This window comes from Xiphias gladius, chromosome 8 (assembly GCF_016859285.1).
Source record: "Xiphias gladius isolate SHS-SW01 ecotype Sanya breed wild chromosome 8, ASM1685928v1, whole genome shotgun sequence".
Classification (NCBI taxonomy): domain Eukaryota; kingdom Metazoa; phylum Chordata; class Actinopteri; order Istiophoriformes; family Xiphiidae; genus Xiphias; species Xiphias gladius.
In genome coordinates, this window is record NC_053407.1 from 20860469 (window position 1) to 21002926 (window position 142458).

At 42.0% G+C, this 142458-nt stretch overlaps 9 protein-coding genes across 16 annotated transcripts in view; 3 read left to right on the forward strand and 6 right to left on the reverse strand.

Moving 5' to 3' along the window:
• Positions 1 to 215: 215 nt before the first annotated feature.
• On the reverse strand, positions 216 to 8312 carry hbp1 (HMG-box transcription factor 1). Of its 5 annotated transcripts, XM_040132700.1 has the most exons (12): positions 8250 to 8312; positions 7743 to 7870; positions 6746 to 6917; positions 6467 to 6647; positions 5817 to 5937; positions 5550 to 5664; positions 4494 to 4612; positions 3910 to 4066; positions 3512 to 3656; positions 2633 to 2920; positions 843 to 984; positions 216 to 328 (listed from the first exon to the last, which is right to left on the reverse strand). In XM_040132700.1, exons 3-12 carry the CDS (start codon positions 6816 to 6818, stop codon positions 311 to 313), a joined length of 1359 nt encoding a protein of 452 aa, XP_039988634.1. In that variant the 5' UTR covers positions 6819 to 6917; positions 7743 to 7870; positions 8250 to 8312; the 3' UTR covers positions 216 to 310. The 5 variants fall into 5 exon arrangements, with proteins under 5 accessions (XP_039988634.1, XP_039988636.1, XP_039988635.1 ...); XM_040132702.1 differs by lacking the exon at positions 7743 to 7870 and having other exon boundaries at positions 8250 to 8299; XM_040132701.1 differs by lacking the exons at positions 7743 to 7870; positions 8250 to 8312 and adding an exon at positions 7254 to 7731.
• Positions 8313 to 9417: 1105 nt separating this feature from the next.
• LOC120793060 (cAMP-dependent protein kinase type II-beta regulatory subunit) lies at positions 9418 to 16516 on the reverse strand. 2 transcript variants are annotated; one of them, XM_040132690.1, is made up of 11 exons: positions 16252 to 16516; positions 15064 to 15099; positions 13589 to 13641; positions 13376 to 13459; positions 13025 to 13131; positions 12667 to 12820; positions 11012 to 11113; positions 10839 to 10913; positions 10635 to 10703; positions 10387 to 10522; positions 9418 to 10229 (listed from the first exon to the last, which is right to left on the reverse strand). In XM_040132690.1, exons 1-11 carry the CDS (start codon positions 16514 to 16516, stop codon positions 10096 to 10098), a joined length of 1215 nt encoding a protein of 404 aa, XP_039988624.1. In that variant the 3' UTR covers positions 9418 to 10095. The 2 variants fall into 2 exon arrangements, with proteins under 2 accessions (XP_039988624.1, XP_039988625.1); XM_040132691.1 differs by having other exon boundaries at positions 10387 to 10512; positions 10631 to 10703.
• A 6548-nt stretch (positions 16517 to 23064) lies between these two features.
• hsp90b1 (heat shock protein 90, beta (grp94), member 1) lies at positions 23065 to 29570 on the reverse strand. The gene is made up of 18 exons (XM_040132689.1): positions 29406 to 29570; positions 28777 to 28879; positions 28290 to 28431; positions 28034 to 28150; positions 27585 to 27916; positions 27197 to 27308; positions 26940 to 27068; positions 26478 to 26594; positions 26227 to 26364; positions 26041 to 26118; positions 25866 to 25931; positions 25240 to 25509; positions 24842 to 25087; positions 24565 to 24701; positions 24349 to 24427; positions 23858 to 24013; positions 23453 to 23548; positions 23065 to 23308 (listed from the first exon to the last, which is right to left on the reverse strand). Exons 1-18 carry the CDS (start codon positions 29452 to 29454, stop codon positions 23282 to 23284), a joined length of 2394 nt encoding a protein of 797 aa, XP_039988623.1. The 5' UTR covers positions 29455 to 29570; the 3' UTR covers positions 23065 to 23281.
• Positions 29571 to 31032: 1462 nt separating this feature from the next.
• nt5dc3 (5'-nucleotidase domain containing 3) lies at positions 31033 to 40739 on the forward strand. Its single transcript, XM_040133334.1, has 14 exons — positions 31033 to 31441; positions 32675 to 32859; positions 33021 to 33095; positions 33223 to 33278; positions 33550 to 33640; positions 33731 to 33868; positions 34760 to 34820; positions 34997 to 35099; positions 35619 to 35720; positions 35927 to 36008; positions 36143 to 36229; positions 38509 to 38649; positions 38769 to 38833; positions 38943 to 40739. Exons 1-14 carry the CDS (start codon positions 31156 to 31158, stop codon positions 39205 to 39207), a joined length of 1737 nt encoding a protein of 578 aa, XP_039989268.1. The 5' UTR covers positions 31033 to 31155; the 3' UTR covers positions 39208 to 40739.
• Positions 40740 to 40761: 22 nt separating this feature from the next.
• Positions 40762 to 42848, forward strand: parietopsin. Its single transcript, XM_040133335.1, has 4 exons — positions 40762 to 41128; positions 41617 to 41945; positions 42107 to 42352; positions 42485 to 42848. Exons 1-4 carry the CDS (start codon positions 40777 to 40779, stop codon positions 42638 to 42640), a joined length of 1083 nt encoding a protein of 360 aa, XP_039989269.1. The 5' UTR covers positions 40762 to 40776; the 3' UTR covers positions 42641 to 42848.
• A 3023-nt stretch (positions 42849 to 45871) lies between these two features.
• On the forward strand, positions 45872 to 48808 carry LOC120792886 (dopamine D2-like receptor). Its single transcript, XM_040132271.1, has 2 exons — positions 45872 to 47425; positions 48523 to 48808. The coding sequence occupies exons 1-2, from the start codon at positions 45872 to 45874 to the stop codon at positions 48676 to 48678; spliced, it is 1710 nt and encodes a 569-aa protein (XP_039988205.1). The 3' UTR covers positions 48679 to 48808.
• Positions 48809 to 50468: 1660 nt separating this feature from the next.
• Positions 50469 to 79550, reverse strand: LOC120793445 (potassium voltage-gated channel subfamily D member 2-like). The gene is made up of 6 exons (XM_040133542.1): positions 78439 to 79550; positions 54884 to 55046; positions 54324 to 54422; positions 53272 to 53370; positions 52009 to 52229; positions 50469 to 50795 (listed from the first exon to the last, which is right to left on the reverse strand). The coding sequence occupies exons 1-6, from the start codon at positions 79548 to 79550 to the stop codon at positions 50618 to 50620; spliced, it is 1872 nt and encodes a 623-aa protein (XP_039989476.1). The 3' UTR covers positions 50469 to 50617.
• A 19155-nt stretch (positions 79551 to 98705) lies between these two features.
• LOC120792976 (filamin-C-like) lies at positions 98706 to 121818 on the reverse strand. The gene is made up of 46 exons (XM_040132445.1): positions 121058 to 121818; positions 118357 to 118605; positions 116612 to 116709; positions 115310 to 115460; positions 114917 to 115035; positions 114705 to 114782; positions 114423 to 114585; positions 114033 to 114233; positions 112999 to 113136; positions 112680 to 112806; positions 112454 to 112590; positions 112166 to 112359; positions 111925 to 112038; positions 111671 to 111814; positions 111345 to 111468; positions 110896 to 111056; positions 110689 to 110779; positions 110371 to 110540; positions 110149 to 110266; positions 109787 to 110049; positions 109082 to 109679; positions 108674 to 108847; positions 107659 to 107821; positions 107242 to 107570; positions 107009 to 107132; positions 106665 to 106821; positions 106378 to 106567; positions 106241 to 106264; positions 105891 to 106132; positions 105685 to 105784; positions 105436 to 105576; positions 105121 to 105249; positions 104856 to 105029; positions 104559 to 104723; positions 104229 to 104432; positions 103976 to 104128; positions 103737 to 103859; positions 103374 to 103622; positions 102941 to 103210; positions 102658 to 102795; positions 102386 to 102501; positions 101418 to 101550; positions 101122 to 101298; positions 100747 to 100965; positions 100074 to 100295; positions 98706 to 99418 (listed from the first exon to the last, which is right to left on the reverse strand). The coding sequence occupies exons 1-46, from the start codon at positions 121431 to 121433 to the stop codon at positions 99231 to 99233; spliced, it is 8118 nt and encodes a 2705-aa protein (XP_039988379.1). The 5' UTR covers positions 121434 to 121818; the 3' UTR covers positions 98706 to 99230.
• A 1978-nt stretch (positions 121819 to 123796) lies between these two features.
• The window catches only part of LOC120793819 (coiled-coil domain-containing protein 136-like), a 21091-nt gene continuing 2429 nt past the window's right edge, over positions 123797 to 142458 (reverse strand). For 2 of the 3 annotated variants that reach the window (XM_040134239.1, XM_040134240.1), the window contains exons 2-9: positions 137462 to 137779; positions 134516 to 134590; positions 133384 to 133686; positions 131645 to 131762; positions 130234 to 130510; positions 129929 to 130060; positions 128021 to 128133; positions 123797 to 126101 (exon numbers count right to left, since the gene is read on the reverse strand). In XM_040134239.1, coding sequence (XP_039990173.1) covers positions 126089 to 126101; positions 128021 to 128133; positions 129929 to 130060; positions 130234 to 130510; positions 131645 to 131762; positions 133384 to 133686; positions 134516 to 134590; positions 137462 to 137779 — 1349 coding nt within the window. In that variant the 3' untranslated portion in view covers positions 123797 to 126088. Of the gene's footprint in view, positions 126102 to 128020; positions 128134 to 129928; positions 130061 to 130233; positions 130511 to 131644; positions 131763 to 133383; positions 133687 to 134515; positions 134591 to 137461; positions 137780 to 139206; positions 139314 to 142458 lie in introns of those variants that run through there. The other variant, XM_040134242.1, reaches the window with a different exon arrangement.

Genomic DNA, 142458 nt, shown 5'->3' on the forward strand with positions numbered 1-142458 from the left:
CAACCTTGAATATGAAATGACCTGAAATAAATGAGAGGATTCATTCTTATTTCAGGGGAATAAGAAATCTTTGACATTAAAGATATAAGAAAATATATGCACTGTTAGTGACTAGATTACATGTTTTGTTTATAGTTCATAATTCTGGTTTGTCTTTATAATGTTTCAGGGTTACAAAAAGGAAGTGAATTCAGCATCACAGTTGAGTCCCAAGAATACAGGGAGCAAAGAGGCATCAAGCGGTCCATCAGACTCTGTCCAGCACCTCTCCATGCCAAATCACCAACACCTGGGGATTCTGGGGGATTATCTAGGTCTGCTGGGAACCCTGTTGAAAGACGACATGAACAGTAAGTATACAGCAGGATGGACACATGGTTTAAACAAAAGTGGAGTAAATATAATTTGACGTGCTTTCAGAAAATGTCAGTGTACAATCTGGATGTTTGTTTCAAAAAAAAAAAAAAAAAAGATTCACAAAACATAATTGATCCCCACAGGAAAATTGCTTTGTTACAATCGCTCAACACTGTTAGGAACGGGTAAGTAAATAAGTAAAAAAAGTTATTTAAAAAAGACTATAAGAACTATTATCTAATAATAATACACAGGAAGTGAATACAAAAATGTACAAATGCAAATGTGTGAAAAGTAAAAAGTAATGTGTGAAGTAGAATCACAGTATGGACAAAAGTGCAATAATGGTAAGAAACAGTAAATTAACCATAATGTGCAAAAAAACTGAATGAAAAGTGCAACGTGAGTCAACATTAAATTACCCGTAGTTTAACAGCAGAGAACTACATGTTATAGTTTTATAGTCCTGTGACTTTGGTCCTTACCGAGTTGGTTCTTTTACGTTTCCAGCAGTCTGGATTGAGTCTTTTCTGCTCCTCAGCCAGAGCTTTGGCCTCCATGGTATATATCCTCCTCTCCTCACTCTTCATCTTCTTCCACTTGTCACCCAGGATGACACTAATGGCTCTGGAGTGAAAGGTTACAGATAGAACATGACCCGTTTTCTATTTCCCTTTTGTCCAGGGGAATATGAATAAAGCATTCACACATTTTAATCAGATCTGAATCTAAAGCTCTTTACAACGAAAACATTTTACTACATCTTGGGACCCAGTTCCCGAATGAAGAATTAACTTAGAAAAACAACACGAGGGGTGATACTTCTAAACTGAAATGAAAGAAAAATAACACTATGAAAATTACATATTCACTGGAGGTACTGAGGCAGGTCTTGTCTCTCACATGCTGAGAGATGATTGGCTTAATAAATTGGTCGAGCTCTGGTTTGGAGATAAGTGCGTTGCTCACGGATTCTTAAATGATACTTCTTCAAGGAGCGAAGAGCAATACTCATTTAGTTTTGCCACCACTCGTTCACAGCTGATCCAGGTATCAGAGGATCACTTCACTAACGATTATGCTACTAAAATAATCGCAGAAGTGAAAGCATGACACCCAAAGAGCCCCCGTGTAGAATTCCTGTGCAACTTTATACTCACACTTGGGGTCTCAGAGGATCATAAGGCATTCTCTTCATGTTAAACTGAAAAAGCCTTACATATAAGGTCATGGATTTACAATCTGTAGCTCTGGGCTTGACAGTTCTAGCCCAAACCAACTTTCAACAAAGAGAGTGCCTCTTAGTTATTATACTGTCAGTGCAATAACTACACAAGTCACACCACACACAATGAGTGAAGATCACTTATTACATTTCCTCTCTACGGATTTCACTCCCTTTCTCATTCATTTCAATTCAAATCTATATGATGGACAAAGTCAAGCAGGCCTTTCCTGTTTCCTGTTTGTTACAGTCTCCAGCTGTCTCCAGTGAACTTACAGGTCAGATGTCCCCCTTGGTCAAAGAAACATGCACTGTGTTTGGAAATGGAGAAGTCGTTATTGAAGTCTGTGCCATCATACTGGTTATTACAACATTAGACAACCAGACCACAAACTTTAACTACCTTCTCATAGTCTGTTTACAGTTTGTGATTGCTCTGTTCAGTGTTTGTTTATTAGCTGCCCTGGAACCATGATATCACATTCTGTAAGGGCTACAGGTATGGTCACATGTTTCTGCTCAACAAAATGTCCCTGCACTCTGCCCCAAAAAGGACACGATGTCACGTTTCTCATGCTGGCAGTAAATAAATATCAATGGATCAGAGCTACAGTTTGTACCCTAGTAGTGTGGATAATGTTTTTAAAATTGTGAAGAAACAAACTAAAATAATAACTTTTCCATTTTAAAAACACAGTGCAGCAGTGTTTCGACTGGTTTCCATGAGTTATACAAAGGGGAAATCTGACCTGTGGATCTGCCGGAGACGCCTGGAGATCGCAGCGAAACGCATGCTTGAATTTATCCGCCATTCAGGCTTCAACAGAGGTGGATGGGAGACGGAGGAAATATTTGTTTACTGGAAATGTGATGTGACCTTACGTGTACCTTAAGTGTGGGGGTATTTCATTTAACAGAAGGCTAATGTTAGTAATCAACGTTAAGATGTGATACACTGATAGAAACATTAACCTAAAATAGACAATTCTGCTTCACAAAAAAAGGCTACCATAGACATGATAGTATGGGATCTTATTGACATTTGCATACCTGTTGTCCTTCCCAGGATACATCTGTGTGTACTCCACTCTGTACTTCTTGGCAAAGAGCATGAAGGCATTCATTGGCCGCTTGCATTTTGTAGGCGTGGCACTGCTGGCTGTCCCTGAGGTGTGGCTCCTGTTCGATTTGCTACTTGAGGATTGTGGGGAGCTGGAGCGCTCAAGTTTATCACAGTCTGGACTGACAGCACCCCCGCTGGACAGGGAGGTCCTGCGCTGACGAGCCATGCTGCTGAGAACATATACTGCTGAGGAATCTAAGGGGGTGAAGTCATAACTGCAGGACAGGAAGGAAAGCAGAGACATGAGTTGATATCATGCATCTCTAATCTATCACTTTTATCTATAATTGAGTTTTTTGTAGTGTGTGCTGTTTGTTCCCAACAGTATCTAAAAGCGTCACCATGTTACTGTGAAATTCTGCTTCACTGCAACATACTTTTTAGTTTTTGTCTCAAATCTACTACTGTACATGTAGATATGTTATATGATGAATACATTCAGTAAAATATTTATAAACAATTACTTTGTTTTAAAGATGCATATTTCTAACTTTTTGTTTATTTGAAGTTATATAAAGAAAAGATTTCCCTTTTCTTGTGCAGTGTAATTTTGTTCCCCTAACGAAAAGTCACATTGAAAATACAAGTCTCTACAAACTGGTTTTATACTTTGTAAAATATGATGAGATTAAGAAAATTACAGAAAGGTGTCTTTGAGGTGTGTGTGTGTGTGTGTGTGTGTGTGTGTGTGTGTGTGTGTGTGTGTGTGTGTGTGTACACATCAGACAGTCATCAACATAAGTACAGGTCTTCAAACAGGTAGATACAAAGCTCTCTTTGCTCTCACATAATTTAGAAGAGTGTACCTTCTGAAAGTGTCAAAGACGACCGAGTCATCACAGTTAATGGCATCTGGGTGGTTTGGTGGCAGGCACACATCACCAAGCTGCATCTCATAGCAAGGGATCCCATGATGCACCACAGTAAGGCTTGGATAAAAGGAAGACCACCCTGAAAAAGACAGACAGTAAATTAAAGATGACTTTGATCTTAAAGCTGTTTGCATTTGGTCAGTGGAAGCTTCTGTTGGCAAAGACTGATTTCACATATTGCTCCAAAATCTGTTTTTGACATATTTTTGCTTTCGTCTCTTGCCAACCAAGCTGTTCTCTCTCAAAATACAAGAAAGCATAACCTGTCGTCTATTTGAACCATAGCAGCAGTATATTTGTGCTACTGAACGGGAAATAAAAAGTTATTTTACCTTTATTTTTGACAAAAAATGGGTGATCTAGTCGGCATTCAGCAGTTAAAAGGCCATCATCAGGTGAGCCAGGGTCAAAGGTCAGTTTAAGAACTGCCTGGCCAAAAGATACTGTCTCTTCATGGCTCACCAACTTCAGCCCCTCTGAACCGAATCTCTGTAAATCAAGCAAAAGGCCAATAAGATTAGTCTTTGCTCACCCGCCAGTCAAGCTAATTGAACCCAACACTGAGGAAAAATTGGAGTAACTAATATTTGTTGCCTGGTTATCTGGAAAGTTCAAAAGGCTCCTATTATTATGAAAAATGACATAACCACTGAAAATCAGCATGAATGTGTTTCAAGACTCATTCATGCTCTGTTACTCCCTTGCTGTCTTTTCACTGTTAGCCTGTCTGCCACCTAGTGGCCATTCCAAGCCATTGTAATGTTTAGTATACAGACAACCAGAATCTGTAACTCATAGAGTCAACAATGCAACAAAACTAAGCTCAAGGTGTACTTAGCTGGAAGGTTTTCAGGAGTACAGCAAATTGTTGTCAAATATTTTTAAGACATACTGAAGTCACTATTCATTGCCTAACCTTGGGAGAGGAAGAGGATGACATCATGGTTTCGTCATCTGAGTCATCATCTGAATCCCCAAGCTCATCAGCTTCCTGCCACTCTACATTAGGACCTCGATGGAAGCGCAGGCGAGTTCCTGAATATCAGCGCAACAATGCAACAGATGAAAAAGCAGATGTTTGTTGATACTGATAAGAGAATGCTGGAAAATGGGTGCAATGCTGCTGTTTGGACAGCAGGGGTCAGGATTTCTTAACAAATGTTTGTAAATTGTGCTCATCCTGATTTGGGAAAATCCTTTCAGAAAAGTGTAAAAAAAAGATTATTGTTAGCACCTCTACTGCACCTGTCCCAAACAGTCTTGATTGCATGTCAACCGTGTATTTTACATTTGTTTTTAAACATTACTGATGTACACATTAACAGATTTATGAAAATATTAATGAATGACTTTTTTGTTTTCTAATGGGGAGTACGTTTACACTAGATTGGGGTTTGTGCCTTTAAACTATGAGACATACTTATCAAGCCTTTTTTTTTTTTTTTTCAAGAAATTCTTAGAAAAGCTTACAGTTAAAGGAGCAGTGCGTAAGATTTGGTGACATCTAGTGGTGAGGTTTGCAGACTGCAACCAACTGAATGACCCCCCCCCTTCCCTTTCAAGAACTGTTGTAGAACCTACAGTGGCCTTCGGGTAACGTAAAAATGCCTACGGCCCTCTCTAGAGCCAGTGTTTTGTTTGTCCGTGGGCCACTGTAGAAACATGGCAGTGAAACATGGCAGGCTCTGTGGAAAAGGATCCACTGCCTACGTAGATATGAAGGGATCATTCTAAGCTAACGAAAACACAACGATTCTTAGTTTTACGTTTTTATACACTAATAAAAACAATTGTGAATATTGTATTCAATTTCTGCCAATAGATCCCTCTAAATCCTACACCCTGGTCTTTTAACTTCAACATGTGTGAGTAACGTGAGGTATAAGTATGTGCATGTGCACTAGTAGATGCATATGCTGTATAAATGAGTGTGTGTGTGTGTGTGTGTGTGTGTGTGTGTGTATGTATGTACCTTTAAGGAAGCAATGCCAGGCTGTGGAGGGCCAGGAGTGAGACCAGGCCATGTCTTCGTCATCAGAAAAGGATGATGACATTGAAAAAACTCCAGACTCCGATTCACTGCTGGCCTGTTGTAGATAATAGAAAACATTTTACAATTACATCAGTAAAAATAAACAATTACAGTTTGCATGTCATACAGAATTTACTTGGAAATAATTACTGGTTCTACAGGAATAAATGGTTCTTAGGTTTTCAGAGGCTGGAAGAGAAAGGTTACCCTGACACGCCTGCGCTCCCTGAGGTGGCCTCTGGATGGGTTGGGTGCACTACTGGCTAATGGGGGCCGGGCATAGGAATGTAAACTATTACTGTTGCCAAAGATGTGGACTGGAGATGATCTGGAAAAAAAAGACAATGGTATAAATATATATAGTCAGTAAGCTGGTTAATGTGTCATGCACGTATAAGTGGCCACCCTACATGGGCTTACTAGAAACCAAAAAATTGCTGTTGCAATGTTGATACATGTGTCAGACATGAGCATAATTTCTTACATTACATGGTAAAACAAAGAACTTGATCGTAAGTGAACATATTGGCAATACTGTATATTTAAAAGTAATATTTATGAACTACATGCCGCTCAATGTATTCCTGTAAGAAGATTAGCCAGGTTTACCGTAAAATGACTTTGTGATATCTTGGTCATAAGGATGTAAACATAATGAGCCACTCAAAATTTCAGGGGATATTTCATAAGATACTTTCTAAGTTATGTGGCTTATCCTGTTTTGTGGAATGCCCACTAGGTTTACTAGTGTGCACTTATGTTATTAAGTACGTTGTCAACTTCTCTCTGTGTTTATGTCACCTGTATGCAACCATTAGACTTAGCTGATTTTCATGCTACTACATGTTCTTACAAACCTCTTATGTGGGGCGTCCTTCAGCAAGGGGCTCTGAGGACTGGTGGCAATGTTGGCCAGTTCGGCGAGCCAGTTGGTGCTGGGGGAGCAGCTAAGCTCCTGGTGAGATACTCCTGCTCCAACCTGAAATAACCCTGGAGACCTCTGGTCCTCTTCCACCTCCTGCAGCTCTGGCATGTCATCTAAAGAGAGGTCAGCAGTAATATTCATAATAAACATGAGGACAAATCTCAGTCTGCTTAAATGTAGAATGTGAGTTCTTGCTGGTGTAGCATTTTACCATAATCCATGTGGCACCCAGGTGAGGACGACAGGTCTTCGTTACACTTGAGTGGATCAAAGGACTCATCCATTCCCACAATGTTCTGCTGTTTTCTTTCTTTCTTTCTTTTTTTTTAAACTGGCTACAGGTCAGATTACTCAGCTTCCATCATCATATTATGCCACGTCAGCTGGTTTTAGGCAAAACCGAGAGACAAAATTAGAGCTTTCACAACCAAAGTGAAACTGCAGCAAAGTTCTATTTACAAGGGTGTTTCAATTAGACTTATACAATACCCAGTCACAATTAAAGAAAATGGAGTCTTTGTAATTGCATACATAAGTCTGAATGGTAGCATGTAGATTTTTGATAGTGATATTATGGTTTCACTGAGGCATGATAAAAGGATCCATGGAATAAAAAAGCATTAACATAACATACATTAACTCTCAAAGATTTCTGACAACAGCAAATAAAAAAAGATCCCATACTGCATGTAATCATTACAAGACATTTCATGTGTTACATGAATATATGGAGAATATAGGCAGCCTTCAGGGAATCCTTTGTCTCTGAGTCGACACAGTAAACCTCTGTGACTGGTCATGTGACCCGCTGCGTGGAGGCCTTGTTTATAAACTTAAAAGGGTTTGGCGCATGCGTACCAGAGCTCATTCATTCATAACTGCGTAGCAAAAGTGATAAATATCAGAAATTCGTCTCGAAAAGTTCGTGTCGAGGCTCAAAAACACGAAGCTGAAAAAGAGTGTTAAAGAATATCCGTGACAGAGTAAAACATCTTGTGCTTATTTGAAAAGAATTTGATGTGTTTGAGGTCGTGCAAAGTTGCAAAATTTTGGTTTAAAAATGTAAAATAAGCTGTGGGCTTCAAACGCATCACTTTAAACGGAAAAACTAACGGTCATTTGCGTTCTGACAACCGATCAACGGTCGCTGCACGGTCGGACGAACCGTCGCTTCGACTTCGCAAAACGCGGATGTACTGGTGGCATACCGTTAATAAAACGTTTCGAAGGTATCATGTCCAAAAAGACAGTCTGGAGCCCAGGCCTGCCGATTTCCCACCCCTCAACGGCAGCAGCAGTGTCCTCGGCTCAAACCCAGAGGCTTTCGGGTTTAACACTGTAAACAAAAGAATGTCAACAAGTTGAGGCATGACGCAACCTCTCTGCCCCGTTCAAAATGAATGACACGAAAACCTCCAGAAGCCCTTTAACGACATTTCCGTGCCACCCAGAACCGACTTTACCGACTGAATGACTTGTTTTGCTACACAGAACTACTGTCGGATGGGTCTCTTATCACCAAAACAAGCGTCGGAGCCAAGAAAAAAAAAAAAACATTGTCGAGCACAACCTGTGATTCGACATCAAATAAACGCGTGACAGCCCTGCTAAAACACCGTGTTAGAATTGCAAAGACACGAATCACACAATGCTCAAGTAAAAAATGAGTCTGAACCGTTTATTTCTTCGAAAAAAGTAGACAACTTCCCACTTACCAGACCTGTCGCCATCAAGAAAACTCTCTGGCATTCACTCGAGGGGTGGGAATGAATGTTTCCAGAGGAAGCCTCCTATTGGTGAATAAGAACGTCAGTAACAAAAACCCTGGCATTCTATTGGTCGATACAGCTGAGAAAAACACCGAAGGCGGGGTCAAGTTTGTTGATCATCATATCATTGGTTGAAAGTACATGCCCGTTACTACCCAGTAACAGCTGATTGGCAATAACAGGAACAATACATGGTTATTTTTTTATCCGTAATGTTGCAACTACAGCAAAAAGTACACAATACTTTCTAGATTATTTTCGCTTTCTCTTGTAATTAAATCTCTATAAACTTTTTACTACAAGATCTAATGAATGAACAAATGAACGACTGTATGAATGAAGAATGAATGGACGGCGAATGAGTGACCGAATGGTGAATGAAAAGCACTGAACTTGTACTATTCCTTTATTGTAACAGTTACGTGACACGAAAAATATAAAAATGTTCTTTATTGACATGAAAAGTGAAACATACAGTACTTTCAGCCAGTGTTATGGGTTTGCCTTCAGAAATGACCAGTACTGCCTACACAAAGGGGGGAAATAAATTCAGAATGTTTATATGTCAAACCAGCTTTAAACAGTTTAAGCTGCAGTTAACCACAGACAAAATACAGAAGACTTCAATTATTCATTTCAAAACGAGAGAAGAAGAAGAGAGAGAGAGAGAGAGAGAGGACCCACTTTAGATTCCTGTTGAGATGGAACATCGGAATATGTGTTTCCAAACAGTATAAGTTGTTGGCAGAGGTAGACAGCAATAATGGATGTCATAATCATAATATATGTTTAACTGACACAAAAACAGTATGACTTAAACTTGACACTAAAACACAGGAAAATCAATTGTCTCAAGACATTGCCTATAATGTCTACAGTCTAGTGTGGCGACTTATGAAATTAAAGGTGGGCCTAACAGTAAATACTCATTTTCAAATTGTACAGCAATGTGTTGTATATTCTTACAAAACTATCAGCTATCTCTCTGAAGTTTGTTTGTCCTTTTTTTTTTCTTTTTTTTTTCATAAAAACATAGTATTAGGCTAACAGCCACAAACACTTACCAACAATGATATACAGTTTATGAACACGTATTCAAGGGACTTAAATCTTATGATAAAGAAAAATGTATTTTGTAAAAATGTTATAGTACTGCCAAGTCTACATTCTGTTGTGATCAAAATGTGAAAGATGTTATTCAAACACAGAATTAATATAACTTCCTTTACAAATTGTTTATCTTTTCTCATGTTGGGGTGCCCCTCTACCAGTTCACCTCATGCTGCAAGTGTTAGTGCTCTCGCCAAAAATTGACAAGAGAACGTGACATATTTGCTCGCAATTATCCTGTAAGAAATTAGCTTTGGCATCTGGTTTTAACAAACAATGTTTAGAAATTTACAAAGGATATTATACTGTAGGTGTAATTATAACACTATGGATATAAGGTGAGAGTTAACAAAAGTGTTCAGTATACAAACAAATAATGCATCCGACACTGACAAAATGTACACTTACATTTTTAAGGTGAGAGTCATGAGAAATCTAATTTTAACAAGCTTTAAGCAACTCTGCTTTGGCTTACTTTAGTCATAACACTGTGGAAAACTCTGTTAAAATGAACTTTGTCTCATATGGGAATCTGATGAAGTCTGTTTTACTTATCTGATACACAAATATCATAGTGAGTATTCACATTTCTTTAAGAAAAGCCATTTAAGTGGTTATGGGGAAAAACATCCATACAAGCCTCTTTTTTTTATCCACTGATTCATGGTCCATTGGAACCGACTCATGCACTTTGTTGCTCAATCTCAGGACTACTTCCAAACAGGGTGACCAGCTGTTCCTCATAGTTAGCAATGTTTCTCTTCATGATGTCCATGCATGGGCCCAGCAATCTCTCAAAGGCTTTGACATCCATGACTGAAAAACAAAACAAAAACAGAACGAAAAAGAACAGAAGAGACAGACATAGCTTAGGAAGATTAATGGAGAGTAATGTAAAAAAACAAGTGGTGTACTGGAGGATTTACATGCTGGACTCAATATATGAATGATCATAGAATTGCACAAAAAGTACCCAAGCATTTGACACTCCCCACAGCATATGCCGATGCAGCTCTGGGCTTGTTTGTGACAAGCGCCAACTCCCCAAAATACTGGCCCCTAGAGCATGTGGCTATATCCACCTCCTCTTCCACCTGGTCTTTTTTCGTCTAACGAGAAAAAAAATGCAAACAATAACATACCAGATAAACACCATAGATTTTTTTTAGTCGGACGTTTTTTTTACACTTAAAAATTAAAGGGAGACCTGGGCAAACATACCCTACTTCTTTTCATGGTGATTCTAACTTGGCCAGACTCGACAATGTAGAAGCAATCTGCTAAATCACCCTGTAATACACAAGCATTCATGAAACAGTAAATGAGCACCAAAAAAAATAAGGGACTCTGTGTTTATAAATGCTCTATTGGAACAGGAAATAAAAAGACCAATCCAAGAACAGACCGTACAAAGAGACTCATCACCTGAGCAATAATCTGCTGTGAATCGTTGTACACCTTGGTGGATAGCACATCTACAACCTTCATTCTCTCTGAGAGCTGTGGATGAAAAGATATTTGCTTGACAATTGGTTTACTGTAAATGCACACTGCAGTTTCTTGATGCGGACAAAGGAGGACAAAGCTAATCTTCTAACCTCTAATGATGTAAGCAGTGGTAGCGTTTCTATGAATGCCTCATACAGCTTCCTCTTCTTGGCATTGTTCTTCACTATGATCCTCCTGAATGTCAGACGATCCTGAAACGGAGATTTAAAGAAAATAAAAACACTCAGCTGCGTGTTTAAAGACACAGTGAAAAGAAATATACGTTTTACAACTTCTAATCCTGTGTACCTGCATTAATTGTTTATACATTTGTGAATATATGTCAAAAATCATTCTTGAGTATTTCTAATCAAGAGGCCCTCTCAATATTTGATGACTCCTCTTGACTTCAGGAGCATATACATAACAAAATAATAATGATAATAATAATACACATAATGGCAAAAGAATCCAGGATACTCAGAAAGTCTGGCACCGCCGTAACTTTTAATGTTGTGCTTGTTTTCCCTGCACTCTCTAGAAAATGCAGGATGACTGGGTAGTGATACTCATTTACATTTTCCCTACATTTCCAGACTGTTCTGGCATATTTTTACCAAACAATAACTGATATGTAACAAGATTTTGCAGTAGGGGTCGCTGTAAACCAGATTTTAAATAAGCAGAGCATCTCCTGCAAACCATAACACCAGTATTTCAACCATCTGTCATCCTGCTTCTGTAAGTGATAAGCCTTTATAAATCTCAAGGTTGGAAGTCTTTTCAGCAGGATGATATGCAGTTTAGACATAAATAATGGCCAATAACATGGTAGATGATTACATAGTGTACTGCGTAGGGCGCCCTCTGGCGGGAAAAACGAAACAAATCCCATCCAAACAAGCCAACACAGCTCTAGTCTTGCAGTACAGTGGCCAACAGAGTCAGTCCTAGGCCCTGGAATTCAGAGTACGGCAGTTTTAACATCCTACCAGACTACCACAGAGTTACAGGGCACTTTAATCCCAGGCCTAAGTCAGACTTTAATTAGAGGTCCTACTACTGTCTGCTCTTTGCTCAGAAGCCCCTCAGCAGCGCCATGCCTCCTCGACCTCAGGGGACTGTTTGTTGAACAGAGTTAGCTGCTTGTTCACAGACTCAAACACACAGTACAAGGGCCCAGGTCAACAGGGGATACAGCTGCAACCTCCCTAGTCTGCGCAGAGATGACATAACAAAGCTGTTAACCACAGTTTAAGGACACGACCCTCACTGAGTCATTAATAAACAGGCTGCTTCACAGAAAGAGACCAAGTAGCAACTGAATGTTCAAAACAGCTGTTCTGGCCACAATTCATAAAGTAGCTGGATGTTGTTTAAGGAAAATACCATAAAATTAAAATTTTACTCAAAAAAATCATAATCATGCTCCATGATGGTGCTGGGGGCCCCACTTTTTCACATTTTGATAGTTTATAACACCTCAAGCCAGCTACCTACTTTAATATATGAATTAATGAACATGTAATCTCATATGCAGAGGCATTATTAGTGCTCTCTCACTTTTAGTTGAATTCAGTGGGTTTTATTCAGTATGTTGTGTCAGTCAGATGCTGTGATCTCCCTCATGACACCAGGTACCAACACTGCCACAGACAACCTGGATGTCTACTGTAAATCCTGGCAACTGACAGCCCAGCGTGTTATCAAAACCTGAGTACGGAGCCAACTGCGCTCTTGTATGAGGATTTAATGGTTTACTCACTAGGCACCAAAGGGCTCCAGGCGAGATGGCGATTATTGTGGCTGCCCTGGGGGTGTTGTACATCAATGCTAGTTCTCCAAAGCTGCCTCTGTTGTCATAGCAGCCCACCAGCTTCTCTGTGCCATCAACCTTCATGAAAATGTTAAACGTCCCGCTGAACGAAAACACAATAGAAAAATAGCAAATCAGAGAAAATATAAATACCTGGCAGCCATATTGGTGTCTTCTGAAATCTTTAGTCACCAAAAAAGATTGATTTTACAGAATACTTTAAAAATATATTCATTTTCAAAATTACTTATTTAACAATCAATGACCTTATTCAGGAAAAAAATACTGTAATCATATGAATATGTACCTTTCAATGACATAAAAATTGTCCCCATCATCATCTTGATCAATGATGTGCTCCCCTTCTGTGCAGAACTTCTCAAACATGGCATCCAGCACCTGAGACATCTCTTCCTGTATGGTATAGAATAGCAAAACAGCAAGGTATTTGAATTTCACATGTTGAAACAATCCTGCACAATCAACTCAGCGTGCTGTATCAGCTACCTAAAAAGAACCATCTTTAACAATCAGGCAAAGTGCATTGAGCTGTGGCAAAGAGCTGCAGGCCTCAGGCCATGTTCTCCTTTGTGCAATTTAAGATTTGGCAGAGCACAAACCAGAGGAGTACAGAGTGCTTAAGGAATATTCCACTCACCGGATCCAAATTCTTGAACAGAAGAATGTCCCTACAAGCTTCCTGTAGTCTCTGTCTCTGGTCATCGGTTTTTGGGTGGGTGACCTGCACAATAAAACACACACCTGTGCTGTGGCCCCAAGGTAGCTTACACAGAATAAGTCAAATTGTTGACCATTTTATTCTTATTCAGAGTTACAATTCATAATGCTGTGGCATTGGAATACAGCCTACCCTTGGCTCTTTATCCTCCTCATCTTCATCAGGATTGAATGCTTCAGCACACACTGCGTAACATAGTTCAACAAATGAATGAACTGTTCAGTCACTACTAGACAGTAGATTCAACCAAAGCTTCAAACTTCTGTCCCCTCTCCCACATTTGAAATTCTCTTGTGGATAAATATTTATTTTGTGTTATCGTTCCGGTATTTTTTACTCCCGGGGTTTTATTGTATTCTATGGATTTTAAGGCACATTGCTTGTCTTATGATATGGGTGTATCTTATCAGTTATTGACAGTGTAATTGTTTGAGGTGTTTGTAATTTGAATTGTTTGTTGATTGGTTTTTGCAGCCTGTTGCTCGAGTATAAGATGTTGTTCATATTGCAAGTTTATTGCCTGTCTAAGCTCTATGAGGTCTATACTTTTTCAATAAACTTTATACAGACCAAACTTTTGGGGAAAAAAAAGACATTGTACTCGAGCACGCCCGTCGCCTAAGGCCCATACTGCATAACTGCAGTGTCCACAGTTCTACTCATGGCCAGGGTCCCTTGTTGCATTTCGTACTTCTCTCTCTCTCTCACACACCCACATTTCCTGTCTGTACCTTGACTACCAATATCAAATAAAGCCAGAAAAATTAAGTTAAGAAAAGCCAAATCCAAGGAATGATTCAGTGCCATTTCACGCGATAAATCTCTCAACAAACTTTCCTCATCTTAAGTGTGTGTGTTTGTGTGTGTGTGGTGGGGATGGGGGGTCTCGTACCACATTTCCTTCCTGTTTTAATGGCAAGATAAGACATAAAGCATTATTTGAGAGAATCTAGCATCATCTAGACACATGTTGAATTACGCTTTATGCTTCACAAATGTGGGAACAATAATGTTGTCAATAAAATATCTAGACCCCAGTATCCATACTACGTAAAATCCATTTTTATTTTATATACAAATACACTTTTTTTGACTTAATTGGTAGTCTACTACCATTCTTTTGTCCTAAGCAGAGGATGTTAATTTCCCATCTGAAGTGATAAAAGGTAAGAAATTAATCACATTACTGGTTCTTTTTATTGGCTCATACTTTACATTCAAACTGTCAAACGTATGACCACCAGCCCTAATACAGCAAAGTTATTTTTGCAAAGCTCCAACCTTAGTATTACAATGAGCAAGGGATTATTACTAGTAGTACTTGCCCAGATCTCCCACGCACAGGATTCACTGACATGATCAACCAGGCTCGAGACAAAGCAGTTTCAAAAACTCGAATAAATCAACACTATTACAATAAACTGAAGACACTGAGAAAAACCAGATGGAAAAACACTTCAATATTGCTTGAAGTGGAGCAAATCTGACGCAGCCTCAGTGTTCATGCAAGTGTTATATATTTCCAGCACTGACACTGCCCAGAGCCTTCCTCTTGACAGAACAAGCTTTTAACAGCCATCTTAAACAGGCAGCAAATGACAACTCACCTGATGCTCTTCTGATGAATCTGTTTATTACTGGGGCTGCAAATTATAAAAAAAAAAATATATATATTAACATGTTAAGTTTCATCATAAAGTGAATCTATCCTACAGTAACTCAGTGATCACTGGAAAGGATTCAGTTAATGCTCCAGTTTTGTACATCTACAGTGGCACACGTGTAGCAGAGTACACGCAGCCCTGTGCTCATTAAGACTCCATATTCATGTGGGTAAAACCTGCAGAAGGAAAGCTGCTTTGAAGTGCTGTTCGCCTCACTGAGTCAAATTTAAATGAGACAAAGAATTAAAATGTAAAACACAGCAAAAAAGGGCCAAGCGCCAACACAATACCTCGGTATGAAATATACATTAGGTAGGGGGTCTCATCCATTAACGGCCTGCCGGCCAGCCTTGTCCGGGGAGGCTCATTGAAATATCATTGAGATAAGGCCCTGGAGGTGTGATGGTGCACGATCATGACACAAATATACTACAATAGTTAGTTTAATGATTAAATATAGAGCCCTTATGTAACCGTTGCAGCCAACCTTGGAGACCCCACCACTCATTGGGATGCTGTGTCAGAGCTCTGGGTTGCTATGCTACTTGCTGCAGTTTATGGCAATCCAGCACTGGCCACTGTGTTAAATATGACCACAGTTTAGGGAGCAGAAACTCATCTTGGGCAGCGTAGGTCGTATTTTCCACTGCTCACATCACAGCAGCGCTTTAGTTTTTCTATTTTCTTTTGCTTTGTCATATTTTTGGGAAACAGTCAGGGTAGGCCCATCAGGCCTGTGCCTGCAACGGCAAATGTTCGAATGACCTAGAGGTGCAGGCTCAACAAAACCCAAAACAAATCGATTAAAAAAAACAACGCGGACTCCCTTATTTCTGCAGCTGATGTTTTAACGCTGCCCTTATCTCAAAAACGTGTGTGCATGGACGAAGCGCAAGGCATGTTCGTTGAGCATCGTTCAGCCTCCGTGACCATATTTGGCGAATGACAGCGCCGCGGTGGATGGAAGGTGGCGAGCGCTGGAGCATCACTGCGCTCCCTTGCGCTTCTCATCCTCTCCCGCCGAACAGAGGACGTGCACACGGCGATACATGCCCACAGTTCAAATCAAACGAAGGGCATCCACATTCACATCCGGCATCTCCCTGACATATTGTAAATCTATGAGCCTACCTATGAATTCCTCCTCGTCGTCGTCCTCCTCCTCTCCGTTTTCCGAATCGATCTGCATGGCTTCGTCAATGAAATTGACCGCTTTTCCAGGTCTTGGGGCCGAATTTTGGTCATTGCCAAATGAGGCCTCTTTGGTCTCACTGTCCTTCAGCTGGGTGAAGTACTGTAATGCAAACTCGAGCAAATCCCTGGGCTGATTCCTCAAAACTTCCACGGTAAAGCTCTGTAACAGCTCCGTCAGTCCTTCAGGAATTTCTATACTCATTCCTGTTATCAGTCTATGAATGTGGACTAAACCGGTTTGCTGCGAATTTGAAATAATCAAAAGCACAGATATGGGATTAGAAATAAGCCAAAAAATTAGCAGACGGGTGTTGTCGGGCCACCCAGTCAGCGAGCCATTTACAGCGGATCCTCTCTTTTCCTTGAATGAAAATGGCTCTGGATTTTTGATCCAAGCATCTTCTGCTGCTTCTGGCTACAGGAAACCCACGCATGTGACCCAGGAATCCATGGCAACCACCTATCCAGGGATTGCGTATGAGCAGCAGCAGCAGCAGCAGCAGCAGCAGCGGCGCAGGAACTGCAGTCAGTCGCAAAATACAAATCATGAGACAGAGAAACCCTCGGGAGGATCAGTCAGAGATCGATTTTCACTGAGAGATGAGAGGACATATCGGGTGTCCATGTTATGTCTGTTCTCCAGGAGTAAGTTTAACATTTCTTGTTTTGTGGGCATTGGGACACTTTTTTTTTTTTTTGAATCTACTTTGTTTATTTGTACAGACCTGCAGTGAATGTCTCACACGACCACTTAAATAGCAAATCAAAATATTAGGATACAAAACTGGCAAATCGGATTTAAAAAAAAGAGCAAGCTAAAATAGATAAAGACGTGCTATTGCAGATTAATAATTACCATGTATTACCATGTCATCCACAGCATATGATTAATCATTTATAATGAGAACAAACAGGTGAAAATTAAAAAAGCTCTAATGTACTGGAAAAACAGCCTTGCATTCACACTCTAACTCCAGCTATTATTAATTTGGTTCAAAAACTAATTCATAGCCGTAAGACAAAGGCTCGTTATAGAAGGAATGTCCCTTTGACAGCACCAGGAGTTGGGACCCCATTTCTTATTTCAGAGAGGGAAAGGATAATAAATCTGACGCTTTCAGAACTTTGTGACACCCAGGCAGATGCTGTATGCTGCTCAGTATTGGAAAGAAACTGTTCTGACAAAAATATTCCTGGCCTGAAACTAAAACGTGATGGTCAACACACTTCGTATAGTTATCTATGGTGAGCCCTTTGCATTTAAAGTGACAAGCGATGCAGTCATTTGGGTTTTAAAAATGTTTCCAAAGTGTATAAAACAGTACTTCTTAGAACCTGGACCTTCCTTTAGGCTTTCTCACAATAGCAGAAAAACAAATTTCTGGGATCCATATGTGCCCTTAAACCTGTAAAACTGGTAACTCAAGGAGAAAGGAGAAACAGAACAGAAGACAGGAGGGGACAAGGAAAGATAAAATAAAAATCATGACAACAAAAACGCAGAGAAAACAAAGTTGTACAGCGAGAAAAACCAGACAACATTAAGCTCCAGGAGAAACACTGGAGCAGGTTAGGTGAGTTACATTTGAAAGCCAGCAAGTAAAAGTGATTTTGAGTGAAAAAAGAACATATGGCAGGAGGAAAAGAACAAAGCATTTAGTCCTGGACTTAAGGACAGAGAGAGGCCTTTGGACAGAGGATCTGAAGTTAGTGTTTTGATTGGGACACGTGGTGGTGCTGGCGACTGTATGAAAAACTCTGGGACTGCCGAATGTGCAGCAACCCCTCTTTTGTGTGCGACATATTGCAGGGATTATCATGTTGAGGTGGCCTTTAATGGTGGCGAACCGAGGGCAAAGAAAGACGAAGGAATAGCTCTACAGGTTAACAGCAGGAAATCACTTGAGGAAGAAAAAAAAGTCTCCCAAAAGAGCGCAGCTATTATCTGCCCTGGTTATCAGTCCTCTGTGCCTCTGTGGCCCTGCTATGAGACCCCTCCCCCTGCCGTGGCCCATATCTGTCAACCTTTATTGAGAAGGCACAATATTTTCTCACTCAGACGAACATATGGCACGTCCACGGAATGACCTGTAACGCAACACCGCTGCAGCTCAGCTGCTCGTTCTCAAACTTGCCACTCAAAACCGTAGCTTTCCATGTTGAACTGTCCAGCAAAGGGATTTTATTTGGATGTATACGGGACAACCCCATTCTGGTATCTAATATAAGAATAAGACATTAGAGACAGTTGTTAGTAGGGAACAAACACTGAGTGTCAGCCCTGCTCTCCGAACCTGAAGATTGTTTCCGTGTGTATGTTTATCAACAGACCAATGGAGCTTGCAATTGTGGATTATTACAGTTCAAAATGCAAAGAATTTCCCAATCGTCCCTAGGTTTCAGTAAGACTTTGGATTGTCATTTGGACAGTTCAATCGGGAAAGAATGAATAGTTTCATACGTGGTTAACTGTACATACAAACAAGTGCCGGCCTCTGTTGACATTTGGAATAAGGCTCAGTGTTTACACAGTACAACAGCAGGCGGTCAATCTACTGTATTTGACGTGTTGATGACAGAGTACATTAGATGCACTTGGCTAAAACTAAGGCAATCTAATTCAACAGTCCTGCAATAAATCCTACATTCATGAAGGTTATAATGTTCAGTTTTTGTTGATCCGGATTGAGCCCACCCTCCTTAATATCTATGAGGTGGACAAAACTGTAAAACCACCTGAAGAGGCACAACACAATTCATCAGTACGACATACTACAGCTTCCAAAGTGACAGTAAAGTTGAATCAACACCTCTCTAAAACAGCTTTGACAAAAGCTGAACATTGAAATCTTCGTGAATGAGCGGTACATGCTGGCGGCAGTGTGGGATCAGGCTACAATGCAAATTACACTACAAGAGCCACTTTTGAAAGATATTTTACTCTGTGCTAGAGGCTCTTTCATATGGAACTATTGGGAGGGGTAAAACAGATGTGACCAGCCAGGAGTCTATTAAGGGACATGTCACGTCAAAAAAGCACAGACACAGGATCAACCATTTCCACTATGCTCACTTGTAGTAACAGTATGACTAGGCTGACTTCTGTGGAACAGCTTTTTGTATATAACCTGAGACCAGGTGTGGGAATTCATTCATCTCAAAATGTATCCAAAGGACATGTGCTGACTGGGTAGTTTACCCACACACCTATCACATCATCCCGAGTGTTTCCTTACCTTCTCAGCAGTTAACACCTGCTATAAAGGCAGCTTCTGATACGTCTGATGCTTGTTCTCCAGTCTGGACCTCTCTCGCCTCTTTAATGGTGTGAAGTGCATTTTTAGCTTGTTCGTGGTACAAACATACTTAAGACTAAACTCGTGAGCCAACTGAATGAAAAGAATGATACCTGAAGACAAAGAGTTGTTTCCCTCACTTTGTGCAGAGATAATATTGCTGGTTTGGGGCCAACGTGAAGACATATGGATGAATAATATAACTACTCTGAAAACATTAAATCTGATCAGAAACTGTTAAACTGTAGTATTGTACCTAATGTTTAAAACTAAAACTGTCAGAAATCTGGTCTTTTAATAACAGTTGTGTTACTAAATTTTTACTCTGTGTTTTATCATGTCCATAAACTCAGGTATTTAAAAGTGACACACTAGCATTTGCCTTCTTTCTTATCAACACAACTTATAGTGCCATTCCTATTTTCAAGATGTGGGTGACTGTGCCACCTACTGGACACGGTGTGGTATTGTAAGACGTTGTTACATATCATTGAGATGTTGTGTCCTTACTTTACCAGTTGTGTTTGATGGAGGACCTGACTGAACACCTAAAGCACTTTGCTTAACAAATGTAGAGAACTTCCTGATCCATTTCCTGCATCCTATTCACAGTGTGCTGGCTGTTCCATAAGAGAAGCTCTGAGCACATTCGGGAGTTGAGATTAGGTCATGGCATGAAACAGGCAATGCATTAGATCAGCGCAGGTGAGAAGAGGTATGTGTGGTATTACATAAGAAATGTAATGTGCAACTTCACTTTGGAATTAAAATTAAAAGCATAATTAGGAGTATATTTTAAGATGCCCGTAGGTTATATGTCATACTTTTTTTTTTTTTCATGGAGACGATAAGATAATAAGATGAGATAATACAAGTAAGTCATTTTTGTTTCTTTGGGTCTTTCTGTATTTTGTTGCAAAGATGCTTTGTAAACAAAACCCCCGCAAGCCTTTCAAGCTTCCACAACAGTAACTCCTACTGTACCGTGGATATAGAAATAAGCTTATACAATTTGCTCTTATCAGGCTTCAGAGTTGTTGCCAAACCACATACAGACTGATAAGAAATGTCAGCCATGCAGTTTCCACTGGATTCATGACGATTATCTGGTGACAACAAGATTATTTAAATAAATACTTCCCTTATTTAAATTTGTTCTTGTCTTATTTTGATGCTGTATTGACTGAAAAATAATCAGCAACAAAACCTAATCTCTTTCCGTTGATGCAGCACAAAAGCTATCGTTACATTAATGAGCTTTGTGTTTCTACCATAAAGTTGATTTTTGGATTATCTGAGGCCTCAGCCTTTCCTTCACACCTGATCTATGATCAGTGCCTGCGCTCCCAGTAAGGGATTGGTTAGAGCCCAGATACTGCTGAGAGTTATTTGCGGAGAGCTTTGGGATGACACCAGTTCTGCTGCCAACGCCTGGCTCCTGACGTATTGTTGTATTCATACACAATCGACAGTGATTGACTGTTACCTGGATAGACTGCCTCTCTGTTAAACCCAGGATCGATTTTGTTCACTCCCCATAAATGAAAGAAAATGCATTGGTAAACTGCAACAAACTCAAGTCAATGAAGAAGTCAGTGAATACATCCTCTATATCAAGTCTTACCAGTGGAGGTCCTGTAGTCTTGGAGGTGCTGTAAAGAAAGCACAGGCACTTAGCCTTGTCCAGTTGATTACAAGTGTTGGGGAGTGCTGTGAAAACAGTGAAGGAACAAGAAAACATTTCACAGTAAAAGAAAATGGAATAATGACCAGTGCCACGAATCTTCTGTTTTAAAAAGCTTATCTCCAAGTGATTCATCAAATCATTGTGGTAAGGAATCATTTAATGTCACTACTGACAAATAACATTCACCACAAGATTAAACAATATAGGTCAAAAGTATATGGTATAGTATATGGCTTGACTTCCCTTCTCTCCTACTCCTCTCTGCTCACATATACAGTAATTTAATACAGCCAAATTCCCAGTGAAGCTGTTCTCATTTACTTGTTTTTGTGTTTCTGTTGTCAGACAATGGGACAAGTATGAAATGGTGACTGAAACACGGCCCATTAAGACTACAAGTTAACCAGCTGTCACTTCCAAGCCATTTCCAAGCTCCTGCTCTGCACTGCTAAAACCCTGATTTTATAACCACGACGTCACATAAGTTAAAGACAACGGCTGTACTCTGATTCCCGCTATATTTACCTGTAAAAATGATTGTTCAGAGAGAAAGTTAGAAGCTCTTTAACGTCTGTGTCAGCTGCCCTGCAGTCAACTGAATGAGACCATAGAGAGGTGTGCCTGTGGAGGGCAAGCCCAGCCTCGCGCTCGCGGGGCAATACTGGCGACTGTCTTCTACGTAAAGTAGCTAAGGTTTGTCCAAAAAGTTGCTTCAGTTGTCGCTAGGTGCTTTTTTGTTGGGGAAAAAAAATTGCTAAAGGGGTCTGAAAAGTCGGTAAATCTAGCGACAAGACGGATTAAGTTGGAAACACCGCCTGTAAATGCCCCCCTTAAGATGCAATAGAAACCGATTGCGCCAATGCATTTTGAAAGTGCAACGGCCAATGGGGAAACTCCAGCACTCAGTCGGTCAACAAATGGTGTAACTTTATCACTTAGTCATTGGGTCACGGGCATTCGCATTCATATGGCTGGCCCCGCTGTTGCGCTCCAGCCAAAAATAGATTACACATTTAAAGTTCTGCTTTTTCTTCCTCTTTTTGAAGTAAGTAGTATGTGTAGATACATGTACAGCAGTGGTCCAGCTGGTACGCTGGGACCATTGGTAATAATGAGCCACATGAACCAGACATTTAGGCTGAATGTGTTCTCCATTAGGGTAATACAAGGTTCATGGTGTAGTGGACCAAAGTGGTGGAGACATCTCTGTCCTAACCTAGCAATGATGGTTTTACAACTGATTATTTATTGTAGTTTGAGGAAATGTCCAAGATTTAGATGTTGATGTGGAGGCATGTTGATTCAAGGTTTTTTTTGTTTCGTATTTTTTTTTTTTTTTTTTTTTTAAATTGGATTATCTGTGTGAAAAAGATGTTAAGGATGTTCAAGAAATTAAATTTTTCAAATATATGCTTTTAAAAGATGGAAGGGTCAGAGTTGAAATAACAGAAACAAGCACAAACCACTTCCCTCTCTGTTTAAGCTTTTACAGTATTTTTTCTGTTACCTCGGCATATTAAGTAATTTCTGCGGTATTTCTGTGGCCTCTAGAGATTTTTGGTTACCTTATGTTGCTTTTAGAATCTCAGAATCCTGATTGATACAGTTTTTTGTACAATGTTGGTCCGCCACTTTCAAAAACATTTCATCTACACCTCCAAGTCTTTCAGTTATATGTATATCTTTTAATGTCAATGTGTTTCACAACACCAAACAAATAACTGTACGTTGTTTTTCCAGGAAACATTTATTCGATCAAGAGACAGGATCGCATCTTTCCATAAACAAGTCCGTTAAATATTAACAAATTTACAGTCATGAGGAATGTAATAAAAAAAAACAAAAAACAAACAAAAACAAAAAACGCTCGCCTTAAAAAAACCCAACCCAGGGACCCCACCCAGGATAACAACCACAGTGGTGCTGGAACAAGACTCAAAACCCATTTCCAGCTCCATTGTTATATGCTCTTCCATCCAGTGCGTCACAGTTCATCTTTGTCCGTTTTTGTCTGCAGGGGAACAAGATCAAAGTTATTTAAAACAAACAAACAAACAAACAAACAAACAAACAAACAAACAAACGCAAGGAGTAAATACTCCAGAATCTGAATTCTTTACATCCGAAGGAGCCACAACTTGTTAAGGTTTCTCACCGTTTCCTCATCGTCTTCCTCATCCACAATTTCATCGTTATTTTCAGCGTCATCCTCTGCTGGCTCTTCTGGCTCCTCTTCTGGTTCTTCTTCAATCTGTAGAACAGTCACATACTTTAACATAAAAATCACTGAGCTGACACAACCAGAATCACCCAACTGGGCAAAATGAAGGAGGTAGGGATGTTTAAACTGTTTACAAAGACAGAAAGTACAACAAAGTAAAGGAAAGTGGAACTATTTCCAATGAAAAATGAATATTGTTTAATCAAGTCAGATAAGAATGTGTTCACTGGCTGTGGAAGAGGAGATATGACTTGAAACTTGCATACTGAAACTGGAAACATTTACTATGCAAATGCATATGCACAGTAACACAGTATGTGGCAGCCCACATTGACTTGCCTGTTCGTCCAGGGGTACATTCATACTGAGTCGGAGCATGCGCTCTATCCTGTCTCCATAGGCCTTTGTGTCAGCCAGCTGGTAGCCTGAGCGCAGCGTGGCCGTCTCAAACAGAACCACGGCCAGATCTGACGCAGTCTGGTCCTCAGCGTCATTCTGAAGGACATAGGGAAGAGAAACTGTTCAGCTCTCTGCAGTGACTGGTACATTTTATGTTCAAAAAGAGCGCACTGGAAGCAATTAATGCATATTAATAGGCTATTTCATCATATTAAAAACGATAAATCACTAATACAGCTTCCCATATTTAGCCATATTAGATGTGTAGTGTGTTTTAAAATTGCCAAAAACTATTGCTTGATGTGAATGAAATGACGTATTATTTTTAGCTTATTTTTTTCCTAAAAAAGCAACAAATTATTCTATACATCACATAATATGGCACCATTAAAATAGAACAAATATAGTGAAGTGACAGTGGTCAGACTTACATTGACTTTGTTAAGCATCTGCTTGATGAGAGGATGTTTAGGGTTGATTTCTAATGTTTTCTTCTGGCTGGCGTAATAACTAAGAAAAAGGGAGAGGAATTGCCAAATAAGCTCAACAGTCAGTCAGGCAGGCCACGACATGTTCTACATTTGCGTTTTACAACTGTGACAACGAGCATAAACGCTGTTGATCAAGACTGGATCATCATTACTCACTTTGTAGAAATGTCTTTTCCTGTCTGGTAAGCCTGTGCCTTCATGATCCTCTCCATGTTTCCTGACCAGCCATACTGACTGGCAACTAACGCGCAGGGTGAGTCGGTTAGCCTCTGAGAGAGGATGGCCTTCTCAATCTATGGGAAAGACAGCATCACATGAAATAGTGAGGGCAGATGGAACAGACATAACCAAGCAGCTGCAGAATAATTTTAAATCGCACTGTGGATGGTACTTATTTCCTATGTCATGAATATAAAAATAAATAGCTCTCTACCTTGTCCTTCAGGGCCTTGTCCTTCAGCCAAGTGGTGAGAGGTTCATAATCTTTCTCCAGGGCCTCTCGCTTCTCTTTGGCCTTTTCACTCTCATCAAATTTGACACCCTCCTTTGCCACGTTCTGGAAACGTTTTCCGTCAAACTCAGGCAGTGCTTGGATGCAGTACTCGTCCACAGGCTCTGTCAGGTAGATCACCTCATAGCCCTTCTTCAGCAGCCTCTCAACGAAGGGAGAAGACTCCGCCTACAGAAGAATAATACAGATGATTAGTACTATGATTCTTTCTTTGGCTTAACTGTATGAGTTTAAATGCATGTCATTTAAATCATATGTTCTATGTAACAGACTGTTTAGTTTTTAAATTCTTTTCATTATCATTTCAACCACCCACTCACCTCCTTCCTGCTGGTACCAGCCATGAAGTAGATCTTGTCCTGCTTCTCCTTCATGCGCTCCACGTACTGCTCCAGGCTGGCCAGGACCGTTTCACTGTTGGAGGTCTGGAAGCGCAGGAGCTTGGCCAGACGGGTCCTGTTGGAGTGATCCTCAATGACACCCAACTTGATGTTGGTTCCAAACTCCTTCCAGAACTTATCATTGTACTGTTCCTCTGCAATCTTCTTGATCATGTCCAAAGTCTTACGCACCAGCTTCTTACGGATAACCTGAACAGGGACAGGATAAGCAATGATTTCTTTGCCATTTCCTGCTTATAGTAAGTTTAATTGTCCTTATTCTTAAGCATTTTTCTTGTTTTTATAACTTTTTATTTTGTTCTCTTTCCATTCCTTCTTCCTGCAAAGCACTTTGACTTCTGATTTGACTTTCTTTCCTGCTTGTTATCAACAATCTTTTTGCATCTAGTTAAAAAAGGAATTTAAAATGCCTCAAATGTCAGAAAAGACCAGATACATTATAGACTAAATGCTAAACTACAAAAGCTAAAAAGCGACATTTACAAATATAAAATGAAAAGTAATTGGTATTGAGATGGTTTATTCATCTTAGATGTGAGGCTCACCTTGAGCAGTTTGTGCTGCTGCAGAGTCTCTCTGGACACATTAAGGGGAAGGTCATCAGAGTCAACCTAGCAAAATAAATTTAGATTAATCACAGTGCTGGTGTCATTAAAGCAAAGACTGAACAGTGCATAATAGCACATGGCTCTGTCATAAATTGAGTTAGAAATCACTCACCACTCCCTTGATGAAGTTCAGGTACTTGGGCATCATGTCGTTGAAGTCGTCCGTGATGAAAACTCTCCTGACAAACAGCTGTTACAGAAAGAGACATTTATTTAGAAACAGGTGATGAAATTCATAAATATTATTCTATAAGCACATACAATCCCTTATAATGAAAATATTGTTCGAGCTACATACCTTGATGTAGTCGTTCTTCTTGGAGCCATACTCGTCGAACAGGCCGCGGGGAGCTGAAGTGGGCACAAAAAGGATGGACTTGAAGGTAACCTCACCCTCTGCTGTGAAGTGGATGTGGGCCAGAGGGTCGTCGCTGTCCTGTTGGGAGATCATAACATAGTTTGAATGACTAAAATTCAACTTGTTGAGCCCACAAGGACGCACACAATCTACACTGAGGTTTGACAAAGCGTTTCTTTTCAGGTACCTACCTTGGAGAACGTCTTGTAGAAAGCCTTGTACTCATCCTCTTCAACCTCCTTAGCTGGTCTCTGCCAGATGGGCTTGATATCATTCATCAGTTCCCAGTCCCACACAGTCTTCTCAACCTACAAACATGACGAAACATTTTCAAAAATTGGCCCAAAATATGCATTTTCAAACAATATCAAATGATCTCCCTAATTTTAGGTACAGCAGCAACTTAAACAAATCAAATATTCTCTCTATACTCTATATGTCATTATAAATTCTCAGGGGATGTCATGGTTTGCAGTCTAAGTTCATGGGGTTGGGGGGTTGACTCAATTAAATGTACTATCTGAGTTAAATGTTTTACCATACAATTTTAAATACATGAAAAAATATAGCACAACATATTAATAAAGATACATCTGATAGTCATCACAATATTAATTCTGTTCATATCACCCAACCCTAAATGGACTTCCTACCTTCTTTGTCTTTGGCTTGTCTTTGTCCTCTTCCTCCTCTTCTACCTCAGCCTCGTCTTCAGCAGTCTCTTTTTCTGGTTCATCTGCTGCCTCAGCATCTTCCTCGATGGGCTCCTCAACTGTCTCAGTCTGGCATGTTGAGAGGAAGAAATTATGGAACTGGCATTTGCTCTTGTCCATATTTGTCGTTTCATAATAGAACTATACTGGGATCAAGTCTGAGTCAAAGTGTGGAGGGAAGTATCTTAAGTAATCACCTTGCTGGCCCAAACGTAGATTGGGAAGTTGATGAACTGAGAGTATTTCTTGACAAGGTTCTTGATGGTCTCCAGCTCCAAATAGTCTGAGGCCTCCTCTTTCAGGACCAGCCTGAGGTTAGAAAAAGATGAGGAGGATTTAATTCAAAGTCAGTACCTTTTCTAACATTTGAGACTAGAGTATTAACAAGAGAACAGCATTCAAGGTCCAATTGAGTTGGTGTTAGTTTAATAATCTCTCCTAATTGCTGGTATTCTTATTAGTTTTTGGATAGAAGGGTGGCAGTGTAAATAGCTATAAGACTAACAGTAGTTGTTCATGATGTCAAAAACGATAAAACTGGTGTAAGTGACATTTAGCAATGGAAAAAACAAAATGTGAACCCACGTGATGGTGGTTCCTCTGCCCAGTGTGTCCCCGCGAGGGTCCTCTATGACAGTGAACTGATTAGAGTCAGACTCCCAGATGTGCTGGGTCCCATTGTTGTGCTTTGACGTTACGATAACTTTGTCAGCGACAAGGAAAGCAGAGTAGAAACCCACACCAAACTGGCCAATCAGCTCTGAGGTAGACTGTCCCTCAGACTGCATCTCTGTCATCTTGTTAAGGAACTCGCTGGTGCCAGACTTGGCAATGGTGCCCAAGTTCTTTACCAACTCCTCTTTGGTCATTCCAATACCAGTATCAGTGATGTGAAGCATGTTCTTCTCCTTATCAGACTGGGGAAGGGAACAATTGGGAAGAGTTAAGTTACAAACAGAGCAAGAACTATTAACATTACCAATATAGACTGCAACATAGAGTACATTTAAACACTCTCCAATTCATGTGCATACTTTTATTTTGATGGTCAGCTCTTCATTGGAGGCCATTGCATCTTCATTGGTTAGAGACAACAAGCGAATCTTATCCAGAGCATCTGAGGCATTGGAAATCAGCTCCCTAAGGAAGATCTGTAAGAGATAAACAAAAATAATTTGAGCATTAGTTTAGACTTTCCCTGATGAGGTCTGTAAGTCATACAATACAAGCATAGGAGTAATCTTGCAATACAGCTGAAAGTACTTCAAAATACTATTTATTACTGTTCACCTCCTTGTTCTTGTAGAGGGAGTTGATAATGAGCTTCATCATACGGTTGACTTCAGCCTGAAACGCATGTTTTTCTGACTTTTCTCTGAGTTCCTTAATCTGAGCTGCATTCAACCCATCCAGCTGGATAGCCTCCTCCTCTCTGAGGACAGACAGATATACACACACAGGTGAGATCAGGGGGAGTGCAAAACAAGAACACATAGCTGTCAACCAACATGAAAATCTTTTCTCCCTGTAGGGATTAGTATCCAAGTTAAAGGCAAAAAACACACAAGATTCCCTAGTTTTAATGAGGGATGTGCAGTAGATCCTGCAAAGCTTTCCCAACACTAACTTTTCCAAGGTTGCTCTGAGTGTTTGTGTGCATAAGCTTGGTCACACTGACCTTGGGCTGTTAACGTCAGGTTTAGTCGACCTTCTCAGATAGAGACCTACAGTTCACTCACCAGGCAAAATCTGAATACATATTCAAAGTGACACCTACCTCTGCACCACCTCATCATCTGTTCTGGAGCCATCCCTGCTTTTACCCAAGTCCTCCTCTACTGTCCCATCAACGTCAAGTTCATCTTCTGCCTTTACAGCAGCTGCCAAGGGACAAAAAGTTGTTAAGATTTAAAAAATTCTTACTAATTGCTGCAGGTATACCTGGTGAAATATTAAAGATTTAAGATGATCTCAGTAAGAATGACGCTCTGCAAGACATGATCAAAATCACCAAATAAATAAAGTGTAACGTTAGGTAGGCTGACTTTTATAAGCTGGAATATGGATTTGCATCTTTGCAACAGCAACAGTTTTTCATAGGGACGTTATCGGGCGTTAGACCGCTTTAACATACAGTACATGGTGCTTCTTCTAGAAACTTCGGGAAAGGCAATTAGGAATAACGGATACTGGCGTTTCTCTGAGAAATGTGGAGGAGCCAAATAGAGCATGCGTTCTTTCATTAACAAATTGACAAAACTAAACTCGGAAACCGCAAATCTACGAAGGCTGCAGTCATGAATGGGTACAAAAGCAAGTTAACGTTAGCTACTGGCTAACCCCGCTAGCTGCAATGTCGGGTAATAAAAGAAAGTGAGACGAGATAGCTAATTTTCCGCTACTCACCAAAGGCTAGGAGTGCGAAAAGAAGACCTATCAACCAAATTCGTTTCATTCTGAGATGAATGACGATGTGACTCTTCAGCTGCTGAGACAAAAGCCGGGGATCAGCGCACGCAGCTCTGCCTTTACAACAGAGACTGACAACCTGCCTCTCCCACCAAAAGAGCCCACTCTCTTAAACCCGTGACAACCGGCCAATGGCTGCGCACCACGCACAACCTTCGCCCAATCGCAGCACAGCCCACGGCACATGTCGCCCAATCAGATTCTTCAACATAAGTCGATACCCGAAAATCGTGGCTAGCCACCATTGGCCCAGAATGAATGATCAGCACATCACTTCCGAATATGTACCTCTCATTGTAAAAAGGAAAAAAAAGGAAAAAAAAAAAAAAAATCTCTGCCCAGTTAAAGTTTGATTTTCTTATGCAATTCACAGCCCAGTGACACACTGAAGCTTTGTGATGCAGTAGGTGCACACACGGTTTTTGGTTATGGCTCTGCTGTCACAAACGGTAGCATTATATCTGTGTCTGTGTTCTGGCTGGATCGTATTCAGGCTTTCTGGATTGTTTTGTTTTTTTTTTCCAATAAAGGTGTGGATTCACTGTAGTCATATATCCTACTCTGGAAGTACACAGTCCATGAGCACATGTCATCTACACCCTTGATCTTATTCCATACGGTGGCACTGTTAGTCAGATGAAAATGCAGATGCTGGCAAACAAACCCGACACACAGTCTGATCCATCTGAGATTATTTCATACTGGAATCCCCGTTGGATAGATTAATAATGCGCATTGCATGTGCACATTATTGTGATGTTTGCTCGACCTGTCTGAAGGGTGCATACCCGTGTGGGATCAGGCTACAGTTGTCAAATAGCAGTTGTAGTTACAGTTATGGGTGTGATGGGGTCGGGTGTGTATGTGTGTGTCTTAAAGTCTGATTTATCAAGACAAAAATGAGGTAGTAAATCAGGATAATGAGATGCTCAGTAATCATGATTTTGATTTGCCATGATTATTTTTGTCATTGCTAATATTTTATCTATTTTTCGGCTTCCATAAATGCCACTATGTCCAAGAGAATTTTTTTTTTTTACGTCTCCATGCTTTTAATACTATTGGATAATCAGGGAAAAGGAGATTAATGTTGAGAACATTTTGTGAACACCAAAAAATGTTGATTTTACTAGCATAGGGGGAAAAAACTGGAAATTAGCAAATATTCAGTGGATTTTTAAAAATGTTTTAAAGAATTAACCAAGTATCAAAAGTATTATCAATAACTTTTTTTTTTCTCTTTTCTTTTTTTTTGTCAAACCACTAATCATTCAACCAACCATTTCAGCTGCAGAGTACTGGTGGGCTTCTGGGTGTCTGGGGAAATAATGAAACTGCCATGTACAGGGATGGTAATCCGGCTCAACCGCTGGCCCGCACGTTACAGCGGCTCTGAATAACAACGGATCCGCTTTCTGGATTATGTGTACTTAATGTATGTCCCTGCTAACTGTCGCGGCCGTCTAGAGGGCTGCTAGAGACGACTGAACTCCAGGCGCACCAGCCTCTGATTCGCTGGTTGGGGCTGGGACCGTGCTAAACACGGAAGTGACTTACACGGCGAAAAAAAAAAAAAAAAACACCCCGGGGACACTTTCGGTATTTACAGAGGAACCTCTCCACGGCGTGCAGTCGTCCGGCAGTCAAGTGCGACCTACACACGGGCTGCCACCCAAAGAGCCGAGCTATGGCGCCCCTGTCTTTGCCCCTGTCGTCTCTGCTGAAACACAAGGACTGTCTGCAGAAGGCGAACGTTTTCTGCAACGTTTTAAAGGGTTCACAGCACCGGCCATTCAGGTCCTGCTCATGGAAACGGAATTTCGGCGCGGCACACCGTGGAGTCGGTCAACTGCTGTCGCGCCGGCCCAGAGCCAAAAACTACGCAGCATCTGTTTGCAGCGGCTCCTCTGACGGCCAGGGCATGACAGAGAGGCTGTGGTCTGTTTACAATGAGACCAAAAGGCAGACAGAAGGTACGAACATCGATAAAAACAGCAGAGCGACCATTCGGTCGTCAGAATACGGCACTGCGGTAAATACAGAAACGGCTGACGCCTTTAAAAACCCTGTTATGACCAATGTGTCCGGCGGAGTGATGCACCAACTATTTCCGGAGTCTCACATTGGCAGCCCTTTGAAACCACAAACCGAGCCTGCAAATGTTGTGGGAATTATGCACCGTAGCTAACAGGCTATGATACTCTGTGTCGCACGTACATGGGACTGGACAAAAACAACTCGCCTGTAAAATATAATGAGGTCCAGGGCAGCAGCCATGCCATTAAGGCGACCAACGTGAAGCTTCTAACACGCAGTCTTTCTCGAATTTTAGTTGGTTCAAATCTGTACATGGTTTTGAGGGTGTTGTGGTGCTTTGCAATATATATTCTAGGGTATTTTCTTTTATTTTGTCCAAACCCTAAGCACAACTTCAAAGAACTTTTGTAGTACCCAAATATTAACAGTGTATCCCATTTAAGGTGAACATAACAACATGGAACCTTGTAAAGTATAATGGAATAATACTCAGGGAAGCTTATGATGTGCAGTATTTGTTGAGAATATACCAGAGAAGGGTCAGTTCAGCTCTGTGGTGATTTTGTAGGGCATTTAATGATATGCTAAAGTGCTCCTATTATTTTGTCCCCTGATGAACAAGCGCTTGAATTGGAATTAGAAAGGTGCCATCAGCTTAAACCAGCAGCAGACATAATGCACTAATTTTGAGGAGCCAGTTGTGCGCAAGAACTTCTAATTTCATGGTAGGAATGACCAGTTAGTGATGTCAAATTTTAAGTTAATAGCGATGTGGACAAAAAATGTACCTACCTCCAATATTTGCTTGGTTCTGTACAGATGTTTATGGACAAAGGATTTTGGAGGTGCCAGCAGAAATTTAAGCAAGCAACTAGATCACATTTTGTACTTCACACAGCTCCACATGTTTCACTCCTCCTGAGATAAAACAGGCCTATTTTTGCCCAACCTTTGAAACCAACTAAATCGATAGTACCTATGTTCTTTAGAAAGTGGTGGTGCTGAGTAATAAGCGACAGTAGTTGAACAGATATCTAACATTCAGGTTCTCCATAGCGGTGTATACTGGCCCTATTCCAACACTGCTCTGACTTTCTGTCATAGCATCATATGATATTCCCAGATGGAAGCAAACTGCAAACTAACCTCCAGTGGTTCTCTCTTCTCAGACTTGATCCCAGTCATATCGACCAAGTCAGTCGACCCCGACACCATTTTTGCCAACAACGAGATGAGCCTGCGCGACACAGAGATCTACGGCTTCGACTATGACTACACCCTGGCCTTCTACTCCAGCCACCTCCACACCCTCATTTTCAACATAGCGAGGGACATCCTCATCGCAAAACACAGGGTGTGTGCAGTGTGTCACTCTTTTAAACCTGTCACTTCAAATATATTTTTGTTCCAGATACATACAGAGGGACAATATATGACCATATGCGTTCCTTTATCTGTCATGTTGTCCTTCATATCAAATTCAGATTTTTTTGTTGTTGTTTTTTTGTCCAATAGTATCCAGAGGGTCTGCGAAAGTACGAGTATATTCCAAATTTTGCTGTTAGAGGACTTCATTATGACGTTCAGAAGGTGAGAAGGTCTTTTCTTGTCTAACTCGAAAAATGGACACATTTGGTTTAAAGACATTTTGCATGTATTGAACTGTAAGCTCGGTGTGTGGATCATTTTTGTGAAAACATTAAATGATTTGCAACAGGCACTGCTGATGAAGATAGATGCTTTTCACTACATCCAGTTGGGAACTGTATACAGGTATCTGTTCAGTGTATTACACCAGGGTGGGGGGTAAAATATAAAATTTAACCGACACTAAGTGAGTATAAAATGGTTTTTCACACCATGTAAGCAACAGACGTAGACAGTTAAAAATGTTTAATGTATAGTTAAGGCAATCATTCAACATTCAACATAGGCTGAAGTTTTTACAGTTCTAACTTTTTTGTGGTTTACACACGCTACTAATAAAGCACAATGAATCCTATTGTCGTCGAAGGGTCTGTAATATTTCATGCTTCTCCTACAGAGGTCTTCATCCAGTTCCTGATGAGGAAGTAATTGCCATGTATGAAGGTTGTCACGTACCTCTAGAGATCATGAGCGACTTCTACGGCAAGGTGATGAGCACTCCGACACCTGTCTGCATGAACACAGGTACACACATGCAAAAACAGCAGAATATAATTATGTCAGTCACTGTCCTGCAGAGTTCCCATGGCCACACCATGAAGCAGTTCATGGACATATTCTCCCTGCCTGAGATGACCCTCCTATCCTGTGTCAATGACTTCTTCATGAGGCACAATATCGACTATGAGCCAGTCCATCTCTACAAAGACGTAAAGGTGAACTCTCTTCTTATCATTCTACCTTCGTTCATCAGTGTTTTGGGAAATTATGATCGGATGACTCAGAATCACTCTCCTTTTTCCCTGATGTAATATCCCAGAGGCCAGTGTGTATATACATAAAATCCAGCCATATATACATGAATCTCAATGTATTTACATGTTTCCAGTGTGCCATGATACTCCAGCCATTCGATGCCGTCTTAATTTTAGCTCTTGAGAACTGGTGTCTAATTTTAGTCGAGCCAGCCCGCCTCCAGCCATCTGTGTCTGTTCACAGGTGGCTCTGCTACTTCAGAGGGAGAGGGGCGAGAAATTAGCGCTGTGTTCTCCCTTTGAGGGCAGCTATCATGCTGGTCCTGTCTATTCTGTGTGACATCGCAGCATTTTTGACAGATCGCTGTCATTAAAGGCCCCCTCACACACTCTGTTCCACGAGCGCCTCTCCTATCTTTTCAAGGACACCCTCCTTAATCTTTTTTTTTTTTCTTTTCAAGCCTGATTTATTATTCATTATGAAGCCTTTCATTTTTTTAAAGTTTATTTTCCTTTGACTTTTGTGAACATCAAAAAGGCTTTGTATTTGAAAAACTTCCTTTAAGTTTATCCTTACTTCTCCGTCTCTGTTCACTCATTCCGCGATTCAAAAGCACAAGATAAACAGATGAAAATGTGGTGAAAAGTTTCTCTCTGTCTCACAGAAGTAACTAAATTCCAGGATGTGTTTTCTTCATGTTTAATTTGTATGCACAGATGCACTTTCTTCATGCTTCCAAGTCAATCGTTTATATACAGAGCAACGTGTTGCTGCATGAGCTGAATGTTAACATTGTGTCACTGAAGTCAAGACTTCCAGGCTGAGATCTGTGTACTTTTTCCTCCTCATAGGAAGCCATTAGAGATGTTCACGTCAAGGGCATTATGTACCGAGCTGTGGAGGCAGATATTGGTAATGCTGTTTGATTTATAATACTTTGTTCTATCTAGTGTAAGAGAAATTATACTGCCACATCTGAGTTGTTGCAAAGAGATGAAAAGGTTATTAGAATTATATCAATACCACCCACACCAACCCCTTCCCTCTTCCTCTTTTTTTCTGCCTTTCTCTGTTTTCTCGTTTTTCAGAGAAATACATTTGCTATGGTGAGCAAAGCCACGCTGTGCTGAAGAAGCTGTCAGAGCATGGAAAAAAGATGTTCCTCATTACCAATAGCCCCTTTGACTTTGTGTAAGTGTGAGCAAACAGAGTGCAAGTGCTTCTTGGCATGGCTAATTAAAAATCCTGTGTACTTGGGTACAAACAGTTAATTGGTTCCAATGCATAATGCCCCAACTTTTATGGATGGGCATAAAAGTACTTGTAATTCATTGTAAGTCACTGACTGTGAGACTCTTTTGAATTCAGGGTTGTTTGCAAAAAAAATGAACAGCTATGTATGTCCAACCTTAAAAGGCTTCCCAGTAACCAAAGACATAAGACTTATGTCCTCGATTTAATAGTTTGATACATCCAGTCATCAAAGCAGCAAAACGTGCCTTAGCCAGATTGAAAATAACATGGCTTCTGTTTCTTTGAGTTTTGTTTAAAGTCACACTAACATAGTCAAAGATGGACATATTATTGCTGGTATCTGCGTCACTGTCACTCTGTGCTGTGCCTTCAGCTCAAGTGTTTGTCATTTCACCCGCACGATGGGCTTTAAGATGTTGCTGACAAGGTAAATTCACAAATGTTTGTCTCCCTTAGGGACCGAGGAATGAGCTACATTGTAGGGAAGGACTGGAGGGACCTGTTTGATGTTGTTATTGTTCAGGCCGACAAACCTAGTTTCTTCAATGACCGGAGAAAGTAAGTCTGTTTGTAGTCCACAGCTTATACTATGTCCATGTTATGCCTCTTATATCCCAGTAGGGGTCTCACTGTACCACACGGCCAGCAGTCACCAGTAGGCCTTGTACACTATTTGTAATCAGAATGTCCATTGGTGTATGTGTGTTTTGGAGCTGTTAATATTATAAAGTGGGTAAGATTTGTCTTTGCGTAATCTTTCCTAGACCTTTCAGGCGAGTGACAGACAAAGGTGCGTTGCTGTGGGACCGGATTCACAGGTTGGAAAAAGGGCAGATCTACAAACAGGTGTTGTGCCAGGAAATGACCATGTCATGCCAGTTAATTATTTCTGACAAATATTTCATGCACACGCCTAGATGAAACACATGGTTGATTTTTTTTTTTTTTTTTTCTCTTTAATGTGTGTTTGATCACTTTAGGGAAACCTTTATGAGTTCCTGAGACTCACTGGCTGGAGAGGATCCAAAGTGCTCTACTTTGGAGATCACATCTACAGTGACTTGGCAGTAAGCAGCACCCAGACATATGTACATCAAAGGGCTAATTATAACTACTCAAACCACTGTGGTATGAAAGATCATACTATCATGAACACAGAGGGGAGCCCTGCTTTGACCGTGCTCCATTAAAGATTTTATTTAAGACTGACTCTTTACACCCAACAGTCTAAATCTTTACGTTCTGTTACAAAGTGCACATAGTGAAATACTGAGCGACTGCTGGAAATGGAATATTGATAGTAAAATAAGTGGGTTGAAAATGTAATTCCTCATGGATTAAACCACAGTTAGTGTAGCTGTGCACTGGCTGACAGACATTTTAATGAGTGTCAGTGTCACAGCTACCACATCTTCAGTAGCAAGTATCACTGCACCTGACTGACCTCCTTATGCCTGATGCCTAGCAACTTGGCAACAGCAGCCCTGTTTGTTCTGCACTGAACAAACTACAGTAACTAGCATCTTGCTAATTTAGAGATATGGAACACTGCGTGTGTCGTTTACTCTAACCACAGCTAACAGTCAGCCTCACTGGCTGTAGGATGAGATCATTACTGTAAGTGGACACAGAGCAGAAGCTTCTCTGAATTACTAAGGCCTTACAGGGGTGGGAGGGAGGGATGGAGCGATATTTTCTTTTTTTCCTTTATACAGTTTGATAAAAGAATCCAAATACACAGAATTGGAAAGGATGTCCTCATTACTCTGATCCATTTCAACTTTGTTTTTTAATCTCATGTTTGCCTTTTGGAACAGATACACTTCAGTTTTAATTGGTGTTTTCTGCACTGGCCACCTAACAGGCTTCTCTACACTACGGCCTTGGGCACATAATTGCAACCAGAGGGATTAAGGCTCGAAGTCTATTTTCTTTCATCTCATGTGCAACTAAATTGACTGTATGTTGGGCTTTGAGTGCTGTTTAGTGCATCTGAGTATGCAATAGCTCTGTGACTGCATGTATGTATGTGCCGTAAGCTTGAAACTCCAGTGTATGATATGTAGAGGTCCACTGTGTTTTGTTTTTTTTTTCTCTTTAATGTGTGTTTGATCACTTTAGGGAAACCTTTATGAGTTCCTGAGACTCACTGGCTGGAGAGGATCCAAAGTGCTCTACTTTGGAGATCACATCTACAGTGACTTGGCAGTAAGCAGCACCCAGACATATGTACATCAAAGGGCTAATTATAACTACTCAAACCACTGTGGTATGAAAGATCATACTATCATGAACACAGAGGGGAGCCCTGCTTTGACCGTGCTCCATTAAAGATTTTATTTAAGACTGACTCTTTACACCCTAAATCTTTACGTTCTGTTACAAAGTGCACATAGTGAAATACTGAGCGACTGCTGGAAATGGAATATTGATAGTAAAATAAGTGGGTTGAGAATGTAATTCCTCATGGATTAAACCACAGTTAGTGTAGCTGTGCACTGGCTGACAGACATTTTAATGAGTGTCAGTGTCACAGCTACCACATCTTCAGTAGCAAGTATCACTGCACCTGACTGACCTCCTTATGCCTGATGCCTAGCAACTTGGCAACAGCAGCCCTGTTTGTTCTGCACTGAACAAACTACAGTAACTAGCATCTTGCTAATTTAGAGATATGGAACACTGCGTGTGTCGTTTACTCTAACCACAGCTAACAGTCAGCCTCACTGGCTGTAGGATGAGATCATTACTGTAAGTGGACACAGAGCAGAAGCTTCTCTGAATTACTAAGGCCTTACAGGGGTGGGAGGGAGGGATGGAGCGATATTTTCTTTTTTTCCTTTATACAGTTTGATAAAAGAATCCAAATACACAGAATTGGAAAGGATGTCCTCATTACTCTGATCCATTTCAACTTTGTTTTTTAATCTCATGTTTGCCTTTTGGAACAGATACACTTCAGTTTTAATTGGTGTTTTCTGCACTGGCCACCTAACAGGCTTCTCTACACTACGGCCTTGGGCACATAATTGCAACCAGAGGGATTAAGGCTCGAAGTCTATTTTCTTTCATCTCATGTGCAACTAAATTGACTGTATGTTGGGCTTTGAGTGCTGTTTAGTGCATCTGAGTATGCAATAGCTCTGTGACTGCATGTATGTATGTGCCGTAAGCTTGAAACTCCAGTGTATGATATGTAGAGGTCCACTGTGTTTTGTTTTTTTTTGTTTTTTTTTTAATATACTCAGACCTCCAGCCAAACAAACAGTTTCCTAAATCATTGAAAAATCATACTGTATACGGTATTTTGGGTTCAAGGCTGGTCTTCTGGTCATTTGTTCTGCAGGATCTGACGCTGAAACATGGCTGGAGAACAGGTGCCATCATCCCTGAGCTGCGGAAAGAGATCAAGATTATGAACACAGAGCAGTATGTGCACATGATGACCTGGCTACAGGCACTGACTGGACTTATTGAACAGATGCAGGTCAAGAAGCTTAACAAAAACTTTTGTCAGTCTTCCATGCAGCATTTCCTCTTTCATCTTTTTGTCTCTAACCTCAGCTTTTTGTGCTTAACTTCTATGCACTGCTCAAACTCAAACAGGTACACAGAGATCCGGCATCTCAAGCTGTCGTTGAGGAGTGGATTAGAGAGAGAGAAGCCATGAGGTAATGGAGAGAATTACTTTGGTATTCATGAGCAGTTTTGATAATATACTGAGCTCTTGTAGAACTGATCTAACCGTATGCTTATGGTATGAATGTGTTTTAATCGCAGGCCACAGACGAAGGACATCTTCAACGCGCAGTTTGGGAGTCTTTTCCGAACATACCACAACCCCACTTACTTCTCACGCCGGCTGTCGCGCTTTGCTGACATCTACATGGCCACCATCAGCTGCCTGCTCAACTACGACTTCCAGCACACCTTTTTCCCCCGCCGTACTCCCCTGCAGCATGAGTCCCACATCTGGCCTGAACACAGCCCCGATGGCCTGAGCATCTCCTCAAAGCTCCACAAGTCCAAAGCAGAGTCCGATTAGAGAGAGAGAGAGAGAGAGAGATAGAGAGAGAGATAGAGAGACACTGTTCAAAAATAAAGAACAGGATTGAATGATCTCCATTGCTGATTTAAACTTAACTAAACTTTTGAGATAAGGCATTTTAGAAGATGAATGCCACATTTTAAGTTACAACTGGTAACAATCATGTAAACTGTTGATGTTTATTAAGCTTTAAACTAGTTAGTTATGTATATCCTTTCAAATAATTCAGTGGATTTAGTGCTTCTTAAACCAAATGGCTATGACAGAACAAACATACTGACAATTTCATTTTAATCATACATATTTTGTATTTTAGATTTTTATTTGGGACATTGAAGGCACTGATTTTTTTTTGTGGCGCTGAATGTGTACTTGTGTCTGTGTATGAGAAAGGTTTGTAGTGAAAGATTACATGAAGGTGATGCATTTACACAGTTTAAACAATAGGGGGCAGTCACACATCAAGTCTATCATGGTGAGTCTCTAGCATGAATTGTAACCCCTCTTTAAAGATTATCTTTGCCTTTTTTCTCCTTTGCATTTGTAAAACTGTCGATTTGTAAGACTGTTGGCGAAATACTCAGATGTGACATTTGCATTACAAACTCTGTTGCCTTAATATCTTCTTCACATAACTGCAATGTATATATTTTTGTAATAGCCTAATATTATTTATGGTAATCAAGCTTTTCAAATGTTGCCAGCAAGCCTTTTGGTACATTTAATTTTGAACTGCATATTGTGATACACACACATTGATGTTCACAGATGTTTTCTTTTAATAATTTTCACACAACACAGCCTGTATGTCTCATTTAGGCAGAAGAGAAATGCTAATTGTCAGGAAGCAATAGAGCATTATGGCTATATTTAGCATGGGTGTTGCTATTTGATCTGTGAAGGCAGCACTGAGTTTGTCACTTTTTGGAGAAAATGTGTGAAATCCTGTAACACATGCTGGGACGTAGGCTGGAGGAGGATGTGTTTCATATTTAAGATGGAATTGAAGAGTTTTTAATGAATTTGAAAAAAGGGAATTCTTAAATACCAGTGGCCACAACCAAGACCTCATGGTCTATTTTATTTATCTGTCTCAGTAGTTTTAAATATGTCTTTATGAAATGTATTTCTATTTTACTATTTATTAAAATGGAAATGGCTTACTGATCGTAGCCCATTGCTTATGTCATTATTGAAAAGCACTATGCTTTTTACTTTGCTATTGGCCGTATGAACAACAAAACGACGTTTTCATAATTGGAAAATTCATTTTGAGGACTAATTGATTCCTTGTTGAAAACTCTTCAACTTTCCAATTACCATTATAGCAGTGGGTTTGTTGGGATTAATCCCTCCAAATCGTGTTACGGACCAATTTCTCTTATTGCATTTGGGGCTTTCTCTAACAGGTGCACAATCTGAGATCTTAGAAATGAGAAAAGCCGAGTGGTTTGACAGGGATCAGAAATGATAAGATCAATGACGCTGTGTCCTGAGCTGAGCAGAGTGTCTGTGGGTTAGGTCTCTGGCCTCACAACTGTTCCACCTGGACTTCATGTAGGCACCATGGACAGCAACAGCACACTGTGGAGCTCCGGCCCTCATCCTCCGTCCATCCACACCGAGGTGGTGACCGTGGCGCCCACCGTCTTCCCTCGGGTGGGCTACAGTATACTTTCTTTCCTCATGTTCATCAACACGGTATTATCAGTTTTTAACAACGGTCTCGTCATAACCGTGATGCTGAGGAATCCGTCTCTCCTCCAGCCAATGAACGTTTTTATCCTCAGCCTCGCTGTGTCCGACCTCATGATAGGGCTGTGCGGCTCCTTGGTCGTCACCATCACTAACTACCAAGGCTCTTTCTTCATTGGCCACAAAGCCTGCGTGTTTCAAGGATTTGCTGTCAATTATTTTGGTAAGTGGAGATGTGAGGCAGTAGTTTGATTTATATTGTCCTTTGAGACATTGACGGTGTTGTTTTCTCTGTGCTTGGAGGTCTGTCATGCTAAAAACATTATACATAGGCTGAAATGCCGCCTTATTGTTCCTTCAGTTTATCACTGAATAAATTCTGGCTTTACAAAAATGTTTTGGGTCTTTGTTGGGTGGTTTTTGAAGAAGAAGTATTTTAGATCTTTCAGATGGGTCTTTCTTAAAAAAATCCCTTCTTGACTTTGGAAAGAATAAATTTTAATCCAAAGTACACGTGGTAGCTTTGTGCAGAGCTTTCAACAACACCTCATGGTCTTCTGTGGAGATCTTGGGGATGCTCTGCGTGACAACTGAGCAAACTACATTCTCTAAGAAGGACCTTAAGATGCAGTTAAAATGTCCAGAAAAAGCTAGTAAGTGGACCTTGAGCTAAGACTTTCTTTTTTTTTTTAATTTGTTTTGCTTTCCCAGGTCTGGTGTCTCTTTGCACTCTGACCCTGCTTGCCTACGAGCGGTACAACGTGGTTTGTAAGCCAAAAGCTGGTTTAAAGTTGAGCATGCGGAGAAGCCTCATCGGGCTACTATTTGTCTGGGTCTTCTGCTTGTTTTGGGCTGTGACTCCGTTACTCGGCTGGAGCTCTTACGGACCCGAGGGAGTCCAGACCTCCTGCTCTCTGGCCTGGGAGGAGAGATCGTGGAGCAACTACAGCTATCTCATCCTCTACACACTTCTCTGCTTCATTTTCCCTGTTGCAGTCATCATCTACTGCTACTCCAAGGTGCTCACATCCATGACTAGGGTGAGTTTAGTATGGCTTCTGCATATTTATCACACTTTAACACCATTAAAACAAGATTTGAAAACTCAAACCTCCGTCCTCATCTGTTTGCAATCTACCACCTACAGACTCAAATGAGTTATTAGCTTTTAATGGGTTTCAAATCTGTTTTCTGCTTGTAGCTGAACAGGAGTGTGGAGCGCCAGGGTGGGCGGTCCAGCCAAAAGGAGAATGATCATGCCATCAGTATGGTCCTGGCCATGATTGTAGCTTTTTTTGTTTGCTGGCTGCCCTACACGGCGTTGTCAGTGGTGGTAGTTGTGGATCCAGAGCTCTACATCCCTCCACTAGTTGCAACCATGCCCATGTACTTCGCCAAGACCAGTCCTGTCTATAATCCGATCATCTACTTCCTTTCCAACAAACAGGTAAGCAGCTGAAGTGTGTACCTACTGTGTAAATGAGACGCAAAGGTTGAGTGTGAACAAAGATAAGAAGCACAGGAGTTACATAACTGCATGTCTTGATGTCTGAAATGAATGCTCATCTGTGTTCAACAGTTCCGTGATTGTGCTCTGGAGGTGCTGTCATGCGGCCACTACATTCCCCACGGGCCCACCAGCGTCAGCATCAACATGCATCCCTTGAACAGGAGGAGCCAAGTGACTTCCTTGAGCAGGAATTTCAACATGCCCAGCAAGGTGTTGCCTCTGTGACTTTCCCCGGTGAAAAACAAAGAAGCTGCCATGGTCGTCAGTGTTTGTTGGTGCCTCATCAAGGACACAGACCTGCACGGGCTCATTGTCTTTTACAGAGGTCTTCACTTTAGCTGGATGAGAACAGAGCAGCTCAGAGACTTGTAGCTGATATTCAGAGGGTGGACAAAATAACAGGGAAACCTTAGTATATGAAGCAATGCAATCCAATACAATACCACTGAAAAAGTGCTTATTTTCTTTTGTTTCTTTTGTATCTTTTGTTTTGTTGAATCTCTTTTTCAGACTACTTTGTTCTGGCATTTTATTGAACTGCATTATATTGGTGGTGTTCCTGTAGTTATTATCCATCCCTTTTTTAGAACAAAAAGATTAATCATTCAGATGGTTTCATTTCTGTGATTTGTTTAGGTCAATAAACTGTTACCTTTTTCATATTGATGTTTGCAGGTGTGTGTGTGTGTGTGTGTGTGTGTGTGTGTGTGTGTGCGTGTTTGTGCTTGTGTGTGTGTGTGTGTGTGTGTGTGTGTGTGTGTGTGTGTGTGTGTGTGTGTGTGTGTGCATGTGGGAAACTAGCCAAAAAGAGCACTTTTTTTTTTTTTTTTCATTTATATGCATTTTTAACAAAACTGGTTCATTCAAATGCAACCGGACTGCAGAGAGAGACAGTGAGGAAGTCCTTTGAGGAAACCTTTGACCCCCGACTTTTGTGTTTCTTCATAAATAAAATGCACTGGTCTCGGTTTTTGTGTAGTGTGAGAAGACACTTCCTACTTTCTGAAAGTCACTTAGGGGATTAACATTTTCAGGGAGTCGGGTAATGAAATATTGATTCATACATTCAGTAGACTGTGCAACCCTTTTTATATTACAAGGCCTTTTGTCTGGGAACAAGTGCTCTGATTTTATGGTAGATACACTGCACAGCACCTCTTCCTATGTAATATTGTTATGCACATAAATAAAATTGAGGTCAACAGTAGACAGCTCCAACATCCAATCAACACTGACAGCTAGGCCAAATAATTTTACTTATTGTGAACTATGCAATAAGTCCTGCTATTGGTCGACGCTAACACTTTCTAGACATCTGCTGCACGAAAGACAATATTAGATTGCTGCAGTGTATATAGGCGTAAGTTCGCTTATAAGCGCCTGTGTGAGCACAGGATTTACTCAGCACAATTACTTTTCAGTTGCAGGGAAACGAAAAATGCAACATAATATGCTCAAATCATCTTGCAATAGCCACAAAGTCACATTAGAAAAACGTGAAATTTGAGTGCACTTGTTTAGCAAGCCTACTGCACCCCTCACCTTGAACAGCACCTGTTTAAACATTGGTGATTCAGTCAGGCAGTGAAAGACTTTTTCTTTGTTAGTCTGCTTTTTCTTTTTTAGTCTGCTCTGTGGTCTGGCAATTCTGTTTTTGTGTTATTTGATTTTTTTTTTTTTTTAATATCTATATGCAGTTCAGAGAGGGATTAGACAGTTCAGAGAAAGATGACATAATGACATCTCTGGGCCTGATTCGGAACCAGGATATCGTGTCTAACATGGCACAAGTCTGAGCCCACGCTGAATCACCAGGACGAAGATTAATATGCATCAGTGAATAAAGATTAAGTTGAAGGACACAATTATTTATAATTTATATGTTGAGTTAGTGCTTGCAATTAGGATTTGTTTTTTTGATTATTTTTTAGTTGCTGATTTACTTTATTTTATTATGTTTTTTTTAAAATTGGTTCACATTTTTCTTTTTAGGTGCAATGATTTTATTATATTTACTAATAGATGATTCAATTGAGTAACTTTTCACGCTAACAGAATAAAGCTTTGCAATAATGTCAGTAAATCTGACGATCTATGCTTATTTCTTCAAAAGCTGACACAAATATTACTATGTTTCAGACGCAAAGGCGATACTGTTTCTGTCGTTCCACATCTCTCTTTCTTCCTCTCTCTCTTGCTTGTTCGCTAACTCTCCAGGTACCATCAGCTGGTCCGTCCCGCCCGTGACAGATCACTCTCTGATTGGTCAGATAGGATTAAGAGAGTTCATTCTCACTCGGACTACTGTATTTATTTAAATCTGCATGTGAGACATAAATTTGGTCTGCCTTCTACCGTACACTGTGCACACATAAATGATCTTTATGTCTGGACATACACTAGACTAGTGGCGGTTACCCACACTGCAATGTTTTAAATAGTCCTTTTTCTAGATATGTTAGGGTTTTTTGTAAAATTGATTTGGGTTTGTTGGTAAAAACAAAAATAGTCAGGGTGAATTTTTGTTCAGTTTCTTATTATGTCCTGTTCCCTTCCACTTGTTTGACATGCTTGGTGTAAATACTGTAAATGGGCATCTAATTCTAAATAAAGTGTTTTTTTCATTTATCTCAGCAAGTTGCTTATTATTTTGTCTCAGTTTATGGTTTCTAAAATATTTACAGTTATTCGTTAGCACATCGAAGTTTGACAATTTCACTGCAGTTTTCTTTTCCAGAACTTCCAGTTTTTATCTATTTGATTTTGAGAGACATTAGATCAGTCTAACATGTAGGCTGGTCAGGAGGAAAACGTATTGTGTTGATCTAATCCCAGATTTGGCATAGTCCATAAACTTGCACATCTGACGCAAAGAGCATTTCACACTTTATCTCCAAACAGGATTACACAATGTCATGCTATAATCCAGCAGCATGGCTCGCTTTATTTCCTGAGCCAATTCAAGAACTCCCAAGTCACCCATCTGGCATGCTTTATGCAAAGCTTTTAACCTTTGTGAGGTAGTGTATTAAATGAAATGGCTAGCTGTTCAATTCACACACGTATGCGTATTCTATGCACCACAGTGCCACACCATCATCATTACTGCATTTCAACTTTGGGCCCCTGGTTGGCTTTTTAAAGTTGGACATCAGGATTGAGACAATAGTGACGTAGCTGCTTTTCAATTAACGACCAACCCTTTTTCCAGTTGTCTCTGCTGTGAATACACAGCACAGTTTTTAATGAATGTGAGCAGTGAGGACTCCCTGGTGACCTGCTGCTGCTGGGGAGTGATAATGAAAAGGGCGGATACTTCGGCATAACTCGCCAAGCTACAGGTTCACCCATTAATATTATTCATTCAGCGGAGAATCACTTGCCTTCATGTATGTTCGGTCAACGTGTCGCAAATTAAGATACAAAACTTAACATGTTGACTCTTTGAGCTTGGAGATGAGAGCCGAGCCTACACCTGCATGGGACTCTGGGAACAATACCATTTGGGAGGAATACATTGACATCATCTTTGTAGTGGCAAACAGCTTGATTCTGTCGATAACTTCTGTTGTGGGAATTGCGGCAAATATTTTTGTGATCCTGGCAGTTTATCACCAAAAATCACTGCAAACTTCAAATAATGCACTAGTGGTGAATCTTGCAATTATAGACATTCTGCGATGTGTAATTGACTGCCCCATTCTCTTAACTATTGTTATGGCTGTGCATCAAAAAGGACATGTGGACGAGTCGGTATGTGATGTACAAGTGGCCTCTTTCTCTTTCAGCTGCTGCATCCAGCTGTTAACACTGGCATGCATAAGCGCAGAGCGATACCAGGCCATTGCAGAACCCTTCAAAACTAGTCAACGAAGAAAGCGGATTACAGTGCTGATTCCTCTCACATGGACCTTGGCTATTCTGGTGGCTGTTATTTGTCTCATATATGTGAAGGACTCACCCGTGCATGTGAGATGTAAAGGATCACAGAGAGAGACATCATCCTCCTATGACACCTTTGGACTTTACATGCTCCCGCTGTGGGCAGCTTGCTTTGGTTTAATCATTGGATTCTACGCTCGCATATTTATCCTAGTGAGATCGCACAATCGCAAAATATTTGACAAAGGTATTTTTCCACTCTCTAAAAAACACAAAACAGAAGATAAACAGAAGAAAGAAGAAACCACAGTTGTGGAAAATGGAAAGTCTGAGCAAAACCAAACCCCAAGCAAAACTGTTGGTCAGGTGGAGCTGGTGACACAAACTGAGCCAAATTCAACAAAGAAAGATTCTTCAACAGTTCTAATGACTTCAACAAAAGCTGCACAATGTGTCTCCAGTTCAGAGAATAAGAAAGAATTAAGAAATACAGTGGAGATAACTGACTTGGAAACGGAACAACCTAGCCCTCCTGAAATGCAGGTTGCAGTGCAAACTGTCGACATTCCTTTTAAAACAGAGCAGTCAAAACCCTGTCGCACAAGAGTTGAAGCAAACCCATCAAATGGAAGCGCTGCTGTCAGTGTTCAGAGCCCAACAACAGAGCCAAAGAAGGTGTCAAGCAATTCCGAAACAGAAAGCCAGTCGAAAGAGAAAGTGAAAATTGACAAAGCACCCTCTGAAATTAAAGAAACCAGATCTCATGCTTCTTCTTCTGCACAGTTAGAAGATCCTGAATCTACTTCTGTTTTATTGATTGAACCGAAACAAACTAACAACATCAATGGAGGAAAAACACTGGCTGTTACCACAGTAGAACAAGTGTCTTCATTACCTCCAGTCTCAAGCAATTCTCCTGAAACAGAAGCTCCGAAACATTATGCCGAGGTAGAAGGTGCTGTTTGCATGATGCCTTCAAAAGCAAGTAAAGAGAGAGCGAACAAAAAGAAGGAGGGTAAATTGGCTAAGCGTGCTGGCTACATAATTGTAACATTCCTCTTATTCTGGCTACCATTGATCACAACTATCCTGGTGAATTTTGTGATTCACAAAAACAAGAATACACAGGTAAGTGTTTGTAGAAGTAAGGGTGCAACTTGTATGTTGTAAGTCAAAATCTGTAAGACAAAGTCTTTGTTTGTCAGTCAGCCAATCATGTGGCTGAATGGTGTGTATATATATATATATATATATATATATATATATATATATATATATATATATATATATATATATATATATATATATATATATATATATATATATCCTGGTTGATTTGGCGACACCTGTAGTTACTGGTGGTAACAACAAATGTGGTTTAATACTAAAGGTTAGAAAATTCTGGGGACAGCGAAGCAAACTTTTGTCGAGTTAATAAAGAAGTCAGCCAATAGTCGCCCATTTTCCATCATTCTGCGAGCAACAGCGGTCTGACTTTTTCTGCTGCACGCAGCATGAGTCTGCGAACAGCAGGGCACAGTGAAAGGAGTCGTTTACCTGGCAGAGAAGTTGGATGTGTGCAGCCTGTCGCCTGCAGCTAATCTAACAGCTCAGTGCGGCTGCTCCTTCTTTGTCCATTAGCCCCTGCAATATCTCAGCTGATCCGCTGTCCAAAAAATGTCCAAAATGACCATTGTCTTGTGGACAAATTTTTGATGAATGATAGCGGTAACTGCTTTGCTCACTGACAAACACAATGCATTTCTTGTGATTACTTCATAATAAGAGTCAACTAGTGTTTTGCCAGTTAAATGCTTTTAATGTGAAGGTGCAGCGGTAGGAAATGTTGGGTATTCATTACAGCATTTTTTCCAGGAATGTCGCCGCAGACACCCAGTTCGTAATACTGCAAAATATATAAATATTGCAATACTTTCATCAGTGACCACAGGCTCAATCACCACTGTAATAGATACTGACTCAACAGACATTTATTTAAATTAAAATCCTCGAGACTGCCACTTTAAAACCAGCAATTGGTTTTAGTGTTGTGCCTGAGGGTGAATTTATATGTATATTAAATTCTTATGACCTCGTTTGCATGTCAGTTGACCAAATGTGGGACCCTGAACCCCGGTTTGAAAACCTGTGGTCTTGGTAGCGATTACACAAAGTCTATCAAATGATCGCTAACACCTTTTTAAATTCTCTATTATTTTTTTCAGATAAAGATCATTCAGGACGTGGAGATCCTGTCAGTGTCTGTTGCCTGCATCACCTCACTGAGCGACCCAATAATATATGCTGCAGTGAACCCTCAGTTTCGGACAGAGTTATACAGGCTGAAAAATAAGGTTAAATCCACTTTCAGTAAGAAATGATCATATTTCCACTTCTGTCTGCTTCTGTCTACTAGACCAAATGACCATATTCAATATTCCTCATGTAACTGAATATTACAATGGTTAACATTTGTATAGCCATTGTTCAAATGTTAAGTAAATTAAACCCCAGAAGAGTGAATTCTTATTTGGGCATCGGAGGCCTATTATATGATATGCCGCTGCGTTATCTTAATTTTTGTGCAGGCTGACTTCTCAGCAGTTACTAAACACTGCAGAGCAGAAGCGCTGCACACTGTGAGAAGCAACCTAGTCCGATGCAATCAGCTCAGCAGGGGGATGCTGTTGAGTTCTGTGTCAAACAATCAGTGAGGCCTGCTTGTCTGTCTCCAGAGACTCTGCAGCAAGGACCCACCACTGGGCCAGTCAGGTCCTCACATGTCCTCCGGCAGCACCTAATTATTATCCCATCCCTGTGATGTTAGTGATGCTCTTTGAGTAATCAGGAAAAACATTTTGAAATCCACTTAAATGTTCTTAAGTTTAATAAAAACAAGACATGGGTCATTTAATGGATGTTTCAGTAGAGCTACAGTATTTATTCTATCCACTGCACCAATTGCACAATGTGTGATTATTTGTCCCGTTTCCTTACCCTTTATATATGTACTCCATGACAAGGTTTGTATTTCATTAAAAGTAAAGTGTTCCAAAATTTACATTATAACATACCACCCTCATCGTGTTTCCTTCCATCAATCTCATTTTTACTGACAAACCTCCAACAAGAAGCAGAGACATACCTTAATAAAACAGAGTTCTGCAATTGAAAGCATGCAAATCCTTAATTCAACCAGTTAACAGACAGAAATAGTATGCCAACAACTGTCAACTAAATCTAGAAATAAGAGGAGCCAACTTCAAAATGCGGTTGATAAAGTTCTAACTGAGATATTTACAATATGAAAAATGTACAAAATGGCCCTTTAACACAGTGACATCTCCCAAGTTTCGCTTCGGAATATTATAATTTAAGAGGGACTCAGTGGAATTGATGTTCAACACTCTTTCATATGGTTTTCCAGGTCAATACTATCTGTCCACATTAGGGTTAGTATTAGTTAAGTGTTGCAAAGAACATTCACTTATATTTCTACCTTGTGACCTAACTAATGTGTACCCTGTGTATTTGTCAATATCAATTGTTGACTGATGACAGTGGCTTTCACATAGATCCATATCAGAATGTCAAATATGTAAGCTAACACAGATTTTGTCATTTTGACTTTCACTTGCACATTTCACAAACATGTCAGGATGCGAAGTATATTTTACTCATCAAGCGATGACATCAACCAGTTAATGAGTCAGTTAATGAATATTCACAACAGTTATTCATTCCTGTGGATGTATGTTTTCTGAATTTACACCAGTGAGCGACTATTAGAAACCAGTTAACTGGGGGAGGGGGCGGGTGGGTTAAAACAATCTATTTAATTGGGTGGTGAGTGAGGTGAAAGTTTCTCATGTGTATGTAGACTGAATATTCACAAATATGGCCCTCAGGTAATGAATGTGTGCTTTGTTATCAGAGGCCAACTAGAAATGACCTTTAAACAACTGCCTTTCCTCCTCTGAATCAGAAGACAACAAATACACCTACATTACATATTCAAAAATAAAGTTTTTTCTCAGTATTTTTAGGCAACAATGATAACCACGCAATCCCAACACTTCCTCCTTGCTCTGCTGTGCTTAATGGAGCAAGATCTGCTGGTCGCTTTTATTCCAAGGCAGCCGTCCACATCATTCTAATACCATGCAGAGTTTGACATCAGATGAGATCACTACTTCAAAAACCCCGACCTCTGCTAATCTTATAATCCCTCTAGATTATGGCAGGTTGATGCTCGGTGGTCCCTCTCCTCAGCATCTGGTGCTTCTCGAGGCCAGTTAGCTGATAAGATAGGCATGACATCTACAAGGCAGATACTCGGACGATGTTGCTCTGAGAGTATGCGGTAGTGCTAGTGGAGCCATCCCCGTCTGATGAGGTAACCACCGGGGCAGATAGGCTGACCATGGAGGGAGTGATGTAAGGTTCGTCACATTTCAAGGGCACAGTCTCATCGAGTTTGGCATTCAGGCTGGAGCGGCTGTAAAAGAAAGCACCTTGTGACCTTGTGAATGTATTACACAATACAGCCTGAATTACACAGGGTCTTTTTATACACTCTTATACTCTATGAAAGCCACCTTAAGAAATATCCACATTCCTTGTACAGAGGGACTATATAAAGGAACACTGGCTCTTGTTTCTCATTAAGGTATGTCTCAGTTTTCAATCTGCTGCTTTTGTCAGTCTGTGGAGAACAAAATGCACAGGACTCTGTATATGAAACCAAAGGTCCAGACCGACTATACTAGTACAGTAAATCTCACATGTAACTCTCTTTGACATGCAGTCCGTCATGTACACTGGATGCACGTGAACACATTCGATTTGTCTGTGTGTGTACAGTGTGTGCTGTCTTGTTGCATGTGAAACCAAGTTTCACACACAAAATTATCATAAATCTCATACCATGGTAAGGAATCTCATGAAAAAAAGAGTTTGCAATTTTCACCCATGTATGAAAATTTTCACACCAACATTAATGGGTATCACTTCCCCCAATTTATGAAATAACACGTTCTCTCACTTACTCCTTGTGATCTCAAGAAATGTAGATAGTTTAGGTTTTAGTTGCCTATATTTTGAGGTGTTCAGCTATGAATATATAATGGAGGGGAATAGAATTTCATTTGTGCTGCTTAGAATATCAAAAAATTACATTCAAAAACAACCCCTCTTTGCAGATACAGTGTCCTTGTTGCTCTGGATAATTCACAGAACAAGCTGTCAACAGTTTTCACAGAGATTAGGGACTATTTCTTCGCTAGAAAGTAGTTTCACTGAAAATTATCCACAGCTCTGTGGATTGTCAAGAGTAACAGGAAGACTGTCTCTGAAAGGACATGTTGCTGTTTTTCAGTTTTACTTTAAGCACCACCAACAAATTCCAATTCAATTCCACTGTATTGGGTTGGAAGCAGAAATCTCAGAGAAAGATACAGAGACAGAAACAAGGGCAAATAAAGCCAAAACTATTAAATATGGTATTCCATAATTTGGGTGAACTTGCCCCTTAAGACAACCACAGGTAATCTAAAAAGAAGCGCTACATAGTGCATGAAATCCATAAAATTAGCTTATATTATAATACTGGATCAGCAGTTTGCATGCATACTGTATGTGTGTATTTGGTGTGATTGAGCTGAGAGAGACGGGGTGTAGAGAAAGGAAAAAGAGGAAAACAGACAGACTACCTGTTGACCACCGGCCTCTCCCTTATCTGTATGGTGCTGAGCTCCTGGTTGTTTGTGCTGGGCAGGCTGAAGCTGCTCTTCTTCCTGTGGCGTCGAGAGCAGCACGAGCTGAGGCCATGTGGAGACGAGGACAGCGAGGAGGCGCGGGAGCCCGACTTGTTCATCACGGAGATCTCCATGCAGTTGGCCTGAAATGTCTGCTCGTCCACAAACTCATGATTCTGCAGAGGAAGACGGTGGAAATTTGGATTCACTGTTGCTCATGGATCACTCTATTACATCAGTGATTGGCTCTGCTAAATAATGAGTAAAGATGTTTCCCAGTAAAGACTAAACAGACCGAACAGAATCCACAGCAAAATTGTTTAATAATTGGAAAATGAATCATCAAGGGGATAGAAATATATTGGCCCAGATGTCCATATTAAGTGCCATCTGTGAAAACATTCACAACTATTATCCCTGTGACAAATGAGCATGACTTGAAGGTCAGGCTCCGAGTGTGTTTCAGACTCTGCCAGCAGGTGGCAGAGTGACACCACGCACACTCTGATGCTGTGCCCTGAAACGTGCCTCCTCTCTTATACCTTCCCTCTGTCATCTGTGCTCTCTACCATCTATAATGCACGGCATCAGAGGCCTGATGTACATGTGCATGTCCATCTGAATGAGCCTTTGTGGAGATTTTCCCAGACGGCAGGCGAGCCTTTTACTAGGGGAGGATCATCTGCGAGGAGGAACACTGTTTTACTGCCTGTCCATGTCTCTCTACAGGGTTTAGAGCTGCAAGTGTAAAAGTCATGTCAAAGCCAGGCATTATAGAGGCTCTTACATCTTTGAATTATAGATTGAGTGTAAAATGAAGTATGCTGGTTTGTTTGGAATGAATAATGTTACTGGCTGGCAGAGTCATGTTATCTTTAGCATATTGCTTGCGAGGGGACTCAACATTTCCCAGCCCCATTTACTGCTATTTTTAACTCGTGTTGCATATGAAATAGATTCCACAGCTTGTGCATGGATGAAAAAACTTACTTTGTTTCTATTTGCAACCCCTGTAACAGGCTGGCACTACTGATGATACAGTGCAGATAGCCGGAGTAATTGCAGGAGATGCAATTTTACATATAAGGAACTATTTTTAAAATTTTTAAACTGTGTAAAGTCTGTTACCAAAGTAGTAACAATGAAAGATGCCAAAGTGATTGTGTGTTTTCCAGTGGACACAGCTTTTAAGTTTCAGGGGGAAAAAAGGGATTTTACCGTGGTTTTCTCCAGGCAGTGCAGCAGGTGATGATGCTGGCTCTCAAAAGGAGGGCTGGCGGCCTTCCCCACAAGGGCTTGTCCTGCCTCCTTGGAGGCCTTGGAACACACAAAGTAAAAAAAAAAAGAAAAAAAGGGAAACAGTGTAGATGAGCAGGCTTAGACTCTGCATAGAAACAGAGTCTCAGGCAACAGCTAGTAGCTCGGTGATGTAGTGGAGAATACGCAAAGCATTGAGGGTTGAAATGCTGATCTGTAGCACGGCAGCCAATCTACTGAGAACCTAGTGGGATGGGGATGTTTTAAAGATACATACAGACAGTGGCTGATTACAACATGTTTCACTGATAGACTTGGTTTTACCATTCTTTCGCTGATTTGGTGAGAGGGACCAGAAAAGTCAAATTAGAACTGAACTCATTTCAGTGCAACAGCAGTGGCACACCTAGACACAGATCGAACAGACTGCACCAAACACAGCACAGATTCTGAACCACAACCACACGACAGAATTTGATGAAGCTCTGCACGGCTCTGGGATGGAAGGTATGTTGTGTTAGTCGGCACTACAACCTGGATGCTCAAGAAATAACACACAGAACACACGGCAGATCAAAAACAGAGTTTAGAGGAGATGCAGGCTGAGCAGACAGCCTCCATAGGCAACCTACTGTCCAGGAAGCCTTTGGTTCCCTCCTTCCCCTCCAAACCCTGTTGGACAGACATGCAGAGCTTGGTCATGAGTCAGTGTGACTTTAATGGCTGTGCTCCACCAGAAGGCGAGTGTGCCTGCCTGGCCCTCCTGCTGTATGGACTGAGAGAGAGTGTTGACGAAGCATGTCAATGCTGCGGCTGAGAGGTGTGATGTAAGAGAGAGGACGATCACACTGAAGCACTGGAATGACAGCAGCCCCTGTGTTAGAGCATGAGAAGCCCCCCGTCCCCCCGTCCCATCCCATGTGTGTGGTGGCATGGCCCCCGAGCAGAGCGGCATGCAAGCGTCAGCGAGGCCCCGGTCAGTCAGCCCCCAAGCCGCTGCTTGGCCCTGTTACCTCCTCCAGCGAGTCGATCAGGAGCCCATTTTGTTTGTAGCGCATATAGGCATTAGTGCCTCGAATCTTCGCAGCACGGATTCTAGCAAGCCGAGTTTTCTGTTTGAACAAACAGACCTCTGTTTTAGCCTCTGACGCTTTGTCTGTCACACTAATTGGCTCTGTCTTCCTCTGGCAGCCACAGTATTTAGTAGAGAGAGGCTACGCTTAAATCTACGATTAGGAAATTCTGCCTTAGCAAACGCTTTTAGAAAGAAATGCACAAATTGCTATTGAAAAGCTGCTGACACAAAACTCTGAGGATCATGTGTTCAGTCATTGCCATTCCCTCTGTTACTTCTTTCTCCCACTGAAATATATTCAAGCAAGTTTAGCCCACTAATACACACATACACAGAAGCACGACAGAAGATTGATATTCTAGAAGATAGCATTTGCCCTGTCATCCTGTTACGTATGTTCATTAAGAAGGGGACAGAGGAAAGAAGCAGATAGAAGAAAATAAAGAGCGATAGAGAGAAAAAGGAAGAGAGAGGCCGAGGGAGGGGGAGAGTCAGTACCCTCTGGGCTCGTCGTTTCTCCGCCCGCTGGCTTTGGTGGTAGATACGGCTGAAGTTTGACACTATAACAGGGACAGGCAAGGCGATGACCAGCACCCCACTCAGAGAGCATATGGACCCAAACACCTTCCCCACGATTGTTTTTGGCACCATGTCACCGTACCTGAAATACAGAAAACAGACAAGAGTGAGCATGCTGGGTAGGAAAACAAGGGGAAAAAAATATTCCTTTTAAAGAAGCCGCCCCGGAGCCTTGCTTTTATCATGTTAAGTTGTTGTGGGTTTAATGTTATTTTTAATACTCTTGAAATAGTTATAGTGACCTTGGATTATTTCACAACTTCAAATAAGAAGTCACAGATTTGAAGTGGGTGAGGAATAAATAGCACTTTTCTTTAGTCTCTGCCTCCTGACCTACTTTCTACATGCCATCGTGATGCTCCTCTTTTAAAACCCTGTTTCATATATAATTACACACCTGCTGGCACCGGCTAATGCTTTCGCGTCGTGACCAAACGTGCTACATTTCCCCTGTGACTTCTGTTACCCAAACAGCTTGTGAAAGATACAGGGAGTAGCATCACATTGAGTAAAAGCAAAAGGGTAAGGGAATAGTGTGACACCGAACCCTGGAGAGATCATTTAAGTTCGTGGGCCTCAGCAACAACCACTTGTGTGTTTTGTTCCTCTTCCCACATAATAATGGACCTTAAATATTGAATGTAGATACGTAGTTAAACCAAAATTAAAACAATTCATGCTCAAGATAAAGAGAAAAAACAGCTCTTTGGAAATTCTGCACGATATGGATCCAAGGGTGTACCTTAGCACGAGCATGTCATTTTTCAACATCATACAAATGTTGAGCAGGCTACTTTCGGCATGAACAGATGAATGGTTGTGTATATGTCATATGGGACTGAATCATCCCCATTAAAGAGATTAATGTGCCTGTCGTCTCTCAAGCAGTCAGACCTGTCCGTGCTCAAGGTAAAGCTAAAATCAAACTGTCCACATGGTCTCACTTTCTTTACATTAGCAGATATCTCCGGTGCCACTTACCAGGCATTACAACAAAGACTAACAAGCCACAACATTTAGTCACAGTGACATTCTGTTGCAAAACACAGAGGTCATTATCATTTAACATCATAGAAATAAAAAAAAAAACACATAAGGCAGCAAGCCCTGCTTTCTCCAAGGTAATTATTAGGCACAACTCTACAAATTATACATACAAATCCTTTGAACATAACCTGCATGTTCATGAGTACCCCTCTGCCACAGACAGCAGTGGGGCTTAAAAAACAGTGGAAATGTTTTCCTTGCCCAATAAACATCCTTATATGTGCAGCAGAGGACCAGCAATCCACAGGATTGCAGGTGGGTGAGATGAATGATCGAAAACCTAATGTGCAAATGACCTGAGAAGACCATTACCTCCTGAGAGTAAGATGAATGCAGGTAGGAGAGGACATCAGCATTGCTCAGTGGCTGTGACAGCAGCGCGTCTCTCAAGTGAGGCAGGGTAATGTGAATGTATCGCTACACGGGAGGTTGACTATTTCATAAATGAAGTTGTCCAATGCCCATGGCCGTCTGCTTGAGTCATTAGCCTCAGGTTTCCATCACGTTGGGCCCAACAGCCTGGGCTTTTACAGAGCTTGGGTGGAAAGATGTAAAAGTGGACATTTTAATATCACGCTTGATGAGACCTCATGTACAACAGTTTGCTTTCAAGCTGAGTAATCTCACACAGATGTCATTAGTTTTACAGTTCATTAAAGGTCAAGTCATTTTCCTACGTAATCACCAACGAAGGCTGACAGCAGGTGTCAATTACAGATTTTGGATGTACTGCTGAAAGCCTATTAAGAGATCCACATAGAAAATACAGGACAACAGTGCCTCACATAAATGTGACCGCTTACATGTGTTTTATTCCAATGGGAGGAGTGGCAAGATGCTGCTGGATGCAAAAATAAGTCTGAACAGTCAACTGTGTTATACAATATATTGCAGTTCTTTCAGCATCTTTTGAAAGCCAAGCATAGCAGTGAGCAGGTGAAAAAAGAAAGGTGCAAGCGCACTCTGGAGAGACGCACTAACCGTGATGGATTGTTCATAAGGGGGAAGCTGAGATACACAAAGCTCTACCTCCTGGATGATGGCAGAGGTAGGAATTAAGAGCAGCGAGAGATTAAAGTAATGTTCCTGCTTTGTTCCTGTTGTCTCTGACTACCAGGAACCCACATTTGCTACCCCGAGCTGACATGGGTGAGACACAAAGATGGATGACCAGATCCTTATCCACCCCTGCAGAGGAGGAAGAGGGGTGTCGGAATGACTGAGTATCAATTCCCCAGTTCCACCCACCTGAAACCATACTGTGCTTGCACTCACACTGCTCTTAAAATCAGTGCATAAAGTAGAATTGTCCTACAGTGAGATGACAGCATTGCAGATGAAGCCCAGCGCGGTGAGAGAGGGGGAAACAGGGGGTTCGCCTCAGATGTTGTAGGAGAAATGTCAGTCTAAAAGGAATATTTGAATTCCAGAACCGGGGATGAATGTCCCCGCCCCGCTTGGATAATAGACCAATCAAACATTCATGAGTCCCTGTATCAACCTGCGTGGCAGAGTTTGTGTGGCTGACCTTAAAAGTGGTGCGGTATTCCATCAGGGGGTGCTCTGAGACAGATTTCTGTACATGACCTCACCGTCTCACAGCAAGGGCTGACACCCAAAAACATGGACATGCCTGAGACACACAGGAACAAACACACACAGTCACGGGAACCTGTACTCGTTTGTGTGTGTGTGTGTGTGTGTGTGTGTGTGTGTGTGTGTGTAAGTGTGTGTCTGTGTTTGTGTGTGTAGAAAGGACTTTATTTTGACATCTACTTAAACCAATCATACTTCCTAAAAAAGCGATCTTGTTCCTTGATTGTCTTCCAGAGCCCTGTGTCTGAAATCTGACTGCCATCTGGTTAGTGGGAAGCAAGAAAAGAGAAAAAATAAATATCTGGATGACATTACAAATACGTCATTTGTTTATTTCTCCTCTCAGAGAGGGCAAGCCTTTGTTTTTTTCGAAAATCAAACAAAATGAAATGAAATCTTTTCACGTAAAATCAGCCTAAATTGTAAAAATCTGACCTTTTATGGTCATCTGAGCCGCTGCGTTTGCTGCACACAAATCAAAACAACCCATTAAAGTGTTTGGGGGTTGGCACGAAAAAGGCATTACTTACATACAAACCATCAGACACAAGCTCAAGTGTCTGATGTAATCATAGAGGTCTAAAGTAAGTCTCGCTGTCCCACCAAACTCACATGCCATTTGAGATCATCTCCAACAGCTTAGCAGTGCTGACAATTAGGATCCCAGAAGGACTGTGGTAGATTTTTCAGCTGAGAGGGCTTTGTCAACAGTGTTAAATTCCAATCATCCACTGGCACCTCTGTCGTGGTACATCTAGTTTTTTCTTCCCGGGTTTTACCGTGACACTAGCTCACCTCCTGCAGAAGTGACTGTAGTAAAGTGTATTAATAAAAGCCACGGGACAGACTGATGCTCAAATGGCCTCACAGTAGTCAGTTCCACTGGTGTGAACGATCAAGGTCAAATAGTTCAAATAAAGAAAAATGCTGTGATGAAGATACCAAAACTGCCAGACTGCAAGGTGCTATTGTATTAAATCCATCATGGTTAAGACATTAAATCTCTATTTCATCAAACTGCACTTTGATCTACACCTCTTTGATATTTCAATGAGAAGCAATGGAATGAAACTAATTTGATTAATACATTAAGCTTTTTGACTCGTCAGCTGATTAGAATCAAGATGAATTATGAACACTTTCCCATCTCATGCACCATCTATCTGCGTTGTTTCATGGCAATAATTACTAAGGGCCCTGCAATCTGATAATCTGAATCTCAAATTAATTTCAATCTCACCTTCTTCCATGAGATTGGTTTAACTTCACCTCCCATTCACGCATTTGTATCTTATTATCTGAAGGCAGGGGAAACCGTCCTGAGACACATCCACTGGACTCACTGGTAACTGTTGTGCATGTTCAGTCACACTGAACTATGAGATGCTCTTTGAAATGCTAAAACAAGACATTTATTTGAAAAAGCACTTTATCGAGAAAAAAATGTCAAGGTCAACCATTTTTAGTCTGACACAGCATTAGCATTTTTTACCATTTCAAAAAATATGAGATTGGTAAATTCCAAACATGCTTTCTCCAAGTATCCGCAGCATGTCTCATGTGAATGCTTGATTTTCTGTTTGACCTTCACCAAACATCCCATCGCACACCGAGCTCCCAATCAGTGCTTCCTGAGGTAATTCACTCATTCAGCTTCACAGTCCAGTGGCCCTCCAAACTTGTGAGACCAAAACCTGTCAATTATCCTATAACTTATCCTATAACTCAGAAACTCTGACTTACTTTACCAGTCAAAAATTGATGACTACACCAGGGACACCAGGACAGTGGCAAGCTCGGGAAGTATCAGATGCTGTGTCAGAAGTGGTGATACCTCAGGGTCAGGCGTGATCTGAAACGTAACGCTACAACAGAGGATCAAAAAGTGTCAGAGTGGACACGACATTAAATTCTTATCTAAGGACTTGACATAGAAGCAAAGAAGCCTTACACTGACCAATCGAGAAAGGCCCCATTTTTTTTCAAGCCGTGACAAGGAGCAAATGAAGCAACGCTCCTCGACAATAAGGCTCTCTGTACCTTCTCCACAAGGCTGAAAGAGCGCAATATTCATCCTTGCTGACAGTTAAATAATAGATGTACCACAAAAATGTAATTTTCCTCCTGAACTCCATCATGCTCGTACAACTATGAATTTAGAATCGTAAGAAAATGGATTGTACCGCTTGCATGTCATAGAGGCATACTAACATGAGTGACAAGAAGATATAGATTTTCTGGGGTGTATCTGTGAAGACCGTAAGATTTATAGAGTACTGCAGAAGAGTTCTTGAGGGTGGTTATGTCATATTAAGAGCCCTCATAAAAAATTTAGTTCATAAAAACAAGAAAGGGAAGGCTATATGATCGTTCTTTTCTGTGCCAATAGGCATTGTGAGTCTGACCACCGAGAACGGAAAGAGAAATGCAGCGAACAGAGATTGCTGCATTTACAGATAAACAAGGGTAAGTGACGCTAGGAAAACACTCTTGGGTGTACCATATATTTATATTATTGATGAACCACATGTAAAATCTGTTTTGTGTTCTGGTCAGCATGTTAAAATATTAAGCACATTCTGCGCTTATCTATCTCCAGCGTGCACAGACTGTAAAACAGAGCAAATAACATTTTTGAAATGCCAGCGAGACCGGCAGCATCGCTGGCAGCTAACACCCTGCAAGAGTTTTTCATTGCAGTGACACAGCTACAGTATGTGCCGCTGCGATGCAATCCTCGGGGAGATATCAATGTTTCAGAATTAGAAGCACAATAAATGAACGTGATCTCCAACATGATCCCTAAACGCCACGTATCGTTCCTGATGTTCTGAACTGCATCTCTGGGTACAGGCCAGGAGCACAACATCCAAAATTCTGCCTCTCTTGGTTTTGGACACCAAAGACTGATGGGATTAAGAGTGTGTGGGTTGATAGGACTCTGCTCTGATGCTATCCATCAGATATACATCATTATAGCGGGGGGGATCCCACAGGCACCGGGATTAGCCCACTAGATTTTCACTGCAGGTGATAAGGGAGAGAAGGAGAGGCTGGCAGAACTACACAACACAATGGGGAGATGGGAAAGCAGAGATAGGAGTCAGCGGCTGCCTGCCCGGTGTAATGCGTGTGGTAGGAAAAACAGAGCGCTGGAGTAAGAGTAACTGCGAACAATAGCTACAGGGAAGGACAACTTTGAGATAGGTGAACATCACCGACTCTGTGGGCAAAAATGCACAGACTCTATTGTCCAGAATTGGATGTTGAAATGCAGTCAAATCCCCCTCGGAGAGAATGTGAGAGATTGTTTTTTCATGATTTCCACGATCCAACTGAGATCTAGTCCCTGCATATTTGTGAAAGGCAATGGGTAGGGTTGAAGGTTGGCACGTGAAGTTCAAGGAAACAGCCATGGCGTGCTTGGCTGTTTGTCGGTCGGTGTTACTACATTGCGAAGGAAGACTCTTAGTGCCGCAGTGTCAATGTGGCTTTGATCTTCCAGCTGAACATTCACCCGGGAATCTCAGGAAGTATACACAGCCAATGAAGGCCAGTGAAATTCCTTTCATTTAGCTATGCAGACACAGATAAACCATATAGAATAATCCCCCACGTATAGCTCGGGTAAAGGCACCTTAGCTCTCTCTCTTGCTCACATATCAAACATGTATTCCCTCAGCCCTCCAAATCCCTTCTTAACCCTAACCCCACGAAACCAGGCAGCTAGTTATCACTGCGGCTTTGACATTAGCATGCATGCCCTCTCTCATTTGGGAGATCTTCTTAAGTGTCAGGGATGATAAAGGCTTTCCTCTCTACTGCTCTTCCATTCCTGACTTTGACTCACCCTTCCTCTGCCTGGACCTGCCGCTTCTAAGTATGAGTTGGAGATGAAACGCTTCATTCTCTTTCTTTTTCTCCTCCTCTTCTATTATCATGCAGTGCTAGAACAGCCCTGCTTGACATTTTCTTTTCTTCTGCTCCTCTTCAGTCTCTCAGTCTACACCTGCTGACACTTGAGAAACAACTGCTGTCCTATGCAAAAAACTACCTCTATTTCACTGCTATTATATCCCGAGTCACCTCTACTTCGGCTCCTCATCTTCATGATTACAACCAATTCCTTGTGACAGTTTCTTTTAATGACTAGATGAATGGCTGTTCTGTATTACAACAGTTAAGTTTCCACATGAACCCGAAAAATAGCACGCGATCCTGCAAACACCCAAATGTGAGAATAATAATTTGTGCGTCAGAGGGAGATCTGGATGGTGCAAGTCTTCGATCAGTCAGGACATGATGAAACCAGTGTAAACTCACTCAAACATCGCTCAAAGTTCTAATTTCTCATTCCATGTTTAGATTTCTGCCCATCCTCCTTACATTACTTCTGAAAGCCAGGGGCAAAAATATATTCCCACAACGTCAGTATAATACTTTGATAATGCAATTACACCATTTCGTGTCTGAATGGGGAGGGCAAAGGAACATGAAAGAGGGGTTGGAAGCACGAAAGGGCACCAGAGCTATGGATTATGAGAGAACGTGATAATGAAATGAAATCATCAGACACTCAGGCGATTATGCTAATGAACTCATTCCGTATTCATCATAGGTTAATCGGCATGCGGCCGAGAGAGTGGTGGCATTTTCTTGAACACCAAAAGCTTTGATCGAGCAGGCGGTGAGTTACATCACCTCTGACAAGTGAAGGCCCGGGATGGGGTTAAAGGTGAAAATTACAGATGACCAATTAAGAAAAAAATGAGAGAAACTGAGAGTAGCAATAAAAGTGATAGCATTAGTCATAGCAGTGTTAACAGTAATAGTTGTATTGTTTTTTTTAAACTATATCCGACAATTCCGTCTCTGCAGTATGAAAAATGCGCTCAAAAAAGCACAATCAGGATGTTACTCACAACGACAAAAGAGACCAGACTGGCCTCTTACTGAAACATACTGTACATTATAACCCATGCTGATTGTCAACTAGTATTGACCAGATGACCCCTGTGACCTTTATCGTGCGGTCAGGTGTTGGAGAAGAGAAAAAACGTGAAAGGTCTTGCGGATTAGTGCCTCTGTGTTGGAAAGGGGAACTGGTCCAGGAACCTCATCACACTGACAGCAGATTAGTGCTCCGCGAGCCAGAGCAGACGGTGCAAGATTAACTTTGATGTGTGATTCCACACAGAGCAGCCGCTGGATATCAGCTCCCTCCACCAAATGGCCCCTTAACACTGAGTTTGCAGGGTATGCATTCATGAGCCTCAGTATCTAAAAATCTGCTTTTTAATGGCAGAGAACAGTGTCACCAGATTTTGGCCCCAATTAATTTTTGGTCTTGGTAGTATTGCATCGACCATAAAGACACATTTACATGCTGTTTAATTTAAATATGCCAGTTTTATCCATTAGCAATTAAGGCTGGTATTTACATATGATTTTCATTATTGATTAATCTATTAATTGCTTTTATGATTAACAGGAAACTCCACCAACTTTACACATGAAGATCAGTTGAGGATTAGTAATACTCAGCTTGCAAAATGTTTTGTATGAAAATGCAATACTAAATCGCTGGAGTACCCCTTTAAATGAACAATTGTTTAAACTACTAAATGTGAATGTCAAAAAATAATTGAAAATGCCCATCATCTGAAGTTACGGTGATGTCTTGACCAAAACCTACAGGTTATTTCATTTCCAGTCATAAAAGACAAATAAAAGTGGCACTTCATCTCATTTTGGAAGCTGGAATTGGTAAATGTTTTGATATCAAAATTGCTGAGCTCGCATCTCAATAGATTCATCTTCATGACAACTGAGCAAACTCCATCCGCTGACGAAGACTGTGTGATAGGACTGAAAGCTCTGGAAGAACTAGTAAGTGGACCTTATATTGGGATCGTTCTGTCAAACTGCTGTTTCCAAGGTCAGAGATGAATTTTCATGATTAAATGAGTAAACTGTATAGACATCAATCTGCAGTCTCTGTATGGCAAGCAAATAAAGTAATTCCCAGTGGGCCAAATGTATTTCTAGAATTTGGAGGAAAAGGAAAAGTCTCAGGATGATACATGTTGGGCGAAAGGATCGATTTTCCTCATGCTCAACACCAGAAAATTTCTAGATTCTGTTTGAGTTGCAACTTTAAATTCTCTATATCAGCTTTTTGCACCAAACAGCTGCAGCCCCTCTTTTTCAGCTTTGCTTCTTGTACATACAAAGCAACACACACATTCAGGATAGTTAATGCCACGTATGGCATACTAAAAGTAGACATAGAACTCAATACAGAAATGGTCTGTCTTTGAAACAAACATCAAGGTACAAATTCCAGCCGTTTAAAGAAAAAAACAGCTGCAAGTTCAAAGGAACACTTCAAAATCTCACAGTGAAACTGGGGGGAATAGTGGAGGTTGGGATGAGACAGAAAGAGTGGTGAAGCATAAAAATGCACTGAGCGCTCTCTCAGAGAGTGTGGACAGCAGCCAGACTGGCGACAGCAGTGAGCCCATGATAACAGCGAGTACCAGGAACCAGTGAGAACCTGTGGGGAAGTATTGGGAAGAGCTGCATCTCTTCTAACAGCTGCTGACTGGCCCCTGGGGCAGAGTAGAGCCGCTAGCTGCAGCCATATCCACCATCTCCCCACCTGCTACGCGTAACTTCACACGCATGGGGGACATCATTACTTTTTCCATTTCACTCCACGAGACTTCTCCTGTCAAATCAAAAATTGACATGAAAAATAATAACTCAGGGCCACGGGCTGAACAACAGCAACACAACCAAAAGGTCATTTTGCTGATGAAAACTGGTCTTGCATTCACACAATCTATCAGTCATCAGCGGGTTTATTGCTATGTCTGCTTTCACGGCAGGGGTGGCTGAACCCTGAATTGAACTCAGCCTGGGCCAGTGGCAGAAAGTATGTGCTTGTATGTATGCATGATGACACAACTCCCATTATTTATAGCTTCAGCATCTTTGTCACTCCAGAGGACAGGCCTCCTGATGAATAATGATGTTAACACTCTGAAGACAGGCGGCGTAAAGGCACGGCTTTGGCTCCACCTCATACAAGCACATTCGAATGTAGCGTTAACAATCATGACTGAATGAAGGTTGTTCATTTTAATCACACAACAGCACACCCTCCCTCCCACTATCTCAGGGGGTTGCTATATTTAAGCACTTTTTCATTTCTTCTCCTTTTTTTTTTTGGTCTTGGCTGATGGCAAGGCAATTGCTTTGTGGGATGTCTGCCCTTGAAGAATCAGACAACAGAAGGAGATATTTATACATGATGTGGAGTGAGAGTGAGCTGTATCAAACTCAGCACCTTCCTCTTTGACTGTCTTGTTTTAAGAAATCAAATGATAGTTTTTTTTTTTCTGCCTGGCTTCAATTTCCCTCCAAAACAGAAGTGATGTTGATTTTGTACCTGTACTCTAAGATTAGCTGTCTGTCCTGGGGGACAGAGAAAGAGTTGGAACATTTGTCTACCATTTCTCCCATTCATTTGCCTGCTTTCTAATTGGACTTCTCCATCTGTTGAGGTCTACAAATTGTCTTCTGGGGATTCTACGGCTAAAACATCCTATCAAACACATAAATACATCAGGGACAGCCTTCTTGGAGCACTGCCATACCAGGCACCGAAAGAGTAGTTTGTGTATATGTGTGTGCGTTTGTGTGCGTGTGTATGTGTGGAAGTGTGATGTATAATCATAGGTCCAGCAGCATACAGCCTGGAGATAAGTAGATAACTCTGATATAAAGCTGGCAGGATTGGCTACTGGGAAAATTAATCTATCTACCACACAGCAGATCTGTCAGTGGCGAGTGACATACTTTAATAAGAATTATTTCACAAGATGACAATGTTGATGTGTGCCTGAAACACAGTGTCAGTAGTATTGACTATATGTCACATGCACATCTAATGAATGTTTCTCCTCTGCAGTCTCCAAAGATGTTGGGCAAACAGGCGAGATTTTTAAATTTTGAAAAATGGCAAAGTTTTGGGATTCTCTTCCAATTCTCACTCGGAGTTGTAAATGATATGAGAAATTCTGTTCCTCACGCTTGTCACTCTTTACATCCCATTGACTGGGATTGAGCAGTGGGACATGTGACAGTGTATTTGTGGTGATGATTACAGCCCATTAACTTTGATGGATGCCATTTCATAGAAAAGACGATGGGAGTTAGAGCAACAGTAGCGCAGCTTGTTTTCTGTCACCAGCATGTGTGCACAAAGTCATTGGGAAGAGCTCAGAGGAGTATACTGTAGCAAAGTCCAGGCAAAATTGATTTTTGGATCCAAATGAGACCACTTCACCTTTGGAGGTAATTGAATGTCACATTAGAAAAAGTGTTGCCTGATCCCAAGATGCTCAGGCATGATTCCCCTGTGACCTCCAGAGGAAAGCAAGGACCAGAGCGTCCAACATCGCCACATCTGCAACCAGCATATATAACAGGAATGCAAATGGTGTGTGTGTGTCATGTATTATTCCCTGCATGTGAGAGTGAGTCTGCATGTGCAAGTAAATAAGCCTAAAGTGCATCTGAAATTGATTGCATTTCTCTGGCTTTTTTAATGCTAACTGTCTGGGTGGCTTTCTTTTCTGCTCAACATGCTTGCCTTCCTTTGCCTTCTGGCCTACGTTTGTGGCTCAGTCAAAATGAGACACACTCCTTTTGTCTTTGGCCGTTATGTAAAGATCGGGCCATGGATGCCAGAAATCTACGTCTTAAGCTCCTCCACAGGGATTATGGACAATTGGCTAAGGGGAAAAATACAAATAATAATCAACTGTTTACGGTTTTCCCCTAATACCTTGAAAAAAAACCCTGAAAATCCCCACATGGAAATACAATCCTCAAGCAGGTGAGATACCCCTGTGTGGGACACCTGCAGAGAGACACACAGGCAGGAAATCCCCTAGATGGGAGCTGAACCCACACTTCAATAACGCCTAGATAAACATATCAATCTACAGTAGCTATTATCTATCCCCTTCTGAATAAAGCTTTGAAATTGTTGCTGTTTTTAAGTCAACAAAATCCAATGAGTACAGCATCAGAAGGCATTGACAGGATAGGATTAGGATTTGTCATTTTGTGTTTTTTACTTTCAACTTTATTATGCTTACCTGATGTGACCTTGTTGGGCGTCAGCATAACCTACCACCTGGACTATGTATTCGCTACCTGCATGTGGCCTTGAAAAATATACCTACACTGAATACATAAAGAAAGTGTTTTGGAATTTCTACATTTTCACAACTATGGCTCGGGAAGATATGGCCAGTTCTACGATCGTTTACTTAAGCAAAAGTTGCAATACTTCAATGAGGAAATACTCTGTTACAACTGAAAGCTCTCCATTAAAGATTTTACTTAAGTAAAAGCACACAAGTATTATCAGCAAGATGCACTGAAGCATCAAAAGTAAGGGAACCGATAACTCAGAACTCAGAAATTTCAGAGATTTGTATTAATATGTCTATTTTATCACTGGATCGGAATTATTGATGCATTAATGTGTGAGCAGCATTTTAACATTGCTGTTTGTGTGGCGCTTATCTACATATTTATTTTTTTAACATATTTTATATATATATATATATATATATATATATATATATATATATATATATATATATATATATATATATATATATTAATCTATAACAGTGCATTATATTATATTTGTTGATAATATGTTTTGTATGTAAAATCCGAACCTCCAAAGTAACTAACTATACTGTAGCTGTCACATAATTTCCCTCTGAAATGCAGTGGGGTAGATGTACAAAGCATCATAACATGGAAAAACTCAAGTACCTTGAAATTATACTTCAGCACAATATTTGAGTAAGTGTACTGAGTTACTCTACCACAAAATCCTGCTAGATGACAGATACTGTAAGTAAATAACCACTGAAAATACAGAGAAGGATAATTCACTAACAAAATATCCTTGATATCCTTAAGCAGTAATATTCATTGCAAAAGCTTACATCTTAGCATGCTAACAACTGCTAAATCATAATAAACACAAAGAACAGATGGGAATTTTGTTTGCAGGTATTTTGCAGGTAAACCAAAGTAAGACAAATTAAATTTTTGAACTGATGATTGTGCTACATGAAAAATTGCAGTTCATCTCAATGGGGGCATGAATGTCTTTTCCAAATGTCATGGAAATCTGTCCAAAAGATGCAGAGATATTTCACTAAAAAACACAAATGTCAGCCTAATGGTAGTGCTAGAGTAAAAGTCAAAGAATTACCAAAGTCTGTAAGGTTCATCCTGTAAGGACCATGAATATCAGTAGTGCAAAATGTCGTAGAAAGCTATACAACAGTTGTTGAGATATTTCAGCCTGGACCAAAGTTGTATACTGACTGACAAACATTTCCATCCAGGGAGCCATGACACTAAAGTGGCAAAAAAAAAAAAAAAAAACTACTGCTGCCAGCTCTTTATGCAGAAACCTGGAAAAATACTGCGTTCTTTTCTCTGCAGCATGATAAATTATACTGAAATACAGACAACAGACAGACAATGGCATGTGCTGCCTTCCACCTGTCATGTGACTACTCTGAATTTACAGTGGGTGGGTACAATAAAAGCATCATCACCATTGCCCTTTGTGAAGATTTAGTGCTCGGTTCTTGTTGAGAGTGTGCCAGCGAAATGTTGTTTTAACACTGTGGCAGTTTTTTAAGACTGCAGTTTGTGGTAATTCAGTTGCATCATATTGTTAAGTGTGATTGAAATTTTGACCACCTCTTGAACTCCTTTTTGATGCACACAGAAAAACAGACAACTTAAATGATATTGCAATTTTCACAAATTGGCAATTACTGGAGGGCTATTGTGCTGAAATGATCAGTTGAAGGTGTCTGAAGGTCTGAACTTGACGTAAAAAAATGGCACTATATGATCGCCACTTATTATGTCATCAATCCATCTGAGGGCGCATGAAGACAGTTAAAGAAGAGGGAAATATTAAGACTGTGGTGCAGACACTGATACACCTGTACAAGAGCATTCATTTGAGGTGAAAGAGAAAAATATAGCCCCAGAGCACGTGGCCTGTTTAGTTTCTGTTTGACCAAATGGCCTACATTAGGTGATATATTTAGCTATTTATAGAAGCTGGGGCAGGCAGGAAACAGCTGCCATGCGTCAGGGTGACAGGCTGACATCCCTCATCTCAGCAGGACCTCCCTCCCAGGCAGACAGGAGGAAGCTCTTTATGCCTAAAGTGAAATGGGACATAGCCTCTTATCATTCATACTGCATACAGAAACTAATAATCCGTGGAGCCCGTGGCAAAGACTCAACAATGAAACTGGGTTAACACTGGCTAGTTATGGGCAGCTGGATTCAAAGACACACTTGCGTGCTTTACAGAGATATGTAGTCTGCTTTTACAGCGAATACTGTGAATTTCTTTGAAGTGGGATCAGTATTGATCACGAGGAGCTTTTATTGTGGCATCCTGGCACCTTAAACTGGCACAAGATTCTTCCGCTCTGACAAAAATGAGATGGTTCATGAACAGTGAAACAGAACTTTAAGCTGACAAACAGGCTGAATCAATATTCATGACTTTGCCATGGAGCTGCTCACGTTCAGGTATTAAGAATGGGCAGCAAACCAAGTTTCAGTTTATGTGTTAGCATCAAAGTTTTACGATTCTCTCTGAAACTGATGACAAGCCATGCCTTCTGTTTGTCTATGGTACATTAAAGTCTATATTGATTTAAATGCTCTCACAGGATACGAGACAGAAACTGGTGTTAACATTAGACATTATTATACAATGAAAGTGTGTCACCATGAAATGAATGTGTTCTCTACAGCATTTAAGGGTAGGATCTTTAAAAACTAGGGTAACTGTCAAGGTAATGTATTTCTCTCATTTCATTCCAGTTAATGTTTTGCTGAGAGGCTTTAAAAAAAGCATGACTTTCTTTAAAAAACCTTATCTAAGGTGATATCCTTTTACTCCTCAGTTGAGGTGTCAGGGAGGCAGAAGTTACATCACTCTTTGAGTTCTTTTCGGTTTCATTCTCACAGCAGACTGGTGATTGCTGTTAGCTGTAATCTCTGAATCTCTACTGATCACAGATGTTGTCTTGTTAGCCGAGGGGCGTTTTGATAAAGAGACAAATGTCGGGGGGGGGGGCTACACTCTGGCATTATAAAAGCTGGCACCCTTTCAAGATATTGCGTTTGCTATGCTGTCCCATGCGCCCAAGAGAAATAATTGGTGCAAAGAGCAATACACCCATCCCAAACTCTTCACAGTGACAGGAGGGACATTCATCACCTTCCTTGAAAATTTTTGATCCTACATCTGTGCTACAATGCTGGATTTCAGGGTCAGGAAGGGGCAAAGGCTGGCTTGTGTCTGGGAAATGGAGTATAATGAACACTAGTTTGATGTTTACCATAATGGCAGTAGCATCTAAACATAAAAGAACAACTGTTCCTCCCTAAACCAGCACTCATTTAATGCCAACATGGGGAGTACTGTAATATTCAGAAATTCAAAGCAGACTAAAAGTGTTACAGCTCTCCATGAAAACAAACCATAGCTGGTTCTTTGTATACTGATTAGTTCAGGAGTAACACAAAAGTAACAAGTGCAAGGCTAGTGACTTTCATTTGTTAAACACTACAATTTACTACAGTGACTTTTTGACAATGCTAATGTGACCATGTGGGAAGTACTCATATCAATTAATTCCTCTGGTGTTTCAACACTATGTTGAGTTGATAATTCATTTTCTAGCCTTACAGTGAAACCCCGACCGTGAAAATTTGAACAAATTTGTGGTCTCAAATTTCTCTCCAAGGAAATTATTAATGGCTGTTCTTGAACTTGTAAAAATTGTTTGTGTAGTATGCAAAAATTTTGGATTGAATGTGATATCTGACTGAAATTAAAGGACATGAATTGACACAAGTAATATTGAAAAACCTTCATAATGTTGTCAAGATCCTTTCAGAATAAGAGGGTATTACAGTGGTGAGTTCAGTGCACTTCAGCCTAAAGGTCCAACAAGTCCTACAATTCAAATGATAAAATTATGTACATCCATGGCCTCAAGGATGACACAAAGCAACATTTTCTGATATAACAGCAGGACAAAATCATCTCCCTGTGCCTTCCAAAACTGGAAAATCACAGTAGAAAAATGAATCATGTTTATGATGTGACAACGCCATGATTAAGGTTTTGTTAGGTTTATGCACAAAAATGGTGCAAAATAGGTTTAGGGAAACGCGCTGGTTTGGGTTAGAGGGACTGCGTTTTTAAGGAACTATTGTGGTCATGCTTAAAAAAACACAACAACGCTGACAGTCGGTTTGAAATAGGAAATGAACAAAGTCTGATGTTTTGTTTACTCGTCTATCCACCCAAACCTCCTCCCTACATAGACCATTGCTCTTTAATAATGTCACCTGACTTCCTCCTTTGCTCCTGTCATAATCACTATGGCCACTAGAGGGTTTTATCACTTGAACGTAAACATACTGTTTGTTGTTTTTTTGGGAACTTGCTTAAACGACTGATGTCACAGTCATTCTTCTTGGGAGAACAGTCTCAGATGACCACTGTCATGGTTGTACCGTAAATATGAAGCTACATTATTGGTTAGCTTAGCTTAGTTTAGCATGAAGAAAGGGGAAACAGCTAGCCTGGCTCAGTACAAAGGTTACAAAATCTGCCCACTATCCCCACTAAAGCTCACGAATTAACCCGATAAATTTTGTTTGTTAATCCATTGAAAAAAACAAAGTGTAAAAATGACCCATTGTGGTTTTACGGGATTTCTTGGCTGGATGCAGTGACAACAGGACTGAAGGAGGCAAAACAGAAGCAAATGAAGAAAAGAGTTCCACCATTTTGACAACACATGGGTGGCATTAAGAAAAAAAAAATGCTGCAAACAAATAGACCACAATCAAATGAAGAAAGATAATCACCAGTCTGACCTAACTAAACTGAAAATACAAAGGCAAATACAGAAGTTTTGCAAGTTGTACGCAACACAATAGGCATTAACAAAAGACACTAAACACTGAACTGAAGATTACAGTAGACGTATAGTAAATATTTCCAATAATATTGGACATGATATCATGTTTAAACTAAGATAAACATTGTTAGTTCCTTTTCCAACATCAGCAACGAGTGATCACCTTCAGCAAATCGCACATTCTTGTGTATTTGTCAGTATTTAGGAAACATCTGTTGTGTTGTGTCTCTGTATTTGCACAGGTATATATCTCTGTATGCCACGTATGTATTGTCAAAGTGTTACCTACAGGACTGCCGACATTAAGTCATGTTTTGGGTTTCAATACTTGCATCAAAAGTATTGATACAAAAAACAATGGAATGCATTAAAACTTTTCTTAATGCATAGACTCTTAGCTTCCCTGCAGTTGTTGTGTGCATGCACATGGCGGTCACTTTGTTAGTTCATAGAATTCACAAAATACAGATGTTTGTTATTTACCTTTAAAACCTGTCTTGCAATTATACATAGTCTATGGCTAGACTGTGTATAATAAGAGTAATAAAAAAGAAATGACCAATGTTTGGTGGTGATCAAAAAAATATTCATAAGCAGCCTTTTATTGATGATAATATTTACCTCATAAATCATGACACCTCACCTACATGATATTTCATTACCGCCTGTAATAATAAAAGAATGATTATGAATCAGAATGATATTGGTGATTCTGTCCCTGGTACTAACGTTTTTCTTGTGTTTGCCTATTGTTTGTGTAATCGCCCACCTCTCGGATACCCCTTGTAAACAGCTAAAACAGCCTGCATCTTTTCAAGAGAGGCACAGTAATAAGAGTAATAGTAATAATAGGAATCAGTGTTTAGCACAATAAGCTCTACATATAGGCTGACAATCCTAAAATCTTGTATATTTCTTTGTAGAACATATTTATTGTGATCCTTTCATGATAATTACATGGATCTAATGTTAAGCAAAGTGTAAACCAGAAGACTAAACTAAACAGAATCCACTTAGAATACTGTTGTACATTTCAACAAAGTGATGAGGAGGCATTATGTGTGTCTGCATACCGATCTCCATGACCAGACAAGCCATTTTCATCTGTATGTTAATGCTGGTTATGTAAATAAGCCATGCAGCACTAGAGGAGGAGGTAGCCGTTGGGCTTGGGTTTATCATTTGCACACTACAATATTTGATCCACTGATCTCATGACATACACTTTACATCCAATATCTTTTACAACATATCAACTTTCAAGAAAGGACACAGTCACATAATAGGCAAAATCTCGTCATTTCATTCATTCACTCAGGCTTGGGTTATGGTTTTCTGGGCTGCTAGATTGGATGGAAGTGGAGCCAGTCAGAGAAAATGCTTTCTAACAACAATGAAATCGAGGTGATGTGTTTTCTCACATAACCCCTTATTTCCTAATGCAGTGATGCTGCATTCATCCTGAGTAACTTTAATCTTGTTCTGGAAAATAAATTCCATTAATCTTAGATGTTGCTTACAAAACAAAGAAGAAGATGAAAATGCTGAGCAGTGGAAAAAACACTGATGCCATATTTTATGTCCTCACACTACGTTACCCAGGCCCAAGTGCAGAACATGCTAGTCTATTTCCCTGCTTAATGCAGCACATTCAAAGTGAATTAATGAAACCCCCCCCCGTGTGGAATGAGTGTTATTGGTGCTGCCTCGAAGACGGGTTGTCAAAGAAATCGAATCAAATGGAAGGACAGCCATTTTGTCCTTGCCATATAGATTATTTATCAATCTGACCATCCGCAGTGACGCATGCCTGCTTTTAGAGTCAGTTCACACACACAGTATCCGCACATCAACCTTCCAGCTGGCCATAATCTGTTTTTCAGTTCAGGGTTGACCGACCACAAATTCATTTTCTTTTTGACATTGTATTATTCAATACAAGAATATATATATATATATATATATATATATATATATATATATACATGCATTTATATATACTATCATTAAAATGTAATTCAAGGCACAAATGAAAGTCTTTGAAGTTTCTACATATTACAGTACATAAATATGATGCAATAAATCTGTAATATATGAATGCCTATAAAATGTTAATCAATCATTCAACTCACACCTCCACAACACCCTTTTAAATCTCAAACTGCCAGTGGGAAATTGTTCCAGTGATGAAAACAAAGAGAATAAAGAACATGTAGGGGGCTTGCGTATTTTCAATTTAGCAGAAAAAAAAGAGGATCTCTGTTTTGTTTTGTTTTTCACAGATTCTGTCTTTCACAATGATCTTAATCTTCCCTGTAGAAGGCTGCGTGTTCCCACCCCTCACTCTCACTCCTCCATTTCGCATTCATTGCATGGGAAGAAAGGAGCTCGCACAGAACACATTTCAGTGCCAGGTTCCCCTCATTAAGTCACCTGTCACTTCAGGACCATTATACCAGCCTCATATTAGCATCAGCTCTTCTCCCCAATAAAGCACCTGGAGGGGCACGGTGAGCTTACAGGCTAATGCCAGCCTACACATCTCACATCAGCAACTTCTGCTTTACGCAATGATAAATCACATCGCTCATAATGGATTGCTGATTTTCATAATGTGCATAACATACACGATGCCAAGTTGTGTAATGTATTCTACTGAACACAAAATTACACCAATTGCAGTACATAATCAAACGCACCAAATGTTCTTGCTGACTGTTGTGCTCAGTTGAAAAAAAAATAGTGAAAATCCTCTGCATGGTAACTTATCCAGCCGCACCAATACTATATCATTAAGAATGCATTTTTTATCTCTTGGGTACAGATACGGTAAAAGGTCCTCCAGATTGTTCTTGTACATTTCAATTACATTTGACATGCAGTGAGGGGTTCGGACTTCAAAAAGCTTTGCTCTGCACCACATCGAACCATGAAGTTAATGCCTTACATTGTAGGCTTTGATTGCCATGGGGCTGAGGTGTCAAAACTGGCAAGCATGATAATGGTTATACTTCTGGAGGTTTATGGGCCCTACGGTGACCCTCGTGTCTGTTAACCTTGCTTCCTCCGTCTTATAAATCCTATCCTGAGAGGTTTATAGGACTCACTTGTCAAGCCTTTCCAGTCGTATTTGGTGGGTGGAGCTGTAGCACAGATGAACGGCAAGGTGATAAATTCTGCATCTTTTGAGTAACTACAGTCACGTTTGTTGCACTGTGGGACAACGCACATAGTAAATGTCACAACAAATGAGTAATTAGCACAATCATTCTTCTCAGCATTATTCTGAGGCAGGAGCTGAAAGAAGCATATTGATATGAGGATTGGGAGTTAAGTGTGTTTATTCGCAAAGAACTTGTTCGTGTTAGAAGCTAAGGCCTTTTACGTCCATCAAAGGTAATGTCTGTGTCCAGAGGAACGTGTGTGCTTCTGCCAGACTAAAGCCTGTCCTCCCCTCTCCTCTTCCCTTGTGGGTTGCGCTTGACTTCCACTGTTTTCACAGCTGCTCTCAGCAATGCACTCCATTACACCTTAAATCACTTAAAAGATCTGAAGCACCAAAAACTCCCACTGCAGCTAATTCACCCTGACTGTGTGGATCATCTAGAGAAAACAGGAGCAAGCAAACACTGCAACATCTGATTCCAGCTTAATGAAGTGCAATGCTATCTTTATATTGGAATCTATATCTGCCTTACATGGACTAAATTGAATCAAGTCACAAAATTATACTCTAAGACCTTGGTGCAGTTTTCATAGACAATGGGAAAAAATTGGATTGGATAACTCAGATAAAATTCTAATATTTTACACCCAGTTCCCCAGTTCTTGGAGATTTTGGCAGAAGCATTCTCACAGAGGCAGATTCCACTTTGTAGGGTGTCCGAAAGCAGCCACAGAGATTAGGCTCAATAAATAAGGAGGGATAAGTGGGTCTTGTCCTGTGTTTGGTGCCACAGAGCAGTAGACACACAGAGGCGTGACACACAGCTGCACAATGCTATTGATTCTCCCCTGGTCTCCAGGCACCCTTCCCTTTCATTCAGGCTGCCTGCCAAGTGCCTCTGAACAGGAGCCCCTGCTCTCCCAGTGTCTGCACGTCTGCTTAAGCACAATCAATGGGCCATCAGCAGGGGAGAGAACGCACACCACCGTCTTTACTTCCACAGGGTGTGAGTCAGGGAAATTGAAAATATATGTAGTGGAAAGGCATCATGATACCGTACAGGCATAAAGCATCATTGACTGTCAGAATGAAATCAAATGCTTTCAAAGGCTTCAAATGGAGGTTCCAGCCATTAGTGCCACCGCTACTCTTTAAAGAGCTTATTTTCCAACAGATAAAAAGATTACCCCATTCGTCTAAATAACTATTTGTTATTTGTGGATAATTTTTTCTGCATGCCGAGCTCTGAAACAAACTATGGGAATACCTAATTTCCCTCTGATCAGATAAGCATTTGAAGGTTACTGGGGGATAGTACAACAACCGATATTTTCCTCACTCCAGTATATTCGGTAGACAATGACAACCACATTTCAATTCAATTCCACGGGGGTTGCATGAGATGTGTTTTTTAAAAGCACACCTGAAGACAATGATGGATCATGAGACGGAGCCGACTTTATCTTTCAGTGATGAGTATTCAGCCTCTCCGCCGGTGGTCCACTATGCAGCATTCTGCACCACTGCAAGACTTCAGTTCAGGTTGCAAATCGGTCAGCCGAGCTGTCATGGTTCACAATGGAGTGACAGAAACGTCCCCATTACCAAGGACATTTCAGTTTTTGTTCTTGCACCCAAAACATCTTTTTCAAATCCATCTTAAGCACCACGGAGGGAATTCCTGGCTGAATGCAGCAATATCCCTGTTGTTCCACAAAGATAAATAATGCACCCACTTACACAACTCATCTTTCATTTATGCTTTGAATCTGAATGGAAATCATGGCCAATGCAGCATTACCTCTGAGGAGGCAGCCTCAATCATCGGATCGTGCATATCACTAATCATGCTCTCCTTGGTCATTTCGAGGGTGAGTGGTAGTCAGACCGGTACTGAGTGATTTCAGGGGGAAGCTTTGTATGCAATTAAGAAAGACAGAAAATCCACTAACTCGGTGTCACCACAGCATGACACCAGATGTAGACAGGTTGGCGTAGTGACAGATATTTTGAAATAATAAACAACAACAATAATCACATATATTGTCTGCAGAAAAGAAGCGTAACCAGGTGCAGAGGGGCTGCACCAATGCAGACGTGAGGCCAGACAAAAACAGGAAGGATCAATATCAAATACATGAAAAGTCAAGCGTACAACTCGGCCTGTTTGCATTGCGTATTATGATCATTCCTGTGTAAGTTAACCCAAACATAACACAGAAAATGGCACATTTAAACTTTATATCCACAGAATTACGCCATGACACATCACGAGCGTATACTCCTACACATGTGGCCGTATACACACACACATATACACACACCTATGGACACTTTGAAATTAAAAGACAACGTTGTTTCAGCAGGACCTCATTTTTTCTGGCGTCAGTGAAGAGGAGGGCGTGAGAACTAGCGCTGGCCGAGTGGCTGCGCACGACCCCACACGTGCAGCAGTGAGAAAAAGAAGCAACCACGATATTTTGACACACAAATCAGGAAAAGTTTCGATGCCCGATTCCCATTGTTTAACTTGTAATGTCGCCGCACGCGTTTGGTCATTTGAACAGATGGCACCCAAATGGCAGCTGTTGGGTCCACGGACACAACTTTTCAGCACCTTGGAAAGCGCACCGCCCCCAGAAAGCCGAGCCGGGGTGAATAATGGTAATAATAACAACATTTGAATAACCCACGCCCAGCAGCGGAGCGGTTGAGCGCGCTCATCGATTCAAATGAATTTGATGTAATCGTCTTTGCCGCGTTTAATTATTTTGCGCCACATCAGCACATGGAACCGCTGACGTTGTTGATGAGCATGAAATTAGCGTTCAGATGTTTACTACTGTACCTCGCTGAAAGGAAGAAAGAGGAGCCGAGAGAGAACGGATGAGACAGAGGGGAGGCGGTGTGAGGAGGGGAATGGTGTGTGTGTGTGTGTGTGTGTGTGTGTGTGCGTAGCCTATACATTTTGTAAACTACTTTGCCTTTAATTTAATCACTGCACTCGTGCCTCAGTTTGGCCTGTAAATGCGCTACGCAGGATCTTGGCCAGTTAGTCCTAAGAGCTCTCCTGTAATGTGGAATTAAAAAAAAAAAAAAAAAAAAAAAGATTGGCCATTGTGGTAGCCTTTCCATTAACAAAGACCCACGGAAACAAGCAGGGACGAGGCCTCACCTTCGGATAGCGGCTGCTCGAGAGCCGCAGGCTCGTTGAAAGGCGGTGACTGGCGAGCAGAAGCCTGTGTAAAGCAGGACCGTCCCCGCCCTCTGATTGGCTCAACAGCGCCCGAGGCTGTTAATATGCCCGCTAAATGCACACCTGTGGCCGCTCCACAGTCAGCTCGAACCGAAAATATGTGCTAATTAGGCTCTCGACAAGCTAGTTTTACTCCTCAGGAATTTTAAAAAAAATAAAATAAACATAGTTAATTACTACACGTTGTTCTTATAATTAGGCAACCGAGGACTTGTTTTGTACCGCTACAAATGTGGCTCTTTTGTGGAGGTAATAAGCCCGCGAAGGCGGTGATTTACTGTGTGCTGAAGGGGCTTATGGGGTTTCGTGGAGTAATTCAGAAACCTACCCCAGTGTTGTCATGGTGACAATGGTGTACCAAAACGCTGCTGGGATGCTGGTGAACTTGCTGGCCGTGGAGCCTTTTTCTGCATAAAACATGACCGTCGCGAAGATAATGATGGCCATGGTGAGGGAGAATAGCAGGAAGCCCAGCTCGGAGGCGCAGCTCTTCAAGGTGTAGCCCAGGATGCGCAGACCCGCGGAGTGCCGGGAGAACTTGAAAATCCGAAAGACCCGGAAGACTCGGAGCGTGACGAAAGCGCCGCTCACCTGGTCATTGTCGGTCATGACCAGGCCGATGTAGTAAGGCATGATGGCGACCACGTCAATGACGCTCATCACACTTTTCATGAACTTGTACCGGCTGGGGGCTGCGATCAACCGGAGGAGGTACTCTACGGTGAATATCATGACGCACGCAGTGTCCAAGCAAAAGAAGGCCAGTGCGTAACGGTCTCCACAGGAAATCTCCTTGGCCCTGTTGGGCAAAGTCCCACAGGGAACCGTCTCCACCACATTGGCCATGACTGATATGGCGATGAAGAAGCCCGTGACATAGTAGAAGACCAGAGCTAAGGTGCTGGTGTGAGGGTTTTCAAAAGCCCGCCACAGATACTCCCGGAAAGTCAGGTTCACCGGCGTTACGTCATTGTTCATGTCCATCTCCTCGTCGTCTTGGAGCCTCTCTGCATTTTCGCGCCTCCGGTCTTTGTACTCCTCATAACAGCAGTCCCCAATGATCTCGGGGATTATACCAAAGAACGCGAGCTCCTCGTCGTACGCGGATATGCACTCTTGGCGCGGATAGTGTAGTTTCCCCGTGCGGTAAAAATTGAGTATATGTCTAAAGATGTCAGGGTCGCGGTCGAAAAAGTACTCGTTCGTCTCCTCGTGGAAAAAGAAGTCTCTCTCCGTGCTCCCCAGCAAAGTGTCCGGGTACCTCTCCAAAGTGTTTCGCCACGTCTGAAACTTGGTCCCGCTCACGTTGAGGATGATGAGTCCGTCCTGGGCTTTCCTCCGGTCTTGGGGAGGGATAGGCATCGGGGTGCTCGCCACGGGCATCCATCCTATGGCCGCGGCTCGGGCGAAAGGGAGCCACGCCGCTACACCTGCTGCCATGCTGACCTGTAGTGTTCAAAACGACCCCGCTCCGGTTATCGCAGTGCTATGGCTCGGAGACGGATTGCATCTGCAGGAAGAACAGCAGATAGAGACACTGGTGGTTAGGCTCCTGAAGCACCTTGGCTTTAACAGGATGCGATAAGAAAACACACAGACACATTTACTTATACTGATACTGCGCATAGCACCGTTGAGTATCACTCCCTTATCCACACTGTAACTGTTCAGTTATGGAAGCCTATTTTGCGGCAGGATATGAACTGGATTTCGAAAACGTCGCCCATCAATAAGCAGGAATGTTTGGGATTTTTTTTTTTTTGTTTTTTTTTGGGGGGGGGGTTTCGATGAAAATCGAAGTAAAAGAAAACCCACCTTAGGGAAGGCTGCTCTTTAAACTGCATCCACGGGGAGTTGAATAAAATACCTATCCTCGGAAGAGAATTCTTGCGGTTCCGCCACCCATCTATCTGTCGCTGCAGCCAGACGATAAAGGAAAACAGTACAATAACGTCGCATCAACAAGTTAAACAATTCAAGCGGCAGTTTCTCGGCAGAGCGTGGTCATTCGTCCAAGCGCGACCTTTGCTTTTTTCTCCCTTCTTACCATTCGCAAGGCACCGGCGCTCAGTTGCACGCGTTTTCCTCTCGTTGCAGCTACTCCTCAATAAACTCCTGTTCCTCTCGTCGACTGCAAGACACCCCCCCCCACACACACACACACACACCCCACCCCACCCCACCACCACCACCACCACCAAGCCCCGACTGTGGAGAGAGGAGAGAAAATCTTATGCAGAGAGAGGAGTGGTCCTATCTGCACACAGAAATTCCTCTGCTGCTCCACTGTGGGGGGGAACTAATCAATGCGTAATGGTGGTCTAAGCAGGCAGCATCTCCAGAGCCTCAGGTTAACGCTTGTGTGTGTGTGTGTGTATTTCCTCCCGTTGCACATCATGAACCCTCAACAGTTCGACTTACCCGAACTGTGCCTTACCTAAAACATAATGTCGTTCATATGATGGAATGTCCTGAATAAGGCAGCTCGTTTTCTGTGGAGCTCGTAATGTATCTGGGCTTTTCTCTATAGCCTCGAAGTCCTTCCAAGTTTCCCTGTAGTCCTTATAATATCCCAAAAAAGAAAAATATAGCAAGTACCACTCAGTCTGGGGAGTTAAGAGCCATGTCGTTGTTTGTTTTATGCGTTAAAACTCCTACAGAAACCATGCGTGTGGTCTCTTGGCAAAACTGATTGATTGCAATATTTAGGCTCCTCGGGGTTGTTGTTTTTTGCAGGAGAGAAATAAATATACGGATTTCAAATCTGCAACAAATGGGGATCAGTATTGGGTTTTTTTGTTTGTTTTTTCTTAATAGCATCACTCTGTGATGCCGTTGAACGGAGTTACACAGCGTAAAAGGTCAACATCATTGGGCTACACCGCTCTACTGACATTTTCCCAAAATATGCATAATCAATGAAATGTCTCTGGGGTTCCATAACACAACACTGGCATCTCTGATGGGAGTCGAGACAGCTGCGTCCACTGTGAAGCATGTGTTGCGGCGTGAACCATATTTGGCTTCAGATCCACGTGTTACGACATGAAGAGCACGTTCCCGTTCAATTGCTGAACAGATTAAGTTCCGCGTTTCAGTCGTTTTAATGTAAGTTGGGGTTTTTTTCAGCACCGTGGACAGCGCCCAAGCTTTCAACATCTCTGCAGATGTCAGTTTCTCGTGCCTCCGTGAGCGTGCAGGTTACAGCTGTTGTACACTGTGGTCACTTAGCTGTAGATCCTCTCCAGCTTCAGCTAAGCTCACAGGGGCTCAGAGTCATGCTAAGGTACATAAAGCTGCCGAGCCGTTCTCTCCGACCATTAACCCAGACTCCCAACCTCAACCGAGATGAGATGTGGATTCCTTCCCTTTAGAAAATGTGCTGCAGCTGTTGCACTTTTCCAACGTGTGGTAATTTGCAGCAAGTAGGAAGGGGCTCCGTGTCTTGCTCAAGGACAGGTTGACTGTGTAAGTGGCTGCTGATGGACACATTAGATGTTGCACCAATCAGACCTGTGGCCTTCACCTTCCGGTTCTTCAGCCGGTGCACTACGTTCACACCCAGCCTCTGGTCCCTTCTGGCGCAATGCCGAGTCTTTGTAGGATGAATGCACAGGATTGTCAGAAGTCCCATTAGTGTATGCTGACCATGTCAGAGCACACTCAGTGTTCAGTTTGAGCACTCAAGCCCAGGGGCTATGTATTCATCAGGGCATTTAAATATTCCAGCAGTTGCCAAATGGCACCAAACACGGGCAACCCAGCTGAGCTGGATGCCAGACTAGCTGCAAGGTTGTAAGAGCACAGATAGCCACAGTGTTTTAAATTAAAAGTTGGTGAAAGTGGTTCATTAACATTTACATATCCTGTAATTTAAGCTAAGCAAAGCAATTTGGTAAAATGTACTGAATATCTGCTATTTCTAACAAAGCATGGTAATATTTGCTATGTAAGATGTGTATCGGTGTGTGACAAAGTGAAAATAAAGTTTTTCATCTTTCATTCGTCATATATCCATTTGCCTTTGGTTTGTAAGTTTTCCTAAACACACTTCTGTCCTATGTTGTTTTCTAAAGACCAGTATGGACTGGTCATTTCGCATGGTACTGGTCTGTGGTGTGCGTCTGTGTCAGAATGACATCATCCAAGGTGCTGACATAGTTTATGAAGACGATCTATTTCAAGAAGTTCCAAGGTCATTTCAAATGATTGCTGTTGACACAGAGCTGTGCAGATGATTTAATTGCATCTGTGTGTTTATGGATTTACTCTCTGCATCTAGTAATTAGCATGTGTCCTTAACAAGGTTGAACAACTCATCCTCGGTGTTTCTGCGTGGACGTCGGTTCAAAGACGAAAATCAATTGTTTGGACAATCTACAATAAATGCACGGATTTCAAAAATCATTATGGTTTTCAGTGGCTTCCAGTAATAATACATAATCAGGCTCCTGTCCTGTTCAGCCAGATAGCAATTGGTGACATTTTGAACTTCTACCACTGAAGGGACGCTGAAGCTTTTGGGATTAGGTTGTGCAACAGGATATATTCGGTAAACAGGTCCACAAGTCTGCTCAGTGTTGTAACACTGAGGCACAGACCCAAAACAAACACACACACACACACACACACACACAGTCTGTCTGATAAATGTTTAGACATTCATGTAGGCTCACACACACACAACCATCTTTTTTTCATTTGATCCATTGCCAGTAACAGTCTGTCCACTGTAGAAGACTGATGCAGACCACACTGGGGCATGTTTTCTATATTCTATATTTAGTCAGGTCCAGCTCAGTGATTGAGATGATTAAACAGATGAGTCCCCTTCACTGGAGGCCTGCCAGAGCTTGTTATTGAAGAAGTGAAGGGGCAGCCGCCATTTAATTGGGGTCATCAATAGTGAACCTCAAAATATTTGAAACTATTGAAGCGATTTTGTTTTGTCTATTTTTGAAGTTTAAGCCAGAAATAACAAGTGAGCAGAATGAATCATCTACAGTACCAACATTTGCTTCAATGCCTACAACGCCTTTGAAGACAATCATATAGACCAATGCTCTGCACTGGGGTGGTAAGGGGAACAGAGGTCTAAGTTAACCTCATAATAAACTTTATTTTTATGGAGCATTTCAACAAGATGCAAAGTTCATGACAAGAAGCGATAAAAGGATAATAGATAAAAAGCCAGCAGGATGAGCAGTAAAAATCCCAGAAAGGGAGAATAAGGTTAGAGATAAATAAAACAGGCAAATTACACACAGTACCCTATTTCAAGCCTGGAAACACCCTGGCATGTTTTATAACATGCTGTTAATGAAGTCATGAATCGTCCTCATGACCTCTGGGCACAATGACATGCCGATATCCTCAGGTGAACGGCCCACAGACACACAGCCCATCTCCCACCACGTCATCTCCCCCAGCTGCCTCTACCTTTTCCTTGGCTCTAATGAGTTATTGACCCCCTGTGGATGTGTAAAATAGAGTAGGTCTTCTTGGTTCTTTATTGCATATGGCAGCTGGTGTGTTTGTGTCTGTATCTCCATGTCCGGGATGTGTGTGTGTGTGTGTGTGTGTGTGTGTGTGTGTGTGTGTGTGTGTGTGTGTGTGTGTGTGTGCGCGCGCGTGCGTGCGTGTGTGTGTGTGTGTGTGCGGGCGTGCGCGCGTGTGTGTGTACACAGGAACGCACTCGTGCGGGAAGCTATTTATATGTGTCTGTGTGTGTGTGCTATGGGTGGGAGGCTGATGTTTGTGCTTGAGGGCTGTATGAGTAGTTTTATCTCTGTCAGGATTGCTGGGGTAATCTGTAATTTAACAACTGCTGGTTGTCAAAAATCTACAAATAGGCCATATGGGTGCGTATGGTTCACAGCACATGTAATGCTACCTGTTTTTTATTAGTTTTCGTAACTTCACCCTCTGCTGCTACTGGAGACAATCAAATATGTGAAAGCATATACAACTAATGCCATTACGGCAAGAGCGCAAATTTGTTGTTTAAACATGGTCTTACTCACTAAATACTTCTATAATAAACAGTAGATTCTGGATGGGAAACAATGAGATGGGGACAAGTGTTCCACCCCCACTAGCGCATTTTTAACTGTGTCTCCTTCTCACTTTGTCTACAGGGAAAAAAGCTATTGTCATCTGGTGAAGAGGTGTAGAAGGGATTAAACGATGGAGTTGTCTGTCCCTGTGAGTACTTGTGCCTATAGCTAAAGCCCATACACTGTAGCATGCGTTTGGGGCTTTGAGAACTCCTTGACTACAGTACACCACTGCACGATTAACTATCACTGCACAAGGGCACATCAGCTGGAAAATTTCTCAAGCAAGGCCACGAAACTAGACTGAACCATACTTTCCTATACCATGTCTTGTCAGTTCAACCTTGTAGTATTCCTTTTGGCCTTTTAGCAGAAAAATACAGATGTGTGTTTATCTCATGGTGTGTAATTAAAAACCAAAGACAGGATGGCGCCCGCCTGGCCAACCCTCACTGAAACTGTAATTCTTTTCCAAGGACATTGCACTGTTTACTGGCCTCATCTGTTAAACACAGTCGTCATTGCAGATGTGCCGAGCAGATGCTATGTGAACACCTAAACACGAGGCTTTTAACAGTTTCACACTATCTGCGCAGCCACAGTCCCAGCCCCAAATTGAAATGAAGCTTCTTTTTCAACGGTGGCAAGTGATGAAACCTTTATGTTCCAGCTGTTTCGGCGCGATGAAGTAATGGCTCAGAAAAGACAGAAATTAGCTGTTGAGTTCAGCTCAGGATCAGATCAGACATTAACCACCACTCTCAGAGTTCATTGCTCATCATTCGTGTGCATAAATTTGTATGACCGTTATGCTGGAACATGGACTGCATCCAAGATAGAAAAAAAATGATCCCCTCTGCCTCAGCATTGAAATCATAAGTGTTTGGCAGATATGAAGTACCGTTTCAGTGGATCATGTTCAAAATTTCATTGCCATTTCAGCTGATTGATACCTAAATGTCACTGCCATTAATACAGGTGACTAAGATGTGGATATTCAATCTATTTTTTTTTTTTTTAGATGATCTGACTGGGGTGACAGTCCATAAATACCCACAAGTTCAGGCCATCAGTGTTTTCTACACAGTCCCTAAACTTCTTGCTAATCCCTAAAGATATATTCTACTTGTATTTAGGCATTCAATTCTTGGCACTGAGCGCTATGCTAGGATAAGCTTTAATTCCTAGATCACTATCACAATCATTACAAGCAAGTAACAGTGAAGCAAAGGGTCAGGAGGGAATCGAACTCGGTGGTAGGGTTGTTTGTTTGAGCAGTGGCGGTGTGGGCTACTCCTGACGTCATTTGTTGGGACTTGGCATTGGCTGGTCTGACCAGTGACATTTGCTTTCCCACCATGTGGCCCCTGTACTTTGAGGCCAGATGGCAGATGATGCATCCAAAGCACACAAACACTCACGCAAGCGTATGCACACATATACACACACAAACACACAGTGCTCACAATCAAGTTTCCCTTCACTCAGCAGAGAGAGGGGAGCAAAGCAACAAATCGATTTGTCACCCAAAATAATTTATAAAGTCCTGATAGAATGCCAGAAAGTAAACTTGGGGAAAAGTGGATGTATTATGATTGGAGCCGAGTAGATCGATGCTTTCCTCTCTCTGTGAGGCTCAGCTTGTTTGTTCGGGGTGAAATATCATCATGAAGGCGTACACACAGCTCTTCCATCTCCCCTTTATCTGGACTGCAAAATTTGTTTGTCTTTTGTTCTCTGTCTCGTGTCCCCTCCTTTTTTTTTCTTGTATCCATGTTTTAGTCCCATATGAAGGAATCGTCAGTCATCTGTAAACAGTATTCAGTGGAACAAGCAGTGAACTGAGACTTATCATTGAACCAGATATCTTTTGATAAAGTCCACATGCGCAGGGAGGGGAAGGGATGAAAAGCAAACTGCACACTTTGTCAGGGGTATATAAGTGTGGCCTATTAACCTTGCTAGGAGGAGGCAAATCATTTACTCCCTCTGGAAGTTTTATCAATCATAAGCATCACAGCTTGGAGGAAGACTAAATGAAGGAGGGCTTTCTCTAAATACATCATATCACTAAACCGCGATAAGCATCATCACTTTAATCTGAGCCGCTTTTGTGAAATCATTTATGCTCTACTAAAAAAAGACACAAACCACAGAGTCACAGGAAATTATAGGAACAGGGAGGTGATGACGGGGAATGCACGCGGCGGGGATCAATCCATAAGAAAGCCCTGTGGAAGCTGCTTTTCTTTGCATATTTCATTATTTCCAAATTCACTTCCCACTGCTTTTCTGGTGTATCTCACCAGATTATAAATGAACAATTATTTTCTTTTGGAACTGAGCCCAAGCAATTCCGAATTTGACCAAATGACTGCACAGAGCATCACATAGGGGGGCGGATTTTTCCAACACTGACAGTTAAAGGAATAGCTCTAAATTTTGGAAAATACGCATATTTGCGTTCTGCCAGAGAGTTAGATGAGAAAATCAATACCCCTCTCCTATCTGTCCATTTAATACAAGGCTAAACTAAGGTAGCAAGACTACAGTTAGCTTAGTTTCACATAAAGACTGGAAGCAGAGCTAGCGAAAATGACAACAATTACCCCGGAGTTACTGCTCTAAGGTGATTTCTGGAGGTGGAGCTGTAACTTCCTGGGGTCTCTGCTGGTTGCCTGGCAACTACTCAGAAATAGTCCAGCACATAAACCCACCCCACCCACCCACCCACGCCCCGAAACGCGGATGGTCATTTTTGTCATTTCGTTTTTGAAGAGCTGCTGGTTGGCAGATTTTGTGATTTCAGTCAGAGCCGGGCTAGCACTTTCCTCCTGTTTCAAGTCTTTGTGCTAAGCTGAGCTAATCACTGCTGGCTGTAGGCTTATATTTAATGAACAGATATGAGCATGGTATCAAATTCTCAGCGAGAGAGCGAATAAGTGTTTCCAAAAAATGTCAAACTATTCTTTAAATTTTTTGAGGTATCAGAATATTATCGGCAGCTATTTTCAGAGTAAGATATTAATGAGGACGCCTTGTAATCAGCATCTTTACCAATAAGAGTGTACAATCAAAATGAAAAGACCAGTGCAGATAGATTATGTGTCATAAACTCAATTGAAGTTCCATTGAGCACACGGTTGCCTTACCCTTTAAAGAAAATCTTTACGTGGAACAGCTTGATACAAAGATAATGATGTATTTCAGTCTTGCAGAAAGAGCAATATAGCAAATGAATGGGTGAGCTGCAATGAGTAACGAGATAACCTGCCTATTAAAGATAAAGGGGAGGTGTTGAGGTCGCCAGCTCCAGAGCAGCTGCTATTGGATGGCGGTTCAATTTAAGAGGGGGTGGACCGTCCTTTGAGAGTTTTGTAATTAATCAAAGTCCCCCTTTAAACCCAACTATTTCACGTTCAATTTTATCTGCTCGTCTCCCACGTGCAAAGCCCTTGTGTGATGTGAGCCCATATCTTAATTACTCTCAGATCACTGATACCCCCCCAACACATACTCCCGGTATCTCTTGAAGAGACAGAAAATCATTTTACAGCTGAGAAGATAAGCCCCTGTGCTCCCTTTAACAGCCCTCCTAACCAAAGCAAATCTGACAGTGTCGTAATGACAGACGGGCAGCAAAGGGCCTTGTTCTGATAATTCCTCAGCTACATACTAATAATGAGCCCCCCCCACACCCGTGATGGATTTCAAATTGAGCCCCTGCAAAAAAAAAATTTGAATTTCAAAGCAGACATATATCGTCAATATCTTATTAATGACAGGGGCTACTGGAACTGCCCTGCTGCTGTATAAGTTTGAAGGTTGAATGGAGGCTCATGATGAAACGTGTTTGGGCAAGAGCATGTGCACTTGCGAGCGTTGGCTGAGAATGTATCCTCCTTTATTACTATTATGACCTGCACCGAGGCAACTAATCACTGAGTCTAATTTGATGTCATGTTCTACTTAATGCAACATTTGATTTTCTCATCTGCTGGCCTGCAAGAAAACAATAAAGTCACAAACTGTGGTCCACTCCACATCACCCAAAGCATTCATTATGTCATGTGGCCGGTTTTCTGTACCTCTTCTTTTTTTTGTTTCCGCTGCTGCGATGCACTCAGCTCCCTTTAAAATGATCAGAGGAGCGCTGTTAAAAGTTAATCCATAAAAGTTGAAATGTATGTTTCATGGGCAATTACAGATTTGTGCACCCACGGGAGTGACTGCAGTGGCTGTAAAAGCGATTGCAGAGATATGTGTTTAGACTCATGAATATCCAAATGGAGAAAAGTTTGGACAGGGGGCATTACTGAAACCTCACAAAAAAACCATCAGAATTGTACTCTAGCTCACACTACACAGTTAAGTGCCCGGAGTGGCTTGTGAGATATTATGACGGCATGTAGTACATAGAGGCTTTAGAATGACTCAATCCAGTGTCTCTTTTGATGCTAAAATAATTATAAATCCTTCGTTCTATAAATAAAACCTGCCACATTAAAGTGTAATATTTTGATATGCTAAGCCATGGGTTTCTTTATCTGCAAAGGTAAAGAAAATGCCAGAGGGCAATGCTGGGGCTTTGAGCATAGCTGAGGGGCTACGCTAACAACACAAGCGTGCGGTTAAATTAAACAAGAGACTGAAATAAACACAAGGTGAGCGGCCCAAACTTAACTGCTAATACTAAATAGAAATCGACTTTCTGATCTTCCTGAGCAGACACAGCAACATAAAAGCACTCCCATTTCACTGTGTCTTGGTGTACCTTCTTGCTAAATTAGAGTAGTAAAACAACATTTTATTACAATTTAAGATTCTCATTATAGTTGGGCTCACCATCACGAGTATAAACATCGTTAGAGCATCTATTGCTGCATAAAGCAACACAAACATTCACCTGCAGCGGTTCGTTTTTCCCCACTGGTGGATGAATCAACATGCAGTTGTCTAATCACCTCCTTTCACTCTTTAAGCTTGTTACTCGCTCATCATGCTTCATTTAAATGGCTCACATGTGTAATTACTGCAGTCAAGCAGTCACAGGCCTAGCAGGTCAGCTTGCTTAGAGAGCCAAGCCCATTATGGAGACGTTAAGTTATGGCCATAGCTGTGGGCCAGCTGTAGTAATACAACTCCGGGGAGCAGATGCCAGCTCTTCTCATTGAGAAAATAAAGTGTTTGTTTAACATAAAACGAGGTGTGTGTAGTGTGTAGCTTCAGTTAGCATAAATGACCATAACTCATTTATGGCTCATCAGTGGCTGCTGTTTTCCAATCAGACCAGTTCAGTGAAACCCAGCAGGCCCTAATGAAAAACAGTGACGTTGTGTGTCTGATTTTCTTCTAACAGCGTAAGAGGTCTGATTGTGTTGGTGAAAGCTAATGATGGTCATGATGAAGCAAGGCTCATGCAGTTGATTATTACTGTTTTTTTGTTTCTCAAAGGCTGCCTCAAGAATGGGGGGAAGGGGGAGGGACAGAGACAGTCACGTCTTGGGAAGCGTCTGTACTTACCGCACAAAGAAGGTTCTTATTTAGGATGCGGAGAGTGCAGTGACACTCAGAGGATTAGTCGCGACGTTTTCCATAAAGCGAAACCGCTCTCAGGACACATTCAAGTCTTTCTCACTTTCCCTTTAACTCCCTGTTTCTTCCTCTCACTTTTCTTTTACTTCATTGCCACATTCCAAAGAGGTGAAGGAAATAAGCACTGAACTCTTGGAGGAGAGGAGGAAGAGGAAGTGAGAACAGGGTGAACATAAATTCATGAGGTTATTCACTAAGATGTGTGTGTGCAAGCTGCATGTCTGCGGGAATGCACAGACAGACATCTGGGGATGTCATGGTTTCTGCCGGCTATAAACCAGTGTTAAAAAAGCAGTGCAGATCCGCATCTAGATTTTACCAGTGTTATGGCTGGTTTATGGACAATGCCTTTCCAGTCAGAGCTCTAATTAGGCTAGAGAAGTGTGGGAATGGTTAGAGCGTAGCACCTCATAGCCCTCAAGAATATATTGTTTACTTGAGCCAAAAGACTCTGCACTGTGTGACTGCTGCAGCGCCATGTTGACATGGCTGTTTTATTATGAGCAAATACAGTTTTTTCCCGCGCCTTCTTTGCTTAAAAGAGTCTTAGCGAGGCGCACCCAGGAGGCTTTCCATTCTATTTCATTTCCTTTTTTGAAAAACAGTGCAGTGGAAATGACAAATGTGTGAGGCCTATTGAGGAGCCTTTAGGGCAGTAATGTAAATAACAGAAATTAATCATCTTCTTCAAAGAGGGAGAAACACGCCTCACAGTCACAACAAAGGTCACAAATCTGGCCTACGCCTTCCAAACAAGAAATGACAGACTTCTGACACACCACTAATGTTTGACTGTGTGGTCTGTGTGTTTTACTGTGTGCATGTTTACTGAGTGTGTGTTTTCATGTTTGTGTACGAGTGTGTGCAAGCATCTCTCCATGAATGCTCTTTCGTGCATTTCTGAATCAGCCTTTGAATTTCTTTGGTTCATATGTGTACAAGTGTGAGGTTGTGTGTGTGCATCTGTATCCACATGCATATGTGCTTGCACGCCCCTATTGTCTGTTTCAGTGTTTGGTCGCAGATTTGCAGGATACCTTTTTCTCTGAGGCGGAACCATCTACTCTTAGCTGACAGCAAATAGTTGAGCAGAACCAATTTAATCTTGTTTTTCAGCCCAAGATGACATACAGGAGAATAAAGCAGTGAGGCTTGTCCTAACTCTCCTGGTGAAGGCAGTCACTACAGGCAGTTGTACACTGAGGAATAGGTGGTAATTGCAATGTGTTGAATTGAACTTTATAGGCATCGTGGGAAGCTATGGCAACACAGTGTGGTATTACCATACACCGGGCAGAGGCATGCTGCAACCCTCTCATAGCGAGTCTAACAGCTTCCAGGGAAACTAATTTGCAGCTCGGGAAAATACTACCTGACAGATCGATTCACTAGTTGTTCCCACAATTAATGGACGATTCACTCTCATGGAAAAAAAGAATCCTCTGGTAGGTTTGGCACAGAAGAAAGGGAGCACAAATGTTGCTTTCCCACATCTCATAAATGTCACAATTAAAACCAACCACAAGCTCTTTGTACATCACAATGCTTCTTGGGGGACAGCTTGACATTTGCACAATCTTGTCGAGTTTCTCATCACGAGAGAAGTTGGATTTTATGTACCCTAAAGAGGTTGCGCATTGCAGCATTATTGGACTCTTTTGCAGAGAAAGAGGAAATTGCATTGGAAATAAAGCAAGGAAGAATGTTTCACATATATTCATAGAAGCAAGAGCCACTGAAATAGGCTTTTATTCAATGACAGCGATCTATACATAGAGCTGGTCTGAGCTGAAGTGTTGCTGGTGAAGAGCACACACCAGCTGTCAGTGTGGGGAAAGAGAAGAAAATAGCTTTCATCATGGAGGGGAGAGGACTGTCAGGCCACGGGGAAGCAGACACTGAATCAGTCATACATTTTCAAATAAATTCACTTGGGTAAACTGGAATTTGACTGCAGGAATCCAGAGTGGTAAGTAACGTAACCAAACTGCTCATCCTCCCCAGAGAATCCGCAGATGAACTGAGTAAAGCTACAAACAGCAAATCCTTTCAGCTCCCGGAATTCTGCAGAGTCCATATCAGATTAACAGTAGCTTTGCACCAAGTAGTCGATGAAAATTTAAAGGAGAGGCCTCAGATTATTTTACATACCACCAGGTTGGATGTGACTGTACAAGTGTTGGCTCTATCTAGACGCACTCCATTATGAATGGCTGAAACTGAGTAGCTTAATCATTGCCCTGTTGCTTATGTTTTTGTTGATGGACGAAATTATGGGATTTAACTAAGAGGATTAAAATGACAGCAGTTAATGAGACACAGCTGGGACTGGATCACAACAGACGAAATTGTACCCCCCCCCCCCCCCCCCAGCCCCCCGCCGATGGAGTGACAAATCCATAAACACATAAACAGACAACACATGCACACATGGGCATTCACATCAGCACACAAGCACATATGTTCCCACTCTTTTTCTTTCTTTCTCTTTCACACACCTAGAGGCCAGGACACAAGATGCCACTCACTTCCATATAATGTTAATTACACAGGGTTTATCATCCCTTTCAGATGAACCAGATTAATTCATGTCTTTTCTGCTGGATTTGAAGTATTTAGCCTAAAAGGACAGACTGGGAATAATAGCATAATTGTAAGCTCTCCCTTACTCTATCTAACTCTATCAAGTTAAAAAAAAAAAAAAAAGTTAATTTAAATGTTGGTTATAGTGAGAGGGGCAATATATGCACATGACAATGAGGCTTCTGATGTCGTAAATGAAATTCAACGTTTATCACATTACCGACTTGATCCATTTTATTATTTTTTCTAAGGTTGGCTACCATGAAAGGATAAACAGGAGGCACTGGCATCTGTAAGAATAAATATGACGACATGTTATCTCTCTATTCTGTCATGGTATTAATACTGATACCTAAAGCAGTACTGACTGATTTTTTTAGTCACCTGGGTGCAGCTGAACAAGTTGTTCACACAACACTGACATATTCTCCCCTTATAAAGTTGATGTGTTTACGCATCCAGCAGACACGGAACAACATTAGCATTCATTTGAAGTCGTACTTATACATGTCGTTACCATGTAGCAATGCTTTGGTTTCCACCAATTCCTGAGTGAAATATCTGTCTATTCATAGCTGCTGAACGCGCCATTATGTTCACCAGCTAGGTGGCGACTTTGTTTGTCTGTTGTTTTTCTGCTGGGCAGGTAGCGAGTAGTAGTAATAAATTTGTGGGCTGTAAAAACTAAACAATGTCCTGAAAGGGACTAAAACGCTCCATATAAGTTAAAGGAGGTGCAGATTCGGGAGATGATTCTCTGTGGGCTCGTCACTGCAAGCGATACCTTTCACATTACACTGTAGTCACCTGGCCAGTTGTTGATTATTGTAGGTTTGAAGACACAAACCATGATCCAAACATATCAAAAAACAAAATCAAGAGCGTTGTCAATCATCAAAGTTTGAAACTCAGAATTGAAACCAGGGATTGACAGACCCCTTAATGGACACACTCAATGTAAACAGCAGTGGAATCAATGTAATCAGTGATGATTATGGGTAAGGGTTAAGGTCAGAGTTTAGCGTTGGGGGTAAGGGTCAACATTGAATTTTTTTTTACATCATTACTGTCTGTAAACGCAGCAGTAAAAAGAGTCTAATTTAAGTTATGATCAGCTAACAAACAAACAAAATGACTGTTTTTCATAATTCGATTAAAACCATCAATTCTAATATGCAAAAATGTCAGTAATTTAGGTGGTTGAAAAAATCATCATCTCATATCTATGCAAATGTCACCATGCGATATCTAGTGCAGAAACTGCAGTTTCTTGGATATGGAGCAGAGCTTCCTTTTATTGAATGATCACAGATTGTTGTCCTGTGAGCATCAACGTCATGACAATTTCTGTCAACAGATTTGTCCTCCAATCTTTCTAATAAGTCAGTGTTTACATCCTTCGACCATTATCTTTCAACTCTTGAGTAATGACAAGTCTACTGTATCTGATGGTGATATGAGATGTCCAATGTATGTAAAATGTTAATGGCATTCCGGCACATGATGTCCTCATGAGCAGCCCGCAGCACCCCCGTACACACTAAAGACAACGTGCTTAATTAAATTTATGGGGACCGTGATGGGCCTACATGACACTAATGTGCCCTGAACCTACATGATAATGTAATATGCATGTTAATAAAGAGGCAACCAGTTTAAAGGTTCTAAATAATGTAAGCAACACATTATTTATCATGGCTGGGAGCGCGTCAAGAAGACTGAGTGCCTGCAACGCGTTCGTTTTGAAGCAATCCTGATGAAACAACTTGTGTGTGTGCCTGCTTGTGCAAGTATGTTTGTGTGTCCATCTGTGTGGGTGTTTTAATCCATGCATACTTTGTGACTTTCGCACATGGCAATGATGCATTGTATTAAATTTTCTCACACAACGGTCAAAAACGACATTCCGCGCATCAATTTTCTGTTGCACTTTTATAGTGATTCCTCTCATCTTTCAATCTTACAGACAGCCCAGTGTTTGGGTGGTACATTCGGAAGGGGATGAGTGTGTCATAATCAAACTTTTATAAAAACCAGCTGTGGTTCTCCCAGAGATGCATGCATTTAATTGAGCCGTGCTAGTCCATCAGATACGAAGGACAAAATACAGAGAAGGACTGGAACTCAGAGGGAGATCGCAACAGCAAGGCTGTGGCTGTGAATTTCAGTTACATTCTGTGATGTGGGCTGAGGAGTAAGCCAGCAAGATCAGAGGGATGACCCGTCCGTTTGCAGCTCTCCTATGGCAAAGCCTGCGGGATGGACACGGCATCTCACCAAGCAATGCCCAGCCTGCTGGTATTAAGATTCAACAATTAAGTCCAGCACTTGTTTAGGTTGTAAACAGTCAATCTGCTCTAATATTTGGAAACACATTGCCCTTTCAAAGCTCAAGGGCCACAGCATTATTTAGCTTGGCCCGATGCTGTGATGAATAAGTGAATTTCTGTGAGTGTGCTCTGAATTCCATTATGCTAATATTAACAGACGGCCTATCTGCAAGGAGCTTCGAATTGGATATATTTCTGTTCAGTCAGGCTATTTCTGCCCAGTGGAATATAGACTTAACCACCTGTGCACATACTGTAATACAACATGATTTTCATGTAAGCACTGTGGCAATGACTGAAGAAATTTTCTGTAATAGGAATTGGCACACTCACTGAAATGTAGAAGGCAGTGCAGGTGGTTCCCTGTGACCCACAGGCCCCTATCATCTCAAGGTTAAAAGCTTACTGAGACCAGTGACTTTGATTCTTCCAGTATTAGGGAACAAAAAGTTATGCTTCCATTTCAAATCAGCCTGAGTTTCAGCCCACACACGGGACATGCTTCAGTGGTCTGAGAAATTACAGGATACCACCCCTTCCAATTTCGCCATCACTGGACCAGACTGTTGCAGGCTTTTGAAACAATTACCCCAAGGGGACCAGAGTAACCTTGTTTGTAGCTCATTGAGCATCCACAGTTCCAATTTAGCACAGGTAATTACAACATCGTTATCATCTCCTAAATCTTCACCAAAGATGTAATCACAAAAAGCTACCTTTGACTCAGCTGTTTGGCTTTTGGACACTGATTGAAACAAACACAGTGTCAGTATGCCCAGGCACTTCTTGGATGGGCTTATGTTCATCCTCCAGGTGTTGGTGACCCAGCACAGCCTGTTCACCCAGAACACATCAGTCACACTAACACACATCTGTCGCACCGGTCCAACCCACTCCATCACAGCCATGGCTGGTCTCTCCCCTTGAATGTCCTGCCCCGCTTGGAGAGGACAAACAAATGTTCTGATTTGCCTCCAATCTGCAGTCTACCCTCAGCATGTGCCACCATCAACCCAGCACATCAAGGACAAGCAATTCACAGGGGGGCTATCCATTAGCACAGCATCCTGCCTCCACCATAGTGTGATAGGGGCAGGGCAGGGGGCTACACTCCAATTAGAGAGGGAGACATGGGGACTTTGCCCCTGACATGTCCCTGCTGCTCCACAAAAGACGGGTGCGCACACCTTTCTCATACAAAAAGAAGGCTTTCCTTCCTGTCATTCCTCCTGCCTCGGTCTGTTGCTGTTCATTCACCTCATGAAGCCAAACCATTTTGCATCATGCTGTTTCTTTTCATGTGTGTGTTGCAGCCTGGATGTGTGAGCCTGTAAGCGTGAATGGCTGGGCGTTTGTGTATATGTCTAGGGAAGAAAATGTGTGTGATCTTGTGCGCTTGCTCTTTGGCGCCTGTGTGAAAATGCGATCTTGGGGTGGTCTTTGACATGCATCTCTTGTCTGAGGCTTCCATCAGCTGAAATCTATCCCTCTATATACTGCAGCAAGTTCAGCTTGCCTTTACTGTGTTGAGGTAGGTTGGACCAGCTTCATGCTTCATGCATTTGCATGCTGCATGAACACAATCTGCTGACGCCCCTGTGGGAACTCCTTCCATCCATTTGCATTTTTTGACGCTCCAACGTGGAGGGAACCAATTTGTGGCCATAGTCCGTCTGATTTTTAATCAGGATTTGTGTACATGAGAAATAAGAGACACATAAGAAAGCGGAGCAACAACACTCTGGTATGAATATTTCATCTTTGTTCTATATGAATAAAACACAACATGGTCCTGATTCAACCACAGGACAGCATACCTTTCACTACTCCCGTGTGTATCTGTTCATTCTAAAGGAGAGACACGAGCACTCAAATATGAAAGTGCCTTTCCATTATAAAGCGCCTCCCGTAGAATCTAAACTTCGCCAATGGCCTGCAAATGCAAGTGCAGCATAGAGAAAATCATGTGTATTTGGTTGTTTATGCTGTGTATCAACTATGCATGAAGCAATTACTGTACATACCAGGCCCTCGGGGCTCGGATGGAAACCAGTTGGATGAATTCCTACAACGATCCCTCCCTCCACTCTCTCTACATGTCCAGCCCGCCCAGCTGGATTAATGAATGGGCACGTAGAGCCATTTATTTGTGCAAACATTTGTTTAGTTGTTTGTTTGTCTGTTTACTCATCCATGTAAGTTTTTCTATATTTTTTTCATCCACTTCAAGAGACGTCAGTGTCTTGTGACACAAACTATAATCCTTTCCATCTGAGCTGAAGAGACCGGCTGCAGTAATACATAAAAGTCAAAGGTAGAAGATGCAGGTCTGGGGACAAGGCTTGTGGTGACAGAAGAAGTGAGACGAGAAATAAACCACTGGATCTGCAGAGGCTTAGATTGATTGGAATTTCGAAAGAGGGAGGAAAAATTAAATTGGGGGAAGGGTTGGAGGAAGGAAGGGAGGGAGGGCGAGGCTGGATCAGAATAGACGGAGAGAGAGAGTAGAGAGCAGGAGTCAGCATGATAGGGCAAGCCAGAGAATGAGATTTTTGCCCTGAGAACACCAACTTCAAAAGCCTTTGGGGGCATGCCTTTACACAATTTTACTCTTAACATAATCCAGATATCTGAGAGGGTGTGTGTGTGTGGGTTCATGTGCCTGTGTGTGAGAGAGAGTGAGGATGTGGATGAGAGAGATGTAAGCGAGAGGCATCGCCGTGGCAACCACACCCCCTCATTGACCCCCTTTAGAACAGAATTAATATCTCATCACCCATTTCAGCAAGTCCAACGTTTATGATTGCTTTGAAGGGTTAAGATCTACACTGCATTGACATGTTCTAAATTAATCTGGAGCACTGATTGATTCATACGCAGTGTTTGTGTTTTCAGGTTGTTTCAAATACTTTTGCTGTCTGATTCTGTGTTTTTGTGTGTGCCTGTCTGACTCCCTTTCTTCCATCTGGATTCTTTTAATCCCATTCTCTTTCTCTAATCCGGCCCCCCCCATTCCCCCATCTGTATCTCCCCCTTTCTCTCTCTTTCAGTTTGCTTGATCGCTGCTGTCCGCATAGCGAGGAGCTGCATCCTCAGCGCGGTTGTGATTCACTTGGCAGCCGCTCGAGATAAACATGTTGTGGTGGACAGACGCCTGTGTCCCGGTCTGGAGGAGCAGGACGGGGAGGACAGACTGATGTGGGCGGGCCCTGTGCTGGTGCCAGCGTCAGCACGGGCCACAGTGGGCAGCACCAGCCACTTGGCCAGATGGCCCGCAGTCGAGCTCTCGCCACTGTTCATCAAATGCAACCGCTCGCTCTGTCTTGCCTCACCATGGCCCCTAGCATCATGTCACAGTGGAACCAGAGAAAATTATCACCTAATTATAGGCTCCTCTCTGTGAAGAATGGTACTGGTGCTAGTAGTGTGTGTCAGCATGTGGAGGCTGGGTGGTTGACTCACTGAGGGACCGAGGCCTGCAGACCACACAGGGGACATACAGAACACATACGTAGGCCACGGAAGAGATGCGAGTGACTACACAAACATATGCATGGGAGCATAAGCAAAAGGCTGAACCTCCCTTCTTTCTGGGTGATTTGTGCCTCAGCAGGGTCTGCCTCCCCCCATGAGGATGCCACAACAGAAACCACTTGTGTTTCTTCTCTGATCCAACAGGATTAATTACACACACAATGGAAGCTGATGCCTCTGGTTTCTACACTCCGCAGGCTCCCTTGTGTTGAGAATGCTGTAGTTAATCTTCACTGGGAACAATGGATATTTTGTTCTGGTGTATTTGTTTGAGACGTAGATATAGAGGAGAGCTTGACTATGCTGCCATCTTGTGGTGGCATCTGGACAAGTACAGGATGTATGTGATTGAAGAATATCCTGGACTATTTTATAAATGCAACACTAAATAGTGAGGTGATGTCAAAGGTAAATGAAGAGCTAAAAAGTAAGAGATGCCTGCTGAACTAGCAAAGGGTCTACCAGCACTGTGAGAAATCAGGAAAATAAAATGAATATAAATTCAATCACTTTCCTCTGGAAAGTAAGCAATGAAATCTTTATTAGGTTTGCAAAGACTTACCAAAAATAGGTTAATATAACAAAAAAGTTAATTTCTCATTCTTAGACCATACAAAACCATATTGCATCACACTTAAATGCTGCTGATTATTCAAAAAATTCCTATAACATTCATATATTATGCCATTCGTTTACAACACAACAAAAAGGAGAGGCGCAATTTTATGGACCGAGCAAAACATTTAACCAACATCACTCAAAGACTCCACAGTGTTGCCTTTACATCACTCTGAATGTGGATGCATACTTGTAAATGTAATTTCTGGAGAAATCACAAAACTTTGGCACAATAGATATTCTGCCATAAAAAAACTGTAAGTAAATGTTCTTGCAGGTTTTTGAGTACATTGTAATCCGATGAAGAGCCAAGTACTGGGGAGTTTGATTGATGCGTGCAAGTGACAAGAAAAGGGTTGGCAGGTCAGCGGAGGAGGAGGGATAAAGCATTGGTGCAGTTTATTTTAGGATACAACCACTTTGTAGGGGCTCCCGGGGACAATGTCATCACCCCATTTGACAATGACGGTGTAGCTGCCCTTGTCCTTGACGGTGTAGGTGACGTTATAGAGCTTGTTGCCCATGTGCTTGACATACACCTCCTCACAGGGAGCATGGGGTCCATGCACGCCCACCATGAGCATGTTGGTACCTGGACAGAGCAGGGAGTGGGGGATTTAATGATCGTGGTGTACAACAGTTCCACAGGTGTGTGCATTTGTGTGTCATCACCTGATTCTGCAGTTCTCCTCAGCTCTACTTTAGCGTTTTGGTGTCTTTCAGCTCTTTGTTTCGGTTTACAGCTCACAACTTCAATGTTTTATTTACTCTCACTCATTAAACCTGTTTCCAGCATCAGCAGACAGATGTTTTTTAGTCAAAAAGCTCTGATAAAGTGCGCGCAGTCCGCCCAGCACCAAACGACAGAGAGACAAATCTAGCTACTAGCTGATGAACATAGTGGCGCATTTTGCTGCTGAAGAGCCAGATGTTTCCCTCAGGAATTGGTGGAGGCCAAAGAGAACTAATGTGAGAGTGAATACTGGACTAAATTAGTTAGGCTGTCAGAAACATAACTCCAAATGAATGCTATTTTGATCCGTGTCTGCTGGATGTATAAATTGGTTTGCTAATACAATCACCATAACAACTCTATGAGGCGATACTATGCCAAATGGCCAAAAAATGCATTAATACTGCTTTAGTCTGTAGTGTCTGTAGAAATAATGGGTGCTGGATTTATGCTCTTACTGCATGAAAATACAACGTGTCTGTGTCTTTTGTCTTCATGTGGATGATCGTCTCACCTGCTTTGGTGCAGTCAACTGTAAAGTTGTTTTTCTGTCCCACCAAAGCCTTGGACAGCCCTGTTCCACGACAGACCACTTTGCTGGCGTCGGATGTCAGTTTGGTTGACGTGGTGGACGAGGTGGCGCTGTAGGCGCCGCCTACCTTGGAAGTCTTGGTAACTGTTTCAACCAAGACAGAGGAGGTCTCATGGAGGCTGTGTCCCCCTGACAGCCGGGCACCTGGAGGCGAGGAAGAGAGAGAAAGAGGGAGAGAAATGTTATCTACAGTCATCAAGGCTCAGTCCAGACATTACATAACACACTCAGCATTGACAAAAGTGCTGAGGGAAGCAAAGATACTGTTGCTCATTGGGAGTGGTGGACTAGTGCCTGAGCTCAAATAGGAAAATATTTCAAAGCACCTTCAAATAAAGTGAACTTCGAGGACTCATGGGAATTCTTTTCAATCTTCAAAGTATGTTTAAAAATAATTCTATGTACCAGGTAGTGACAGTTGCTTTGGTGCCAGAAAAAGAGCTTTTTTGCAAGATGTACACCGAGCAGTTTGGACACAGATGACACAACATTTTCCCGACTTCTCAACTGTTTTCTGAGGAATATTTGTTTCATAAGCGATACAATTGTCATCTGAGAGACACGGATCCGATGGGAGAATGACTGTCGAGCAGACCTGTGATTTTCGCTTTGAAAGGGCTGCCCACTATGTGCTGTGGCCCGCCGTATTTGATGTTGATGAGATAGTTGCCAGGTGCCATGGGAGTGTAGGTGATCTTGTAGCCTTCAGGACACTCCCGACAGTCCAACTTAACCTTGGATGGCCCATCGATGTTGACGGATAGAGTGCCTGAGCCTGCCTTACAGTTGTTGACCACAAACTCTGAGGGTACACCTGGATGAAAGAAGGCAATGCAGATACAGATGGTGAAAGACTGCTCCTTTGTTGCACATTATATAACATAAAAATTATAAAACAAAAGGAAACCGTAGTATTATCATGCTAAATGATAAATTTAGTACACATTTTAGAGGTGGTGATGATACCTACCTGTGGTTCCTCCCTGTAGCCCAGGGCCGTGTGCAGTCACCATGCCTGGGTCTCCAATCAGCCCCGGGTCTCCCACTCGGACATTAAAAGGGCTTCCAGGAATGTGACATCCATTGAACTTGACATCTATGGAGTGAACCCCATTCTCCCGTGGAATGAAGCGGATTGCACTCTTGTCTGAAAACACAAAAAGAGAGGTGGAGATGTTACAAACTTGAACTATTAAATATGGTTCTTACAAATAAAAAGCTAAATTCTCTGACTCTTGAATTGTACTTTGTGCGTTTGGTGCATACCGCTGTCAAGCTCAGTGACATAGCATTCCTCAGAACAGCCAGAGGGGGTGTGGACTTTGGCGTCTACCACACCTCGAGCCCCACTTCGTTGTACCATGAAGGATGCTTCTTGGTTTACCTTCAAGTCCTTCTCCTACAAGAGACAGGGAAGAATATCATCAGAATATCTGTATTTATATCTGTATATGTGCATTGTGTGTGTGTGTGTGTGTGTGTGTGTGTGTGTGTGTGTGTGTGTGTGTGTGTGTGTGTGTGTGTGTGCGTGCGCGCGTGTGTGTGCCCACACCCCGAGGGGCACAAAGCGTGTGACTCATCATGCTGGAACGAGAATAGATCGGGCGGCTGGGTGTGAGAGAAAAGGTCAGATTTTATAGCGGGGCGTTTAGTGTTTTTGCCCTACAGGCGGACGAGTGGTCCTAGAAGACATGAGAGGTAGCGTGACATTTTAAATGCTGGTATGATATTGCACTTCACCTGGCTTCTAGTGGTAGAAAAAGCACTCTGAAGTGCCATTTCAGTTAACTAAAAATATATGTTTTTAGGATTGTTGGCAGTTGTAATGGAAACTGTGAACGCAAAGAAAACAAGCATCGGTGAAGTGAGGAGACCAACAATGGGAGCTGTCACAGGTATCTTTATCTTCGGCTCACTGTTTTCTTTCGTCCTTCCTCTCAGACAGAAACACAGTCGCACAGACTAGCCAACTGCCCACACATAGAACAGCTTGTGTTGCCCAACATTAGCAAGGGACAGTTAATCCAGCCCTTCATCACTGGCCAGCATCACAGACACTGGTATTCAAGTACACTTCAAGGGCAAAGTGCTATTAGACAGAAATATCTACAACCACTCCTACGTTAAATAAATATCTGTTATTCAAGCATTTTGTGACTGTGTATGAGTTGTTACTACTTTGTGGCTGACGTCAACTCACACTGTGTGTGTGTGTTTGTGTGTGTGTATCTTACCTGAAGGCTTGTGACGGTGAGCCTGCGCGCCTCATCTGACAGTGTAGCGATCGGAACGATGAATGGGCTGTCAGGGATTTGCTCATTGTTGAACTTGATTGACACCTCATAGTCACCTGGGGAAGCAGACAGATTGTTTACTTTCACCCTTAAGTGAACTGGAGGAGGTGTGGAAGAATTATTGAAAAGTTTAGCAGTTTAGAGACGATTGACACGCAGATAAAATATGCAAATGAGGAAAATTCTACATTTCTGCGTGACAAGAGTTTTACCTGGTTCTTTCACTATGTAGGAGACTCCGCAAGAACCATCCTTCCTGTCCTCAAAGGAGATTTCAGCCTTGCTAGGGCCCTCTACAGCAATGGACAGACCACCAGCACCTGCCTCTCTGGTCCAGATACTGAATTCAGCTAACAAAGGTAGAACAAAGCTAGATCAGATGAAGCTTATGTGTCAACGTTTCACGAAACGATTAAAAACATTTCTTGAATAGTACTTGTAGAAAACTCAATTCTTTCCGGAGATAGCATGTCCATGTCCAGATAGTGAACTTACAGGGTGCTCCAGCCACGCCCCTCTCCAGGCCAGGTCCTCCTGCACGGACCTTGTGCGCTCCTCCCTCCCCCATGGGCCCCACAGTAAACTGGAAGGGGCTTCCAGGGACGTGCTGGCCTCTGTATTTGACGTTGACTGTGTGGGGTCCAATTTCCTGTGGGATGAAGCGGACGCTGTAGGTGCTGCTCCCTCCATCCACAATGTCAGCATCCACCGTTTTCCCACTGGGGCTGGTCACCTGAGCTGTCATTGATTGGGAGCTGCTCTCAACTGGTGAGGTAGAGCAGCACAGCAGGTTAGATACAAACAAGGCATTTCTGCAGGATATGTAGACATTGTTTGTTAAAATAAATAAATATTGTAAAACCCTGTACATCCTTATTGGACTTTTATAGCCATAGAGTTTTTACAATTCAAAACCCTCGATTCTCACCCTCGGGTCTGGCAGTGATGCCAGCAAAGCTGCTGAGGCTCTCTCTGCCCAGAAAGTCTCCAAAAACATCTCTGAATGGGCTTCCTCCTCCGCCCACCTGGGTGCTCTCCTCCACTCGTACCTCCCTCTTGGTCTCTCCCCCGCGGGTTTTGCTGATCTCTGTGCGCTCAGTGCGCGTGTAGGTGTGGCTGCTGCGGGTGAATGTCCTGGTCAGCCTCTCCTGAGCTGACACCATCTGGAACCAGTTTCCTACAGAGAGGAAAAAGCAGTGAGGATACAAATGTGAGTGTATGGCGGGTTTCATTTATTTTATAACGGTTGACCACTGAACTCTAACCACTTCTGACTGGTTTCTGTACTCACCTGGGATCTTGAGGTTAAGGCCACATGTGCTGCCCACCGAGGCAATAGAAGACGCCTGCCTCTTCCTAGTAATACTCTCTTTGATCCTTCCTTCTCCAGTCACCTTCACTGAGAAAGGACTTCCTGCATGGGGAGAATGAATATACGATAAATTAAACAATATATATTAAGATTTTTTGTTTTAGGTGTCCACTTTTTTTTCATATTTGTACAACATTTTCCAAGTAACAGATTCTAACCTGGGATGTGCTTTTCAGCAAACTTGATATTAACAGTGTAACTTCCAGGTTCTGTTGGACAATATGTCACTCTGCAAGTCCCATCCTCTACATCTTCACAGTTGATATCCACTTTGCTCGGACCCTCAATTGACAATGCTAGACCTCCATAACCTAAAGGAAAGAGGGATACATATAAAAAGTATTTGTTGCTTCTGTATTTTTTCCAACTGCGTTTGCCGTAAAGATGAAACAAACCGTGTCTACAGCTTACCTGCATTCCTTGTATCCACAAAGAATTCAGCCATTTCGAAAGTGTGCGCCTCCACTAGGCCTTTACCGAAAGCCTTGACTCTGCTGGCCTCGCCGATCTCTGACTGGCCCACCATGATCTTGAAAGGGCTGTTGGCTACGTGCACGCCATTCTTCCTCACGCTCACTTCATGTTCGCCGACCTCCTTAGGGGTGAAGGAGATACCTGTGAACATAAAAAAGACAAAGAACCCGGAAAATGAAATCTAAATGTATTACGTGAATCCAACAATGTCTTATCTATGTGCTATTCTATGAGTTATTTTGTGTCTCTGACAAGTGAATATCTCACCGAGGTGTCTGTTGGGCAATCTCTTGAGCAGGCAGGGCTCCTCATTGCCTGATGGAGCTCTGATACTGGCAGTCAGAGAGCTCAGATCAGTCTCTGTGATCTTCAGGGACACGTCAGCCGCTGTGCCGACATTCAGCTGGGATGTCCTGGTTATGGAGTCATCCCCTTGACATAAAAAAAGGGTGGTTTAGATGTTTGTCAACCCTTGAAACCTCATTTATAGTGTACACAACCGCTATAAATATACGTCAGTAGTATATAAAAATAGTCTATGCGAGAAATCATTTATTTCCTCACCAGTGATCTTAGCAGTAAAGGGACTGCCAGGAATGTGCTTGTTGTCAAATTTGACAATGATGTTGTAGTCTCCAGGAGCCGTGGGTAGGTAGGACACAGTACAAGTACCATCTTTGTTGTCCTTACAGGTGATCTCGGCCTTAGAGGGACCCTCCACCGCCAGTGACAGACCACCTGAGAGGGAGAGAGGTTTGTAAAGGTTACCTGTATTACCACAGATCCACTGTGCAGTATCAAATAACACTGGAAAAGAACGCTATTTTACCTTCTCCTGCATTCTTGGTGACCACAGTGAAAGTGGCAGCCTTGTTGACCATGCCGTAACTCAGACCTGGACCATAAGCAGTAACCACTCCACTGTTCACAGCATCAACATAGAACTGTAGAGGGCTTCCTATAGGGAATATAATCATTGGCAAACAGTAATTAGACCCAGAACTGTGTATAGAGTTGTGTCGGTATGACACATCTATCTTATTTTGCTTACAAGTATAAGATGGCTTAACACCCGTAAATAAATCATGGTTGTTTTCAAAGGGGAAAGCCACTTCGTATCCTTCTAATGTGTTGTGTCTCTGACCTGGAATGTGGTTGCCATCATATTTGATGTCCATCTCGTGCAGGCCTCTCTCTGTGGGCTGGTACTTGATTGTGATGGTGCCATCCTTATTGTCAGTGATATGCGGGCAGACAGTTTTACCTGAAGGCATCCGCACCTCACCTAGAAATAACAGCGGAGGGGTTAAATATCAGTGACATAAAAAAGATATTTTGTTGGTGTGTGTGTGTTTGCAGGATTTTGTTTCCCTATAAGTGGTGTTTGTCACACCTGTGATTTCTCCTTGCAGTGGCGTGAAGGGTACGAGGAAGTTAACAGGACGGAAGAGAGGATCCACTGTATCACAGGGAACTACTGGCTCATTTGTGGCCTGTCAATACAAAGAAGAGAAATAGTTAGTCTCATTCAACTGAATGTCAAAACAAGAGAACACTGAGCATAAAACTGTAGCGGCTTTTTAACACTCCCTTACTCACCACCACATGGAAGGGGCTCTTAGGGATGTTCTGTCCCCCAAAGCGGATGGTAATAACATACTTCCCAGGTTCAGGGGCTGTGTAGTAAATGTCAAAGGTCCCATCATGATTCTCCACCACGTCCATGTCCAGCTCCATCCCCTGTGGGGTCAGCACCTTACAGGTCACCTTGCCTTTCCCGGCAGCCTTGGCATCCACTGTGATAACTGTATCCTCAGAGGTCTGCAGTTTCTGAAGATTCGCTGTTAAGGACAGAGATGACAGAGAGAAAAAGGATTAAAAAATGCTGCATAAATGCAAATTTTCCAGCAACGTGGCACAGATATAAAACCAAAGACCTGGCTACTTACATACGCCATGTCCTCCAATTGACACTGGAAAGAAAAAGAGCATAGTAATGAATATACATCTAAAAATGACTCAACTAAAATCTGTAATAGTATTTTCTTTAATCAGTACCATTGTGGATCTACAGTAGTTTTCTTACCGGTGAGGCGACATTTGCTGGCATCTCCTGTGGGCAGAGACTGGATGTGGTATGGGGAGTAAGGAATCTCATCTCCTCCATATTTAATGGTGATAGTGTAGGGGCCTGTAGTGTCAGGTACATATGACACAGTGTAGGTGCCGTCCCTGTTGTCCTGGATGGTTGCATTCTTTGGTTTGCCCTCTGGGTCCTGTCCATAGAGGTATTGAGTATTATATTAAGTTGTTTCAGATGGCAACTTATGATTCAAAAGCTAGAAATCTTTGAACGAATGTAGCTGAACCCACCAGAATCTGCACAGTGAGCAGTCCCTCTCCAGCATCGCGGGCATCAATGGTAAACTCAACAGGCAGGCTTGCAGACACACCTTTGGTGTCCAGACCAGGGCCACTGGCGCGCACCTTACTGGCGTCATGCCCGGGCTGAGACATTACCTTGAAGGGACTGTGAAAGATGGACAGAGTATCAAGTGTAATTACTAAACCCAGTCCTACAGAGACAGAAATGGGAACAGAAAATTAGCTGAGCTACATTTTTCTTTTTTAAATCCAGCCAGACAGAACAGGACTTTAATTAAGACATATGTGCACATATTGCCTGGTTTAGTGTTTTTTTTAAACTCATACTGTACCTGTGTGGGACTTCCTTATTCGCATATTTGACAGCTACAGTGTAAGGGCCATCCTGAGCTGGGGTGTAGTGAACTGTGTGGGTGCCATCACCGTTGTTCTTCACACCAACTGGCTCCACAGTACCTGGAAATAAGACATTATGGAAATAGTCACATACCTCAAACTCAATGATATTTATCAGTCAGAGTGTACAAAGTTTATGGTTTTTCATCGTTGTCCAGTATGTTCTCACCCGTCGGGCCGTAGAGTTTGACATCCAGAGGGGCCTGTCCAGCCTGGGTACAGTCTACCGTGAAAGTCTGAGGAACATGGGCTCTCACTCCGGTGCCTAGACCTGGACCTGAGCATTTCACTTTGCTGGGGTCCACAGGGTCCTTCACTGGCACACGGAACGGACTGCCAGGGATCGGGTGACCTCCATAGTTAATGTTGACGTCATAATCTCCAGGAGTGAAGGGGACATACTCCACGCTGCAGCTGCCATCTTTATTGTCTTTGCAGGATATTTTTGCCTCTGAAGCTCCCTCGATGGTCAGGCCCAGGCCTCCTGTACCAGCACCCCTGAGAAGGAAGCCAACACTTTTATTTTCTTGCACTAATTTGAGTTAAATCCCAACATATTTCTCCTTTAAATGTGATCGAATTGTACCTGGTCTCCACAGTGAAGCAATTGGGCTTGTTGGTTATCCCTCCCTCCAGACCTGGTCCAAAAGCACGGACCCGGGTCGGATCACATCCTTCCACCACAGAAACTCTGAAAGGACTCTTAGGTACAGGCGCATCATCGTACAGCACCTCAATCAGATGCATTCCTGCACAAAAAACAGAGACATCGGTTCAATGTGTGATATCATACCTCTCTGCCTGTGTGTTCTCAAAGCAAGCAAATATTTTCTGTTATTGCCACTTGCTTTTAATTATGAGGCAGACAAATTCCCTTTTAGGGAGATAAACATCTGTTTATTTATAAAAGACACCATCTAGAGCGCAGACATTCTGGTGAACGTACAAGGAATTACATCTGTTCCCTATTCATTATTCTGTTACAACATTTTTCTGACAGAGCCCTCTCAGTAGGCCTATATGCCAGATTCCCAGCCACACTGCTACAATATCAGAGCATGTCTGGTGGTGGAGAAACGCTCTGTGATCTCTTTTTGTGCTTTGTGCTATAGGTCTCTATTAATATCCCCTGTCATTCCCCTGCTGTATTGCTGTGTGCAGGCAGCCTTCAGCACACATACCTGCCTGGTTAAGAGCTTCTGTTCCAGAGCACACTATTTATAAAACAGAGCCTGTCTGCCTGCCTCTCTGCCCCTCAAACCATTGCTTCACTGCATCATTCTGTATTTATACCCCTTTCTCTCTCGCTCTTTCTTTTCCCACTCTCCTGCTTTATTCCCAAATGGCGCCCCACACAAGCACCTGTCAGTGATTTCACTGTCTGTCTGTATGCACTCTTTCAGACAGGCTGTCTATGCAAAAAACCATCTGTTTATCTGCAGTGGATAAATAGAAGTTTGTAGGTTTTTAAATGTTATGTTTTTTTATATAGATCTTAGTTCCATCATTGTCGTTCTACGTCTCACCACTTTGTGACCCTTTAATTGCATGAATAAAGCCTGTTAAATGACATAATGTAAGCGTTGTCTCTATGCTCCTACCATCTTCGAATGCTGTGTACTCCACTCTGTAGGTGCCGTCTCCCTTGTCAGTGATGTAGTTGTCTGTATTGGCGCCGGAGGGGTTGATAATGCGAACCTTCACATGATTTCCTCCAACCTTGGTGAGGGCGCGGGCATCAACGATGAAGTGCGTTGTGACTTCTCTGAGGACCCCTAAAAACAGGAAAGCCCTTCAGGTGATTTGTTGCCAAAGTACACATTATAAATCTTCATAACTGATTCATGAGCTGTTTATCAACTAGTTAAATTAATACGTACTAGGGCTGCAACTACCAATTAAATATTTCCATTATCAATTAATCACTTGATTATTTTTTCTATTATCAAGTAATCATTTACTTGATGAAGTGTTAACTCATTTTAAGCTTCGGCTCCTGGTCTTGTTACCTCTAGGCTCCACTCCTGGCCCATAGACATGCACCCCGCTGGTGTCCACAGAGGGCTCAACCTGGAGGACCTTGGGAAACTGAGGAATCATATGACCACCATACTTGATCGTGATGGTGTGTGCGCCATGGAAGGGTGGGATGTATGTCACAGAGAAGGTCCCCTCTGCAGTTTTCTGGATGTGTACCTCAGCCTTAGCCCCAGTCTCTGACACGATCTCGATGGTGAGCTCAGCATCACCGGCTCGGGTGCAGTCCACAGTGAAGGTCGCTGGTTCACCTGCCTTGGCCCTCTCCAGACCAGGACCGCTAGCCGTCGCCTTGCTGGGATCGAAGGCTGGGCGCACTGCAGCCTTGAAAGGAGAACCAGGGATGTGCTGCTCTGCATACAGGATGTTGATGGCATACTCCCCAGGCTCTGTGGGTAGGTAGGACACTGAGCATGTGCCATCGCCATTGTCCTGACATTCAATTTTAGCCTCACAGGGACCCTCCACAGTCAGGCCCAAGCCACCTGCACCAGCTCCCTTTGTGTCAATAGTGAATGGAGCAGGTTTACCCACAATGCCTCCCTGCAGGCCTGGGCCAAAGGCTCGCACCTGTGAGGAAACAGTTTGGTCAGTTTTTGAGATGTGGTATTACAAACTTGTATTCAAGAAGTATGGACAGAGTGGAGAAACTACATGCAGCTTTCACAAAATTTTACCTTTGAGGGATCAGCAGGCATCACTGCTTCAACCCCAAAGGGGCTTCCCATTACCGGGTTGCCATCATAGCTGACATCAACCTTGTACTGCCCCTCCTCTGGGGGAATATATTTCACACTGTGAGTGCCTTTGGCTTTGTCAGATTCCAGCTTGCATGGGATGGGTCGGCCAGAGGGTGAGGTCATCTTCACACCTACATTGCCCTGTCCACCAGCACCCTTTGTGTTAACTGAGAACTCCTGATCCTTTCCGACCTCCACTTCTGCAAGAAAGATTAACAAGAAACACTTAACCTTTACTATTAACTATTTTTACATTGTATATGCAAGAGTATAGAAAAAAGTTGTTGTTTGTAACTTACTGGTGTCTAATCCCTCCACTTTCACCTTTCCAATATCCAGAGGTGGTGCCACTGTGATGTGGAAGGGGCTCTTGGGAATGGGATCTCCTCCATGAGTCACTGAAATTGCCATGTTCCCCTGAAAAAAACAACAGAAGAAGAATGAATATTTATTGATTTGGGGTATTATTGTGAAGAATCCTGTTCTAATGGTACTGGACTTAAAACAGAGGCCTACAGTACCTGTTGAAGAGCCGTATACTTGACAGTGTAGGAGTAATCGTGGTTATCGATGATCTCAAAGTCACGAACCGCCTCTCCTGGGCCTGATGCTGCAAAATGCACCTCAGGCTTGGCCTTGCCAGCTCCCTTTGTGTAGATGGTGAAGTGGGTTGGAGTGCCCACCTCCACTCCTGAAACACAAGTGTTTTTGTCAGTGTTATCAATCGTAGTCAAATCACATGATTAATGTGACATAAAGTATTGTAGTGTGTGTTTGTTGCAAATGAAAATAATGTTACTATAAATTCAGTGTGCTTGCTAACTTGATATATATCTCACCTGTCTTGTTTAGTCCAGGACCCTCTGCTCTCACCTTGCCAGCATCATGGGAAGGATCCACTTTGACTTTGAATGGACTGATGGGAATTTCCTGATAAAACCAATTGTGACAAAAATTCATAAGCAATCAAAACAAATAAAATTCATCATTTCACAAATTATGTAACACAACTCATCAGTCCCACTTCCACTCGAAACTATCCTTACCTGGTCAGCAAACAGCACCATGATGGTATATCGGCCTGGACTGGGTGGAGTGTACTTGACAGTGAAGGTGTCATTGTCATTCTTGATGATGTCAAAGTCGATGTCTGCCTCGGCAGGGCCAACCACCCCTGGGGCACACTTGATTCCAATGCTGATGTCCCCTAATGGTGCATAGCAATGAGCATAGTTTACGAAGGTCAATCAAAAGTGGAGAACCTGAATAAATAGAAGCAGTCCGTCCACTGCCTACAGCTTTCTTTATACATTTTATACATTTCAAATAACTTAACCTAACCTTGTCAGCTCAGCAGCACAGATTTACTTATTCTTTTCACACTGTGTTTTTTATATTTCACCTTTCACACGATGTAGCACTCATTTCATTAAGAGTCAGCTAAACTGAGAATTGCTTTTGTAACCACCCTCCTCATCTCCTCGAACGTGCTCACCTTGACCAGCCTCACTGCAGTCCACAGTGAAGTACGTTGGCTCGTTAGCCTTGAGCCCTGTCTTCTCCACTCCAGGCCCATAGACCTTGACTCTGTCTGGATGACAACCTTCTCCAACCATCACCTAATGAATACACAGTGTATTTGAGGTAGGAGCAACTAGTTAAAGTAGAACTGCTTACTTTGTTCTTATTTGGTGGAGTATCAATATATTAAATTGACTGAATTTTAAATGCAGTATATGTTGCTGTGTGTGTGTGTGTGTGTGTGTGTGTGTGTGTGTGTGTGTGTGTGTGTGTGTGTGTGGGTACATTATCGTGTCTTACCCTGAAGGGGCTGTTGGGCACGTTGACCTCCCCCCAGGTGATGATGATGGTGTGTTTAATGGGCTTGACAGGAGTGTACACACACAGAAAAGTGCCGTCTCCCCTGTCAGTGATCTTGATGTTGATGGTGCAGCCTTCAGCATCCTTAGTGGATACAAAAGCATGTCAGCTCTGGTCTGTACAGCCACATGCAATATAAATGATACAACCTATAAATAGCCAATGAAGGTTGCACAAACTGGTTGCCTCCATACCTGCGCGTAGATCTTGAGGTGACCCTTTCCAGCCATGCAGGCATCAATGGTGAATTCAGTTGGTTTGTTCACAATGACACCAGTTGGTTGCAGACCTGGTCCATAGGCTTTCACCTGAAATGACATAAGACATTTTAACTTTTTTAAATGTATTTTGTCCAAAATATAGTTATAAAAGATCACCATGGTAACTTGGTTTATCCTTACATATGTGGTTTATAACTCAGTGAGTGGGAATTACCTTCTCAGGGAAGACATCATTGACTGCAGGGAGGATGTGGGCCATGAAGGGACTGTCCTTGATATCCTCATCGTCACAAATGACATGGACAGCGTAGTCACCAGGCTCAGTGGGCCAGTAGCGTACATCACAGGATCCATCACCCTTATCATCACACTCAATTTTAGCCTGTGATGGGCCTTCAATGGAGAAGCCTGAACGAGGAAAGGATTCCCACATTTAGAGTTCACATTTGAAAATGAAAAAAAAATCCACTTTTCTTTTGTAAGAGCTAATATCATGTCTCACCCAGAGTTCCAACTTCAGTGCCAATAGCCTCTACTACAAAGTCAGCAGATTTTCCCACCACGCCAGTCTTCAGACCAGGACCCCAGGCCCTCACCTTCTGAAAACCTGCCTCCACACCCACCTCCACTTCGAAGGGGCTGCAGCACACAAGAATATGCAATATTACCTATCGTAAATGTGAACGTGTGTTGTTAATCAACAGCTAAAGGCATCAACAGGGCCCTACCTGCGCGGAATGGGCTGGCCTCCCCAGTTGATGCTGACTGTGTATTTACCAGGCTTAAGGGGGTGATATTCACATTCATACACACCGTTTCCTGCGTCTCGCACTTTCACTTGCACCTCTGCTCCAGCTGAGGATAAATAATACAGTCAATAAGGATTCTTATCAAGTCGAAGAAACATTTTATGCATTTTTTTATACCAAATCTATATCTAAATGAATGCAACTCTGCAGACAAAAAACCCAAACAAAGGAAATAATTTCAAAAATGTACGAAGAGGAGTGAGGAGTGATGCAGAGAAGAGAGGGCTGTCTGACTCACTTGGTCCTTTGACTGAGACGTTCAGTGCTCCACTGCCAGCTCCCTTGGTGAAAACTTTGAAGTCTGCAACCTCTTTTACTCTCACGCCTTTAGGCTGAAGGCCTCTGCCTGTAGCTCTGCATGCGTTTGGGTTCATGGCTGAAAGGAATGACAGCAAGTGTAAAAGAGAGAAATATTTATCAAAGCAAAAGGCAACTGACAGTAGCCAGCAATTGACAGCAGTGTTAGTAGCAAAGAGATTAAAATATCCAATTCAATGGGATTCCTTAAAGGTTGACTGACAGAACCTGAAAATGAGAATTATGCTTTTTGCAGCACATATAACACATAGTACAGAGTGTTGAATGGGATATTGACACATTGAAGTGCATCAAGGGAGCTTCTGACAACATTTCTGTCAGTCAGTCAGAAATGTTGACTGCAGGCTTAAACTGAATGCTGGCTGATGCAAATTTAGATGCAATAAAAACAAACATGTCAACAGCACAAGCAAAGATATTTAACAGAGAAGAACCAAGTAGACAGAAGTGCAAACTGGGACAATCTGTAAACAATTTGTACAACATTGCATCTCATCTCTCTGCATTTACACCATCAAGCTGCAGGATGCACGAAAAAACACCGCATTGAGCCGCGGCACCAGAATCTCAGAGAAAGCACAGAGGGGCGTCAACAGAATGCGGCATAAGGAAAGGTTTGGGGGCATCTGGCTGAGCAATGGGCACAGGCTCCTCCCCAGCAGACCATACTAACTTGGGCGGACAGGTTTTGGGGGGGGGGGGCCCTTCCCACCCTTCACTCCAGGAGGGGTGCGCACTGACTGAGGTACTATCTGCAGTGGAGCTCCCAGGGGAGGAGCAATGGGCGGAGCTAAAAATGACAGATAGGAAGGGTTATGATCTCTATTGGGTGGCTTTTCCCAGGGAGAATAAAAACACCTGTAGAATGTTATTGATATATAACCTTGACATGAACCACACGCTAAGAAATCTGATTTGTCTGACAGAAATTTACAACACGGACAGGTGGCTCACCCTCTGTGATGTTGACAGTGAAAGGGCTCTTGGGGATCTCCTGGTCTGCAAACAGTACGTGGATGGTGTGAGGGCCCTCTAACATGGGACGATAGGTGCAACGGAAAACATTGTCGCCCTTATTTTCCAGAATGAGCTCAACTGTGTCCTTTTTGCCCTGAGGATCGATGATGACCACACTGACATTGCCATTACCAGCACCTGAGGGTGACAGAAAAATAATCAGCTATCAAATGACCAAGTTGGTGCGGTAGCTTAGTCTGTCTAAGAAAATACCAGTGATTCTTCTGACTTTGTTTACAAAAACTCCAAGCCTTTAATTAGATCACATTCTTATTGTTTTTATGCCTATATATCAGTATGTAAAGTGGTCAAATTTTCCATACTTACCAGCTGTGTAGATGTCAAAGTAGGTGGGTTTATTAGCCACATTGCCTGTGGGCTCCAGACCTGGTCCTCTAGCATGGACTTTGCTAGGATCACCCATAACCTTTTCCACGTTCACTGTGTAGGGGCTCTTATCAATGTCCTGACCAGCAAACAGAACTTTCACCTAAGAATAAAAAAGCAAGACAAATTTAAAACACTCTCAGATAGAATGGTTTGCCCTTTTTTTTGCTGCGTGATCTATGCACTTAATGTACATAAGAAACAATAGCAGCTCGGTCTTACCTTGTGGACACCCTCAACTTTGGGAACATAGGTGACAGTGTAGGTTCTGTTTTTGTCTTTGTTGGGTTTAACCTTAGCCTGGAGAATAAGTAGAAAAAGTATGAGAGGGATAGATAACAATTCAACATTTTTAAACACTTTTAGCACCAGGATTATCTGAGAAGGCGAGAAGGCTGTATGTAAATATTCCTTGTGTATCTGGTATAACTTGCCTCCTCTTTGTGTCCCTCAGGATCCTCCACATACACCAGGACCTCACCACTTCCGGCTTCCAGAGTTTCCACCGTGAACACAGCTGGTTGCAGCACCTTGTTGCCATGAGGTTCAATACCTGTAATGTAAAAATAGAGACATGGGGTGTGGTGATACACTCTGCAAAGTTCTGGGCAATGCAATATTCATAGCATCAGGCAAAGAAAGTGGACACACCAACAAAAAAGTATTTAAAAATTTCCTGAAAGTAACTTTTGCTAAGGTAACCATTTTGGTACTGCTGCCTAACATTGCTGCTTTGATATTCAGGACTAAGAAGGGGAACTGTAGTCATTAAATATTCATACTGTTGATATGAATTGTTGTGAACTGTGCAGGTTCGGGCTACCCACCTGGTCCATAGGCTTTAGCCTTGTTTGGGTAAAGCTGTTTGGGCCTGAGAGGAGCGCCAGGCTTCAGTTTTGCCTTGGGGAACTGAGACAGGTAGGTCATCACTGAATGCTCGTCCACATCTGGGTCCACAATCTCCTCAGGTGCAATCACCTACAGCACAGAAAGACAACAGGGGTTAATCACACCACATGTCTGCATGAATGTCTGGTTGGGTTGTAATTAAGGAAATATAGGTAATATAATGGGTAAAGTTCAGTTTTTATGCAAGTTCCTGCAACAACCATAACCATAAAAAACACATAACCTAATTTATGTTTCAGTTGACTGTATTGTCATTTGTAAGAAGGTAATGATTGACTCTATACAACTTTCCCTCATTAAGCATAGTGCAATTGGATTTAACAAGGATTAAACTTATTTAAACCCTCTACTTCTGACTCCTCTTTCCCTTTTAGCACCCGTTTGCCTGTCTATCACACAGTGGCACAAAGCCATGCTCCATGCTGGTTATATTTAACCTCAGGACAGCAGGGTTAAGGATTGTTGCCTTCAATAAGCTAGCCGGGGGGATTTATCCTGAGCCAGACCTCTCCCAGACCAGAATCCAGCCCCCAGGCTTGCAGAGCCATGACATACACCCCAGAGCTATCTCACCAATGCTAAGCCTCATGGAGAATAGCTAACCTTGTGTCTTAGACAAACAAGTAAACAACCTGCATAGTGCACATTACAATACTGAGATCAGTCTTACAGATGGGGCTGGAAATATTCCGATCTTGAATTCTTCACATTGTTATTCTGATGAACGCAGGCATATTTACACCTGTGTTTTTGTGGCTGCCTCGGAAAGATGTTAAGAAACCTCACACCTCCACAAATTCACAAATCTACCAAATAAAACTCACACACACTTACTCGCTCAGAGCTGCAATAAAGTAAATGGAAATATTAGAGGTGAGCTGGGTGATAAATATTTCATGACTCCTCCAGCACGATGTATATCATACACAATACTGCCTTTTTTTCATTTCAGTGTAGCCTCATGGTGTATGTACATGTGGTGAGGCATTTTTGGGTTTGCAAATTTGTCTTGGTATTTTTTTAAACTGCTTGGAGATGATTGGCACCTACTTAATGTCTATCCACTGAGTATAAACCATGTTGCCAATCAGAAAACAGGGGAAACACACTTGCTTTTCTTGTTGTATTGTCTTATGAGATCAACCACAGCTCTCCGACACCCAGCTGAGCTGAATCAATTTAAAAAGCACTTTGCAACCGACATCTATCTTGCATCTTACCTGAGGCACACCCAGCCAGTCGTCAGCCTGTTGCATGGCTTCCCTGGCATTCTGCACAGGCTGGTTTGGATCCCACTCCGCCCAATCAGGACACAAACCTAACGGAATGCAAACAGGCAGATTAGTCACTTCTGCACAGACAAATGCAGGCAGCTTTACACAGCGGCTGCTATAATAAGGCCACTTGGGCTGTCACTACTATCTCTCTAACACCTCCAACTACAACAATGCATAACCTTTTCAAAGCGCTGGCCTCCTGTGAATTCAAAATGCGTGAGAATGAAGTTTTCTCTTGACTTTTCAAAAGAAATAACCTCGACAGATGCTCTGGAACTTTCACTGTGGCTAAAGCTAGCCTCCTCTGTGCTGCTAATGCCTAAATTGGATTAGTGTCCGGCGATGGAGTGGCCACTCACTCAACAGGTCCGTACTGGAACACCATAGAATACTATTATCCAATTAATATAGACATATGACCACTGTATTAACAGGGTTGAGTTTACATGCAACTGCAAAGAAGGAGTGTGCTGTTAGAAAAGCCCTGAGTTGAATGGCTCCAGGATGGGCCTTACACCAAATGACTTTGGGAAATCAGTGCTCTTAAGTGAAGTCAGCCCTGGAGTAAAACCATAGCCATGTGGTTCATATTGTAACATCACTGTAGTACTTAGGGAACTGTATAAGAATAAGATGGATATACACTACTAATATACAATTGTAGCTATCTGTCTGTTGTTCAGAATATTGGTTTCTTTCTGGTCTGACCGATTAACTTATTTTGCACATTTGTATCTGAATAAAAGCAGAGCTTATGTGTTTCTGTGTTTGAGAACAGAGTTAGTTTCATCAGTTACCCTGCTGTTTGGTAATAGCTGATGAAACAACAGAACCTTGTATGGTCAGTGTTGCAGCACAGTGTTTGAAAGATATGTCTCTTCAGATCAATGGCTCATATAAACACGGTTAAACATGGTGTTCTACATTGGTCCTGCCACTGCTCCACCTTTCATTCTGTGAAGCACAACTAGGAGAGGACTCTCTAATGTTCAGCGTTGGACGAAGAGGCCTAAAGTGGCAGTGACTCAAACTGTGGTCTTGGATGTGTGGCTTAAGCACCTCCCTGTGACAGATCACTCTGCATTTTGATGCGGAGCCAAGCATCCCCCTTGACAGAAGAGGAGGAATGGTGCCCAAATTTGGAGGTGTTGTTTAGCAGCAAGGCTATAAACACTTAAACCAGGCTTGGGCCTCAGAGCTCAAAACAGTGAGAGTGAAAGCTTCAGTCATTGTAAGACAGCTGGCAGGGACGTCCCCCGGCCATCAGCAACCCCTCTACGACCCAATGACACTGCCTGCCCTCCAGAGACAGATTACACTGGCTGACATATGAATCTGAAAAAAAGTGTGTGTGTGTGTGTGTGTGTGTGTGTGTGTGTGTGTGTGTGTGTGTGTGTGTGTGTGTGTGTGTGTGTGTGTGTGTGTGTGTGTGTGTGTGTGTGTGCGCGCCTCAGAATGTTTGAGATATATAGCCCCCATTTCTAGATGAGGAGCAAGGGAGACGGATTCTCCTGAGAAGGTGATGGTGTTTCAAATACTGACTGACACATGCCTGACCCCAACTGCCATAGCAACCAAGCAAAACCACCATATACAACAAGCCTGTCAACAGGGCCTGCACACAGTCTGACTCAGCTATTACTTTGCCCAGCCTGTAGACTCAGCTGAGGCCACTACAAGCTTCTTACCAGGGGCACAGTTGTCGACCAGAGCTCCCAGGGCTTTGCCGTCCCGCCAGTCACGGTTGAAGTTGTTGATGGGCAGCTGGGGCACTTTGTTCTGTATCCAGCCCAACAAGCGCTGTTTGGGGGTCAGCTTCTTAGTCTCCTCGTCATCCTCGTCGTCCCACATCGGCATGGAGATAGAATAGTGGAGGATGAGAGTCCAGATAAGACCCAGGATCAGCTTTAGATTCCCATCCACAATGGCTTTGCTATCTGTAGTGTGACAGAAGAGACAACAGTGTTCATGAGGATTTATAACTTCCAAAAGTTCACATAATGCACCATGTCTGCCATTATTGGGTCATACACTAGTTAACTGCATCTTCCATCTGTATTTTCATTCTTAATTGTTTATGGGCCTTTCCGGGGAGATTTGTGCAATCTACTAGCAAGGCACCCTAATGCTAACCATAAGAAATTAAGATCTATGATCTATGATCTATGACATACATTTATTTTATCAAAAAAGTCCTTCTCTGCTGTTCTGCAGAGTTGACCTGACTATTCTGAGTAGAAATATAAAACAATGATGATTGACTGCTGAGGAGACAAGAATCTAATGCTCCTCACTGCTTCCCCCGAGCCCCCTTCTCTTAGACAGCTGTCTGGCTGAGGACCCCTGACAATCTGTCATCCAGTCACAATGGTACTCTGAAGACAGTGACAGCTGAGGATATGTGGAAGTGGATCCCTCTCTGCATAAATACCATGGATTTCAATTACCTCTAAACCTTAGAGCACTAGAGTGTTATAAATCAAATAGACGGTGATAAGATTCATCGACAGCGAGCACGTAGCTACTTTCCTGAAGTTCTCAAAGGAAAAGTTTGTCAAATAAGCCATTTTAAATCCACTCTAATTTAGAAATTGAGCCCTTTAAGCCAAATAACCTCTGAGGAGTGGTAAACTTTAATGTTACATCTACTAATCTTGTGTGATACACTCCAGTTAATTCAGTAAGACTTTAATAACCGAAGGGACTTTGATGCCATTTGTTTATCATAAGACTGTTTATTGAGACTATTTATCTTGTCATAGATCATTGGCCTCTATCCGAGGGTAATGTTTGATGTGTCACTGTTTGACTGGCACAGGCAGGTGGCACGATGTGGCACAGTGTAGTTTTGATCCCACCTTGTCCGGCTTTAAGGGCAACTGTGTGGTCAACGAGACATCCATCAAATGGTATCTAGTTACATACTGTGACACATGTGCAACTAAGCCTGTGGTGATTTTTTTAGTGACTGGGTCGCTGTAATAAGACTGAGACACCATCCTAAGAGGGCTGCATTGACCCACTACAGCTGCATGCAGGAAGAGGGTGCTAGGAAGTAAAATGCCAGGACTTCTATTTTTCTGTCAAAACAGTCTGACCCAGTGTGTGTTGGTACAGCTATGGCAACACTCACAGACATATAAAGTCCTAGACACACTATCCTGGAAACACACTCTGCAGACTTTGAGGTAATGTCTGTGATTTTGACCTTTGCCCTGCTGTGATCAGCAAGACCCCTGATGATTAAGACTGCCATCAGGAGTTTCACTCAATTTCATCGCGCATGCACACGCACAGACCCACACACACCCTCAAAAAAACAGTGCGTGTCCAGGTGGACCGACTGTGGCCTTCACAGTCCACCGGCCAAAGCCTCGCCCATGCCGGGAATTTCACTCAAGTGTGTGGCAGGATCATTAGTCACCAAAACTTCAAAAATTTAATAACCATCCTCCTGTATGAATTGTGTGGTTGCCTACACGTGTATAATTAAGCCATAACTCTTCATCTTACAATGTCTGGGCTTTTCATATCATGGTACTAGTTTCTCCTCAGTTATTAAATAGTTGTAAGTGGTGGCATCCTGTTCGCTCGGGCGGAGTAAAGTCCTGTTGTGACTCTGTGGATGTGACACAAATTCCACAAATCCACTACAATTTAATTTCACTTCAGCTATCTGTAACTGCAGTCTGATCCCCAAATCCCACCAGTTAATCCTCACCTCCCAGGAGCGGAGGATGGAGGAGCCCAAATGACTCATTCTGACCCCCGACCTGTCAGAGACAAGTGTGTGTGTGTGTGTGCGTGTGTGTGAGTGAGTGTGTGTGTTTCTGCATAGAAGAATGTGTGTAACTGCCGTCCGCATGTATAAACTGTGTCATTCTCATTAGCACAGGCCTAGTGAATTTCCAGCCCGTTAGTGGACCGTATTATTGCAGCAGGAGTAAGATAAAGCATACCTTGGAGCCGCTAGGCATTGGCCCTGACACAAGTAAATGACCTCAGTGACACCTCTGCTGTAATTTTCCAAATAGCTGTTGACCCCGACTCAATGCAGCTTTCCAGAGGCCTGTGAGCGCCATGTCTCACTGCCGGCTGACACCTGGGCTGATAACATACCAACAAGGCAGCTACAGAATGCGCATGTGTTTGTGAAGACATGACAGTCTTAAAAATATGTATGGCTGATATGAAAAGTTGTGGTTGTCACGGCTCAACTTTTAAATATCAAAGCACTGCATCTTATTAGGATAAACGCGGTCAGTGTCAGCTAAAATAAATTTCTCCTTATTACTTGTTCCTATCTAATAATAGCCCGGTAACTTTTTATGTTTGCTTTTTGCAGAGAAATTCCATTTCCATTTACAAAGCCACTGAAGACTAACTTACCTATTGAGACCAGTTTGATATGCTCTCTGTCCAGGAACTCTAGCGCCACAGAAACATTTTCCAGCTTCATCTGACGGAAGTTGGGTCTGGTGTGGTACTTTCTGTACATTTTCTTCTGGCTCAAAACTTCCAGGAGTGAAATGAGCTTCAGACCATCACTAAAATCCCTCTGTAGGTCGGTGATGGTCTTGTTGACGCACTTGAGGTGCTCGTTGCACCACCTGGTGAAGGTGTTCTGCTGGATCTTCTTCCATGGCGCGTCCTCGGCCAGGTCCTTCTCCGTGGCCGGCATCTCGTCGTCCTCCTCTTCCCCAAAGTCGGTGGCCTGGTAATACTGCGGAGGCAGCTGCTCGTCGCTGTAGTTATTGCTCATCATGACGGCTTTTTCCGTGTCCACTTTTAAACCTCGGTTACACTTGTGTGTTAAATCGTGCGCTCGGCAGCGCAGAAAACTTTGACGGGTCGATGGCAAGCACGCTGTCGCGGAGGAAAGTTCAAACTTGGAGGAGTTTGAAAAGCAGCCTAGAGATTTTCTAGGGTGTACTTGCGAAGGAACCACTTATGTCAGGACAGTGATGGATTAAATTATCCGATTTCTGGTCGTCGCCCTTTCTTTTAATTGGCACCCTCTTGATAAGTCGGTCCTGTCTAGTATGGCCCCGAGAAGAATGTCGCTTTTTTGAGGAGTGGAGTTTCGTGGCAGGTGAGCTGGATCAGCACAGTTGGAGTTGACTCCGAGCGTGTTTAACTTGACTGTCGAGGGAGGAAAGACATGGGTTTATAAAGGACCCCGGGCCACGTCACTCAGCCTCTGTGATCATAGTCTATTTGTTAATCCATAAGGATAACAGGAGTCGGGGTCGGTTTACGGGGAGGATGGGGCAGGGATTGGCCAGACCCCGGGCAGCGCAACAGTTGCGGCATGCTCCTTATTTTTAGGCGCTCCTATTTGGGCGGCTGGGGGCTGGGGCTTACCGATTGTTGTGAATATGTGTCATGCTCAGGGTCCAAGTGGCTGAACAATTGAGCTAAGAAAAGAAAGTGAGGGGTGTAGTGAGTCTCTCTGCCTCAAGAAGTTGTCAGTTTACTCTGGATAATTGTCCAAAAGTGGGATTTTACACAACGGAGTCTCTCTCTGAGGCCCTAGAGAGACCAGTTTTAAAGCATGAGGTCATCCTGGTGAAGATGAAGCGACTGCATTACGTGTGTTTCACATTTATCTGCCGCCATTGAACGAAATACATTTCCATGTAGACAGGCAAGGGTCAGTACAGGCTCAGGGAAGGTTATAGGAGGAATATAGAAAGTTTAAGTAAAAGTAAATCCATTTTTCTGCACATCAAGCAATCACATAGTATTTAAATATACTGCAGGAAGTGTGTTAAGTTGTGTCGCCAGCAAGAAATGAGAATTATTCACGTTGAACTCAAAAAAATTCAAAAATCTATACCACAGTTTACACATTTAAAATGGTCTTTCCAGGCCACATCAGAACCTTGTTTTTGCCAAAACAAGAAAGGACAGAAACTAAGTTTTCGGTGTGTAAAAAAATGATAATATTTATACAAAATGAGTCAGCGCTAATGAATATTTTTTTTGCCCTCAGGTTTAGGACCTGTCACGGTGTTGTGACTCAGCAATCAGTGACATGGCAGTGACACCAGACGCCAGCACCGGCTTCGATGAAGTAGTGGGAGGTAAGAATAACTTTGACACGTACAGAAAGCATTCTTGGGATACTCATGTCTGGACACAGCCTGGGATCTCCCATGTTGATCCCCCACCATGTAATAAGGTACTCTAAAGATTTTTTGTTCAGTTTTCAACCATTTTGAGCCATTTGTCAATGAACTATCCCACATACAGTCCAGTGTGAATCACAGACACTGTAAAGACACCATGTTTTTGCCCATATCTTCCACCCCCGATAGGAAGTATAATAAAGTATACGTGACTAGCATAAAGTGAAAACCAAATCAGAAAACTGCATCCGTTGACCTGGACACTCATCACTTGACAATATATCTCCAGCGGATGCCCATGGCTACTCTCACAGTCATTTTTTTTTCTTTTTTAAATTAGCTTTTTCTCTGTTACCCTGTCAGTTGAATATATTAAATATTTGTGGGTGGATTTGTTAGACAGATAGGCCCGAGGCCAAGGGCCAGTTGATTAGATTTCGCGGGGGACGTTTCAACACTTAATTTCTTCAGCCATAACTCTGAAACCGAATGAGACAGAAACCTGATTCAGAATCAGCTGGGGATATTTGCAGGCTCAGGAAACTAATTTAACCTAAACCTCAGGGGACAGAAGGCTGTTCAGTGAAGCTTTATGCTAACTGTACCTCATGACTTAGTTCTTCATGAAGCTGCACATCCAGGCTACTTTTAGATAATTAGCTGCACTTAAACTTAGTAAACCATGAGTCGTGGCAGTGGCGTAATGAGTGTAATTTAGACACCTCATCAATAACACTGACACACCGGTTCCTGCCATCTGTAAAAAAATCCATGTCTGTGAGCTTATGTTACATCTCTGGAGTGAGGGTTATTAATATCCATACAACTGGTGTAATGTGATGCCAGCAGAGAGATGGTTCTCACTTAGGTTGTCTGCTGCTGATTTCATGAATGGGATTCCAGCAAGACCTTAAAACCTGTGACTGTGATAGCTGGTGATGCCACCTCCCAGGAAAAGAAAGCTGTCAGACATCATGTGGGGTGGGTATATTTATTTTTCAAGTCATTTACAGTACAAAATAGACCTTCAGGTAACAAAATAGCCACAACTATATTGAAAACAACAATGCTATCAATATGTAAAGCAGCAAGCTGAGCAACACTGTGCAATATGGAATCTTATGAAACTATGATAAAGTTAATATTCATGGAACAAGCTCAGAAACAATGATAAATAATGTCCTGAATCCAACAACATTCATATGTGCTAGTGCAGTCAATGGGAATTTAAATTCTATTGCAAACTGATCATTTTATGTAGACAGTGACAACATTTGCAGTCCAGTGGCACATTATCTCCTTAGTGTCTGATCATATACAGAAATATCATTGGTCAGACATTGCTTATCAAGGCTCTGTTTAATGACGATTGTTTCAGAAATGTTTTCAATACATTTCTGAAATTTAATGGACTGGAAAAACCAGGAGTCATATTTGCTCTTTCTGGCAACTAAGGTCAAATGCAATCTAAATGCATGCAATGACTACACCACGTTTAAACATAGAGGTACTGAAAGTGATTAGCAATGTTAGTGGGTCTTCTCAATAATGTCACCATAAATAAACATTTACATAGCATATTATTTGGCTATCAAATATACGATGCTCTTTCAAAATAGAATAAACTTTCTACAAAGCTAGTACAAATGGATTTAAGAAATATCTCTCCCATAGTACTATATCACACATCTATTTACATGAATTACAAAGTAAAATAATCATCATAACCAACATAAATTATATATTGTGTTTCTATATGTTTTGTAGCATGCTTTCTTTAGTTCTAAAAGATTTTCACAAAAAAAAAAAGTTTCACAGATGTAAACAATAATCAGAGTCCTTCCACATATACATACATTTTTTGTAACTAATGCTTAGACAAATGAAATCTTTCTGACATCTTTTTATTTACATATTTTGGAACCTTTTCAGTGTCTAAATGCCCTCAGAAACAACCAAACATGATCATTCACTTCACCCGCATCAATGGTTTAATCTACGTGTGACCTGATACCGACCGGTGTAGATCAGATCTGCAGTTTGTCACATAAAGCGTGTCGTCAGTAAACAAGGGAATGCTGACAGTCAACATTATCACACTGTGTACCTTTAAAAAACCTGCAATCACCATAAATCTCATTAACAACACATTTGGAGGGACCAAGCCAATGGAATCCCGCTGGAGAGGGGAAAAAAATGTTTATTTCTCCACTGCACTGGCATCTTGGTTAACTGATAATTAAAGGGAGACGTGGGAGTTGTCGGATTTCAGAGTCAGACACAGGACAATGCTGATGCATGTGGACAGACAGAGCTTGGAGCAAAGCGCATAACTGAAAAACACTGAGAAAACGTGCAGTCTCCACCAACCAGGGATGACATTGGCTTAAACATCAGCTTTATATGTATACTTAGATTGACAGGTTCTTAGTTAGCCATACCTGTCGTCCCTGTACTAGCATATTTTTGGTGTTTACAATGGAAAGAACTGATATCTAATGTCGGGAAGGGCAGAATAACAGTGGCAGGATACTAGATCTGGTAGGTTGATGTTAATTCATGAAGATTTTGTGATTTCTAATACATGTTTGCAATATTGTGCATTCACTGCATTTAGTATTTTGGAGTAAGTAACTGATCACTCATTAAGAAAAACTACAAACGGGTCTTTCTGTTCTTTTTTAAGCGCATTTCAGGGTTTTCAGTATATTCAATTTTTGGACTCCAGATTTGTCATTATGATCAGAGACAGCAATGAACAGTATTTAAACAAACAAATAAATAAATCATTGTTAAATAAACTGAAAACCATTTGGTCCACATTAGAAATCAAAGTCTTCATTTTATCACATTGTTTTGCTAAAAGAGAAATAAAAATATTCACAGACACAGAAGAGAAAAGACACAGCACTAGCAGACATTTAGTGGAGTGAGATCAATCCTCATGTGGGCTCTCTGCTGTTCATCGTCATAGCAATCTTCTCCTCAAACGCCAATAAAATGATACTGAGACCGTTGTTGTCAGTCTGTGTGTGCGTGTAGTACCCTTTCATTACAGATAAAATTTCCCATATGTTTTCTACTACAAAGTTGTCAGCTCTATCGCATTTAGAGAATTCCAGTTCAGTCTATAGACGTGGCAGGAGAGAACGAGGGCTGGTCTGAAGCAGACGTCTGTCCCTGTGCAGTTGTTGCCCATCCAGTCAACATCGGACGAGAGCTCTCAACAAGCTAGTCATCATTAATAGCACTGCCGTGGCTGCAGTGATAGTCAAAATGGAGTTCCAACCTACCTCACTCCCCTGAGGGAAGACAGGAACGGGAGAGTGTTAAGAGTCAGTAGAGACTATCCAGCAGCCATAAGTAAACCATACTGGGCTTTTAAAGGAATAGTTCAACAGCTTTTGTACAGAGAGTGATGACGTTAGCATGTTAAATAGGGAGCTGGAGCTATGGTGCTATTAGCCTAGCTTAGCATAAAAAATGAAGCAGGGGGAAACAGCTAGGCTAGCTCTGTTAAAAAGTTTAAAATTACCCCTGTCAGCAGCTCTAAAGATCAGTAATTAACATATTGTAACTTGTTTGTTGAATCCAAACACAAAAAGAAAAGTAATTTGTGGTTTTAAGGGAGTTACTTGATGTAACTATTTCTTGAGGAACAACAGTTCATCTGTCCACCCAGCACTTAAATGCTGCGTCTGTCTCCTCTGGTTGTGGTGACGATGAAGGCTCCAAGAAGTTACAACGCTCGGCCAACAGTTAGCTAGTTACAGCTCAAAACTCCCCCTAAGACCACAAATGATTGTTTTTACATTTCCTTTTGTGTTCAGATTAAACAAACAAGATACAATGTGTTAAATACAGAGTGTCAGAAGAACTGGCATTGAATTTGCAGACAGAGCTGGCTGTTTCCCCTGTTTCCAGTCTTTATGTTAACCATCTCCTGGCTGTAGCTTGATATACAGTATAACACAAAGAGACATGAGAGTGGTATCAATCTTCTCATTTAACTCTTGGCAAGAAAACAAATAAAAATATTTTCCAAAATGTTGCACTGTTCCTGTAAATGACTTATTCACTGTGATTCAAGGAAATATTTTGTTATAATTTGCCAAACTGCCCACCCGTCCCAAGTCCACCCTCCATGAATACTTAACATTATTGTCTTTGTGTATCTTAATTAACTGGAGATTTTCCCAGCCATATTTGGCATTTCTTCAGTTTAGACCCTCCAAAAACAACCAAATGAATCCTGAGTAACGGATTCCAAATAATTCATTTTAAAGGGTCAGTTCACCAAAATAACAAAAAAAAAAACAAAAAAAAAAACAGAATTACCTCTAATGCTATTCAGCCATACAGGGTTTGTTTTTAATTTCCCAGATTTAGATGTTTTTCACCTCGAACACAATACAGTGGAAGTGAATGGAATTTTGATTTGTGGTTCTCACAGCACTGAAAAATTACATTTAAAATTTTTCAACAGCAACAGGTCTTTCCAAAAACTTTGTCTATTTCATTCATGCTTCACAGTCTTTCATCAGCTGGTTGGATACCAGCTAGCTACTATCATCCAGCCCTATTCCTGCGGGTGTATAATGTGGCCATTCTAACCTGATACATCTCATTATTACTCTGTTGATACCTTCCTGCCAACATCCATATCTGCTGCAGCTCCCTTCTCCACATTAACCTCCTCTGCTTGCAATATTTTTTGGTATTGATGACTTGACTGAAATCTAACCATCATGTATATGTTTATTACAGGGTGATTAGTTTTCCCAACAGAACCACCATTACTGCTCTCTGTGAGAGCTCCCTCAACGAGCAGAGCCTTTTTTGCTAAATAGCAAATGCTCAATAGTTACAACCATTTGTTGTTAAGGTTTGGTTCCTTCACATTAATGTCTGTAACGAATCACTTTCTGCTGAAGAAAGAGTGAATGAAAACTGTTGGCAGTCTGTTAAGATTGTCTGGAATTTCAAGAATAATCAGAAACAAATTCATCTCACCTCCACTGTATTGATGCAGGTATAACTCTCAAAGGTGGATCTTTCACAACCTGAGCAAATCAAACCAAAACTGCAGTATTTGCATTGCTAAATACACCTAGAGGTACGTAGTAAGAAGAGTAGGTTTTTTCGTGGACTGATCCTTTAATCTGTGTGTAAGAACCATACGTAGCATCATGTATCAGACAGAGATAAGCTCCTCCCATACCTTGCTCTCTGGGACGCCAGCTCCGACAACCAGCACCAGACCACAGCCACTATTACAATCATTCCTATGAAGGGGATGGAGAGAACAGGGTGCTCAGACGGATGGATGAATCTCTGAGGAGGGAATAAAAACAAACACAGGGACCATGGAGATGAAGGGAATGAATGAACGGATGGACTGAAGTACTCAATAAACACAGATTAAAAGGATGTGACAACTGCACAAAAGGATCACCACTACAGAAATCACTGAAGTAAAGGTGTGACATGGTCTATGGCTGTGATATAAAGGGGAAGGGGTGTGATGGAGTGATGTACGTTTCCTATTAAACAAACAATATATATCTTTATGGTGACATACATATCAGCTCAATTTCAGTAAGTGTGAACAGTCGTGTGCGACATTTATCGGCTGCATGCGATGTCATGGTGACAAAAAGACATACAGCATGAATGTTGTGACTAGCATATGTGGTGGTATTTTTGTCTCTCTATCCTCATTTTATAGTTCATTTGTTTTGGTGTTTTACTAGATTTGCTGTTGAACAGGCTGAGAGGTCATGGACATTCAGAGATCAAGGACAGAATCAGAGACAGGCACGGGCAGACAGTTTGACACAACGCAGAGACATCTCGTCATGGCTGTTGTAGACAAAACACAGTGTTGCAGTCCTGTTTTGTTTGTTTGTTTGTTTGTTTGTTTTTGTTTTTTTAATAAAGATAAAGGACCGTATTATTGTTCACACACATAAACCACTTTGCATCACTGCCAACATTTTTCCAAAAAATCATAGTTTTGGGGTTGGTTTTAATGTTTGTAAGATTTTGGATGCTTATTTCTCTCCCTTACAGGTAGTTACTGGTATCCATTCTTTTTAAAACCGTAGGAAAATCAACTTGCTGAATATTGAGTCTGTCTTTGCAAGAAAATGCAGTTGAAACCACAGGCTGTCCTGGGGTTGGTGCATTGAAGTGCCAGACTACGCTGCACTCACAAACTATGTTGTCAGAAAGTTAAACCCAGAGGACGCCATGAACATTACAGTGAATTTGGTACCGTAGCTTCTTGCGTTAGGAAGGTTTATGTTCAGCTCAGGAGTTTCACGATGTGTCCCATGAGCACCTGAATACACTCATCCGTTCAAAACTATTAATGCTTTCAAAAAAATGTTAATTGTTTCAATCATCTATTTCAGAAAATTTTCATTTCACTGCAAGTTGACTTTCACGCAGAATTATTAAAAATGAACAGAAGCCAGTCTTAAGGTAAGAAAAAGGCATTTGAAAATCAAAAGATAAAAAGGTCCTTTAATTACTTTTTTTCGATTGATCAATATCTGACACCCACATAGAATACAGTTGTAAAAGAGGCATTCCTTGCTTGATGCATGAATGCCTTTTTGCAGATTTTGTGTTTTAGTCCAACAACAGTACTTAAGCATTGCTGTCACATAGAGGTTAGGACACAGACACAGTGGGGGGAAAACTTCCACCGGCCCAAGGCACACAATATATACTGAAATGGGCTGACAGACCTAGTCAGCTCATATCCAAACATATATCGCTACAGTATGAGACACATAAAAAGTGGGCTCAACATACACGGGATACAGCAGGTGTGATGCGAGTTGTGTTACGTGTTAGTTGACAGTGTGAGTGCAAAGACACATCTTTGTACGTTCTGAATCGAGAAGAATTATGAGCAGGAAATTCCCCAAAGCATCCTGAGAAGTTCAGCTAAATTTTAAAATAAATGAAGTGAGAGAAAGCAAGACTTGCGGCAACGAAACAGCCTAAATGTCCTAAAGATTGTGAGCATTAATCCCTCAAAGTTGTATAGCATTTAAATTAGTTTCCCTTCATCTGATGCCAGTTGTATACTATTAAATTATTCATGTCTGTCTCTCACCTGAGCCCCCCCTGACAGCTTCTCCAGCTCTGCCTTGCAGCGCTGCAGCTCCTCTTCCAGCTCTGCTCTTTCCCTCTGGCTACTGTCATACAGTACCTGCAGCTCCTGCAGCTCCATCTTCAGACCGTCACACTGGAGGGCACAGAGGGCAAACACTCAGTCTTGAAAGCCAAATTTAGTGTATTTGATTGACTTTAATGTACCCAAAATCAAAACAAATTTTCGAATCATATTTGACGCAAATAGGTCCATGTTTTATTCATATTTGTAGTCAATTCCCAAAGCAAGACACTAAGGCATCATACCTCTCTCTGAACCTGCGAAGCCTTCTCCTCAGCCTGTTTCAGCTGGTCCCTCAAGGAGAAGATCTCCCCAATGCCTCCGTTCCAGCTGGTAGGTGTCACGGGCTTCCCATCAAACGAAATATTCTTCTGGATGGAGGCGTCCACCAGGCGACAGTTCTCAGACTGGGCCATTGTCATGTAGCTCTCTGTCATGACGTCGTCAGAGCCGGTTTCCATCTCCTTCCCCTCTGGGCCTTCCCCCGCATCTTCCTCTTTCAGTGAGAGGTAGACACTGGAGCTGTGAGGGGAACAAAAGGAGTAATGATGAAGAATACAATATTCTTTTAGTTTCAGCTGAAATATCTGAAAACTCAAAAATGGGCTCCAAATGTGCTGTTAATTTCAATGATCAAAGGCCACACATGGTTGCTATGATATTTTATTTGATTAACAGAGAGCTAGTCAGTATTTGTTCTACGTTTCGTCACATACAGTAAGAAGGGATTTCAATACAGCGTACACGCAATCTGATAACCAACTGAGACACCATTTTACCATTATTTCATCAATTCTGTTACGGTCTTGCTGCCACAGGTATCTTGCTAGCCTTGTAAAAAGGACTGCAACTAAAGATCAATGTCATCTTTGATTAATCAAATTAATTTTTTTTAGTTTTTTGTCTATAACATTTCAGAAAACGGTGAAAAAGGTCCGTCACAATTTCCCAGTGGCTTGTTTTGTCTGACTAACAGTCCATAACCAAAATGTATTTTTTTTAAATTAATTTTTATTTAAAGCAAATCTTTACATTTAAGAAGCTGGAACATTTAGAAAGCCTGATCAATTCAATTTGATTAATACATTTTTGAAGCAGTTGTCATTGATAGAACAATCCCACCACACTCCAATTAGTAGCTGTTATGGTAACCACAAAAACACTTAACCAGTGCACATCTTTTATTGTAAGAAGCATATTAAAACTAATTTGTTCTCTTGGTCTTTTTCTTGATTTTAAGTTACTTTGTGGGTTATACACTTATTTATGCCTCTTTTATATACAATCCTCTCTTTCTCTTCTATCTCCCTTTCCCCTTTTCTACTTCGTTTAAAGAACTTTATAACTTCTCTTTTAAAAAACAGGATAAATAAAGTTTTTGATGCATCACAAGATGTTCTCCATCTGCTGAGGTACATCATGTGATGGCTTTGAAAGCTCCAGAGCACCTATGAAATAGATTGTGTGGGGATCAACAATGAACTTTGAGTCTCAAAATTGTTGTCAATTAACCTTCTGTCAATCTTCCAATCAATTAATCAAGTAATGGTTTCAGCACTAATGTGAAATTTACTGCACTTTACTGTATTCCAGAGGGTATCCCCTCCAGCTGATCCTGTGAAACAGCTGATGAGTGAGCAGTCATTGACCTCTCACCATGTTCTCTGTCTCTGCAGCAGCTGCAGCCTCTCAGAGAGACGTCTGTTGTCCTCCTTTAGGGTCTGACAGTCCTCCCTCAGCATACGGCACTCCTCCTTCAGCAGGTCCACGTCACCTGACAGAACAAGGAAGGTCAGAGATGAAGACATTTAAAGAGGATGCGGTTCAGTAGAGCTCATCTTTATTCTCACCGCTTGAGGTTTTCAAATCATTACAGCATGTAGAGAATATATTTAAAGGAATAGTTCGACTTTTTGGGAAATACAATTATCACCTCTCCTGCCGAGAGTTAGATAAGAAGCTTGATACCACTCTCATATCTGTCAGTTAGATATGAAGATGCAGCCAGCAGCCAGTTAGCTTAGCTTAGCATAAAGACTGGAAACAGGGGGAAACAGCTAGCCTGGCTCTCTCCAACACTAACAATATTCGCCCACCAGCACCGCTAGAGCGCATTAGTTAAAATGTTATGTCTCTCTTGTTTAACCCGTACAAAACCATACAAAGGTCTCTGTTCACAGCTGGACTATTTCAGGAGCAGGACCAGTTGGCAGGCAACAAGCAGAGACTCCAGGAAGACTGTTCCCAAATATGTTGAAATATTCCTTTAAAATGGATCTCAACTGTGACTTTGATTACACTTGGAGATCTGGAGATCTTCTCCCTCCCCCAGTTCCACCCGAGGCTCAGCTGCAGAGCCCAGCGTTGACATCATGTGTTGGGTGTATGTGTCCCTCCCGTAATGACTTCATGTCCCTGGTATCGTAAAAGCACACACACACACACACACACACACACAGACACACACATAAATTCCTACCTTACCAACAGTGGACTTTTGGACTATGTTGACAAAGTGCAGGCCAATAATTCAGGTCATTTTGAAAAAACAGTAAAAGAAATACAAAATTTTTGTTTGAGGTCTATTTTCACAATATAACTGCAAAACTGCTTTTGTAATGGGACGTGCAGCCCTGGCTGATGTCTTCCTATTAAAGAGGGGACCTCCTTAGCCTTCATTGGAACTGGCTGTGATTATGTCCTAGAAAACCATGAGTGGCCAACTTTTTGGTGCAACATGGAGGAGAGTATTGAGAGAAGAATGTGTACACACACAAAGTATAATTTTACTGTTTGACTATATGACAGTGGCCCTGCACTGCGTCTCTGCACCGCCTGTAACCGTGTGTAATGACTGTGAGGTCCACTGTTGGATAGCCATACACAAACACACACACACACACACACACACACCACTCCCCAGCAACACTCAGCAATCACATTTATAATTTGTAATATTTATTGAAGCCCAAAAATGATTTAACTTCTGGACTAACAGCTGCTGACATGATGTCAGCATGGAGAAAAACATTTCCTAGCATCAAGCTTTGTTTATATAATAGCAGCTAAAAAGACTGATCAGGGGCTTTTTCTGCCGGACAAATTCCACTCTACGAGCAAAGAAAGTAGGTCTTTGTGATTTTTAGTGTGCCCTTCTCACTGATGGCTTGTTACACAAGCTGTGGGGCTGAGATGTAAAACCAAGACTTACTGTATTTTAACTTTCATTTACTGTGAGTAAAATAGTGTTGTATGGGAGTTGAAGTCTACTGAAACCACTTCCACCCTTTGTCTTTCATCCCTCTTCTTTACCATCCATCTATACACGTCTTCTTAGGGGTTTTTCTCTTCTATTAATACAGTGATCTCCCCCCTCCATTCTCCTCATCCCTCACCCTCTCTCCTCTCGGCCTCCCTGCGCTGACTCTTCATGCTGATCTCGGCCCTCAGTGTGGTGATCTCCAGCTCGTACTCCTGGGTCTCCTCGCTGAGGCGCTGCAGCTCGGCCCGCCGGCGACACAGCTCCTCCTGCAGCGAGGCGATGTCGTTCTCCCTCTCTGCCGCCGCCTCCTCCGCTGCCTGCTGGAGAAGGAGCACCTCCTCCTGAGCTGCACGCAGCTCCTCCTGGGCCTCGGCTAGCTCACTCTCCTTCTCCTCCTCGAGGCTGTCCATCTCCTCTTGCACAGAGCGCAGCTGGGCTGCGAGGAGAGGAGGAGGAGAAGGAGAACGTTAGGTTTTCTTTATGGGGGATGTGTGGGTGAGAATGCAGCATCGGTATGGGTGTATATGTGTGTGTATGTATGATCTCACCTGAGGTTTTGCAACAGTGGGCCTGCATGTGTTTGTGTGTGTGGGTGTGTGTGTGTGTGTGTGTGTGTGTGTGTGTGTGTGTGTGTGTGTGTGTGTGTGTGTGTGTGTGTGTGTGTACATGCTGTATGTGTGGGTACTGTTTGAAAGAGGTGCTGATGTAACTGATGGTAACAGACTTTCTTTTCAGAGTCAGGTTCTGATTATTAGTTTAGTATTTTCAGGAAAGGAAACTCTTTTCTACCTCTCAAAATAACAACAATGAGAGCAATAAAATCTAACTTAATGGCAACAGTAACTGAAACAACTAATTTAAACAGTGTATACATATTTCTTTAAAAATACTTTAAATAATTTTTCAGCTTTGGTGCAGAAATCTGTTATTTTTCAAACATTTTGCTGTGAAATAGTACAGTATACACAATATAGTGTGTATAGATTTTTCTTTTTCAGTAGCGAGCTGGTGGGACAATACAAGTCCATACAAGATGGAAGTCCTTTTGATTAATGCTAACAAACTGTTCTTCACTGGCTGCTTACAGAGCAAAATTGGCGCTGACCCTATCTATTGACAAACATTAGAAATGTAGTATGTAATATGTGGTTTGGATTTATGATTACTCTTCCTGTTTCCATTATTGATAAATCAAATGGAGTAATTATTGTTGATGTCATGAATGAACCGAACTTAATTGCTAAGAGGTTTTATTATTTTGTTACCTTGCAGATTCTGGATCTGGCGTGTGAAGGCTTCAGCCTGATGGGCACTGGCCAGACGCTCATCCTCCAACAGACCTGGTGGAGAGGTGAGGTGAGGAGAGGAGAGACGGGAAGTCGGGAGTGGGTAGAGAGATAAGAGGAGAATGTCAGTTCAGCGGGCCAGTAGAAAGATGACAACTTGATAAGTTGTTCAACCTTGAAGCACGACCGAATGACACAAGCAGTTTTGTGTTTCTGTGTGGGTTAAGTAACAATGCTGGCTAGACCTTCGGCATTAGTATTAGATTTGTTAGTATATTAAATCATAAATATCCGTTTTATTAGACAGACAGACATATACATACATATACACAGCTAATGACATTCCCATCTGCCTCAGCTGTACTGTGTTTATTGCTAATCATCAAATATTAGCGTGCGTACACACTAAACTAAGAGGATGAAGGTGGTAAAACATTATACTTGCCGAAAAGCAGCATGTTAGCATTATTGTAATGTTAGCATTTGGCTTAAAGCATCGCTGTGTGTAAGTACAGTCTCCCAGAGCTGCTAGCATGGCTGTAGAGTTTAGATTTAAATGTTTAAATAACATTTAAAACTCACTATCATCGATTTTCATGGGGATTCCCCAGAATATAGGAGACATTATTTCTGGAAAGACACATTGCTTTTGCTTTTGAACGTCCTTAATATATTCTTTCAATGCTGTGAGCACCACAAACAAAACTCCGTTCACCTACATGATATTGGGGTGGGGGCAGACATCTCAAACCAAAACTACAGTATCTGCAGGATCTGCTAGATATCTGGAGATAAGTGAGAAAATATAGTTTGAATATACAGTAGATATCGTAGTTTGTTGTAATGTGCCTATGCCCCTTATATCAGCAACATCCTGCTTCACATTCTCTGATGTTTGGCCACATTGTCTTTCTTTTATTCCTCTCACATCTCCTCTTCAGATTTTTTTCAAATTTTGCCAGCTGGATTCAGACCTTCACAGGCCTGCCATCCTTTTTTCTGTTTGCATTATATCACAACCAGTATAAAACTGGTGAGTGTAGTGCACCTGGCAGCTTGTGTTAGTAATCAGTTATTGTCATAGAGGTATCCTTGTTCTTTACCTACACCTCAACTTGCGTCCTTCTCTGACCATGCAGACTGTGGACCCCCACCCCCACCTCCAACTCTGCACCCCCCAACAGCTGCCAGCACCCTGAGCAACTGACTGTTCCCAGAGAGACTCGACCGATGGTGTTTTCTCGTTGTGTTCTAGGACACCCAGTCTGGAAGCTTCCCTCAGCATGCACGCAGTTGTCTTAGGAATGTCTCCACCGCTGCCAGTCTAGCAACTGAGCTCACCGCGCCATGTCTTTTAGTAGGACACACAGTTATATACACTCACTCATACACAGACACACACTGAGCCCACTGAAGCCTCATAACTAAGGCCTTACTCAGTGCTACTGTCCCTGAGCACTAAGCTCATCATTTCTAAGGTATGATGTGATGCTCCATTTAGCGGCTATGAGGAGCTGACTGTGTCAGCGACCGCATATAAACATTTACGCTTCTACGTGTTCAGCTAGGTTGTGATGAACAGGAGATGTCTCAGGTGGGAAGTTAAGCTGTACAGATAGAGGACAGGGCTTTTCCTTGGTGATTTAGTGCATAGAATTGTGAAAATGTAAACAATCATTGAGATGCAAAGGGGAAGAGTTTCTTTGATTGAACTGTAGTAATAGTTGAGGTTGAGATGTTGAGATCTCCCAAAGAGGAATTCATAAACTTGACATTTTACAACATAATCTAAGTTGATTCATAGAAAGGGATGAGTCCAGATGGCAGAGGGCCATAAATAATAGTGTTTAATTGATTTGTGATTTTTAAAAGTTGCTTTGCTCATTTATAATTCACATGGGATTGAAGGTAAATTCCATTATTCCTCAATTTGGATCTTATTCTCATATTTTTGTCAACCTTATTTATTGGTCTAGATAACATTTTTACTCAACACCTACATTGTTGAGATGTGGAAAACTTGAGAACCATGGGGGCAAGAACGATGCTGATCAGTTGTAGCAGACAACACATTTCACAAAAGCGATTTGTGAGCACTGCTTACGCGCAGATCATAAATGGTGGCATCATCACTTTTCACAAATAGTCGTCACCTGGAAATAGCACATTCTTTTCTAAACCTAGGTGGACACGTGAACACGAAAGGAAAACATCTATTATTGCAAATTCAGCTTGCATGTTGCGGTGAAAATTCGGTGAAATGGGCCCCTGCACAGCATGGCAGATTCACTTCTTAGTCAAATTGCTGGGCCTGGCTTTCACACTGGTTTCTTATGATTTAGCAGCAGGCAAAAGTAGATGGTTACTGTCTGCACTCTTGCGAATTGCAAAAGTCAGATGACAGGCTACAGACTGTGCAGATTGCTGATAGCAATTGTGGCTTTTTGCTCTACAACTGCCATATACAATAGTTTGCTACAACAGCTACAAGGATTTCCAGTAGTTGGACTAAAAATGAACATTTAAGATTATTTCTGTTGAACTGATGCATTTTTAGAGAGCTGCTGCTGCGAATGCTCCTCGCCCCAATTGTTTCAATTCTTGCCAGAGTCTGCATTTCACAAGTCTCTATAGCAAAAGTGATGAGTAAAATGTCGTCATGACTAATGGTCATAAGGGACAAAAATTTGAGAATAAGACCCAGGTTGATATGAGCAGAATTTCCCTTTAAATGCCATGATATTTGCCCAGTATGAAAAGATTCAGGGTGATGGAAGATGCATTGGCTAGTTAGGATTAGAAGTGATTTATGGTCAGATGGCTTTTTGTACATAATGGATAAAAGGATTGTTATAAAGGAAGTTTAATGATTCAAGGCATTAAAAAATGAATGAATATATAAGAATACAGTCTCAGTGGCCCCACCTTGCAGCTCGTGGAAGCTCTCCTGGTGTTTGTTGGAGGTCTCCCTGGCGTCCTCCAGTTCCAGGAGCAGCTGCAGCACCTGGGCCCTCAGCTCCTCTAGCTCCTGCTCCTCTGTCAGTGGCTCCTGGTCTTTCCTGCTCTTCTCTTCGCCTTCTCCTTCCTCCTCCTTGAGCTTCTTCTCCTCCCCCTCCTCCTCCTGAGCTCTCTCCTGGTCCATCTCCTCCTTCTCGTTGTTCTCCTCCAGGATGCCTCTCTCCTTGGCTGTTATCTTGTTGTCCATGGTGGGGATGCTCTCTGCTTTCAGATCGCACGGGTCATCTGATGGAAAGATTACAGCGTATATTAGAACGGGATGCCTGATAGGAAAAGAGAAGGCGACAGAAAGGGAGATTTACAGGTGACAAACCCCCTCTGTCATCACCTAAATTCAGTCATGCTTTACACACAGGATAGATTGTGTTTTCTTTTTGAACCAACACTGCCATCTTGTGATTAAAGTGGCTCTGAGTCCATTGCGCACCAGCCTCTATCTAACTCATGCACCCTAATTTAACACACCAATTTAAAAATACAAAATAAAAGACAACCCCTTCGGGAGATTAGAGCTGAGATTGTGATAGAAAGGAAACAATAAAAAGTCATTAACTTGGGGAAGCGTAGATCAAGAATATATGGCAAAAACCGACTAGCGTGTCAGAGGTTACATACCCTTTAGAGAAAGTGAAAATATTAATATGTAACACATATTGATGACAGTTTAACCAAAATTTGAATACACATGCATCACTCTTTGTTACATTCCTCAATCTGCACTGTGGATTTAAATTTTCGACCAGTAGGTGGAGCGGGCTAGCTGACACAATGCGGAGAGAGGAGGGGGGAGGTGGGCCAGTATGCTGAAGCAATCACTATGACTCACCACTCAGCAATGCACCTCAAAGTCCATAACAACACAAGCTACCACTCATGGTGAGAAATATGTGACAAACAGACATCTTTCTCATATTGCAGCGTGCCACATCAGATAGTTGTCTGCTGGTTTTCGAGGGGGGGGGGTTTGGCTCATTTGTGGAGGTTTTCCTAGTCATTGAAGCCAGCCTGGCCTGGGTCGGGAGCTGTTGTCAATGTGGGCCTGTGAAGCCTAATGGGACATTGTGTATGATGTAGGGCAATATAAATAAACTTGATTTGACATTATAATAGTCGTTGCTTGCTGGAGTTGCAAAGACAAATGCAGAGCGGGTCATAAAACACACGGGAAAGGCCTCATTTACAGCACAACAACAGGACGCTGAATTCCCATTTGAAGTCTTTTCCCATTAGTCAGATGAGATTTGCTGCGAGGCAGGAAAGGCCAGAGCCAAATAGAGATTATATTCACAGTGTTCGTTTGTTCTCAGGAGTGGTTTTTAAAGGTAAACGATCACTGATGTCCCATTTTCAGTCTCATCCGGGAGATGAGACTGAAAATTGGATTTACACACTATCACTATCATCTGCTATAATTTCTCTATAATTTCTCAATAACTTTAACATAAATTGATAAGTAGTAGCACATTCATGTTGGAGTGGTCTCCAAGTGCCTCAAAATTGCCGTTTGTGCTCAGAAAACAGTGTGAGGATGAGAGATGGGAATGGTGTTTGCTGAGAGACAGGAATAGAGAGATGTAACGAGAAAAAAAGGTGCAGCAGGGGACAGAATTAAGCATTAACTAAAGATCTACCTAATTAAGAGTGATGCTCACCAGTGTAATCTTTGCTCAGGGGATGCTTCCATTTCTTGTGGTAATGATGTCTCTGCCTTGTTATTCCCCTCACTAGAAGTAACTTCCACTACAACCAAGCACATGCAACATAATTCCGTCTAATCTGTATGACATTAGCTGCAGTCTTATTTTTGCCTGGCTCATAATAATGTTAATTTAAACAATGCAGCCCCTGAGAGGTGTGTGAGGGGTTTCACAAGCACTGGGCTATTTTGTCGTTAAACATTGATGCAGCTGTAATGAGTGTGTCATAAATAGGAGAGCTGGGGCTGTGTGGCAGGGAGAGAGCCGGAGCTGCTTGTATAGCCAGAGGCAGCTAAAGGCCATCAAGAGACAAAAGACTTCCCACTGAATATCACTCACATCCAAATCCTTTAGGGATGTCAAGCTCGGGGTGTAATAACTCGGAAAGCTTTGGCTCAAGTGAATTGTGCTGTCTTTGAGTTTTTTGGCTTAGTAGATGCCGCCTCCAAAGTGTCCTCAAATGGACACAAACTGCAGCCGATCAGAAGCAAGCTGTGATACAGTGTTCAGGTTACAGTGAAAACATGGGAAGAAAAAGTACTGTGCACAGTTTTTACACACTTTTCTGCTGCTGGGCATTGAGAAACTGTTATGCAAATCCTTTAATAATGGACAGTTTTAGTGGGCAAGAAAACCCTTCCCAACTTTTTTCAACTTCCTTTGACGGCATCTTTGGAAAATAAAAAGTCCCACTTGTATTATGGTACCTCTAAACATATCATTGTGTGCTAATCATCTCTACAAAAACCCCTTACAGAACCTCACCTGCTATCCTTTCCTCCAAGTCTGCCTTTGTAGCCTTCCCCAACAGCTTGTTAATCATTTCACCCCTTAAAGGAGCTTTATCACCTAACCTTTTGAGCGAATGACAAACACATTATGCAAAAGAATCGGCTGCCGTGACACCTGTGATCACTCCACTGCATACTTGGCACAGTGCTGGTCTTTAGTCACGCTGGGATTGCATTAGATATGGACGCTGAATGCACACAAGAACAGGGACGGGCAGGAGAGTCGTCCAAGGAGCAGTGTTACAGCTCCAGAGAGAGGATGGCTTTATCTAGCTACGGCACATTCCTTCATAATCACATTGCAGCAAAACATATTGAGTATGTCAGTGCAAACATTGTGCCCATTTAGAAGAGACAACAAGCAGTCCAAGCATTCTTTGTCAGTATCACAGAATAGCCGTCTGAAATTAAATTTAAACATTTATGTGACAACACAAGCCGTTTGTTTTGCTTCCAGTGCAGTGATGGAGTGGGGGTGTAATGAAATTTGCACTTTGCAAAATTGAGGAGCAGAGTGAGGATGTTAGCAAACAGGTGCATTCTGGGAGACGGATGGATGTTAAACCATAAAACAATCAGTGTGATTCAGCAGTTTGAGTGACAGTTCTGTATATTAGATATGCAGCAATAACTGAAATTCGGTCTTACAATGTAATAGAGTACATAGCAATACCATGAACAAGATATGTCCGCATGAGGAGTTGCCATTTTACCTAGACTGTATTGAGAGGAACATCTGGAGTTAAATCACCTGTGAAAAGAAATGATGGTTCACTGACACAGGAGCTGGAGGCTGTCTACAGGTGTGTTGTGATGGGTGCTTAGAAATAGGGTTGAGCAGACAGGTGGCAGTGTTAGTGGTGTGTGTGTGTGTGTGTGTGTGTGTGTGTGTGTGTGTGTGTGTGTGTGTGTGTGTGTGTGTGTGTGTGCGCGTGCGCGCCACCATGTGAATTTTTCTGTGTGATTCTGTGTATCAAGTGTATGAATGTGGTGCAAGTATAAATTGTATGTGAACACCTCTGTACGCTCATGTACTCTTACCTGTGTAACAAACCTGGTGAGCCTATATAAATACATATGGTCACACAAATCTGCCATGTTTAAACTGCATGTGTTCAGTATGTATGTGCATGCCATGGATCTCTGCAGTGTAGGAGGCCATGCATAATGCACACCACCCCCTCCTACCCCAGCTCTGAAGCCAGCCCAGCACTGATGTTGTAGCTTTTCCCCTGCACTGGCACACTTTCTCACCGACACATAATACGGAGCAGGGAGAGGGAGTCATAAAAAGAAGGAGAGACTGTCTGAGAGCAAAAGAGGAAAGGAGGGGAAGACAATAATTGAGATGCACGCAAGGAGAATGAGTTATGATATGGCCGGAGGGCACTCGAGCGACTCCCTTCCTCATGAAACTAGCAGGAGTCAGGTGAAGACATCAGCTGTTGTTCATCTCCATGGTGACCTTGGTACACCAACAACCCAGGGCGTCAACGTATGGAAAGTCACCCTGGTAATAAAGCTGCGTTGTTGTCCACAGTTTTGCTTACCATGGGGATCTCTCTGTCTGCCATCTGCTTTTCCCCACAGAGAAGCCCAAGTGTTCTTATCAGGTGCCCCTTGATGAGGCCCACATGGTGAGGTCCCCATCACATAAGATTTGCCAACTTCCATGTGTGTGAGACTCAACAGCTTGAGTTGAGGAGCGAGCTACAGGGGTGAGGGTCTCATGAGGTTAATGTCTGTCTGTGTACTCTGAGCCTGAAAACTCCAGGGAGCGGAGGAACAACGGCAGCAGGAGAAGACAAGAAAAGAAACAGGAACAACAAGCACCCAAGAGTTGGGTTGACTTAATGAGCTGCTCTGTTATTTAAATGGAAAATCCATGTTTACACTTTCAAAGGGAAATAACAGAAAGTGGTCAACAGGCTAGAAAAGCATCACAGAATGTGCTATAATCTGACCTCATTCAATGAGCATGCACATAAATTGTGTCAGTGTGTACAAACTGTAGGTGACTTATTCAGGGAATATGTTTTTTATAGGAAAATGTGCAGTGTGTATGCGTGTGTGTGTGTGTGTGTGTGTGTGTGTGTGTGTGTGTGTGTGTGTGTGTGTGTGTGTGTGTGTGTGTGTGTGCGTGCTTGTTTAGCTATTCTATTAGGGGATAATGAATAGCGACAGAGAACAAAGCATGAAAACAAGTGATGTGGTAATAATCCATTTGATCACAAATCAGTGCCTCCCACCTGAAAGCCATCTCTATGGAAGGCTTTACATCACTTAAATCACAAAATAAAGAGGGGATACCACAGCTTGCCATGTAGCTGCCAAATCCAAAAAGGATAAAGACCCATAGGGAGAGAGAGGGCCCACTAATTATCGATTGACAATGCTAGGCATTTCTGCAAGGGAG

Coding starts and splice junctions, on each gene's coding strand:
- LOC120793060 (XM_040132690.1), bottom strand. CDS start 16,516: ATGAGTATAGAAATTCCTGAAGGACTGACGGAGCTGTTACAGAGCTTT. Junction 13,460..13,588: donor AGGAGGATAAAGAGCCAAGG/GTAGGCTGTATT, acceptor TTTATTGTGCAG/GTCACCCACCCAAAAACCGA. Junction 11,114..12,666: donor CTGGAGCCCTTTGGTGCCTA/GTGAGTAAACCA, acceptor TCTCCGTTTCAG/GATCGTCTGACATTCAGGAG.
- nt5dc3 (XM_040133334.1), top strand. CDS start 31,156: ATGGCGCCCCTGTCTTTGCCCCTGTCGTCTCTGCTGAAACACAAGGAC. Junction 33,869..34,759: donor ATCTCTACAAAGACGTAAAG/GTGAACTCTCTT, acceptor TCCTCCTCATAG/GAAGCCATTAGAGATGTTCA. Junction 38,834..38,942: donor AGAGAGAGAGAAGCCATGAG/GTAATGGAGAGA, acceptor TTTTAATCGCAG/GCCACAGACGAAGGACATCT.
- LOC120792886 (XM_040132271.1), top strand. CDS start 45,872: ATGAGAGCCGAGCCTACACCTGCATGGGACTCTGGGAACAATACCATT. Junction 47,426..48,522: donor ACAAAAACAAGAATACACAG/GTAAGTGTTTGT, acceptor TATTTTTTTCAG/ATAAAGATCATTCAGGACGT.
- LOC120793445 (XM_040133542.1), bottom strand. CDS start 79,550: ATGGCAGCAGGTGTAGCGGCGTGGCTCCCTTTCGCCCGAGCCGCGGCC. Junction 55,047..78,438: donor GTCACCATGACAACACTGGG/GTAGGTTTCTGA, acceptor TCTGTATTTCAG/GTACGGTGACATGGTGCCAA. Junction 54,423..54,883: donor AGAAACGACGAGCCCAGAGG/GTACTGACTCTC, acceptor TTGTTCAAACAG/AAAACTCGGCTTGCTAGAAT.
- hbp1 (XM_040132700.1), bottom strand. CDS start 6,818: ATGGATGAGTCCTTTGATCCACTCAAGTGTAACGAAGACCTGTCGTCC. Junction 4,067..4,493: donor CATCCTCTTCCTCTCCCAAG/GTTAGGCAATGA, acceptor CTTGATTTACAG/AGATTCGGTTCAGAGGGGCT. Junction 2,921..3,511: donor GTCTTTGACACTTTCAGAAG/GTACACTCTTCT, acceptor CCTGTCCTGCAG/TTATGACTTCACCCCCTTAG.
- parietopsin (XM_040133335.1), top strand. CDS start 40,777: ATGGACAGCAACAGCACACTGTGGAGCTCCGGCCCTCATCCTCCGTCC. Junction 41,129..41,616: donor ATTTGCTGTCAATTATTTTG/GTAAGTGGAGAT, acceptor TTGCTTTCCCAG/GTCTGGTGTCTCTTTGCACT. Junction 42,353..42,484: donor ACTTCCTTTCCAACAAACAG/GTAAGCAGCTGA, acceptor TGTGTTCAACAG/TTCCGTGATTGTGCTCTGGA.
- LOC120792976 (XM_040132445.1), bottom strand. CDS start 121,433: ATGATGAGCAATAACTACAGCGACGAGCAGCTGCCTCCGCAGTATTAC. Junction 112,360..112,453: donor CACTGAAGTTGGAACTCTGG/GTGAGACATGAT, acceptor TTCCTCGTTCAG/GCTTCTCCATTGAAGGCCCA. Junction 106,133..106,240: donor AATTGGAGGACATGGCGTAT/GTAAGTAGCCAG, acceptor TGTCCTTAACAG/CGAATCTTCAGAAACTGCAG.
- hsp90b1 (XM_040132689.1), bottom strand. CDS start 29,454: ATGAAACGAATTTGGTTGATAGGTCTTCTTTTCGCACTCCTAGCCTTT. Junction 28,880..29,405: donor TTTCGCACTCCTAGCCTTTG/GTGAGTAGCGGA, acceptor GTCCCTTGGCAG/CTGCTGTAAAGGCAGAAGAT. Junction 26,119..26,226: donor AGAAGAACGACTACATCAAG/GTATGTAGCTCG, acceptor TTTCTGTAACAG/CTGTTTGTCAGGAGAGTTTT.